Here is a 119,565-nt window from a genome sequence, read left to right as displayed (position 1 = left end):
CTTACAAGAATACTGCAAAAGATCAGAAAGCAAAGTACAATACTATAAATATAATTCTTACCTGCTAAGTTCTTTTGGTAACTTTTCATTGCTCTTAAATAAACCCCCGAATCTTTAACATGATATCAAAGCCATTTATACTCTGTCCTCTAATGACCTAAGTTCCTCTTTTAATATTTTCTACATAACCCCGCCCCCCCACACACACACAGACACACAGGATTGGGGATTCTTCTATTCCTTTGAACTAGACTTATATGAGTTGCCCCCAGACCTTTATAGTTGCAGTTGCCTCTGCCTGGAACTCTGTTCCCTCCCCCACATAATTGGCAAGCTCCCATAGAGCCTAAAGGGTTTATCTTCCTCTAAACTATGTTTTCTGACTAACTTTGACAAGAGCCCCTGCTGTGGGCTTACATTGCATCCTATGTTTCCCCTTGTAACTCCATTATTTTAAATGGGTGTTTATTTGCTCGAATCCAAACAAGTGTGGGTTTCCCAAAGGTAAGGACCAGCATGTTTACAGCTCTATCTCAAGCTCCTCTTACAATGCCTGACACTGTTTGATTACTTGTTTGGTTGAATCAGTTATACATTTTGAAGAGGCAGGACTGTTGGTTAGGGATGGAGGACCTCAGAATCTGACTCCTCTGTTATTCACCACTTAAAAGTTGTGTAATTCACATAAGATTTGAGCCTTCAGTTTCTTGACTATATAGTCAGAGAAATAACAGAACCTAAAAAGAGGTTATAAAATGAGATAACACATAAAGTACTTAGTCATAGAACTCTTCAGTATATGTCAGCTACGATTTCTTTCACTGAAGTGATGTATGGTTATTCTGTTTCATTTTATATACATTTTATGTTTACATAAATGTTTATGTTATAAGCAGCCAATTATCATCTTACATGATAGTTACATCTATGAAGTCACAGCAAACATTGAATCAGCTCTATGGAGCCATTGTTCCCAGGGCTCAATGTGAGGCTGAGTGAGGTTCCTGTGAGCCTCACCTCACATCATCATCAATAACTGATCAATATATCATCTTGTTTTATTTGTGTTTCTGTTGAAAAGCATCTTGATTATTCTACAGTATTGGGTTCATTAACAATAAACTCACCACCAACTTGTGCCTGAACAAATCTTATCTATCACTTGGGTTTTCTCTGTAAGGTACACCACAGCTTTTTTATGGTTAGGGACACTAGACAGCACTCCAGCACTATGCTTGGGTCCATTTTACCCCACAAAATCATCAAAACAAAACAAAAACAGAAAACAACCCTGAAAAGGGGGACACTGAAGAGACCACACAAAGGACACTTTTTCTCCGGTATGAGAGAGAAAAAAAAAGAGCAGCACCTCATCTGACTTCAGCCGGGAAGGTCCTACATGTTGGGCTACAAGTGTTTTTCACAGTTTGGCACATATTCACGAATAACGTGAAAGTACTGACTTGGGAATTACAAATACATCTCAGCAAATATACAGAATTGTGAATAATGAGAATAGACTGCATTTGTGTGTATTTGTATGCAGTAGATATAGCATTTCTTTTAGTGTAGAAGGGTTAAATAGAGGAGATTATAGGGGAGTCAAATAATTTTGGAAAAAATAGGAAGGGTACCAAGAATGAAGACATAATCATCACTGGCAGAGAGGTTCCAAAGTGCCCACTAGAGAACGAGGAATAAGGCAAAGCCCCAACTTTCTCCTACCTCCTATGGGAACCCTTTGGATGAATCTGTTTGTCACAATAAAATAGTCTATGGTCTCAAAGATGGTCAAGTACAGATGTCTAGAACCTATGATAGTCCGCCCCATACAATGAGAAGCATTTTGCAGATGTGATTCAGTGTAAAAACCTTGAGATGAAGATATTATCCTGGATTATCCAGGTGGGTCCAGCCTAATCACAAAATCAATTGTATTTCCACACTCTTATAGTGAACAATTCAAAAAAAAAAACAAAAAAAAAAAAAAGAAGATGATTCCATTTACTATAGCTTCAAAAAGAACAAATGTGTAGAAATCAATTTAACAAAATAACTACAAAACTTGTATTCTGAAAACAATGACATTATTCAAAAGTCTTAAAGAAGATAAAATTAATGAGAAAAAGTTACACATTCATGGATTGGAATATTTAATATTTAAAAGATGATGATATGCCTCACATTGATATATAGAATCAACAAAATGTTTATTAGAATCCCATCTAACACCTTTTTGTGGCATGTCAATACATACTTATCCTAAATTTCACATGGAATTACCTGGAACCCTGAATAGCAAAAACAATCTTGAATAGTTAAAACAAAGTAGGAAGATTCACATTACCTGATTTCAAATTTTATTACAGTAATTGTAATGCCAACACTGTGGTATTGGCTTAAGGATAGACCCACTGATCATTGAAAAACTATTAAGAGTGCAGTTTTTGTCACTATTCATTTGACACAAGTCAACTGATTTTTAACAAGAATACTAAAAAAATTAATAAAAGAGAATAGAATTTTCACCAAATGATGCTGGGAAAACTAGACAGCCACATGAAAAATTAAAAAAAAAATAGACGTTACTTTAACACCATTTACAAAAATTAGCTCAAATTGGATCAAAGACGTCAATGTAAAAGCTAAATTATAAGATTCTTAGAAGAATGGGGATACATCTTTATGACCTTACATGCAGCAATAGTTTCTTAAACATGACACCAAAAGCCCAAGCAACAAGAGAAAAAAATTATAAATTAAAATTTAAAACTTTTATGCATCTAAGGATACTATTAAGACAATGAAAAGACAACCTACAGAATGGGAGAAAATATTTACAAATCATAAGAGTCCAGTGTTCACAGTGTGTGTGTGTGTGTGTGTGTGTGTGTGTGTGTGTGTGTGTGGTATCCATATCCACACAAAAACAAAAGGTAACCCATTTTTAAAAATTAGCAGAGGGCTTAAATAGTTATTTTTTCCAAGTAAAATATAGGAATGGCAAAAAGCACATGGAAAGATGCTCTACATTATCAGTCACTGGAAAATGCAAATCAAAACTTCAATGAAAGACACCTCTGCACATCAAGTAGGATGACTATGAAAATTTAAAAATAAAAAAAAGAAACTGAGTGTTGACAAGGATGTAGGGAAATTTAAACCCCCATTTGTTGATGATTTAGAATATAAAGGGGTACAGCCACTTTTGAAAACAGTTTGATAGTTCCTCAAAAGTTAAGCATAGAATTACCAAATGATCCAGCAATTCTAATTCTACATATATATATCCAAAAGAAATAAAAACAAGTATTCAAACAAAAACCTGTAAATATACACTCATAGCAATAATATTCACAATAACCAAAAGGTTAAATAACCCAAAAGTCTAGCAACAGAAGAGTGGATAGATAAATGTGAAATATCCTAACAATGGAATACTATTCAGCCATAAAAAATGAAGTACTGATACCTGCTGCAACCTGGATAGATCATGAAAACATGCTAAGTGAGTGAAGCAGTAGCAAAAGACCACATATTATGATTCTATTTACATTAAATATTTATAGAAACATAAAACAGGTCAAGAATTGTTTAGGATTGAGGGTGGTGGTAGGTTAGGAGGGTGATAGTTTGAGGTCATGATAGTTTGAGGTCTTTGGGGTGATGAAAATATTCGAAAATTGTGCTGGTGGTTGTTTATATCTGTAAATGTACAAAAAAGACATTGAATTGTACACTTTACAAGAATGTGTACAATTGGATGAATGGATGAAATATGAATTATGATTCAGTGAAACTGCTTTAAAACAGAAAGGAATGGGGCTGGAGATGTCGCTCAAGCTGTAGCACGCTCGCCTGGCATGCATGCAGCCCGGGTTGGATCCTCAGCACCACATATAGATAAAGATGTTGTGTCCGCGGAAAACTAAAAAATAAATATTAAAAAAAAATTCTCTCTCTTTTTCTTTAAAAAAGAATATATATATATATATAATATATATATATAATATATATATAATATATATATATAATATATATATATGTAAAACAGAAAGGAACCAGGTATGAATTTTGAAATTTTCAATAAATGCAGATTGCAGAAGTTGCTAAAATTGAGAAACTGTCATTGCTCTAGAGAAAACAGAGAGGGTATACAAACTTTTGTTTATACCTCAGAAAATTCCTTTCAAGAGGCAAAGTATGTTACTCAAAGATTCTCACAGACATCAAAACAGAAGCCAAAGAAAGAGATGAAATTATTTATGAAAGAACAGCAAAGGAGCCTCTTGACTAATGGAGCAAATACCAATGTCATACACAGGAGACTCACAAGTTTTCTGTGAATTTTATATCAACAGAAACACAGCCAGCCTGATATGAAACGAAGAACGGGGAGAGAAAGAAATGAAAGGAGGATGGTCAGAATATTACTCTTATTGGCTAGAATAGTCTGATAACTCTACTCAGTTGCAAACACGGGATATAGTTCACGGGAAAAAAAATGAATCGGACAGTGGGGTCATGAGTCACAGAAAATTATTCACAGGACTTAAAACTAAATGGACACAGCAGTTGAGGAGGCTGAGATAGGAGGATGAAGGCTTCAAAGCCAGCCTCAGCAACAGCAAGGCATTAAACAACTCAGTGAGACCCTGTCTCTATAAATAATACACAAAATAGAGCTGGGGATGTGACTCAGTGGTTGAGTGTCCCTGAGTTCAATCCCCGGTACCCCTCAAAAAAATAAGTTAAATTGAGGTTGCCCAGTGTTTTGAAATTACCTGAACCAGTGACCTTTCCTCCCTGCTTCTATTTTCTCCTTTTTTGAACCAGAATATCTATCCTCGCATTGTACACCTGTCCCACTGTTGTATGTTTGGAGCAGATACCTGTTTCTCTGGCAATACAGTCCACAGATAGAGAAAAATATGTCCTCCAGGACGGTGGATCACATGCCAAGCTTCACCCATACCTAATTCATGAGATAGGAGATGTTTGCGTTAATGATATTCAGATAGGATTTTGGACTTTTAATTGATGCTTAGAGACTTCTGGGAAGTTGGAGATTTTGTGTGAGAGATTGATGTGAAACTTTGAGAGCCAGAGACAGACTGCTGGAAACAATAATGCTCCCAAAGATGTCCCAAATCTATTTCATTGAACCTCCCACAACAAAAGGCAATTTTTAGGTAATTAATTATCCAAAGCATGATAGCATGAAGCATATTTAGTGAACAAGAATGCAAGTAATTAAGGGGAGAACACGGAGTAGGTAGGGTGAAGAGCTGGATCTGGAGAACTAAGCCGTGAAGAAGGGGTGACATCTACCCAATGCATAAAGCAGATTCTCAGCTCTGTCACTGAATGGCTGCTCTACTCAGCGGCTGTAGGGTTCCCTCAAGAGGGTAGGCTGTCCTCTAGAAATACAGGGAAATTAATTCCTGCTATGTCATATTTATTACTTGCAAGTCACTGGACACCTGTGAAATACTTGAGAAAAGACCAGAGAGGTTCAGTTTGTGCTAGTCATTTAGCACCACTTGGTGGTGAAGTATTGAGCTCTAGTTTAGTAGTAAAGGTTCATATTACAAATTCAAAATTGGTATTACCTAGACGAAGGATTTTTTTTTTTTAATTTTTGGTACCAGGGATTGAACTCAGGGGCACTCAATCACTGAGCCACACACACCCCCAGCCCTATTTTGTATTTTATTTAGAGAGACGGTCTCACTGAGTTGTTTAGCTTTGCTTTTGCTGAGGCTGACTTTGAACTTGTGATCCTCCTGCCTCAGCCTCCCAAGCCGCTGGGATCACAGGCATGTGCCACCGCGTCCAGCTGGAAATTTATTTTTTGACAAACTCTTTTACCTTTTATTTCCTTAATAAAGTATACCAAAAGTCTCAAAATAATTTACTTATCTGCTAATTAGGTGATAATATCCCTAATTTTATAGATGTTTATGTCCCTGATAATTTCATCAACCTTTTTAACTGCATTATTCAAAGATGAAAAAAATGTATAAGCCATGTACCATATAAAATATCAACAATAATTTCTATTAATCTGGCAAATAGCACAATATTTCAAATTAAATACTGCTACTAATAGACATCATTTAGCACTTTTGTGAATGCTTTATAATAACTATTTAATATTCTGAATATGAGATTGTCTAAAGAGTAATCCCTAAAGATTTCAACACTCTGAGAAATGAAGTAATAGAACTTTAGTCTTAATTACTTTAAAGCAAATTAGATTTTTCAGAAAATATGGAGAAGGGTTATATAGTTCAGTGATAGAGTATTAGCCCAGTACAGGCATCTGGGCTTGATCTTGTAACACAAACACACACACACACACACACACACACACAGTAAATTACTATGTTAAGGCTACATTTAAAATCTAAACACTATTATTTTTTAAAAAAGAATATTTTCTTAGTTGTAAATGGACACAATACCTTTGTTTTGTTTACTTTTATGTGGTGTTGGAACCCAGGGACTTACACATCTAGGCAAGCGCTTTGCCACTGAGCCACAACCCCAGCACATCTAAACCCTATTTTTATTAAAATAATTTATGCACTTTTTTATTCCTCAGAAAATAGAGATGACAAGGACAGGAAGCAAGGGTGCAAAACTGAATCTAAATATGTTGCTTTCTAGAGATTCCAGAATAGCAGAAAGTGAATAAAAATATTAATTGGAAAAAATAATCACATTGCACCAATTGGTATTTGAGCATGCCAGACTATTCACTTGATGATAGAGAATCTATTTTATAAGTTATGCCTAGTAATCTAGGCAGCATCACATAGCACAAGGTGTACTGAAGCAGGGGTTAGAATATGTAAGCTTTGGTTCCAACCCTGCCAGTTAACTGCTTTGGACAGGTAATGAACTTTCTGGGCATCATTAGCATTTGGAGGGATTAAGGTAGACTCCTTCTATTCATAGTTCTAATTCACAGCAATTTGACTGTGATGTGCCTAGGGAATGTTTTTTTGTCCCATTTGGAGTTCATGGAGGTTTCAGGATTGTAGATTGTTATTCTCAAAAATCAAATTTGGAATTTGACTTCAAATAATTTGTCTATCCTATTTTCTGAGACTCCTCTTCTACCTAGCTGGATTGTCCCACAAGTCACTGAGACTATTTATTTTTTGTAATTTTTTTTTTGTGTGTGTGGGGGTGGGGTGTGGGTGTTTCAGTTGGGATACATTCATTCTATTCATCTGTAAACTCATAGGTCCTTTCTTTTATTCTATTCTCTTTAATTCCCCACCAATAGATTTCTGATTTCAAACATCACATACTTTTTTAACCCTAAAATATCTAATTGGGTCTCTTGTCAGTTTGCAAATCTCTCCTAAAATGCCCATCTCTTTACTGATGGTGATCATGTTTTCTCATAGACTCTTTAACATAGTCATCATTATTACTTAAAGTCATATCCTATCAATCATTTGTAAGTCTGTTTCTATTGGTGGGTTTTTATCAACATTGTAGGCCATACTTTCTCACATTTTTCTGTTCCTTCCCGCTTACATGCACACTCACTGGGCTGTGGATTACACATTTACGGGGCTGTGTAATTTTACGCTAAAAAGATCTCTTCACTAGCAGACAGTTCAGTTACGGGTAGTTCACCTTAAACCTAGGGAGGCTTGGCTTTGTGCCTTGTCATTTTGAGCCTAAAATTTACCTTTAAAAAAATATATGTATATATATATATATGTGTGTGTGTAGTTATCAACAGACTTTTATTTTACTGTTTATATACAGGGCTGAGAATCCAACCTCACACATGCTAGGCAAGTGTTCTACCCCTTAGCTACAACGCAAGCCCTACCTTTTGTTATAAGGTGAGTTAACTGGTCTTGGGTTGTAGAGCTTCCTCCTAAGGAATAGATTCTTTGGGGTTTCAATGGAAAGATGGGCTGTTCCAAGCCCCTGTAACTGGGTAAGATCTGAATGCCAATCTTTCTCCTCATGTACACAGTAGCTGGAGTAACTGCTCTCCTCCTTCAGCCTGCTGTCTGCTGTCTTCCTTTGGGCCCCTTGGTGCCTCCCTCACTTGAGCATGCCCAGTTAAAGGTTAGCCAAGGGTTTGTGGGGAAGTGTTCTCCCCCTCTCCCTGTAGCTCCTTTCTTTCCTGGATTTTCCTCCTCAATTTCCAGCCGCAATGGCAGTCCCAGCACTCCATGGAAGGAGAACAGCTCTCCCCTCTTCTATGAACACCACAGGGAGCAGTCTCAAGGGAAATGTGTAACTTCCTGCTTTAGGAATCAAATTCCCTCCAATTTCTGTTTGCTTCAAGGCACTTGAAGTTTTGTGTTTTGTGTTTTTTCCTATTTTGTTCAGAATTTACCATTGTCATCTGACCCAAGTCGTTCTGCCATTATTGAAACTTGAAAGCCCTTTAAATTTTAAATGTTTGTGATTTTACTCTTGAGCACTATAATTATTTACAATGTTTTTGTCCTATCAAGTCAATTAAGTATGTAGAAATATTAGAATATCTGGGATCAAGTGTCTTGATTATATCTAGCTTATGTGCAAGTTAAAAGATAGAATCAATACAGGGAGTATTTTGGATATAATCTGGCAAAAGTGTTTGGTAAGGCAACTTCATCAGGTAATTCTGAACCTTCTACGGTTTGGATACTGAATGATCCCCAAAGGCCCGTGTGTTAAAGGCTTGGTCCTCATGATGGTGTCATTGGGAGGTGGTGAAATTTTTAAGAGGTGAGCCTATTGGGTGCTCCTTAGGTCATCTGGGGTGTGCCCTTGAAGACGACGGTGCAAACCCAGCCTCCTCCTCACTCTTTTGCTTCTTGACCATGAGGTGAGAGCTTTTGCTCTACCACATCATAACAGTCATAAATGAGTTTGCTCAGGAGAAGTGTATTAAGTAAGGAGACAAAAAGAAAACAGAGCACTAATTTTGAACATTTAAAAGAGGACAGGATTGGCAAGTAGCTCCTCATGATATACTTTGCCTTGCCCCTGGGTCAAAGAAACCGGGTCAACCAATCACAGACTGAAAACTCTAAAACCATGAGCCAAAATAAACTTTTTCTCCTTTTAATTAATTATCTCAGATATTTGGTTATCATGAAGGAAAGCTGATTAACAGAGATCCAGTTATGATTCCAGTAGGATGTTCATCAGGAGTTACAACCTCAAATATCTGGAGCAGTCAAGCAAATTAGGCAAATGACTAACAAGGGACTAATCTAATGTAAGAAACAATACCTTCTGAGGTTTGTGTCAAACTAAAAGTTGCTTGGCCATCTTAGAGCAATGTTACTCAGTTCCAATGCTGTTTTGGAGAAAGAATGCAGATGGTGATCTTCCAGAATGTTGCAGTTTTTAGGAGAAGCTGGAATCTCAATCATTTGAGTAAATTTCTCTCAGACATTAATGTTGCCAACTGGTTCATTTATTTTTAAAGTACTTAGCAGGCAAAACAAAATGTATAATGCCATGGCTGGCCAACATGTGACTCTGCTCCTAACCCAAGATGCTTTTTGGGATTATTCTACTCGATTTCTTGGTGCTTAATCCTGCCACTCCTTTTTCCTCCGTATGTCCTGGATCTGCCTTCCCCAGTTTTTTCTTTACTCCTTATCTACAGTATAGCCTTAAAAAAAATTTTTTTTTCTCTCAACATATAAAACTTCTCAAGTCCTTTTCGTCTGTGAAATAAGCTTTGGTCACACCTAAGTGGAAGCTATAACCCTTTCCCTTCCATTCTAAGCCCAGCAAAGCCTAGTTTACTTGTTTAATTCCCATCCACCACTTGAACCACTGTAATATGGCTTCTGTGCTTCATCCCACAACCGAAACCATTCTTGGTAAGGTCACCAATAACCTCCTATTCTCCAAACATCTTGCTTGTCTTTTCATGGTACTTTTGTCATATTCTGCCTTGATATTCTTTGTACCTCCAGATGGCACTTACCATCCTGCCTTCTTTTCAAATGTTAAAATGCAGTGCTCCACCATCTTCTTTGTCTCCCTACTTTATACATGTTTTTTGTTTGTTTGTTTGTTTTGGGTACTGGGGATCGAACCCAGGGGCACTTAATCACTGAGCCACATCTCAGCCCTCTTTTGTATTTTATTTAGACACAGCGTCTCACTGAGTTGATTAGTGCCTTGATGTTGCTGAGGCTTGCTTTGAACTTGTGATCCTCCTGCCTCAGCCTCCTGAGCCTCTGGGATTATAAGCATGGGCCACCGCACCAGGAACATACATTATACATTTCTCCTGAACATTCCCTTTTACTATTACCTTTATTAAAATTCTGAACTTTGCTTCTCTAGATTTGATCTTTTGCCAGAGTACCAAGATTTATGTTTATAAGAACCTGCAGGAAATTTCCATCTGGATGTGCTGTAGGTATCTCAAACTTAAATGTACCTTTTCCCCTCCTGACCTTCCTGATATTCCCCCAAATCTCTGCTTCTTTACCCCATTTCATATCTCAATTCAAAGTCCAATCCATCCCCCAAACCAAAAACCTATGGATTTTAGGCAATGCATATATCCAAAATATGTTTCCTCCTTTCCATTCCCATTTTTACCCTACTGGGTTAAGTAAGCCCTTATTACCTCCAGTTTTGGAAGTAACAGGAAAATATCACCAGTCACTGTTCTAAGTCTTGTAATGTTAGTACATTAATATATGCAAGCCCTTCGTACACATTTAATGTTCCAAAGACAACACTCCATAATGAAGTTGCTATTCAGATGTCCATCCTATAGGGTACAAGAAAAAGATGTATAGAAGCATTCGGTGGCTTGTGTAAGGAAAGACAAGTTCTCAGTTAATTTAATAAAATTAATTATTTCAAAGTTACCAAGACTGACATAATTTTCTCAATTTAAGTTTTTATAGGTGTTCCACTTCAGGGACAATGGGACAAATAAGAAAACACACCCTACCTACATATCCAAGTCTACTACTTGCTCTCTGTGAGATCTTAATCTCTCTGAGTTGATTTTTCAAATAAATTGAGGAAAAATATATTATCTAAATATTAGCTGATATGTAAATTGTAATAAAGAATGTGAATAGAAATATCACCAAAGTAAAACAAACAAAACAAACCAGGTGTTTCTTACTATACTACCAGCTACTTCTTAGAAATAAGTGGTGCAGTCTCCTCTTCTAAAATGCAAGCACTTCTGTCCTTCTTACCAACGTGGCTGCAGATGACTGAATTTTGTGGTATTTCAGGCCTGCATGTAAATGAGTCTCTAATTATCAGCTTGCCTAATTAATGATGTGTCACCATTATACACCACTGTAGGGTTCAGAAATGTTTTAAAATTAACCTGGGAAAAAAAGAAGTCTGCTGCTTGAAGTTCTCTTCCTATTCCTCAACTAATAAAGGGGAGGATGATAAGACTGCTAGTTGATAAGTAAATAACATGTGTCTTTGATAACTCCCATTCTTGTATTTTCTCATAAAATCCTAACAACCTTAGACTCCGATACGTCTTGGGTATAGAGAGGTTAAGCTTATGGTAGGACAGAATTTTCAATCCAAGAGGTTGTTTCAACAATTTCATATATGTTTTAAACAATTTCATATATGTTATCTCCTTTGATCCTAAACAGCAACTACTAAGTTAGGACACAAAAGATTTGGCCCATTTTATAACTCACATTCAGAGCAAACATTTGTATTCTCACCAAGTTTAGGGGCTGTAAATTTTACATATTAATAAGAACGACGGTGGTCAGCATAGGTAAGACTTGCTGGCTTAAGAGAAATATCACATCTAATTGAATGTATAGTGTTAGAAATGAGGACAGTGGTTACTTTTGTAAATAGAAAGAGTACGTCTGGAAAGGGACAGAAGGCAGCTTCTGCAGGCCAGCAATGCTCTATTTCTGAACTCATTTTTTTTTTCAGTAGAAATTTATGGCTATGTATTATGCGACTTCAGTGTAATTTCCCAAGAATCTTAACACTTCTTTATTTTATTCTCTGTGCATTACATTACAAAAATACTTTTTATTATATGGGGAAATAATTCAGTTAGCTTCCTTGTCTAACAAACCAGAATTTTAACATTTTCATATGGCTTACCTAAATGCAGGACTGGGGAAAAAGCTCAGTGGGAGAGTACTTGCCTAGCACACACAAGGCCCTGGGTTCAATCCCCAGCACCACAAAAATAAACATAAAATAAAATGTAAAAAAAATTAATAAATACATTTAACATGTTTTTTCCAATTACCCCAGTTTTCCCCCCAAATCACATCTGTATACCCATTTAGAAACTTATAACCTAATTTGTTCTTAAAAATTTATTTTGTTTCTTAGGAACTTCTGACTTTATATGAATTCAGGTATCCAGAAAGTTTCTTATAGAATATCCTGTCTACCAAATCCTAAAAAGTTCTTATGAACTTCATTTTAGTTGAAAAATGCTTCTTTTAAAAAGTATCTCTCTCCCTAATCGCTCCTTCACCGCCCTCCGACCCCCAGCTTTGTTTTTTCTCTTCCTAGAGACTCCATGGTACTTTTGAGGAGGCCCATCCTTTTTCTAGTCAGATGGTTCCTTCTCATTCAGATGTGATTAGTCCAGGCCACACTTGTTATCCTATCAGTTTTACAGAAGCAGCCATGGCCATAATTTTCCTCACTGACAAGAAACACATCCACTCCAGTCACAGCTAACTACCCCCACCCTCTTCCTGGTTATTGGAAGAGTCTCTGCCAAAAAAACAGTCATCTCAAGGCAATCCACATTCAGCAGCATTTATTTATTAAGGAGAATGTAAAAACAGATATTTGGCATCACCAAATTCAAGGAACAAGATCAACCTGTTTACTCCTTGGCTAAGACTTGCCTTCTGACCCTTTGCATCTGATTCAGGGAAGTCTGAAAACTTTTCACTGTGATTAGCTAGGCAAGTGGCAAAATGCTAGTGATCAGTGTCGACAACTGGATGTGGTTAGAGCCAGACAACTGTTTTTCCCTTTAATCAAGTAAACTTCTTTTTGCAGGAAAGAAGACGTGTCAGGCAGTTTTCTTCATAAGAATCCTAAAAATATATAAACAACGTTCAGTATCCATGAAACCATGAAAATGGCCAATTAGATATAATAATGTATATATACTATATTTACGTATTACATAAATAGTGTATATTTTATATTTTGGATGATTAAGCCAAAAATTTGTCACTTTTTTACTTAGTCTTTTCTTACTGCTATACTAATTTTTCCATTTCTCTTTCATAGTTTTAAATGATAAAAAAAACTGATTAAAAAAAAAACAATGGCGTAACTACTGCCATATAAAGTTGCAGCTGCTGCTAAAACTAACCTACCTGCTTTGTCTCTGACAAGACCTCTCTAATGGCAGAACATACATAGTCATCAAGTGCAACCTAAAATCTATAATCTATACCTGAGTGTCGATTATACACATATGTAGTTTTTAAGCATTTTGGAGAAAACAGATACTAACAAAATGTCATGTTTATGTTGATCCATAACTTTCCATGGTAACTTTTATTGGAAATTGCTTTAACAATATAAAATTGATCACTCTCCACTTCCTCAGTGAAAAGCAAATTGCTGTATGTTGTATAAAAAGTATTTTATTTCAAAATTGAATGAATAAAAATAGGTTTTTGTAATATTTGTTCTTGTATCATAATTAATTTGTTTTTGAAACTAAAATATGAGTGCTTTTTAACAAATTATCTCAATTTTAAGAACAAAAGATTTTTTGAATAAAATAGACTTAAGAGAAAAACCATCAAATATGTTATTCAAAATGACCCAATAATTCACCAATCTATTTGTAGAAAGTTATAAAATGACAGCTTATATTTCCCTTACCTGAAATGCTTGGAACTAGAAATATTTCAGATGTGGGAATTTTTGAGATTCGTTAATATCTGCATGAAAATTATCAGTTAAGCATCCTGAGACTGAGCCTCAATATCACTGTCAGAAAGTTTCAGATTTTGGAGCATTCTGGATCTCAGATTTTGCATTAGGTATATTCAACCTCTGCTAGAATTAGAGATATATATTACAAAATTATGAAACAAAAAAGAAATATATAGTTTATTTGTTTTTTAATTTTTTAGTTTCAGATGGACACAATACCTTTATTTTATTTATTTTATTTTTAGGTGGTGCTGAGGATTGAACTCAGTGCCTGACACCTGCTAGGCAAGCACTCTACCACTGAGCTATAACCACAGCCTGGAAATGTACAGTTTTAAAGTCATCTGATAATGTAATAAAAAAGATCCGTGTAATGAAATTCAGACATAATTCAGTTTGTTTGGAAATCAAAGGATTCTTTTTTTTTTTTTCCTCTCCTTTTTTAAGTGGTATTTAGGATCAATCCCTGAACTTAGTACATGCTAGCCAGGCACTCAACCACTGAGTAAAGGATTCTTACATTTCAGGCAAATAAATATTTCCCTTTCTAAGGGTATATTTTAACATTAGGCTCCCATGTGTATGTGTGTGTGAGTGTGAGTGTGAGTGTGTGTGTGTGTGTGTGTGTGTGTGTGTGTGTTTCCTTTAACACTGCTAAGAATTTTAACTTTTAGAGAGAAGTCACCCTTTGAGGTCACCCCTTTGATGCATTAGTGCTGGCTCATGTTATTAAAAAAATAAAACATCATACAAGAAAAGGATAAAGTCCATACACAAAGGTGGCACCATATGCTCAAGTTTATTGTACAGTCACAAGTTACACATGGGAAACTAAGCAGAACACTGTATCAGCTTTCACTAACTCAAACCAAGTTAGCAAATGACAGATTTGAGGAAAAAAACTCATTTCATGTCTCACCCAATGTGGGTGATCACAAGAGAAGCTAAATAAAGATGATTGCTTTCTGTGTTACTTAGGTAGCAAATTATTTTGATATATACAGCTTCCAAGTTACCTAAAGATATTTCAAAGTGTTTCAAAGCTGGTAAGGAACAGTTCATATTCAGCCTGAAATAAACCATAGAATGGAGTGTTTAAGGGCAAATAACTTCTTTGTACATCCACAGCAGAAACATTCTTTCCCACTAACAGAAATACTACTAAATCTCTGCTCTTTACGCTTACTAAATTAATGATAAATTTGATATTAGCTAGGTTTGGTTACATTGTTATATTGCACTTGATAACAATGACAACGAAAACCACCAAAGATTCAAGACCTTTTCCAAGAAGTTCATTAGGTATCAGAAATTACAACAAAATACAAGAACATATTCCATGCTGCACATCCAAAAGTTCATTGTTCAAACTCATCATTCAACAAGTTAAAAGGAAATTTTTCCAAAGCACAGATATATTAATTAATTTCATTTACTTTTTGGATCCCATTATTAATTTATCAGATTTTTTTGTTGTTATTTATCAAATTACTACATATGCAAGTTATCCAAGAGTACAAACAAGCTGACACTGAGATAGGCAATGGCCACACCACAGGTATAACAACAACCTCTTCTTGTCCATCCGGCTCATCAACATAGTAACGTATATCAACTTCACATTCTGTTTGCTTTACAAAAACTAGCTGATTTGCTATATACTATAAATGTGCCCCATAAATCTCTTCTTAGGGTCATGATTCAATATCAAAAATCTTTCTCAGCTCTCTTAAAGAAGCCAGTAAACTCTCTTTTATCAACACTTGGATTTTCTCTTTATATAAATATAAATATGATATTCATGAGAATTAATTATGAATAAGTAATTTCATAACACAGGCATAACTTTGGCAATGACATTCTAATTTGTTTACCTTTTACAATGACAAAGAATTGATCAGAATTTATGATAATTGATCATAAAAGAAAGGAAAATGAAAAAAGTGACCCTCACACAAATTTTCTCAAAATACCAATTCCAAAATAAATACCCTAAAAAAGAAACCAATATCAGTATCAATATTTCTCAACTATGGCAAATGGTTTTAATATCTTCTAACTCATTTTTTTAAAATTCTCAGATTAATGAGAATTTTCTACTTTGAAATTAATTTTAATTTTCAATAAATCACAAATACGGTAGGTAGTATTTGAAATGTTTGACAACTAAAATAGATTCCATAGAACTATTTATTATTATTATTATTTAGTCAAATATACTCATGTGCCACTTTAGGGTAATAATCCCAACATTTTCCTCAGAATAGACTTTCAAATTATACTCCATATTTTTGTAGAGATATATGTGTTCATTTTTGAAAGAAAATCCATACTATTACCTAACACTACATTTCATAAAAGCAATTTAAAACATCTTGTTAATTTCCAACTACAGCATCTTTCAATCTCCAATAGAAATTCCTTGAGATAGAGTTCATAAAAGGAAAAGACTAAATGAAAGCAAATACTAATACCTACTGAAGAATGAATTTCTATTCAAAGTGTATTTTTATGAAGGACAGCTCTTAGATGGAAAACCAGATATGGAAAAAGTTGCTATAGACCAACTTAGTGACTGCTTGGTGGTAGGCAACACTTGGCCCTAGGATAAAAATATTTTTTTCTTAAAAGAATTTTAAATTTATTGGCAATAAAAATACTTATTGCATATGATTGAGATCTTTCAAGCTACTAATAAATTCTACATTCCAAAACCCATTAATTTTAAAACTCACTAAAGCTAAATATAAGGTTTTTTCTGTGTTCTAACTTGCATCTAAATGTGGTTCTACTTTGTGAATATATTCTCCAGTTCAGGTCATCCACTTGTGCTTATATAACACAATATGGCAAGATAAATTGCAATTATTTTTAAAATACAGAAAAAAATAGTCAATTATTTAAGGGAAACATTTATCATTGCCTAATGAGGACAGCAGTTAAAAAGCTACTAAAGTCTTAATTTCTTGAGTATAACATGATGTAATTGCACAAAATAGGGATAATTAAAAGTCATCCCTAGGCCTTGAGGAACTGTGAATAAATCATACATTCCACCAGAAGATTCACCACCCTGCAGGCATATAAAACTACAACTTGCTGCCTATGCTGCTTTTATTAAAAAAGTAATTTCTGTTAAAAAAGAAAAAACTTTAGAAAGCTTTAAAAGGTTTTCAATAAGTTGAACAGCTTATAAAAATACCTTTTTGTAGTTATTCTGATAACTGAGACTGGTTTTGCACATTACCTTGATTAAACTGAGGAACCACCCATGGGAGTAGCGTCATGCTACTGCTAGAAGTAAACCATGGAGCTACCTGAAGAGTTTTGATCTCATGCATTTCTCATGGGGTGGGAATGGGGATTCAGGTTCCTGTCTGTAATGAAAATGATCTTGACCCGTTATTGCAACAATTTTAGAAATACAAGGAAAAATACATATATAGGAGGAAAATAAATTAATAACTAAAGACTCCACTCTAATCTAAGAACATACTATTAATAAAGAAATAGTCTTTCAATTAAAATGCTTTCTTTAAGTGTATTGTAAATAGCCAGATGAAAACAATGGGATAGATGTGCTTTGGAAATGATTTCCAACTTCGTATGGCTTTAACCATCAGGATATTGAGCTGAAATTACACTATTACATACACAAAAAGGTATTTTTGAATACAGACTACATTTTTATATAGGTTGGCTTAAAGGATTTCTTGTAGGACTTAAACTATACAAATTAAAGTAATAAAACAGATTACGGATTAAATATAAATAAAAATTAATCACATGTACCCAATTTTCATATTAAAACATTGTACCGTTATTATTACAGAAAAAACTTCTCCCCAGGGCTGGGGATTGAACTCAAGGTCATACATGCTAAGCACATGCGCAACCACTGAGCTAAACCTAAACACCCAGTTTCCAGGAAATAATTCTGGTGGTATCATAAATTTTTTAAAAAGTTCTACTATGTAACAGATATTAAAATCCAAGTTCAGGTAATTACAAAGCTTTTAGTAGCTTTACAAGTCAACTGTAGTGTAATATGTATTAAGTACCTGTACAAAAAAAAAAAATGTGAATGCTAAGGTCCAAATTTAGATTGCTTTAAAACAACGACAATAAACAGCAAAACCCAAAATACTAAATCAGAAATGAAAATTGTAATAGATACTATTTTATATAAAGTAGTAAGTGAGGCACTACCTGTCTTATGTACATTGAATAAAAACCATCATGTGAAATTTTATTATTTAAATATCTAGGGCAATGTATGTGTATGAACCTGTCTGAACTTATTTATAAAGAGAAGGGCAACAAATATTGCTCTCAATTTTGTGGTTAGACGGAAGTCACTGAGTACCTTCAGCAGAAGTCTTATAATTTTATTCCTCATGAAGGAAATTGAACTCTACAATCAAGCTGGTAATTCTAGTGATCTAGGATGCAGTATTTAAAAATCACAGTTAAGTTTCTGAGTTTCCTTCACCATTTTCATGAGGTTGAAGCTGTTCCCTTTCCTGTTCTTCTTGAGGTGGCCGAACACGTTTAAAAAAGCCCATCTGTCGGTTGAAGTAGAAACATTATTTTCACCTCAATATAGAAAACTAATAATATTTTTCCATATTTTCCTTAGTGCATTATAATTATCCCAAATAGTGAGATTTACTTACATGTAGTCATAGGTGCACACAATATAACATGATAATTTGTTCAATATTATTCCCCAGTATCTCCCCTTTCCTAGCTCTCCTCCCTCTTCCTAGTTCCTTTCCTAATTCCTACTGGTCCCTCTTCAATTTTCATGAAATCCTCTCCCCCCCAAAATACTTTTTTAGTGACTATATTATAACTAAGAAAATTTACATAAAACTTTATGCAATTTCTCTTCCTTTAAATAAGTCATAGCATTATGCCATTTTCTTCCTTCCCTTGTTTCTTTTTAATCCTTCTTTCTCTCCCTCCCTCCCCATTTTCTTCTGTTTTCCTCCCTCCTTTCCTCCCTCTAAGTCCATTACGTACCCTGTACATTACGAAAACTAAGACAGCCAGCAACAGCAATCCTGCCAGAACTGCTAAAATGATCACCCACACAGGCACAGGCATGGGGGCTGGCTGGATGCCCCAGGTGACATTAGTGGTAACCTGTCAGGAAAAAAAAAAAGATCTTTAGTCTTAAAAATAATTTATAGATGACTAAGTACTTGGGTGCTGTTAAATTTTATTTTAATAGTAGTCACATTGAATGCTTTTTTGCATACATAATTTGGTGGTCACATGTTTGGTATCAAAATATAAATATACACATAAAATTCTCAACAATAGAATAATTTCCAATTGCATCTAAAATGATTTCTAAATATTCCAGTCCAGCCATTTACGTATGATGGCTGATCTCATTTTCAATCCTAAAAAATCTTCCAAATGCCTTCACTTGTTGCAGTGAATTTCACACTTTCTAATTTAATGGGAAGAAAATATCTTTAAAAATACCCCACATAATTTAGTATACACTAAAAACTCTCTTATATAAGACAAGATGTGACAGTGAAAGTCCAGTTTTGATAAATCTAGGTTGGAATAGTAGAATAATACTATTTTTAAAATGTCATAATCCTATCAAATAACTCTTCCATTACTTTAAATATCAAAATAGTTGAAGTGCCATTAAAAAATTTAAAAAAAAATGTTTTTAAACATTTAAGGCCTTTGAATGGAGTATATTTATCCTGTTTCCCTAAACCAATAACTTACTAATGTGGAGTTGAAGATATCCTCAATTGGAAGGTTTTTGTAAGGAAACTCTATGACATTAAATGAAGCAGATGACTTCAGAGAATACGAATGATTCTGGTTTTCTTTCTGCATGGAAGTAACAAAAAGATGATTTTCCAGATGTCAGACCTTTTTGATTTCTTTGGAAAAAAAGTGGATAAATCTGCTGTTACATCTGTCTACTTACATTCATAAAGGTCTCAGTCCACAGTAAAGACTTTACGTACAGGATTGCACTCTTGCCTCTGTCTAGTCGTCCAACCTGGCAGACAATCCTCAAGCACTGAGCAATTCCACAACCCTGTCAAAACAAATGATTTACTTACCCCAAAAAAGAGGCATTCCATAATCTCTGCAACATTTAAATATTATACATTGTATTTTATTATTTTATGTAAAGGCCAAAGAGAGATTATCTAGATTCGTTTGCCTTGTGGAATTAATGCTTAAAATAATTAGACTAATAGTTAAGACTGATTTTTGTAATGAAGAGGTTGGTTTTAGTGTGATTGGTTATAGAAGGATAAAACCTATAACTTAAAAGACTTGTTTTTATAGCTAAAACTCAACATTCCTAAGGTGACACAGAGCATGAAAATCAGATCACAATATCCCAGTGCAAAAGAAAAGGAAAGCGAGTGAATTTATTCTATGTCAGGCCTGTAGAAATCTAATAGCAAGCTGATGACCTCTGCCACACTTGATGTTTTTAATCAGTAACTTGAAGGCTGGTAACCAAAGAAAACAAATATATATCACCTTCTGTGTACCTGTCACAGTGCATTAAACAGATCACATGCATATACCTCATAGCAATTGCTATCTAATAAGTGGTACCATCAATGAATGGACAGGAACAGAAGTGAACTCCCTAGATCTGACAAAGGGCATCTACAAATTCCCACAGCTAACACCACTCTTAATGGTGAGACACTGGATATTTGTCTCTAAGATCACAAGCAACACAAGGATGACTTCTCACTCATGCCATTCTAGTCAACATTGTATGTAAGGTTCTAGTCAGGACAATTAGGCAATAAGAACATAATGAAAGAATGAATAAAAGCTCTCTCTTTGCAGCTGACAACATCTTATATATAGAAAACACTAAATAATACTCCCCAAAACTAATAAAAGCTAACAGGTACAGAAAAGTACAAGACACAAGATCAACATAAAAATATAAGCAATAAAAAAATCCAAAAAGAAAATTAAGAATTTTGTAAAAAAAAAAAACCAGCATCAAAAAGAACAACATACACAGGAATAACATAACTAATACCTACATGAATGCAAGAATAGTACAATGAAAACAACAAAATATTACTAAAATCAAAGAAAAACTAAATGAATAGACAGCTAGTGTTCAATGATATAAAGACATGATATTTTAAGATGGTAATATCCTTCAAGTTTCTGATCAGGCTCAACAAAACTTCTCTCAAGATTTCAATGACCTTTATTTGAAGAAATGTACAAGCTCTTCCTACAATTCATATAGAACTGCAAAAAACCCCATGGAGCCAAAACAATCTTGCAAAATAAAAAAAATATTATATGGTTCACAATTCCCAAATTCAAAACTTACTGTTGCAGAGCTATGGTAATCCAAACAGGCTTTGGCATCAAGAAAACACACATGGAACAATGGAATAGAACTGAGAAAGCAGAAGAGGGATTACTAGGGACAGGGAAAGGTGTGACATTAGGGACAGCAAAGGGAGAAGAGGGACATGATCAGTGCACAATGTGTGCATGTATGGAAATATCACAGTGAACCTCAATAGAGTTAATATGTGCTATAATAATGCAAAAAGTAAAATGGGATTGTAATAAACCCAAATATATCTATGACCACTGTCTTCAATAAGGATGCCTAAGCCATTTATCTTTTCAATAAATAATGCCAAGATAACTAAACAATCACATGCAAGGAATGAATTGGAACCCCTACCTTGTGCAACATACAGAAATTAACTCAAAACAAACAGGTGTAAATATAAGAGCTATATGAGTAAAATTTAGAAAACTAGAAAACCTAGATGTAAATTTTATAACCTTTTCCTTATTGATGGTTTTATAATTTTGGGAGGGGTGGTACCAGAAATTGAACTCAGGGACACTCAACCACTGAGCCACATCCCCAGTTCATTTTATTTAGGGACACAGTCTGTCTCACTGAGTTGCTTAGAGCCTCATTTTTGCTGAGGCTGGCTTTGAACTTGCCATCCTCCTGCCTCGGCCTCCCAAACCAGGGATTGCAGGCATGTGCCACCATGCCCAGCTATGGTTTGAAAATATAAGCAACAAAAGATGACAAAGATAAACTGAGCTTCTTATATTTAAAAACTTTTGTGCATCAAAGGATGCCATCAAGAAAGTGGAAACTCACACAAAATAAGAGGAAATATGTGTAATCATATATCTAATAGAGATGGTATCCAGAACATATAAAGAACTCTTTGAGACTCAATAATAAAAGACAGGGGTGAAAAAACAATTTAAAAGTGGACAAAGGATTTTAACAGACATTTTTCCAAAAGAGATATACAAATGAAAATTTGTATATTTTGCTCAGCAATGTTAGTCAATAGGGAATTGCAAATAAAAACCACAATGAAATAGTGCTTCACACCAAATGGGATGACTATAAAAAATTAAAAACAATCCAACAAAAACAAGACAATGACTAGTAGAGAAATTGGAAGCATCATATACTGCTTGTTGAGAATATAAATGATGCAGACATTTGTTTTGTTTTGAGACAGGTCTTGCTATGCTGCCCAGTCTGGTTTTGAACTCTTAAGCTCAAGTGATCTTCCTAACTCAGCGTCCTGAGTGCTGGGATCCACTTTGGAAAACAGTTTCTTCAAAAAGTTACACACAAAATTTCTATATACCCCAGCTGTCTCATTCCTAGGTTTATTCCCAAGGGAACTGAAACACATGTTCACATAAAAACTTTTGCATGAATATTCACAGCAGCACTATTAAAAACAGACAAAAAGTAAAAACAATCTAAATTTCCATCAAATTAGTGAATGAATAAACAAAAGGTAGTATCTACACAGTGGAACATTACGAAGTTATAAAAATGAATGCAGTACTCACACATGCTACATCAATGAATCTTAAGTGCAAGAAGCCAGACACAAGAGGACACATATTACATGTTGCCATATCTATGGAAAGTCAGGAATAGGCAAATGCAGGACTGAAATCAAATTAGAAGAAACCAGGAGCTGGTGGTAGGGGAGAATGGGAAGTAACTGCTTAATAGGTAGATCCACTTCTTTCTGGGGTGACAAACATCTTTTGGAATTACAGTGGTCATGGTTATCTAATGTTGCAAATATACTAAAAACTACTACATCATATACTTCAAAATGATTAAGGTGTGAATTCTGTGTTACTGTAAGTTTTATCTCGGTTTTTAAAATTATAGTTTTATAGTTTATAAACTACAGGATCAAAGTAAATTTATGGGGGTGGGGTGAGGTAAAGGCAGTTCTCATTTCATGTGGATTGGTCAGGGATATCCACTGTCATAATTTGACATGTTAGTATTCCAGAAAGAAATGGGTAAATGTGTCACAGGGCTATCTGGACAAAAATCGTTTTAGGAACTGCAAGAGCAGTTTTCAAAATCTGGAGGTAGAAACATGCTGTGGTGGTTCATGAAAAGCCAGGTGGACACGGAGAGAAGGTGGGCACGTAAGCACAGGGGGCCGGCAGAGAAGGAGGAGGACTGTGGTCATGATAAGCTTAAAGGCTGTGTAGGCTCTGGGGTTTTTTTGTTTGTTTTTAATTTTCTTTTTAGTTAGATGGGAAGGCACTGGAGTGACATGACCTGACTTATATTTGAAAAGATCACATGGATTCTATGTGGTGAATAAACTGTAGAGGGAAGAAGGAAAGTATTCAGAGATCAAGTGAGGGTTTAGCAATAGTCCAAACAAGAGAAGAAGGTGGCTTGGGTTAGGTTGTAAAAGTGGTGAAGCTGTTGAGAAGGAGTCAGATTCTGAGTTATCTGAAAACAGATATTGACTGAATTGGCTGAAATGTAAGATGTGCGATTTGAGAAAAAAAGAGAAGATGCAGGTTTGAACAGAGAATGGAATGGATATTTACGCAATATGGATCACTATGGAAAGAGCACAGTTCAGAAAACTCCAGGGTCTATTTTTATTTTTTTATTTTGTTACAGCATTATAATTATATATAATAACTGGGTTCATTTTGACACAGTCATACCTGCATGAAATTTGATTTAATCCATTTTAGTCCCAGGAACTCTCACTTTTCCTCCCTTACTCCTTCCTCTACTCTGTTCCTCTTCCTTTCACTCACTTATTTATTTTTGATTGGTACTTTATAGGTATACATAAAGGAGCAATTCACTGTGGTATATTAATACATGTACACAGAGTAAGTCTGTCAAATTCATTCTGCATTTCCTCCCCTTTCCCTTCCATTCTCCCTCCCTGTTGACCTCCTTCTAACCCCACTGGTCTTCCCTATATCTTTATGATATTCAACTTCCCACTTTTCTTCCCTTACTTTGTTTTAGCTTGTGCATATGAAAGAAAATGTTTGACCCCTGATTTTCTGAGTCTGGCTTATTTTACTTAGCATGATGTTCTCTAGTTCCATCCATTTACTGGTAAATGCCATCATTTCATTCTCCTTTATGGCTGAATAAAAACTCCTTTGTGTATATATAACACATTTTCTTTATCCATTCATCTATTGACAGGAATCTGAATGGTTCCATAAATACCAAGGAGTGGGATAGCTAGGTCATATAGTGGTTCTATGCTGGTCTTTTTGAGGAATCTCCATACTGCTTTCCTGAGTGGTTGTACTAATGTGCAAATTCATCAAGAAGTATGATGTTGCCCACATCTTCACCAACGTTTACTATTATTTGTATTCTTGATAATTGCCATTTTGATTGGAGTAAAAAAATATCAGTGTAGTTTTGATTTGCATTTCCCTGATTGCTAGAGATGTTCAGAATTTTTTCATGTATCTGGTGGCCATCTGTGTTTCTTCTTCTTCTCTTTTTAAAAATATCTATTTAGTTAGTTGTAGTTAGACACAATACCTTTATTTTATTTATTTTTATGTGGTGCTGAGGATCAAACCCAGGGCCTCGCACATGCTAGGCGAGCGCTCTACCACTGAGCCCCAACCCCAGGCCTGTGTTTCTTCTTTTGAGAAATGCCTGTTTAGTTCTTTTGCCCATTTCTTGATAAGATTGTTTTTTGATTATTTGGTTTTATTTTTTTTTTGGTGTTTTTTTGGTGTTGAACTTTTGGGTTCTTTACATATTCTGGATGTTAATGGACAGAGGAGTAGCTGGCAAAGATTTTTCTTTCATTTTGTAGGCTTTCTTTTCATGCTCTTAATTATTCCATTGCTGTGAAGAAGCTTTTTAATTTGAGATGACTTTCCACTATTGATTATTGGTTTTAATTCTTGACCTTTAGGTCTTCTTAAGGAAATCAGTGCCTATACCAATATGATGAAGTGTTGATCCTGTGGTTTCTTCTAACAGTTGCAAAGTTTCTAGTATAATTCAATTCTAATTCAAAGTCTCTGCTCCACTTCAATTTGACTTTTGTGCAGTGTGAAAGGAATCTAGTTTCATTTTTTCTACATACAGCTATCCAGTTTTCCCAGCACCATTTGTTAAAGTGGCTACCTTTTCTCCATCATATATTTTTTGGCACCTTTCTTATTTATCAGATGGCTGTAAGTGTGTGGTTTTGTCTTTGTCTCCTCTATTCCATTCTATTGGAATTCATATCTATTTTGATACCAATACCATGCTGGTTTTGTTACTATAGCTCTGTAGTATAATATGAGATCAGATATTGTGATGTCTCCTGCATTACTCTTCTTGCTCAGGATTGCTTTCCTTTATTTTATTTATTTATTTTTATGTGATGCTAAGGATAAAACCCAGGGCCTTGCATATGCAAGCTGTACCGCTGAGCCACAACCCCAGCCCCAAAGCTGTCATTTTGACAATATAAATTCTGCCTATCCAACAACATGGGAGGTCTTTCCATCTTTTAAGGTTTTCTTCAATTTCTTTCTTCAGTCAGTGTTCTATAATTTTCATTGTACAGATCTTTCACCTCCATGGTTAGATTAATACCCAAGTTTTTTTGTTTATTAGTTATTGTGAATGGAATAGTGTTTCTGATTTCTGTGTCAGCAGAATCATTGTTAGAGTATATGAAAGCTACTGATTTATGAGTGTAGATCTGGTATACTGCTACTTTACTGAATTCATTATCATCTCTAGGAGTTTTCTGGTGGAATTTTTTGGGTCTTCTAGATATAAGTTCATGTCATCAGCAAACACAGATAATTTGACTTTTTTTCTGTATGTATTCCTTTAATTTCCTTCTCTTGCTTGATTTCTCTGGCTAAAGTTTCAAGAACTACATTGAATAGATGTGATGATAGACATCTTCCTCTTGTTCCTGATTTTAGAGGAAAAGCTGCTTTTCTCTGTGCAATATGGCTTTGTCAAACACAGCTTTTAAAATATTGAGGTAAGTTTCTTCTATTCTTAGTTTCTCCAGCATTTGAACATAAATCGGTGCTGGATTTTATCAAAAGCCTTTTCTTCATCTATTCTGATAATCATATGGTTCTTGTTGTTAATTCTATTTTAGTAGTGAATTATATTTATTGATTTGCATATGTTGAACCAATCTTGCATCCCTGGTTGAAACCAACTTGGAACATGGTATATTATCTTCTTGATATGTATTGAATGCAGTTTGCTAAATATTTTATTAAGAATTTTTGCATCTATGTTCATTAGGGATACTGGTCTATAGTTTTCTTTCCTAGTTTTTCTAGTTTTGGTAGCAGGGTTTTACTACTTCATAGAATATATTTGGAACTATTCCTGCCCTTTCAATTTCGTAGAATGATTTGAGAAAGACTAGTGTTAGTTCTTCTTTAAAGGTCTGATAGAGCTCGGCTGACAATCCGTTTGGTCCTGGCCTTTTCTTTCTTGGAAGATTTTTTAATTGATGTTTCAATTCCATTACTTGATATCAGTCTGTTTAGGTTTTCTATATTTTCCTGGCTCAATTTGGGCAAGAAAATGTGCCTAGAAATTTGTCAGTGTACTCTGGATTTTCCAGTTTATTGGAGTGTAAGTTTTCAAAATAGTTTCTAATGATCCTTTTGACTTCAGAAGTTTCTGTAGTAATATTTCCTTTTTCATCTCTAATTTGGTCTACTTGCATTTTCTTTCTTTTGGTTAGTTTGGCTAAGGTTTTATCAAACTTATTTATTTTTTTGAAGAACCAACTCTTGGCTGTGTGCAGTGGTGCAAACCTGTAATCCCAGCAGCTCTGGAGGCTGAGACAGGAGGATAGAGTTCAAAGTCAGCCTCAGCAATGTCAAGGTGCTAGGCAACTCAGTGAGACCCTGTCTCTAAATAAATACAAAATAGGGCTGGTGACATGGCTCAAAAAAAAAAAAAAAAAAAAGAACTAACTCTGTTGTATTGATCATGTGTATTTTTTTTATTCTCAATTTCATTAATTTTGGCCCTGATATTATTTCCTGTCTTCTACTGATTTTGGAATTCGTTTGTTCCCCATTTTCTGAGATCTTGAGGTGGGACATACGCTTATTTATTTGAAATATCTCTAATTTTTTAATGTAGGCACTCAATGCTATAAATTTTCCTCTTAGAACTGCTTTCATACTGTCCTAGAGATTTTTATGTGTTTTATCTCTGTTTTCATTTGTTTATAAAAATTTATCCTCTGATCCATTCCTCATTTTTAAAAATATTATTCAGTTTCCATGTGTTTATGGGGTTCCTATTATTTTTCTTGCTGCTGATTTCTAGTTTCTTTCCATAATGATCTAATAGGATGCATAGGATTATATCAATTTTATAAATAAATTTTATTATGTCAAATTTATTTTTGTATTTGATAAGTCTTACATTATAATTTAGAACATGGGCTATTTTAGAAAAGGTCTCCAGACTGCTGAGAAGAAAGTAAATTCAGTTGTTTGGGGTGAAATTCTGTTGATGTCTAGTAAGTCTGTTTGATTTTTAGTATCATTTAGGTTGGAAATATCTTTATTGAGTTTATGTGTGGATAACCTTTCTATTGGTGATAGGCATGTTTTAAAATCCCCCAGTATGGGCTGGGGATGTGGCTCAAGCGGTAGCGCGCTCGCCTGGCATGCGTGCGGCCCGGGTTCGATCCCCAGCACCACATACCAACAAAGATGTTGTGTCCGCCGAGAACTAAAAAATAAATATTAAAAATTCTCTCTCTCTTCTCTTTCTCTCTCTCTCTCTCTCTCTCTCTCTCTCTCTCTCTCTCCTCTCTCACTCTCTTTAAAAAAAAATAAAAATAAAAAAATAAAATTCCCCAGTATTATTGTATTGTGGTCTAATTGGTATTTAATGTCAAGAAGGTATTTTTGTTGTTGTCGATGTTTAATACAATTAGGTACATTGACATCTGGAGTATATATACTACCTTTATATCTTCTTATAGGATTGTTCCCTTTACTAGGATATAATGGTTCATTTTGTCTCTTCTTATTAATTTTTGCTTGTAATCTAGAATATAAAAATAGCTACTATTGGGCTGGAGGTGTGGCAGAAGTGGTAGTGCGCTTGCCTGGCATGCGCGGGGCACTGGGTTCGATCCTCAACATCACATAAAAATAAAATAAAGATATTGTATCCACCTAAAAAACTAACAAAAATAAATAAATATTTTTAAAAAATAGCTACTATTACTTGTTTTTGGTCTGCATTTTCAGGAAATATTTTTTTTCCATCTTTTTACTTTCAGTTTATGAGCATCTTTGCCTATAAGATAAGTCTCTTGCAAACAGCATATAGTTAGATCTTGTTTTTTAATCCATTCTGTCACTCTATACTTTTAACTGGGGAGTCGCAAGCATTTACATTCAGTTGTTATGGATAAATGGTTGTTATTTCCTGCCATTTGTTGTTATTGTTATATTTAATTTGGTCTTGATTTTCATTTAGTTGGTTACTCTTCTATGTTCTTGGTCTATTTTGCAGTTTAGGGGCTAGTTTTTTGAGTTCTTCTGTACAGTATATCTTTAAGTATTTCCTATAAAGCTGGCTTAGTTGTCATGAATTCTATTAGTTTATGTCTATCATTGAAAGTTTTTATCTTTCTATCAATTCTGAAAGATATCTTTGTTCAATACAGCAGTCTTGGCTGACATCTGTTTTCTTTTAGAGTCAAGGTATAATTTTAGAATGAATTTTACTATTAGATGTTTAAGAGAAGTTCTAATTGGTAGTTGGATATTGGATTTTAGAGTTTAATACAGAGGATTAGGTCAGATATATAATTCAAATTCTTGTGCACTGGATAGTATTTACAACCATGAGACTCAATATGATCACCTAGTGTAGCACTGTCCAAAAAAACTTTCCATGATGACAGAGTCATTAATATAGAGACATGTATGCTGCTTGATAGAAGAGCTGCTAGCTTCACAGGACTGTTGAACTCTTGAAATGTGGCTGGGATCAATACTATCAGTAGTATAACCAGCACAGATCAAGTGAGTGAATGTAGGTAAAGCAGAGAAGAAGGAGCAGCTAGAAGTGGCAGATTGACAACCAGAAGAGAATAGCATCCTAGAAGTAATTAAGTGAGCCAAAAGTGAAAGAACTAGGTGGAACATGAAGAAGGAACACAGAATTGATATAAAAGTAATTAATGATTGGTACTCAACATAAACACTCCAAAGCTTCTTTAGTGGTGGTGGTTTGCAGGTCTGCTAATTTTCAAAGTTAACGATGAACTCCTTTAAAGCATAGTCATAGCATGATCTCACTCAACGAAAGTTAATCATGTTAGTTATTCTAACATATTTTCATTGAAGCCTTCTGGGTTCTTTCTACAGTATTATACTAAAACCTCAAAGATCAGGATGAGACCAAGAAAGAGGTCAGTTAAAAGAAGCAGAATCAGAAAAATAATTTGGAACATAAAATATTCTTATCAGCAATTGACAAATCACTTAAAAATTTGGCATTAATTTGACTAGGAAAAAGAAAATAGGAGGACTGAACAGTTTAAAATATATGTAGTTCTTTCAAGCACAGCTGCTGTTATTTTTGAAATGTTCTTTGGCATCAGTCCTTTAATCACATATTTTCAAATGTTTATAGTTCATGTACTTGAAATGGCACTTACCAAAGTGTGAACATCTCCTTCACTAAGGGCGAGATCTCGCTTTGTGATGAGATGGTTCCGGTCACCTTGCCCAGCAATTGTGTCATTCTTCTCAGCTGTTTGCAAAGATGAGATCTGTATTGCATAGCAAAAAGGTGATAAATAATAATGGAAAACATTTTATATCGACATTTTGACAAAAGGGTCTTATATTTTTATGCATGAAAATTTGGTGTGACAGAAAATTCACCAGTTAATATGTTGAGAAGAGTGAGGACAGAAAATATAGAGTCTTTAATGTGTATTTAAAAAATTAGCTATCCCTAGCAATTACTGTCTCTCTCATTGCAAAACTAAAAGGGAAACGGATGAAAATACATAGAAACAGCCTGGAATTCTAAAGTACATCTGTGATGAGTATTAATTTTGAGCATATTTTTTAGTTTTCTTAACTTTCCTTGAACCATGTTGGGCAATAGCTTCTTACAGAAATTTATGTTCTAGGATGATGATGACTATGTCTTAGAGCATATTTTTATATTCTATAAAATGATATTTTCATAGGTCATGTAAATTAAGAAAATCATAAGCAAAATAGTATATCTTATTCCAAAGATAAAAATTCCAAAAAAAGAACAGTCTTCAAACAATATTATACACTGGATAAACTAAGATGTGATGCATCCAAGGTCAAATCAACTCACTTAAGAATATCTTCCAAGGCTTAATAAACACTCCATAAATGTGGTTCACTAGGACTTCACAGAATTCATTATTAACCATTTTACAAATAATCTAATTCTTAGTGTATTGGTTATGAATTATAATATTTTGGCAAAGCCTATGCAATAAAATAGCTGTTCTATTCATGCATTTCACAGGTTTAATAAGAAAGCAATAAAAAGTAATCATGATGAAGAGGTGCTTAATAGCTTGGTTACCTTGATTCTCAAAGGGTTGATCTCCATATCTGAAGTACAGTTCATTGGCCCATCGATGTCATAATGAAGGATGTACAACAAAGTGTTGTTGTTATATTTATAAGGCCACTGAAGATTTAGCATGGCTTTGCTGAATGAACTGGGACCATTGTTTCTCAGCTAATGAGGAAAAGAAATGTAAATACCCTAGGCAAAAATGTATTCTATAATCCTTCCCATGTGCCAACATCAGAAATCATTTAAAAACAGGATTTGAGTAACAGCAGAGTTGCCAAAAATAGACTCTAAATTACAACATAATCTTATACAAAGAATATCAAACTCAACATTTGTCTCTAGAGTAACAGGTATCAGGATGAAAATATAAACAAAAGAGTTAAATATTAAATATTAAAGAGTTATTGATAATAAAAATTTTCAACCTATGGAAATAAAATTGTGATTATTAACTGTAGGCATTTTCAACTTTTAGTCAGAACTGCAAAATGCCCATGCGAAAATACCCAATGACCTAATTCTTTTATTCAAGTAGAATAAATTGGTTTTAAATAACGAATTATATCAATTACCTTCTTTAAACACTTAAAGCTTTTTATCTACTAAAAACAAACTTATAAATAGGGAAGAATTCAAAGAAATATAGGTACACCATAGGTACACACTAAATCTATCCAGAGTTTACATAAAAATTACATAGCATTGATTTTAAAACATAGCTTAGTTGTTCTCTTTGTTGGCTCTCTCACTAGGTTTCCCTTAAATCCAACAGCTGCAAACCTCGTAAATGTGCTGAACAACTGGCCCAACATCTTCTTCAGTCTCAGGGTTCTCCTTGTGCTCCCAATTTGGAATCGGAAGAAAGATATGATCAGGACTTGAGACTCTAAACAATGACCAAAGAAAACCTACCATGAATATCAAAATGATATGGTCAGTTCAATTTCAAAACTATGCTGTATTCAAATGAATAAAATTAGACCTAGTAACAAAGAATATTAAAAGGAAAAACTAGAGAATGCATACAGAAACCATAGCTGCTATTAGTAAATCTACACATAACAGGTAAATTGGAAAGTCAATTTGTGCAAAATCTCAATACGCTTATTTTGAGCATATTATTGTCATGTCTTGTTTCTTTTCAGAGGACTGGCAAATAAATATTTGGGGCTTTGGAACATATCCAAGATCTTTTTTAAACAGAATCTCCTGCCTTAGTAATGTACCACTAACATGGAGTATTTATGATCCAAAAGAAGGCTGAGCTTCACAGTTACATTTCAAAAGCAATCATGTCAATAGGATACTCAACTTAGTAATCATACTGACCCTCTTATCTCAACAGCAGCTATAACAGCAAGGTCAACTCTGTAAGATACAACTGGGCTTACTTTGTCAAAAAGATTAGAGCTGAAAAAGAAAAAGAACAAATTTAGAACAGAATTGGACAGAAACATCATCAAATTCCTATTGAGGCAAACCCAGCAAAACTAAAAATGAATAGATTCAAAGCAACAAAGAAATGAAAACCTTCTAAGTCAAAACAATTACTTTCGATAGCATTTAATTCCCAGAAGATGAGCAAGTTTTATTTCTTAATGTTTAATTTTGTCTTACAAACTCAAAATTGACAATATTATTCTTAAAATGTAAATATTGATTTTAAAAATCCTATAAAGTACTGAAGTTTTAACCTATACTATTCAAAAATATTTAAAATATGTTATATAATATATCTGTAACACATTTCCTCAATAGTTATTACAAGGTAACACAAGGTGCTTTCATACCTTTGGATTTGTAAATCAAATTTTACAGAAGTATCCATCTCTGATTGCTGGTGTACACTGAATCGAAGACCAGCTAAGAGCTGAAAGAGAGGAAAAGATGGTAATATTAGTCAAAGTCTAAATAAAAATGAGAAATTTCAAATCCAATGTCCAAATAAAAACCAATGTCCTAAAATACACTGTTTATAGTAAAAGTGAACACAGATAATTACATATGGTTTTCTGTTGAATCTCTTATTTAAGATAAAATCCATAATGGAATCTATTTAACAACAATTACTAATAATAATAATTGTGATATTAATTATCTTTCTAAAATGTGCAAAAGTAAATGTTTGTTGATTCAATTAATTAATTAGGCACAATGATTTGGTAATTGGAAGCTAACAACTGAACTGTGTTAATGGGGTAGGAAGAAAGAAGTGGAGGGTTTACCAGAGTAACAGGAGCTAGTTAAAAGAAGCCTAAGTCTGGCCAGAACCAGAATTGCTCCTCCTCTCACCTTTCACAAACCCCTCAGGTAACAAACATCCTAATTCCTGCCTGTCACAAACAAAGGAGTCAAGGTAAAAGAAAGAAGTCTTCTTGGAAATAATACAAATGACACACAAAAAAATGGCACCTCCTGGGAACTGCCTCCTGCTTTCCACTTTGGAAAGCCTGGAGCTGACAACTTGGAATGACCAGGAACTCTCTACACTGAATGGGCTGTGAGTGAAAGATCTAGAGGAAATACGGTTGCAAAAAAATTAAAAAGATGTTCTGTTGTTAACGACAACTTTGAGTACATACAAAGTAAAAGGACTGATCAGAGTATTTGTTCAAGCCCTCTTCCCTAGACAACATACACATAAAACAATAATTTTTAGAGAAATATACACTTCAAGAAATATGAAATGTTTAGCTCCAGAGTGACACAGATCTCAAATTGCCAATATTAATGTGTCATTAAATAAATTAATTGTATTGTAAAAGCAACACTACGTAGACTGTCATGTTTTCCTTTATACTGAAATATAAGAGGTATATTTTGTTTCCTTTTTAATAGATTTGGGAAGAGACCCATTGGGTGTTTGCTTCTTTTCAAGCTCCTATGCTCCCTGCTCCACCATCTGAAGGGGCCTGATCCAACTCAATTTCCCTTTGATCTTCTGTGTGGGACCTGTAATACATGGCTTCAAGTTAATAAGTAGATTCTATCTCACCAAAGAAGACAGTCCTGATATTTGCCAGAGTAGTTTTTGAGGATCCATTAAAGCATCACTTTAAAATACCAAAATTAAAATTTCAGTTCCTTTTTTTTGGTTTTTGTTTGGGTTTTTTTTTGTTTGTTTGTTTGTTTGTTTCTTGCTAGGGATTGAACCCAGAGCCTTCTACATGCTAGGCAAGCACTCTACCAACTAAGCTACCTCTCCAGCTATAACAGTTCTTAATCCATGTTCTCATCCATTTACTAAACTAAAGGCAGCATCAAAAGCAGATTTTTGAGTACGGTACAATAGCACAACTCATTATTTTAGTATCTTGTTCAAACTGAAAAGAACTCTGTTAATTATGATACTCAAAATCAAAAACCAAATTAAAGACACTGTTTTGAAATGTTTTTGATCTTGTTGTTTTAATGCTATGAACCAATGCAGAGAACAGCAAAGTATTCTATAATCCACTCGATTAAAATGTCTTACTTGAGTTCCAGCCTTCATTGGGTTCCCCAGGTCACATACCACTTGGCGGGTTTGGTTTTCTGTCTTAAATGCACAGGAAAGTCTTGCTAAGTCCTTTGTTAGACAAAGAAAAAGGACATGAAAAGGAAAATAAATTAATGGCTAAAAAAAAAAAGTAGAAACCACAAGATTATAAAGTTACAACTGAGTATCATGCAGTTAGATATTATTTTTTTAGTGAAAAAAAATAAATCTCAACAAACGTGGAATAAGAAATCAGAACTGTGTGTGATTGCCACATATAAATGCAAAAGTGTTTCTGAAAGATCCCTAGAGGACTTACATACATAATCATAGTTCCTCTGACAAATAAGTTGATGGACAGGCTTAGACACTTTATCTTTCTGACCTCATTTTCAGGCACTTAGCAAGCAATTTTTAAAATGTCGTATCAATGCATTATGTAAAGTATTAGGCTTAAAAGGAATTACATAGAATAGGCACTCTATTGTCTAGCAATTCAGCCTTAGGTAGAATGGCTAAGCTGTGTTTCACTAAATAGGGGAGTAGCTCATTAATGTTAATAAGACCTGTGAGTGCATTTCAATTTTTAAAGAGGTAGCTTGCTTACTTCACTATTTCGGACAACCCCAATGAAATCAGCCTGAGGTGGCATGGAAATGATGAGCTCAGCTTCATAGGCACCTTCTCCTTGATTCTGAGCCTTAACAATCAATGTGAGAGGGTTGTCGTCTCCAATGTAGATCTTCTTTTGATCACTGAAAGTTAATATGAATTTAAACAGTGAAAAAAGACTACATGGGGAGCGTATGGCTGTTCGAAGAAACAAGAGATAAATACACAGACAGCCCCAACATGTTCAACAGTGTCTCAAGATATTTTAAGACTTCTTCACAGTTCAATAGAAAACAGAAAATAGCATACTGGGAGCAAGTCCAACACTTCTCTCTGTAAAAGAAAACATTAATGCCATGATGCCACTAATAAATCACTGGCTTTCATATTTATTACTGAAGTAATTTTGTATCTCTGCATGTACTTTTGGGGTGGGGGGGGAAAGGATGGAGACTGAACCTAGGGCTTCACACATACTAGGCAAGCACTGAGTTTACATTCCCAGCTATTTTTTAAATTTTGAATCAGGGTCTCACTAAATTGCCCAGACTGGCCTCAAAACGGTGATTCTAGGGCTTTGGTCTCCTGTGTAGCTGGGATCACATGTATGTACCACCATGCCTGGCTCAGCATGTACTTTTTTTTTTTTTTTTTTTTTGTGGTGAAGGGGATTGAACCCAGGGCCTTGTGCATGCAAGGTAAACATTCTACCAACTGAGCTATATCCCAGCCCTGCATGTAAATTTTAATCCCCTAATTATTTTCTTTTTTTTTTTATTGATTGTTCAAAACATTACAGAGCTCATGATATATCATCTTTCATACATTTGACTCAATTGGGTTTTGAACTCCCTTTTTTACCCCAAATACAGATTGCAGAATCACATCTGTTACATACTCACATTTTTACATAATGGCATATTAGTGACTGTTGTATTCTGCTACCTTTCCTATCCCCTACTATCCCCACTCCCCTCCCCTCCCATCTTCCCTCTCTACCTCCTCTGCTGTTGTTCAATTCTCTCCCTTTTTTTCCCCTCCCCCTTGCCCCTCACAACCTCTTATAATTTTGTGTGTCATTGAAGGTCTCCTACCATTTCCATATGCTTTCCCTTCTCTCTCCCTTTCTCTCCCCCCATTTGTCTTTGTTTACTGTTAGTCTTTTCCTCATGCTCTTCCTTCCTGTTCTGTTCTTAGTGGCTCTCTTTATATCAAAGAGGACATTTGGCATTTGTTTTTTAGGGCTTGGCTAGCTTCACTTAGCATAATCTGCTCTAATGCCATCCATTTCCCTGCAAATTCTATGATTTTGTCATTTCTTAGTGCTGCATAATACTCCATTGTGTATAGATGCCACATTTTTTTTTTATCCATTAATCTATTGAAGGGCATCTAGGTTGGTTCCACAGTCTAGCTATTGTGAATTGTGCCGCTATAATCATTGATGTGGCCGTATCCCTATAGTGCGCTCTTTTAAGGTCTTCAGGGAATAGTCCGAGAAGGGTGATAGCTGGGTCAAATGGTGGATCCATTCCCAGCTTTCCCAGGAATCTCCATACTGCTTTCCAAATTGGCCTCACCATTTTGCAGTCCCACCAGCAGTGTACAAGTGTACCCTTTTCCCCACATCCTCGCCAACACTTATTGTTGTTTGACTTCATAATGGCTGCCAATCTTACTGGAGTGAGATGGTATCTTAGGGTGGTTTTGATTTGCATTTCTCTGATTGCTAGAGATGGTGAGCATTTTTTCATGTACTTGTTGATTGCTTGTATGTCCTCCTCTGAGAAGTGTCTGTTCAGGTCCTTGGCCCATTTGTTGATTGGGTTATTTGTTATCTTATGGTTTAATTTTTTAAGTTCTTTGTACATTCTGGATATTAGGGCTCTATCTGAGGTATGAGGAGTAAAGATTTGTTCCCAAGATGTAGGCTCTCTATTTACCTCTTTTATTGTTTCTCTTGCTGAGAAAAAACTTTTTAGTTTAAGTAAGTCCCATTTGTTTATTCTTGTTATTAACTCTTGTACTATGGGCGTCCTATTAAGGAATTTGGAGCCCGATCCCACAATATGTAGATCGTAGCCAACTTTTTCTTCTATCAGACGCAGTGTCTCTGATTTGATATCTAGCTCCTTGATCCATTTTGAGTTAACTTTTGTGGCTGGCGAGAGAAAGGGATTCAATTTCATTTTGTTGCATATGGATTTCCAATTTTCCCGGCACCATTTGTTGAAGATTCTATCCTTCCTCCCTAATTATTTTCTAAAAGCATGATTTTTACAATAATCTTTTTAATGTATATGCTATAAAACATGGTAAGGATGTGCTTAAGTCAAGAGCATTCCTACAATGAAGTATATCTTTAAGATGATATATAACTTTGTGATAGTATCCAAAGCTAAATGGTCACAAATCTGTCAAGCTAGGCAACTAGTAAAAACAAAGTAGATATTTTTTTAAGTTCAAGATTAATAGCTTTATTATTATATAAAATCATGTATTACCCCCTAATATAACTAATTCTCATTAAAATATTAGTACTTTGAATAGGAAAATGTGCTCTGTGATTTGAATTTCTTATGGTAATGTTTATTGTTTGGAACAAAACTTACCTATTTACAGAAACTTCTAGTTTTGGTTTACAGACATTGTCTTCACCACAGTCAAGTAGAATATGAGCCTAGAAAAAAAATATTTATTTATCTACATGAAAAAAAAATGCAGGTTGCATATGCAGTGTATATCAGTACATATGTGTATAGACATGTATGAACACATGTGTATTTATATACACTCATCAACTTGTTTGTATACCTGAATAAAAAAAATCATTTATTTACAAACAGGTCAGTGTAGCTTGTCAAGAATGAGAAAAAAGAATAATATTAGTAGGATACAACATAACATTTGGACTTTTTAGTTTTATCTATTTTGCTATTTTGAAATAAAATCTGGTATAGAAGTAATGATTAAAAATTGAGAGATTCATTTTTGTTTTGTTTGATTTGTCTTTTGCAATACTAGGGGTTGAACCCAGTGCTGCTCTACCACTGAGCTACATCCTTGGGTCTTTTTTATATTTTGTTTTGGGACAGGGTCTTACTATATTGCTAGCCTTGAACTTGTGATCCTCCTGCCTCAGCCTCCTAAGTAGTTGGGATTACAGGTGTGCACCACCATGCTAGGCTGAAGGTTTTGACTCTGCTTACAACTAAGTTGTGTGAACTTAAGCAATATAAACCCCTAGAATTCCTCACTAAAGAGTGTGCCCTCTGTCAATGTCTTGGAAATATGGCTACAAAAGACAAAAGAATAAAGAACGGAAAATATACTGGAGCCATACAACAGGAGGACCAAAGTGGGAAAGAACTGGTCAAAATGATGCAGCATGTCCATGGCCATTTAGAAAGAAATAAAGGAAAAGGAACCAGAAGTGTTAGAATGACCAGAATAGGTACAACAAGAAAAATCTGAACTTTTCCTTATCCAGGTCTGTCCAGGAGAATGTGCTGGATAGAATAGTATGGAAAAAACCCAAAGAGAAATAATGGAAGGTGCAGAATATGTTGGATAAGATGTGAAAACAGGAATATAAAAATTGATAAAAGAAGGAAGGAAAATTCTTGGTTTGTCTACTCTTAATATCTAAAGGGCTTCATACCCAGAAGCAGATGAAAAGAAGAGAGAAAAGGATTTAAAGGAAAAGAATAATGAAAGGAATCATTTAAAAACAGGTGATGATTGCATACTTCTAAGTCACGAGGGAAGTGCAGTTACCTGGAATAGAATTACTTGATAGGAATGCTAATTGACAATTTAATTGGGATGAAACCCCAAAATATATGGAATTAATTCAATTACTAGATGCAAGTAGTTGCCATAAGCATCAAGAAAAAAGAAAAGGTCAGGATTGTTAGGAGAATTTATGGTGATTCTGTAAGTCACACAAAGGAAATCACTGCTCAGTTCAGGAATAAAGGGTGAATTTTGTGCATAACAAACTCATGTAAGTTGTGTATCTGAAGTCTGGAATAAGAAATTTGTATAAAAATATTAATAAAACTGTGATAAATGAACACATGGCTAACTATCACTTTGCAGGGTAGGAAAAGAACTAAGCTGGCACTGGAGCTGTGGTTAAAACATTATCAACAGGAACACAGCATTCCTGAATGACTACAGAATAATTAAGTGACAATGTATAAAAGAAAAGCAACAAACAAACAAACAAACAACCATGTTACCAGAAAAGATAGTTTCAGAAGTGGAAACCCACAAAGCAATGTCTTCTATGTCCAGAGAACCAAATCCCTACAGTTATATACTTAATATCTCTCCTTTCTTTTTTTTTTTTTTTTCAACTACTGGAGATTGAACCCAGAGTTGCTCTACCACTGAACTACATCCTTAGCCCTTTTTATTTTTATTTTGAGATGGGGTCTCACTACATTGCTGAGGCTGGCCTGGAACTTATAATCTTCCTGCCTCAGCCTTTAGTTGCAGGGATTACAGGCATGTGCCACCATACCTGGAATTATACTTAATATCTTGGACTAAGCAAGAATATGATATATATTTGAATGAAAAAAAAAGGGGGGGTGATAACCATTCCTTCTGCAGAAACCACTGAATCTCCTACTGCAAAAAAGGAAGCTTTTGATCTGCACTAATATAAGTAGCCACATAGAAGCCAAATGTGGCCCTGGAGCCCTTGAAACTTGTCTTGTGTGACTGAGAAACTGATTTTACTTTAAAAAAACTGATATTGAAATCCCTTACTGAAAAACTTTTAGTATGTTTAGAATAACTTGAGTACATATATCTTTTTCAACTATAAATTATATGAATTCTAAATAAAAAATTTTTCAAAAAAATTTAGTATCTGGATTTATATATATTATAATTGTACAATATATTCTGAATTTTGAAGAAAGTAAAAAAACAGAATGTAAATAGTTTGCTGACAATTTTTAAATTGCTTACAAGTTAAAACTATAATATTTTGGATATTGTTGTGGCTGAATTATATTTGCCCCAATTGTATGTTGAAGCTCTATTCCTCAGTACCTCAGAATGTGACTGTATTTGAGATACAGTCTTTAGAAAAGTAACTAAAATGATGTCACTAGGGTAGGCCTTAATCTAATATTACTCACCTGTGCTTCTTAAATGATGAGTCTAGGACACAGACACATGAAAAGGAAACACCATGTGAGAACAGAAGAGAAGGTGAGCATCTATAAGCCAAGGAGATAGGCCTTGGAAGAAATCAACCCTTGTGACCCCTTGATCTTGGATTTCTAGCCTTCAAAATTGTGAGAAAATGAACTTATGTTATTTAAGTCCCCCACTCTATGGTACATTGTTGTGGAAGCCCTAGAAAACTAATACATACCTATTATTAAAATTAATTTCTAATAAAAATTAAGTTTGAAAGATAGCACAATACTGACGGACAGACCTTAAGAGGCATAGATTCCGCTACTAAATTGTTAATCAACATAACACTGAACACCTACCAAATTAGACAATATAAACACAGAGCTATATATAACAGGCTCTCTTGAAATAGATAGTATAAAATGACGTCTGATTATTGATATACAAAATGGATTATTAAAATATAAAAGTTACAAAAAACTAAACATTTTTTTTAAAAAATTTGCTTTATGCTGTAGTTATATAGTCCTCTCAAATTACCCCCTAAAAAAACCAAAAACCAAATGAGCAAGTCATGAGATCCTTTAAAGGAAAATAAAAAAGAAATGACGAGGGGCTGGGGTTGTAGCTCAGTGGTAGAGTGTTTGCCTAGCATGTGTGAAGCACTGGGTTCAATCTTCAGCACCACACAAAAATATATAAATAAAGGTTAAAAAAAAGAAAGAAAGAAAACAGAAAGGTCAATCTATATTTAGTTTAAAGAATTTTATGGGGAAAAAAATATCAATCCAAAAATATGAACATGTTAGAAAAGGAAGAAACAGAAAATAACAATATTTAAATACATGTTTTTCACAGGTTTTTCTAAAATTAAAATATCAATCTGAAGTCTTATGTTCTTGTACTTAGCCTATGTACAGAATGATTATATACCATATATGCATATTGGTGTAATGTGTAAATACATATATACCTATATACACTTTAAAAACAAAATGTATATTAAAGATGTGTATCAAAGGTATTTAGCAAAATACTAAAACACTACGTAAAGAATGGAGTTTTGTTGTTTTCCTTGAATTATTTTATTATTTTATGCATATGAAATGTGACCCTGGCTTTTTCTGCACACAACTAAGGTCAGAGTGGATTTAAATATCTCTGACAGGAAAGTTCACATTTCTACCCCTCTGACTTATTTAACTAAACATCTACCAACATTATAAAAGCAATCCCTTATGATATTTAAGAACACAAATTATAAGAACTTAATAAAGATCCCAGTATGTAGCAGGAGCACACTGGGAGAGACAGTACCTGTCGACTGAGGTTAGCAGGGGTGAACTGGTTCAGGATGGGTCGCAAGCCTGTGGCATCAGCGGCCGTTCTATAATCCAACCGATACTCCATAAAAATAGTAATTGGAGTAAGTTTGTCTCTAAATTCAGATTCATCCTAGAAATGGAAAATCTTCATATTAAACATGGTATCAACTTAAAGTATCTGGAAAAATCTAGAAGTGCACAACACAAAGCCAGCTAATTCTATGAAGCTAGTCTAATTAATACCTCTACTTTTCCTCATTCATTTAAATTAAATGGCATTGAAGGATATACACTTACATTCACATTTTGCTTCTGTGACATCTAGACATTGTGATATGTAGTATTTTCACAATGATTCAATTACATATTTCCAATATAATCTCTTTTTGACCCTTAAGTTATTTAAAACTACATTTCCTAGGAACTCAATTTCCTAAGTTATCTTTTTGCTATTGGTTTCTAAAAACTGTTGCTACCATTTGGATGTTAAGTGTCCATGTGATAAAAGCCTGGACACTAGGGAGGCACTACTGAAGAAGTGGGGAACCCTTTAAGAGGCCTGGCCTAGCTAGTGTCAGGTCCTCAGGTCACTGGAGATGCCCTTGAAAGGGACTGTGGGACCCCAGTCTCTTTCTCTTGCTCTTTGCTTTCTGGCTATGAGGTGGGTGGTACTGCCCTGCCTCATAACTTCTTTCAGAATTACAGCTTCACTGCAGCCCCCAAAACTTCAGGGTTGCTCAACCAATCATGGGCTAAAACCTTTCAAACCTTTTCTTCTTATACGTTGATTACCTCAGGTATTTCTTATAGTGATGGAAAGATAACACAAGCACATTGTGATCAGATACCATATTTCCTATGATATCTCTTTGAAATGTTTAGATTACCTTTATGGCCTATACATGTGTTGAGGGGCACAGACAAGTCAAGATGGCACCTGGCACTTTGCCAGGAGGAGTGGTTTGAGAACACCAGCGAGCCATTAAGATGATGGAGATTCCTTAATGACTGAATGCTGTGTCTAGATTATGTCAATTAAGTTAAGCTGTGTGTAATTATTAAGATAATGAGGATTCCTTAATGACTGATTGCTGTAACTGGATGATGCTAAATTGAGTCAAGCTGTGTATTCAGTTATGTATAAATACCTCTGCTGTCCTACAATAAGGCGGCTCCCGCTGTATCAACCTTCACAAGTTGCTTGTCACCCCCGGTTATTTTGCCCAGCCAGACTGTGGCATACATGATCAATTTTATTCCTGATCAATTTCTACATTCTCTAATTATTGAGTTTCAGTGCTGAATTCTACATGGGTCTGTGAAATAAACCTGTTAACGATTCTCAATCTTCTAAAGCTTTAGCGATATGTTTGCCTTCTTTTTAAAATTTCCATCTTTTATCTGTGGAAGCAGTTCCCCTAAAATATTCAGATGAATATGAACCACATTCTTTTGTGATATGATTAAGGGAAATCCATGAATATGAGTAATAAGAACTACCTTTGATTTTTAGATTCATGCCAGACTATGATTTTACAACATGTAAGTATCTTATTAAATACTTACAACAAGAGAAGAAAATTGATATTATTAATACTCCCTTTTTAAGGATAAAGAAATTTGGGTTTTGATAAGTAACTTGTACAAGGTCACATATTGAAAAGAAGTAGTTACAGGTCAGTCACCCTGACCTCCGTATAGTCTTTTCTTTGCATCTTCTCTTGCTGTAGTCAAGATGCACCTCCATCCTAAGGACACTTTAGCTTCATGAAAGTGTCTAGACCTAATGAAGGAGTCTCAGATTGCAGAAGGCCCTGGAGAGTCTGAATCCCTAAGCTGGTGTCTGAAATTCCTACTCACCCTTTCCCCAGTGCCCATCCTTGCCAGCAGCTTAGGCTCAAAATTTTGCTTTCAACTCACAATTCAGATTGAGCTCAGGGGTTTAGTTGATTGCTGACTTTTTGGACCCTGGAGATTTCCTTTACTGTCTTGAGTCCAGCAATATTTAATAAATATCCTTATCATAATTCATTCAGTAATATTGTTGTTGAAAGGCCATCTGCAGTCTGCCAGAAGTAAGATCCATGACTTCTACTGTCAGGTTTGATGCTTCAAAGAGCCAGATTTCCTTAAGCATATTTTTTTGTGCTCTTCACTTTGGAAGTCATTTAGATGAAAATGAAAAAGTAACAATTAAAAAGAAAAGATAACAGAACACAGATGATCTCTTACCCGCAGATATGCTATCAGCTCTTCACACTGCATCTGTCCCCCTCTAGAAATTGTCATGTTCTTGGAGTGACCCGGGGACCTGTTATGGAGAAACAGTGCTCGCCGAATTGCTCCCTTTTGCTTGAGTTTATCCAAAAGAAGCTCCACCTGGAAGTCTATATAAATCAAAGGATTTATAACCAATGTATTCTTTATGGACTTAACCACGGTCCTAGATATCTAGAATTTTCATGTCAACAGAGATATTTATTTCTGAGAAGTGATCTGCTTCAAATTCACTAAAAATATCTTTTAACGAGGGACACTACAACATATTAACACTGAATAAATTTACTATAATAATTAAATAATTAAGCCAACCATCCCCAAAGCAATATCATATGTAATTCCAAATAACAATGGCAATAAAATATAAAAGGAAAAATTCTTTTAGTTTAAGCTGTAGGAAGTCCAGAGGGTGAAATATATGTGAATTAAGACTTTCACTCTTGGAGGAGGATATAGCTCAGTGGTTGAGTAATTGCTTTAGTGTGCCTAAGGCCTGGGTTCAATCTCCAGCATGGGCAAAAAAAAAACTTCTGCCATTAATCCAAGTGACAAAACTCTGTCGATTTTGATTAAGTACTCATTAATTGGAAACCACGTCATATTAAAACTATGGTAAACAATTTGTACCAATTGAAATTCCTGCTTTGAACAAAGCTATCATATCAAATGGTCAGATAAACATGTCCCTCATGAAGTAAGTGACTGTTTGATGGGTTAAGAATCACATAAACATGACGGTGCAGAGTCAGAAGCACAGTTGTTACAATTACCACTTTCTAAAATTCAGTTCTTTAAGTAGTTTCTTAAAAGCAGATGAGAGTATGAATTTTTAACACAACAGCTCTCTTTTCAAGTTTCTTTAAATACTGATTGACTTTCATTTCAAATTTAGGTGAAAACCCAGGGTTATTGTGATTCATGTTTGGTTCTACTCAGTCACACTGCTCTCCTTGCAGTCTCTCAAACACACAGACACACTCCTTCCTTGGACTTCTTTTTTTTTAGTTATTGATAGACCTTTATTTTATTTATTTATTTTTATGTGGTGCTGAGGATCAGACCCAGTGCCTCTCTCATGTTAGGCAAGTGCTCTACCACTGAGCCACAATCCCAGCCCTTCCTTGGGCTTCTTGAAATTGCCATTTCTTCTGTGTGAACCAGTCTTCTGTTCCTGCAGGTCTCTATAGAGAAGTTACCTCCAGTGAGGTCCTGCTGGACTCACTCACATGAACACCTGCCCAACGGCTTCAGTCCTCCTCTTTGCTTTGTTACTCATTAGCACCTGTCACTATCTGATGCACTGGCAAATTCTGGCAATATTGATTAATATCCCTACTCTGCTCTCAGGATCACATCAATTGTTTTAGGAAAGGAAGTACACTCTGCTGGGTAGATTAAATTTAGTGAAGAAAACATTTTCTCCTCACTATTCCTAAATCATCTCTATTTCTAAGATTGTTCGGTATTTCCCAGAAATATAAAGCTAGATATCTCAGTCTGAGATATCTATCATCTACTCATAACAAGGATACTCACAAAAAAATAAAAAAGCATAAATATCTAAGACAAAAAAAAAACAAAAAACAAAAAAAAGGATACTCATTCCCCTCAGAGTTCATCTTACATCATTAAATGTTTACCTTTCTAAAAGCTATATTTATATATAGTGCATTATATTTGCTATTTTGTGGGCTAGTTTGCACACAATGTCCATTAATAAATATATTATTTCTCAAATGTATTTACTGGCTTAATAGTTGCCAAAGTAATTAGGTTGCCATCTTAAATGTGTTTAAGCATAAACATTCAGTTTAAAAACAATAACAATTTGAGTAACTAAGTAAACATTTTTAAGTGCTGTATATGTAAGAGTATTAAAATACTTTGATTTTTCATAGGATACTTACTAAGTTTCCTTGGAAGTGCTCCTTTGCCATCTGCCTTTAAACAGAACCTGACATTAAAACTGTAGGAAAAGAAAATATATACATGTAAATCCTATAATCCAGCTTAGATATATTTAATATCATTCAAATCTCACATTTCTTATACAGTCATCCCTTGGTATCTGTAGGAGATTGGTTCTGTGAACTACCCTTCACAGATACCAAAATCAGTGGATGCTCGTTAATAAAACAGCACAGAATTTACATATAACCTACAGATATCTTCTTTCATACTTTAAGTCATTTCTAGATTACCTTTAAGTCATATCTACTTATAATACCTAGTACAATGAAAATGCCATGTAAATAGTCATTCTACTGTATTGTCAGGGAATACACAATAATATAGGCAATAATAAGTAAAAACAAAAAGTGTGTACATGTTCAGTACAGACGATAATTTTTTTTTCTATATGCAGTTGGTTGAAACCAAGAATGCAGAAATGGCAGGTGCAGAGGGCTGATGGTGCATAGTTAAGGCCAGGAAGCCCTACATCTTTCTTCATATCTTAATATTGTTCTTAAAACATGAAACTACCCAGACTAATTTAACTCATTCTTCAGTAATTTAAACATGTTGCCTTTCAGGGTACCTCGATGAGAAAAATAATTTCCTAACCTCCATTCAAATTTACAGAACCTGTTGATAAATCTAAATAAGGGAAATGTCAGTTAGATTTAAAATAATGTCTTCTATAATTAAAAAAAAAAAAACGATCCACTGAAGCATCCTTTAATTACCAAGCTTCTCTAGAGGATGTGCTTTACAATATCTTAACAGGTCATGAAATCAGTGTAGTTGGCTGTATCCAGCATCTTAAAAAAGTGAATACAATAAAAAAAGTTGATGTAAGTAATAAGTTTATAGGATTATGGTGCAAGGTTTAGTTCTAGCTGTGTACCATGGTCAAATTTAGATGAAAGCTAGTACTTCAATTAGTGCATTTGAAGCCTTCTAATTATTAGCATAATTACAAGCATATTATTAGCATCTTCACAGAAACATAAAAAATGAGTGAAGGAAAGAAAGGCAGTAAAACTAAAAGCCAAAATCTTGAAAATAATTTGATTAACAATCAATAAAAATTAAGAGCAATTATTATAGAATGATTAATGTAATCCCATGAATAAACTAAATTTTTCAAGATTTTAATGACATAATAATTCAAAACAAAATCAGGAAAATATCTATCATTAGCTCTTTTTAAATAAAATTTTCATGGTTACCAATCATTTTCCTCTTCATCTATAATTCTTTGCAATTTTTCTGTGCAAGTAAAGAATGTGAACAGTGTTCCTCTAAGTGATGTTAAAGTACACAGGGCCAAAAACTTCCAATAGTTAGTTTTGTATTTATTTTCACATATGAGAAAGATATTGTCTTTTCCATTGTGGGCTTTTATTTTTTTTTTTACTTGTAGATGGACAAAATACCTTTATTTCTTTTTTTTTTCTTTTAATGTGGTGCTAGGATTGAACTCAGTGCTTCACGTGTATGCTAGGCAAGTGCTCTACCACTAAACCACAACCCAGCCCTCTCCATTGTATTTTTAAAATACTTTGAGATAAAATATGAGTCGGTTTAAAGGAAACTTAAGAAAATTATAATATAGGTAGAAAGAAAATATAGCAAAAATCCTGAGTATCATACACATGATAAACTTGGAAAATAATGAGGCAGAGAAGTCAGACACTATACTTATGAAAAAATATTATATTTTTCTTTGGAAACCAGAAAAGAAACAAGTAAAAGATCAAAATATAAGAGCAAAGTAATTTTACCATACAGCCATACAGATTTGAAATCTGAAAAAGAACATTATCTTTTAAAGATTTCATTTAAAGGGTTAGGTTTATGGCTCAGTGGTAGAGCCCTTGCCTAGACTATGGGAGGCACTGGGTTCGATTCTTAGCACCACATATGACTAAATAAATAAAATAAAGGTCCATCAACAACTAAAAGAAAAAAAATTTTTTTAATTAAAAAAAAGATTTCATTTAAAAGGGCCTGTTTAGAATGAAATTTTTATAAAATGAGTTCTGAGAACTTGTCAGCGTTTTCTTCTTTTTAAATATATTCATTGACCATATATAATTCTTTAAAAACTAATTTTATAGTAATTTATTGAGTATTTCTGGAGCATTCTAGAAAATTTCCTTGGAACACTATTTCTATAATCCAATCAATGGCTTAAACATGGAGTGTATCCACAGAAACTGCTTTAGTAATATTTTAGCCCTGCCATCTTAATTTTTAATTGTTCTTACAATAATCAAACCATTAATCATAATTATTATTAAACATATATCCTTACCAGGAAACTTTGAGAGCTGTCCCAGGCAATGGGCAGGTTTTATTGTCTTGATTTAAAATGCTAGGATATACTTCAAGACCAGCATTTACGGTGATAACAGGTCTGGCCCTGTTTTTAAAAAAAGGAAGAAAAAAGTTCAAACTTAGAAGCAGAAACTTGGATTGATCCCAGCATTTTAGGTTCACATTCACCATGATACAGTAGCATCTAAAGCATTCTTTCTAAGAGCAAAAAACATTGAAACAAACTTTAAGTGTAAGATGACCAACTGCCTCAGTTTGCCCCAAACTTTTCCAATTTCAGCACTGAAAGTCCTGCATCTTGGGAAATTGCTCAGTTCCAAGAAAAGCGGGACAATTGGCCAACAAATCTGAACTCAGTCCATTAAAGCAGAATGCTTAAGTAAGTTACAAGGTCCCTACTTAATGCAATGCAATATGAGTGTCATAAATCCATCTGTATCGACATAAGATAATCTCTAAGGTACATCCAAGACGTAACTGTAGTAAAAGGAAAAAAAAAAAATCCCACAATAAAGAAAGAATGCCTACAGACACACATACATGTATGCACATGATTTCTTTTAATATATGAGTATTTTTTGCAGGGCATACCTAATAAACTAGTAATTGACATGAGAAAATATATTTTTATTCTATGACCTTTTTGCATTGTTTGAATATGCACCACATGCATGTATTACTTCATTAGCAGCAATTTTAAAGCTAAAACAATAAAATAGAGGTTAAGCACTCCTAATTGAAAAAAATCCAAAATCTGAAACTTTTTGAGTACCAACATAATGCTCAAAAAGTTGTGGATTTTGAACCATTTCATATTTCTTATTATAAGGGATGTTTAACTGGTAAAGTCTATGTAACTATTTCAAAATCAGAAACATTCTAAAATCGGAAACATTTCTGATCCCAAGAATTTCAGATAAGGTATTTGCAACCTGTAAATATAGTTTTCCAAATTTCAAATATCCAAGTTTACATCTTGTACAAAAATACAGTAGACTCAAGTCAATGAGATTGCCTCAAAATGACAAATCCCTGAAATCTGTAAGTACACACATTCCCCCAAAGCTGTAATTAGGTTGAACCATCACAAACTCTACCACCGAGCATAGATGTTAGGTTTCCTACCATGCTTAATCTCCATCTGCAGAAATATTAAGCTACTTGAGATACCAGTTGATATTCTATGAGAATTGATGAAATAGAGAAAACTGGTAATATACATGAAGCTGGGAAATAGAGAAATATGAATTTTTACACATTTTTTTAACAAAAATATTCATGTGGGGATCCATTACATAATCACGATGTTCACAGAATACTGGGCCACAAACACCAGTCTGGTTTCCTACCTCTTATAGGAAAATACAGCCTATACATTTGATGTGGGGAAGGGGCTCACAATGGAACCCAGGATCTGGTACCTGCTAGGTTAAGTGCTCTACCACTAACTACATACCAGCCCCTATCCATACAATTTTTAAAGAGAAATGAAAAGCATAGGGGAATGTCTCTGAACAAAATTTAAGGACAATGAGCAAAAACTCTGAACATTTTTCTAAATAAAAAAAGTCTATACTGTTCTTTTCTTTGAGACTTCCTTGTATAAATACTCTTTACCCACAGCAAATCCTGAATAGAAAGAACAAACAAGTTTGATCCTTACTCTAAGAAAATTAAAACTGAAATTCAAACACTGGGACTTAACTAAAAGAATTTTTTAAAATTCAAAATATTCCCATAGTACAGAACATGAAACATACCTGTATAACACAGCTCGATCTACACCAAAAGCTCCTACAATTAAGTCTTAAGCAAAAGCAAAAGAATATGTTAGTAATGATAATTGTTTTTAAAGCTTATGTATCATTCTAGAAATGCTTAATGTACATAAGATTTAAACATTTTCTCAAAACTAAAAGGTTCTAAGATAAGATATATGAGGATAAAACACTGGAAAACTATAATAAGTGTTCATCATTGCAAATGCTCATCATAAACCAGACTTTCATTCAGGTAGATAAAACTTTTTGTTGGCTATTTCATAAAAAGAGCACCAAAAAGGAAGTGTATAGCCAGCAAACATATACACTCCCCAAAAGCAAAAGCTTTACAGATGCCTGTGTATTTATACTTTTATTATAAAATTTTCCTCCAGTTCTCTTGTTTTAGAAACAAAACCAAGAAAGCACATATACATATGTTGAATATGATAGCAGGCAGCATTCAAATCAGCAAGAATAAAATACATTAGTTTTTATACATAAGAGCATAACTGGTCGATGATTTAAAAAAAAAAAACTGAAACCACAGATGCATTTTACAATATATCCAAGTTCAATCTAAGGAAACCTTTTCTAAGCAGAGAAGCATACCAGAGCAAATAAAGACAGACAGATTGAATTATATGAAAATTCAAAACATCTTTATGCCAAAGACACAAACATGACAAACTGGGAAATGTATAAAAGAGCTAAGGAGTTAAAAATTGTCAATATTTAAAGCACTGCATAAGTTTAAAAATGAAGGAATGAAAGAAAGAGAAATTGCGTCTCAATAGAAAAGGAGAGAAAAAAAAACATAAAAAGGAAATTCCAAAAGTAAGTATACAAATAAACAACAATGTTTATCTTCATTAATAGTTAAAAACTGTTAATTGAAACAAAATAATATTATCTGTGGCTCAGGAGGCTGAGACAGGAGGATGATGAGTTCAAAGCCAGCCTCAGCAATGGTGAAGCATTAAGCAACCCAGTGAGACCCTAACTCTGAAAAAATACAAAATAGAGCTGGGGATGTGCTCAGTGGTCGAGTGGCCCTGAGTCCAATCCCAATCTCAAAATAATAATAATAAAAATAATAACAACAACAATATAATACATCTACTAGGTACTCCAAATTATTTTAAAAGAGGTGCAGTGTGGAAAAATGATTATTTTTTTACTGCTAATGAGTGTTTTTGAAAAAGTTGACAAAAGCCATTTTGTAGAGGAAATGGGATTATTTTTTAAGGCTGTTCATAAAGTGCACATCTTTGACATACCAATTCTAGAATTTTGTCCTAAGGAAATATTCAGTGGTATGCAACAGAATTACATGTAAAGATATAAATGCCCTCAAATAAGGTAAAGTTAGATATGATATAGCTATTTATTAGAGAGAAACATAAAATTTATGTTTTAGAAGAAAAATAGGGGAATTGTTTCTGATACTTTAAGAAAACAAAATATATAATAAACAGATTACAAAACATGATTCTGCTTTGTTAAGAAATATGTATGAATGCAAGCCAGGCGTGGTGGTGCATGCCTCTAATCCCAGCAGCATTAATCCCAGGAGGATCAAGGGGTTTAAAGCCAGCCTCAGCAAAATCAGGCCCTAAGCAGGTCAGTGAGATCCTGTCTCTAAATAAAAATGCAAAAAGGGCTGGAGATGTGGCTCAGTGATTAAGTACCACTGGGTTCAATCCCTCGTACCAAGAAAAAATAATAATATGAATGCATAGGAAAAATATGCTTTGCTGTAGTTTCTAAAAGTTCTATAATATTTTATTATGACATATAACTGGAAATAATGCCAATTTATAGATAAGAGTAAACTTTATGTTATTTCTAGAAACCTTTCAACATACTTGTATATTGAGCTTCTATTAACTATTTCAACAACAAAGGTGATCTACATTCTCTTATTTTTTTAGAATAAAAAGAAGACCTACTTTGATCCTGGATTCATTGTAATACTCCAAGTATATAAGAGCCTGAAAAAGGTTTTGCTTGTTCTAATGGACTAACCCAGTGAGCAAGTTTGGGCAAATGTCTTCCTCAATCTCTTCTCACATATAGAAAAATGGCCTCATAGTAACCTAACTTAGCTTGTGTCCCCTCTCAAGCCTTATTAAATAAATAATTTACCTTTTTAAAAAATCACATTAATTAGTCAGGTCCACGAAAATGCTACATCATTAAGCACAAAAACAATGGCTAACATTTAAAAACTTGGAGGGAGCACTTGGTTTTTGTTTATAGCTTCTACAACATTTTTCTGACATTTTATTATAGACCTCAAGACAATGGAACAGACTCAGAGTTAAGTGTTTCATATTGTACGCCACCAGGAAACAGCTGCCTTTCTTCCTGTCCCCTGTACTGAGAACAGTGTCTTCTGTACAGGGGAGGCCTGATCAATGCTTGAAATATTCAACTGAAATAATGTGTAATATAAATCAAGAGAATGGCAATGAGTACTCTTGGCTATTTGGACTGAAAAAGTGCACGAGCCACACGCATTTACAGAAAAGCACCTGGATATCCATTCTTGTCTATGTCTGTGGCTCCCTTCATGGAATAGCCAAAGCTTGGTGGCATGCTCTGTGCAGCCCACTGCCCTTCGAGGATCTGAGATGGCACTGTGTTCAAGCCCGTTGATCTTCCATTGAAAATATAAACAATTCCTTTTTTATCTTCACCCCCATAGGGAGCAGCAATTGCAATATCTGTGGGAGGAAAGGAGAGCGAGGATGAGAGAAGAAAAGAGAAGGGTAACAGTGATTCAGGAGAAAGGGGACAGGGAAGATGGGCAAGACAGAGAGAAGGAAGTCTTAGTGTTTACAATTATTTACATAGTGATCTTAATATTTATAGAAAGCTACTGGCGAATGAGACTGATCCAATTATGTTATGTGCATATACAAATGTGCCATAATGAATCCCACTATTAAGTATGATTATAATGCACAATTTAAAAAACTGAAAAAAAAATTTAGAACCTCTTGATCATATTAAATATTGATTCAAAATTCAACAGAGTACTTTCTATTCAACAGTAACGATTCTAATTCAAGGAGATTCAAGCAAAACTATGTAGAAATGACATTAATTCAGAGCCAGATATTTTGGGATCTGACCCTGGGCAAACCACTTAACCTTTCTAGACTTAAAATGCTTTATTTTTAAAATTAGGAGGTAGAGAAGGAGATGGGCATTTGTCAAAAGATTCATCTAAAGTTCATTAGTTCTCAAATTTCTAGCTTATTTAGCTATGCATAGCTTTTGTTTTTCCTAAGCAGAAGTAAATCCAGCTCAGAAATTTGAAGGTTATAACTTCATCCTGATCTTGCTCAATTTATAATGAAATGACATAAACAAATAGAATTTAAAATTCTTTAAAAAAAAAAAAACCTCCAAAATATCAAATGGTCACTATAATCTTTATAAATTCGAAGATATATTATAAACCATCTACTTCTCTGTCTCTGCTGCTACCACCTTAGAGAAGCCCTTGCCAGGCTCTGCCTGCACCCCTAGAGTAGCCACTCAGGTGGCCTCGCACTTCTAGTCTTTCCCCATGGCTCATTCTCTTCAAAGCCAGCCAGTGTTAACCTTACTGTCTCAGATCCCCCTTCTTGATAGCCTTCAATTATTTCTCAAAGCATTTAGAATAAGACCTAAGTCGTGCCTGGTATGTCTTCTGCTCACTTTGAAAATCTCCCTCTCCTACCCTCTCTACCCTCCTCCTTTTTGTCTCATCCACTCTTCCCAGCAATCTTGGCCTTTTTTCTGTTTCCTAAACACACCAAGTTAATCTCTGGGCATACCTTTGCTGTTTTCTCCACCAAACAGCTTTTGCTCGACAGCTCTTCAAGCCTTGCTGCTTCTGCTTGCCATAGATCATGGGTGAAATGCTATCCTGTCAGTGAGGCCTTTCCTAGAAACTCTAAGAGGCCGAGTACTTGTCCCTCAGGACCCCTACTGTATTGTACTATCTTGGAACTCTTGGAACTCCCTATCACAGTACTTTGTCTTAAAAAAAAACACAAACAAACAAACAAACAAACAAAAAAACAAAGCCCAGTCACACTACCTGCATTTCCTCATTTTTTGTTTACTTACTCTATGAATCTCCATAAAACAAGCTTCATGAGATCAAGGACAAATATCTGTCTTGCATCTAATGGTCCTTCTGTACCTGCCACACCAAATAGCCTCCAGTTCCTTAATGTATCCAAACTGTTTTATTCCTCCTCAATGACAACCCCTCAGTCACCAAAAATACCTTGATCTCTCACCCATTGTATAAGACCATTATGCCCACTGTGATAATCACATTCTAGTGTTTATTTTTTTCACGTATACATTGCCGCTACATAAAGACATGGATGGTTTCATGCATTTTAAAGAGGGAAAATGTATATGTGAAAAAATGGGCTCATTTTCAGCACCTACCATAACATTTGTTCTTAATGGGAACTAAGAATGTACCATTCTTTAAAATTCAGTATTTAAATTGTTTAAGAATCCCTCTGTTATTCTTTTTGAAGTTTTAAAAGGTAAATATAATTCTAAATTAATATGTGCATTAAAAAGTATTTATTAAAATATAATTTCCCAACAAAAGATGGCTCTAAAGTTAAGATATTATTATTACAAATTATCTTTAATTTTTCTAATCCCTTCAATATTTTATACATGCTTATTATCTTTTCCCTTGGCTGTCATTTTTGAAAAGCACTATGTTTTCATGCAATCAATTTTCTCCTTTGATCATTTTAGTTGCTCTCTTCTGGTTGTTTTTTTTTTTTTTTTTTCTCCCCCTGATTTTCTGAAAAGATGTTGACAAAAACTGCACAAAATTACCCTGGAGCTATGTAAAATTGTGGAATATAACTTTATTGTTTTGCCTTTCATAACCCTCTTGATAGTACCCAGTGTTTTCCTGATGGGGATAGGTAGAAAGAGTGGGATGCAGAAATACAGAAGCAATGACACTTAATGTTATCAGCCATGAACAAAAATAGATCCAGGTTATATTATAATTAATGATATATTTACACAAATCCAGCTCAGACAATTTTCCACTAAATTCCTTATCTTTCAAGAACTACTACTTGGGACAATAAGACCTAAGGTAAAACCTTGGAAGACCATCAACACCCTCTATGGTATCTCTCTCTGGAAGTAAAATCTCTTTATAAAATCTTTCTAAAACTTAAATATTTTTAGCTGTTGTTTATATTTGTTGTGTTGGCAGATCATATCCTATTATTAAAATCTAATAAGAAGGATGAGGTAATGACTGGATCACAATACCAAGGAAACATCCATAAATTGGTTAGAATACCCTTGACAGAAAACAAGTCCAGGCTTTCCCAGAAAGCTTGGGAGACAGAGGCCCAGTGATATAGCAAACAACTCATCAATTTTATGCAAAGCAGAACCTCAAATATGGGTCTATACTTTCTAGGTAGTAGTTGTTATCAGTAAGTAATGGTTTGGCGTGTTTTACTGTATTCTTTTCATGTTTTATTATGAGCCGTTTAACGCAGCTTTATTTGGTTTATGTGAAGTTATCTTGGTGTCTAAAATCTTCCAGATTATTTTAGGAAGCAAAGTGTGCCTCTGACCTATTGTTCACTAACGTTGAATATTTCTAGGGTTAATCAAGATGACACTTGAGTGGTATATAACATACAACTACCCATGAGGCAGGACTGGAGCCCAGAGTCAAACAACACTTTTTTTTCCACTGGAGAGTAAGTCATCTGTACTTCTGGAGTGTTTTTCTTAATCAATTTCCTTTACATTTTGGGGAAGCATATCCCTAAACACTGTTGGTTATACAAACACACCAACAATTCATCTCTCTATCCTGTGATCCCTAGAAAGATTTTTAATAGTATTTTTTTAATCTTGGTAACTTGTGGCATATATTTCATGTTTCTGAAAAGAGTTCTATAGTAAAAGCCAACTTAGCTTTTTAAAGATACATATAGCTATTGAAATGATACTATTATAAAAACAATGGACCTTTTACATGTCCCCATGAAGAGACAAAGAGCCTGGCTCAGAAAGTCTTAGACACAATAAAGTTATGACTTTAAAAATACTAGTGGCAACTCATACCTATGAGATTAGAATCAGCACTGCCTTGACACTGTGCTGGAAGCATTATTTTTGTTTTTCGTTTTTCACTTGTAATTAAATGGACAGTAGAGGGCACTGCCGTTTAGCAGGAGGCAGAGAGAAAAATCAGCAGCTGGCACTGGGCTCCACAGGAATAAAGCTTTCCTCCAGAAATTAACCATCTGACACTCTAACTTGAAGCTTCATGAATAATACCTCAGGAGAGCTGATTTTTTGAAAACTTCGCTCTGATCTTTAACGAAAAAAAAGACAACCTGACTTTAAATATCCTATCTTTCTAGGAAGGTTCACTCATGCAAACTTCTCCAGATGGGTTCTAGGACTTTTCCCAGATGGACACAGAGAATCAGGAACCCACAGTTGCTGGATTTCAATCTTACCATTGAAGCCGTCCTGGTCCAGATCTCCCAAAGGAGCTATGGCACTGCCAAACCGTGCAAAGACCTCAAACCCATTCAGTTTTGTAGTCTGGAATTCTCCAGAAGCTTTCTGCAGAGACACGGAGACCTGCCCCACCTCTTGGAGTTTGCCATCAGAGCCTCGATCCATGAAAAGTGGCGCTCCAATAAACACATCTGCATAACTGAAAGCACAAAATCTTCTCACCAGAGCAAGACTGGATTCCATCTCTTAGTAAGCATTTTCTTTCTCATTAAAACACTGCTTCCCTCTTTGCACCTCTCTCATGGCTGTGCTGAAGTACAAAATTATCACAGCAGTTATTTCAAAGTCAAACCTTGCTTCAGCTCTTTTAAAAATCTACAAGTAGTTCCTGAGCTTATTATTATTTTTTTTTGCATTATAAACACTATTGAAAAAAATTGTGGCCAGCATAGAGGTTGCCTAATATTCATGATTAAGGTTGCTTTGAATTAATTCCACAAATAGAAAGAAAATTAGCAGGAAGGGGATCAAGAAACAAAAGAAAAAATGTTTAGTTTTAGTAGAGCATTCATAAACACGAGAGGAAACAGTTTCTAGAAACATTTTTTTAAACTTACTCATCCCCATTAATGTCAGTGGCAGCGACAGAAAATCCGAAATATGCAGCCATCTGAAGACAAAGACAAAAATGAAATGTTTATACTTCATCTAACTGGCTTAGACAATATTTATTATTAATATTTACACATATTATGCGTCCCACATTGAAACTCTTACTCTTTTCTCTGCACTAAGGGCTTCAATCTGAGTCTCTTTTGTTTATTACACAACAAAGACAATCAGTTAATGAGTCTTGTTTATTTTGCTAGATTTATGGGAAAAACATTCCACACACATGATTCTAGTATCTTCAACATGTGCCCAAGTATAGTCAATTTTCCTTCCCAGTTCTATTATCTCACTTCCTCTACATTCCCCCAAAACACAACAGTCAGACACACTAGAAGAAAGACAGATGGTCACAGACAGACATTTAAATTAAATACACACACTCACGGATGCCTATACAGTAAGGACAATTGACAATAGCTATTAATGACAGATAATAATTGGCTTTCCAATATGAAACCACTACTATAGAAAAATTACTGTTTGGAAAATATACAAAGGAACTCATTTTTGTCTCATATTTCACTTGATTACTTGTCAGATGGTTTTGCTTTTCAAGTATACATAGTTAAATGGGTGTGGGCTTATTATGGGCTTATAGGCATAGGTAAAAGAAATGTCTTTCCCACCACAGGGGTCTCGTGCCCATCACAGTCAGAGCAGCCTGGCTAGAAATAAATGTGAAAAGGAAGTTCTAAAGACAGGCCCACATGCAAAACAAAATGAGGACAAAGGACAGGGTAAAGATGACTAAGGTGAAGAAAGAATCCACACACTGAAAAAGGAAAGTTAGCAATGCTTCAAAATTTTAATTTGGAAGTCTGGAATTCTCCTGAAGCTCTCTGAAGAGACATGGAGACCTGCCCTACCTCTTGGAGTCTGCCATCAGTGGCTTGATCAGAGCATCTTATAAGGGAAATTCTCAGTTTATCTATTTTCAGTTGATATAGGGTAATCGAGAAAAGTGAAAGGTGTATTTTGTATTTGATGACAAGATCAGAGCTTGTGTGGTTAAGTACACAGAGTTTTAGGTACCATGTTGATGTGTAACTGGAAAATAACAGAATAATAGTTGCAGGCTTTTGTGTTTGTCCTGAAAGTATAAAGGACGGCATTTACTCAGGGGAGTTTGATCCTGAGCACTGTGGTTGAAATATTTTCATTGGATTCTCACAACTATGCCACATGCCCACCTATAAATAAAAAAAAAACTAAACAGTTATGAAAGAATGTTTTGTGCAATGTAATAGCAAACAAATCATGGACAACCCAGGTCTGTACTCATCCAAAGCCCATGTTTTCTAGCCCTTCCCCACATAATGGCTAGAAGGAATGAAGGAAGCTTCATGAAGATATGTCAGCATCCAGAGACACAAGTGTACATCAGACAGGACACACTGTTTGAGCCAAAGAAGTCACAACAACAGAAGGAGACAATCACCCCTGAAATAACCCTAAACACCAATCAACTACAGGCCATTCGTGTTGCACAGCCACCTTGGTAGCCACACAGATGGAAGAGGTTTCTGGAGACTAGGGTTCTAGTTCCTCAGCCTATTAATCCTCTCCCAGCTAAGCATGTAGGCTGGAATCCCAGAGCTGCAAACCACAATGAGGTATTTTTTTTTCTCTACTTATTGTTTGTTTTTTATCATTGCCAACTTATTATTTAATTCTGAGATATACAATATTATAAAATGTCTCTACTTGTAAAGAATGCCTAGTACTTAAAAGAACTACACTTTAATTGAAGAATATTTTATTTCATGTAGTACAAACCAGGTTTGCTTATAATATCTATAATACGTAAAACTGTGCCATGCTGTTTTGCCTCTAATAAAATTAAGATATAGATCATTCCTTACAGGGAATTGAATATCATCAGCATAGAAAAGTTTTTCTGAACTTCCACAAAGGAAGTTTTTGTAGTTTTATGTGTGTGTAATTTGATTTTTTATTTCCTAAAAAAAAAAAGAAAAAAGAAAACAAACAAACAAAAAAGCCATAATAATCAATTACAAAAGTTTTGCTTAAATTACTTGGCTAAAGCAAAGGTTAAATATATAAAGCCTATCTTATATCTAAAAATTAAATATTATAGAATCATTACTCCATTTTGATATCACAAAGCAAAGTTTTAAGATATTAGAGAATGTTGAGTGAAAAAAGCAAGACATAGAAATCTAAATAAACCACTTTTTGTTTACACACACACACACACACACACACACACACACGAGAAATACACCATAATGACAGTTTGATGGATTATCTGTTTGACTGGATGATAGATATCTCTTATACTTCATCTTCCACAATTTCTCTAATAAATATGTACTTTTATAAGGATGATGTTTTTAAAAGCATACCTGCTCACCAGTAAAATTGTGCAAGGAGGACATGTTTTTCCCATCATAAATATAAACCTGTGTAGAAAAAAATATAAGCACATGAAGTATAGTAAAATAAAAGGTAACACACAGATTTTTAAAAACAATTTCCATCTCTCCTACCATGCCCAGAGTTCTTGCTGCTCTTGGAACTCCCGAAACAAAGTCTGAAAAGAACAACAAAAAATAAATAAATGAACATGTCTTCAATTTTAAGACCAACACTGGAAACTGAAGAAGCAGCTATTAGAGAGCTTAAAGTTTTGTTTTATAACTTTAGTAGAAAATGAGAGATTTTTTAAAAAATTGATATTTCAATTTTTTAATTGAAAAAAATTAAGCTCAGTGATAAAGTACTTGCTTCGTATGTGTGAGGCACTGGGTTCAATCCTCAGCACCACATAAAAATAAATAGATACTGTGTGTTCATCTACAACTAAATAAACATTTTTAAAAATTGATATTCTAGGGCTGGGGATGTGGCTCAAGCGGTAGCGCGTTCGCCTGGTATGGGTGCGGCCCTCAGCACCACATACCAACAAAGATGTTATGTCCGCCGAGAACTAAAAAATAAATATTAAAAAAAATTCTAAAAAAAAATTGATATTCTATAATAAAGAAATAGCATTTTAACTATAAAAATCGAAATCTGAAAAATGCAGAAATCATCTCAAGTCCTCAAATATATGCACAGGAACCCTCAAATCACTGTAATCTTCCTAAGCAAGAATTAAGATAATGTAACCTATGAACTAAGAAAAGTTATGCTTTAAGTAATGAAAAATAATATAAATCAAACTGAAATGGGGTAGAGGTGGCTGTGGTACAGAAGTGTGACCAAAGTTGGGCAAAGTCTATCTAAGACTGCGGCATTGGGCTTTGAAGGAACACTAGTACACAGAGGAAGGAGATAACAGCTTACAGACCTTGTCCAGAGCCTAAATAAAAAAGGAATGCTCCAAGAGGTCGAATTTGCTGAAAGCAAAGAGGAAGGAGCTGAAGAAATCACTGACTGTGGGTGGGAAAGACACCAAGGCCCACAGCAGGCCTTGAACAACCAACAGAGTGAGAGTAACAGAGACCCAGAGTGGGACTTTCCTCAGTGTACTAACTCTTACTAGTGTCTTCCATTTAAATTCCATAAAAATAGTTTCAAATTACTGAAGAATCTCAATGTCACATGTTTCAAAGGCTTGATTTAAATTCTTTAAAGGATTAAACATAGTTCACATGCTTCATACCATCTATGCCATCACCGTTGAAATCTCCGACAGCCACTGAGTAACCTAAATGGGAAGCAAAGGTGAGACACCATGAGAGCAGGAGTTAACAGCGTACTTGTTAAGTAAAATTGCCTTCAAAATATGATCAAGTAACTCCTTTAACTAGGTAGGGTTTTATCTTTTGACAAATAAATTTTAAATAATTCAGCTAGGCTCAGTGGCGCACACCTGTATTCCCAGCAGCTCAGGAGGCTGAGGCAGGGTGATGGAGAGTTCAAAGCCTGCCTCAGCAAAAGCAAGGTGCTAAGCAACTCAGTGAGACCCTGTCTTTAAATAAAATACCAAAAAGGGCTAAGGATGTGGCTCAGTGATCAAGTACCACTGAGTTCAATCCCTGGTACCCCCCGCCAAAATAAATAAATAAATAAATAAATAAATAAATAAATAAATAAATAATTCAGTTAAATACTCAAGTACACTATCTGTATTAGAAAAATAGGATTGTTTTATCCACTTTACAAGAGTCTATTAAAATCAGGGTAAATTTGCAGTTCATCAAAAAGAGGAAACAAATAACAGATTCTCTCAATCAGTAAGTACTAGTTCTGTTGAGTATGATTTATTTTCATAAATAAAAGAGAAATTTAAAGAGAGAGAACAAACGTTAATAAATCCCCAAGACCCAAACTGTAGTTTAATAGTAGCTAAAAGTGCAGTAGTCAGACCACCTGGGTCTGAATCTCAAAACAGCAAATTATGTGTGACTTGGGGCAAGTGCTTTTGCCTCTCTGCGCCTCAGTGTTCTCACCTACAAAATGAGAATGACAGTAAACTTTCATAGACTTGTGAGGACTAAATGAGCGAATACACACAAAACATTAGGAATGCCCAGACCATAGTAAGCACATCTGAAAGGTTAGCCACTGTTATCACCACATAAACAATCACACTTTCCAATGTCCATTACTGAAATGTAACACAACCTAAGTACTCAATAACAATTTGAAATTGTACATTAATTATGCTTTAAAAAATCTTAATCTATTTCACATAAAAGATTTTTATTTATTTTAATAATAGAACAAATATAGCCCTTTTACCTACCCAAATAACTGTCATCAAAAATTGCTTGTGCAGTCCGAGTGGCTAACTGATTATTATACTTGATGCTATAAACGTTGGGGTCATACTTAGATACAATTTCTGCCACTTGATCCGAGATAAGCTGACCTGACCAAAAAAAAAAAAAAAAAAGAAAAATATATATATATACGCATACATACATGCACATAAACATATATATGTATGTAATAAATGATCTTCTAATGGGAACTCTATGATATAGACAATGAATACTACATACATTAAATAAAACAGTAGTAGATATATGTACATCTAATAATTAGTCTTAATCCTCCTTTATAATGCTATATTTGAAGTCAGAGATTCTTTAACTTAAAACTTTTACTGTTCAAGCCAATACGTAAAATTATTCTCCATTCATAAAAAATTAAGAACACAGATTTGGTCTTAATTTACCAAAAATTCAAAATAATGAAATCAAGAACTATTTCCCAACCAAATCTGTAAAAACAAACAACTACTGTAATGTTTAAATACTGTTACCTTTATAATTAGAATAATCACTTTATTGACTTAACTAGTTATCTGAATGCCCTTATGAAGCAATCTGGATGGGTGAGCTCACTTTGCCTCACAACCTTAAATTATTAGATAGACATGGAATCCAGATGACTATACAAAAATCAGACAACCTCCACCCCAAGAAAGGTTGGCTGATTTATTAAATACCACCTGCCTAAAAATTTTGATTTCTGCCATTTTAGAAAGAGCTGAAGTTTTTGATGTGGATCTAATTTGTTCTGTCATATGGGGCAGTACTTTCTACGAGCTACTAGTTTATCCTCTGTACCTAAACAATATTGAAAACATAGAAAAAAATTCAATAAATGAATCAAAGAACAGAAGAAAATGATAATCTGTTTAGAATAAAACATTACCATTTTTTTATACAGAGGCAATTCCAAGATCTATTAAACAATTCATTCTAAAGTACCTATTTATCCAGGGTGAAATCTGTTGATTTTAATCTTATTAAAATAAAAGATTCTCTGCCAATTCACTCAGTTTTTAGTCCCATATTCTAGACCACTTATAATAATAAAACTCTAATAAATATAGTATCTATTTGTCCTAATATATAATTAAACAAACACAAAAATATATGATGTAGTAAAAAGAAGAAGTCATTTAAAAACATTCACAACTGTAACACCTAAAAAGAATTGCAGTCCTGAGAATCACAAAATCTAGCTTCCCTCACAGTTTTAGTTCTCAGGCATGCTTCCTTCCCCTCTACTGAATGACACACCTAGTACAGAAGAAGAGGAAATCCATGTTTGTTTGGTTGTTTTTTCTTACTGGTGGGACAAAAGGCATGGCCTCCTGCATGCTGAGCAAGTGCTCTACCCCAGAGCTACAAAACCCCAGGCCACAAGTCCATAGTTTTATAACTAACAGGGAAGTATTAACATCCTATTACTTTTTCATATGTATTTTAGAATACCAAGTTTTGTTTTTAAACAGTAAAACTCAATTATAATATTCCTATATCTCTTCCCAATAGACAGATAATTCATGGAAATTCAAATTTTGCTGTTCATCTCCTCCTTTGATTTCCCTTTCAACTTTTCATTTATTCCTATTATCATTCCTTCTTATTTCCCTTCCATCCCATTTTCCTTCAGCAAATCTCTCTTTGGCTTCTCTGTTACTTTATTTTTTTTTAATATTTATTTATTTATTAGTTATTGGCGGACACAACATCTTTTGTTTGTATGTGGTGCTGGAGGATCGAACCTGGGCCGCATGCATGCCAGGCAAGCGCGCTACCGCTTGAGCCACATCCCCAGCCCCTTCTCTGTTACTTTAATGCAAGCGAATGAGGTTCCTACAAAGAACCAAGTAAGGAAAGCATTGTGCAGAACATAAAAGTAAAATTCAGAAATTAAAAAGTACTTTCAAATCCATATATGCATAGGTTTTCCAATTCTTTCAAACACTGACAGTGTTTAAATATCAGAAGAATAATAAACAAGAGTTATGATCTTGTAAATAGCATTTGGGGCAGAAATTATCATGTCAATATATTGACTAAATAAATAATTGTGATCTCTAATGATAAATAAAACATAAACAAAGCAAATAAACAAATTCAGTTAACTATTTTCAAACTGTCAGCAGTAATGATCTGTTATTCATTTGTTCAAATGGAAATTTAATTAGGCCTCCCCAAATGATTGAAAAATATAGTTTTCTCTTTGTCAATGCCAATTTAATTATACTTTTAAAAAGATAATAATAAGATCTTCTGTTTTAAAAAGTCCCCAACACTTAAGAGATTAATCTTGATGTCAGTGATTAATGAGAAAATAAACATTTAATTATTCTAATGAGCAATTTCAAAATACAATTAAAACTCTGAGCTGTCAGAATGCCACAATTTGCCTACCCAGATTGGTCCTACTCCTACTAGTGGTTGTGTCATGGCTTCCAGAATACAGACATAAAGAAATACACACCACATAAAATCAAAATAAGTTATTTTAAATCTTATATACTTTACTTTATATTTTACTTTAAAAATATTATTTTCTACTAAGAATATATACATATTTATAATATTTCTTGCTATTTTCTTTTTTAAAAAGTTACATAACTGAATATTTATAAACATATTACATTTTACATTTCTTTTTTAAAACAGTTTGAAATTTTTCATAGTTGCATGAAAATAAACTAGGTGAATCAGAAACACACAGGCAGTATAGCATAATTTAAAACATATTAACCTACCTTGCCAATAAAAACTACCGGGACCACCAAGAAGTACTCTGTCAGCCTAGATTGAATCAAACAACAAAAGTATATATATTTAAAAACAAAGAGCATTAGAAACAGAAATCAATGTAATAAGCATAAAAAATACTTATGTGTATTTATACCTATTACATATAAAAGCCAATAATATTAAAATGTTCATATTCATCTAATTTGGTTTTAGTGATTTTTGTAACTTTTATTTAAAAAATTAAATATGAAAACATTTTTTTCTGTAGAACTCAGCTATTTTCCATGTTTTGAATACTGTACTAGCTCAAAGAATTATTGGGTTATAATAAAAAATTCACTTCTTAATACTATATATGAGATTTGTGACTTCATAAGGAAGTTTTTTTTTAATATCAATAAAGAATTTTCTGCTAAAAGAATATTATTTTTAGTGTCTCACATCAGGTGTGAAGTTAGAAGGTAAATTTCTACAAATTATACTTGACTAGCACTTCTTATATCTATAGCAAACTGTAAAGCTTTAATTGGAAGTATTCTAAATTTGAGCACAGTATTTTAGAAATTTCTTCTTGCTGGAGGCAAGAAGAATTTTTTTTTATTCACTCCAAATGCACACATATTCCTTTCAGGCTCTCAACAACTTCATGCCCCAACTATATAAAAGCGGTTCCAAATTGTTCAACTTAAAATATATGCTTTCTTCACAAATGGGTTTAAGAAAGCAAACAGTTAATTTAGCAATAACTTGTGCAGCATGAGAATACTTCTAGGGGAATAGTTGTATAGGCATAGGTATAGAAAACATGGATTTTTTAAAAAAATAACTACTGGAGAAAATATATCATGCAAGTTTAAGCCTAATGTTTATTAATATACTTTATTTCTGTTTGCCTTCCTTAAAGTTTGAATTATAACTAAAGTAGTATGAAACTAAGTGAATTCAAAAATCAAGTACATAGTAAAGAGAGTTAGCAATAATTATTAGCACCTAGTTCAGAAAAAAATTTAATGAAATAAAACAAATATAAAATATAAGAAAATGCTTTATTAGTACTCCATCATCCCACAATTTTAATTTCAGTTTGTTTCATAAATTTATGGACTTTTCTTTGTTTACATTTTCCAAGAAAGCTATAAAGTAAGCTTTCCAAGGAAGCTCTACTCTTAATTAATCGATATATTTTTACAACTCTCTAAAAGGAATTACTATTTCAATTTGATCAACAAATTGTTTACAAAACTCACAAATAAAGAATAAAAAAAAATTTATAAAGAAAAGTACTTGAGAAAAACTTTGAAAATATAAATGAAAATTTTGTTTTAGAAAAGAACATAAAAGCTAGCAACTCTGAAGGGTACATTAGAGCCTTGGATATGAGATGTGCTACAATTAAGAAATCACATCAGCTTCCCTGGGTACCTATAGGCACATAAATGACAAACATTGTGCTTCTTGGCTTTTGTATAATTGTGTAATAAAGTTTTCAATTGATAGTTTTGTGAAAAAAAATTTCAGTTGAAAACAGAAACTTTATAAGTTCATGTAAGTGGAATATTTAACATTAAGTCACAATAGTTACCTATCATTTACTGAGGAGATTCTTTACTTCCCTCCATTCTCATTGTCATGTCTATTTGATGCCTATTTCAAATAAGCAATGTTTACTAGGGAGGGAATAATATAAGGCAAGAATGTCAAAACGAATGGGTTGTTTTATTAGCTATTTCCATTAAGCAGGTAATAACTATAAAGACGCTGAAGTAATGACCAGTTTACTTTTAAGCACAGTTTATTGATAAGGTAGATCCGAATCTCATTCAGTTTTAAATAAGAACTTACTTTAGTAAAATCAATGCTGAATCCTCCTTGACAAAATCCCTGTCCATCAGCATCAATATTTTCTAAAATAAAAAGATTGGAAATATACACAAACCCAAAAACAAACAATATAAACAAAACATGAGAAAATCTGATATCACCATAACTGCAAGACAATGTGCTAGTTTCTGTGACTGGTCAATCACGCAGGCACTGAGCCATCATCCTATTCTGAAAAGGTCAGTATGCACGTTTATCAGCACCATTTCCTCAGATTTGGAAACAAAGAGACACTGAATATCTGGACCAGTTTCTGGGTAACAGAAAGATCAACTACAAGTGTGAATTTCAAATTTCTTTGTTTTAACCACAATCCACAGCAAGATTATAGTTTATATGACAACACACTATACACTGTGTATAAAATAATGTTAAATATGTAATATAAATAAAATTTCACAAAATAGGGGCTGGGATTGTGGCTCAGTGGCAGAGTGCTTGCCTCATGCATGTGAGGCACTGGGTTTGACCCTCAGCACCACGTCTACAACTAAAAAATTATTTTAAAAAATTTCACAAACTAATATTACTATTGTTACATATAATGTATTCCAATATTTTCTACTTTGTATTTTATTTTACTTTTCAAAAAATTACTAGTTATGTCCCACTATATGTAAAACACAAATGAGTTTTCACCTGCAACTTAAAACCTGCCATCTGAAAACACTCTTTGTTCCTGTCACTCTATTCTTGCTAGGTCTTTGAGAAGTTATGAATAACTTAGCAAAGGCTGGGCTCAATGGCGCATGCCTATAATCCCAGAAGCTCAGGAGGCTGAGGAAGGAGGATCCTAAGTTCAAAATCAGCCTCAGCAACTTAGCGAGGCCCTAAGCAACTTTGTGAGACTCAGTCTCTAAAACAAAATACAAAAAAGACCTGGGGATGTGGCTCAGTGGTTAAGTGCCCCTGGGCTCAATCCCCAGTACCAAAAAAAGTAAAAAATAACTCAGCAAAGAGATACATACATTCCTCGCACATACATTTCATATACATACATTTTATAACACTAAAAATAAAAGCTATATAAAGAAGATAGTTGAGAATTTCAGAAAAGGGCAAGGCCCAAACTTAAAACGTTCTATGAAGAACAAAATATGAAACTGTGCTCACAACATATTTAAAACTGGGATCTAATTAGAGTGAACATCTTTAAACATGACATCTTCAAGTATTTCCCAACCAAAGTTGTTTTGCTCTTCTGCAGTTATCTTCCCCTTTTTGTAGTTCTCAGAAAAGAAACTAACTTTGAATTATATAATTAGCCAATTAATTTAAATTAATTTTAACCACGAGTACTACTCTACCAAGAATAGAAGTCAGGATGAATCTAAAGACTTTCTCCTTGATTTATTTATTTATTTATTTTGTGGTGCTGGGGATTGAAGCCAGGGCCTTGTGCATGTGAGGCAAGTACTCTACCAACTGAGCTATATCCCAACCCTCCTTATTTTATTTTAAGGAGAGCAAGGAACAATGGAAAGCACCATCCTTCAATTATCAAAGAATTCTTGCAACCAATGTTACAAATATATAAAACTTATTACTGCATTAGCCACCCAAATATAGGAACCAAAAGTATATACATTTAGTCATAAGGACAACTCCAAAGAATTTTGTGTAAAATAATCCCATCAAAAATTTTGAATCCATTTCTAAACCTGGGAAGTGCCCCAAGATTACATACTGAATATCTAAATTTAAAATCTTTTTTTTAGAAAATAGCCACAAGAGTGTAATACTACCCTGATGTAAATTTTTCTAACCAAAAGAGAGTGGGAAAATGTGGGGCTGGGATTTCCAGTGTCTAGTGAATCATACCAAGGAATTCTGCTCTAACCTCAAGTTAGCCATTTATTTCCTTTATTCCAGCTGCATCTGGGGAACTATTTCAGGCTATTTATAAAGACATTCTTTTCTGATTATCATATGTACAACTCACTGCTTTGTTTTCCCAGAACATCCAGCTAAAACACATTACTGTTCCTTAAAATTGTCTTAACAGGTACCTATTGAATGGAGTGTTTCCAACAATCAAAAACCTTCATGTTGAACATATTTCAATGAAGGCTTTGTTTTGTTTTGTTTTACTACAGATGATTAATACTTCTCTCATTTGTTTCACCTTGCAATGATACTATAGGAATGAATATTATTGATTACAATAGTAGTATCAGCTAGTGCTTACGAAGCTCTCACTGTGAGCCAGATATGATGTTAAAGTATTTTACATAGAATTTCCTTTTAAAATGTTTACAGCAATCCTAGAAGATATTATTCACAGTTTGTACAGATCAGGAAATTAATGTTTAGGGAAATTAAGTAACTTGACATGCTGAATGGGCTAGATCAAATAAAGAGTTACAGATCTGAATCCAGGTGTGTCTACACTACTATGTTCTACTATCTCAAATCAGCAATGTACTTAATATTCTCTAAGTACTGAAAAAATGGAAGGAACTGGAAATCCAAACTGGAAAAAAATCTATGTTCAAATAATATTATTATCAAAAAGTGAGCAGAAGGAACAAAGAACTCAGCTTTTGCATGGCGTTGAAAGAGTATTTATTTACATCATGTGATTTGTGGCTCAGGCATGTCTAGAACAGATTGGACATCTGGTCTATTGAATAACGCCAAGAATGGTCATAGACACAGTTATGAAAAGCCGGAAGCAATTGTAATCAGTAACAAGGAAAATTGAGAGTAGATAGGGAAATTCCTAGTCCAGAGTGTCCACATAGGTCATGCTAAAAAAAAAATCAATCAACCAACCAAACCAAAACACAAATAGAAACCAACAAAAAACCCTATAAACTAAATACAACTAAGACAAGCAAAGTTATCAAGAAGTTGGCAATATAGCCCTACAAAACCCACATCATCATGAAAAATAGAGGATATATATATATATAAACTGTACCTCTGCCATGCTTTGTTGGAACTAGTGTTTTACCAATAAGAAAACAAGAGTCCAGATGGATTAAGTGAATAACCCATAGCTGTAGGTTAATTATTACCAGAATTTGAAATTATCACTCAGGTTTTCAAGCTTTTAACTTTTGAGATTTTTCTCTGGATAAGCTGCCCCTCTTAATTTGAGCCTAGAGGCAGCTCAGCATTACAAAGTTTGGATCAAAGAATATGTTCAACAATCAAGGGTAACTGATGCCAGGCCTGTTAGGAAAAAAAATATTCACTTTGCTGTTGTGTTTATAAGATTGTTCTCCAAGCTTTTCCTAAGATTTGAGGTTTTATTATTTAGGTAGGAGTTCAGTAAACTTTTTCTATAAAGAACCAGATAATAAATATTTTAGATTTAGGGGCCATACAGCATGGCAACTATGGAAATACTCAACTTTCCCAGATAATATGCCAACGAATGTGTGTTGCTCTATTCCAATAAAACCTTATTTACAAAAACGGCCACAAGCCATAGTTCCCCAGTCAGATTTAGATGTTAAATACCTTAAAAAACAAGGTTTTGAATTACTTTATAATTTCTATGCCTAAACCAAATAATAAAAGCATTATGTGACAGATCCACAAGGAATCATTAGGATGCACATTTTCAGGAGGTTTCTGTTTACTGTCTCATTTCGGGAATTATCCAGACCTATTCTCTTGAAAGACACAGGATGTATTCCTTGCAGAAAAGCTGTGTTTTAAACCAAAGCAACTGAAATAGAAAGCATTTTCTATTGTTAGTAATGCAGGAGAAAGGTTCCTTTGGAACAAGACAGACCTAGGAGGCTGTGGGTACAGCTCAGTGGTACAGCTTGTGAACATGAGACCCTAGGTTGAAGCCCCAGCACCAAAACGAGAGGAAAAAAAGGCAGTTCTTAATTCAAATCCTCATTTGACCACTCAGTACCCATAAGAAGTGAAAATTTTTTTTTCAAGTGTCTGAATCTGTTTCTACATTTCTCAAATGAGAATAATAAGAGTGTTTGTATGTGTATTGTATAATTGATAAATTATATTCTGGCATACAATAGTTTGCTTCTTCCTCATGGCTATAAAATTATCCTCTCAGAGTAAGAACATTTTTGCAATACAGAAATTACAAATTTATTCCTCAGATTTTCTCTACACTACCAAAAATAACAGTACCATGAACAAAAAAAAAAAAAAATACAAAAACCAACAGGACAGATGGCACAAAACTCTGAGGATGAAGCTTCTGAATCCCTCCATCCTGTATAGGGTGCTCTGGGACCTAATTTTTACTCACACATTAAATGGATGTGGGGGGGGGACATTCTTTTGATGTTTACTTTCCACTTACAATAGGTAGAATCAAGGTGGTGGGATAAGAAATAAGTGTTTAATGAAATAATTTGCAGTTTTCTGGAGATTCAACTACTTACAATTTTGGGGACCAAATACTTCCTTAGACCTGGTGCCATATGTTGCTTTACGTGGAGACAAGGAATCTAGCAGGAAAAGTCTTACAAGTTGAACTTTTGTTATGAATTCTCTCTATTCAACTATTCGGTGACCAAAGGGACATAAAAAGAAATAACTTAAGGGCTAAGGTTACACCTCAGTGGTAGAGCGTTTGCCTAGCACATGTGAGGTACTAGGTTCTATCCTCAGCAAATCAAAAAGTTACAACCAGGAGATGTGATTTAGCTGGCAAGAAAAAGAGATCTGACATACTATATTCAAACATTTATATCTCAGTACCCCACTATTGAGAAAATTGTGCTCAATGTGCCAGGAACTAAAAATAAATATAATAAATAAATGTATTATGAAAAAAAGAAAGAAAGAAAGAAAAGAGAAGAAAAAGAACTAACTTAAAAAGGGCTCCAGGTAAAAACACCATACAGCAGTCCACTTTTCTTGACATGGTTTTGCCTCCCACAGATTCAGTTACCCTAAGTCAATCACTATCTGAAAATATTAAGAGGAAAATTCCAGAAATAAATAATTTATAAATTTTAAATATCTTTTACCACAGGATATTATTATAACTATTCTATATTATTAGTAGTTATTATTGTTAATTTCTTAGTGTGCCTAATTTATAAGTTAAATTTTATCATAGGTATGTATGAAAAACATAGTAGCACAGAGGATTCGGTTCTGTTTTTGAACATTCATGGGAAATCCTGCAATGTATCTTCCACAGACTAGGCATTTTGATCTTTTATTTTTATGTTTCTTGAATAAACAAGATTTAGAATAGCAGTTAATTGAACAAAAGGCAGGGGTGTGAAAAGACTGGAATCTCTAAGGGGAAAAAGAGGTGCAGAGTTTGGAAAAGCATAATCAAATGTGTAAGAGTTTGAAATCATGGTCAGTCACAACATTAATTTCATTTAAAATTTCAATTAATATTGGTGAAAAGCATGAAACTTTTATATCACCTGTTTAGTAGCTAATTTACCTAGAAACTCCAAGTAAGGATTAAGAATTTAGACTTAAGACTCTTAAACTATATAATCTGGCTCTTTGAGACATATTTTTACCATCATTATTAATGTAAAGCAAAGGTTCTCACACTTTGGTATACGTCAAAATTACCTTGTAAAGCTTATTAAAAATGCATGTACCTTGGCCTAACCTAGACCTACTGAATCAAAATCTTTAGTTGTAGGGTCCTTCATCTCTGTTAAAGAAGCTCAACTGAGCACTTTTTGACATACCATGATTGAATTCAAGAGTTACAAAGTCAGATATTCATTACTAACAAAGGAAGGTGAAAGGAGTTCTTAGAAACAATAAGCTTATTTACTTCATATTTGCAGTTGCTCTCATTAATATGATGCTTTCATTTTCCTCTCATAACCTGCATGTTTTATCACACATACACACCCACACTCACACACGGATTTTTAACAAACTAGGCTCCCGCCCCTCTTGTTAAAGGCTGGTACAATTTCCCGTACATACTTGACCTGCATGGAGCATACTCAACAGTCTTTGTTCCATCTTGAAGAAAGCAAGTTCCAACAGGCTCTCTCTCCTGTTTCAGCTCAGTCCTCCAGTGGTATAAGGGAGCACAGGCCTGAAACGAAAGGTTCAGTTCATGATACAAAAAGTCTCCAAAAAATTATAGTATCACTTTTTAAACCTTAATAAAAATTAAGCCAGGCACAGTGGTGCATGCCTATAATCCCAGTGGCTTGGGAGGCTGAGGAAAGAGGATCACAAGATCAAGGCCAGCCTGGGTGACTTAGCAAGATTCTGATTGAGAATAAAATAAAAAGTGCTGGGGACATAGCTAAGTGGTTCAATCCCACTACTATTAAAAATTTTTTTAATTAAGATTAATCAATCTATCCCCTCATCGTAGTAGATAATAATTTTAAAAGTAATATTTTTCTCATTTACTTCTGAAGCCCATATTTGTGGTCCAAATATGTGTATTCAAAATAGCTAGAAAAGATATTATTTCATATTTCTTTTATTTATTTATTTATTTATTTGGTACTGGAGATTAAACCCAGAGGCACTTAACCACTGACCCACATTCCCAGTCTTTTTTTGAGACAGGGTGTCACTAAGTTTCATAGGGCCTCACTAAGTTACTGATGCTGGACTCAAATTTGTAATCTTCCTATCTCACCCTCCTAATCCATTGGGATTACAGGTGTGAATCACCAAGCCCTGCAGTAACATATTTCCTGATGCTATGTGCTAATAAGCTGAAGGTCACAGACCAAATCAACTTTTGAACTCAGTAACACTCAGTGTATTAAGGATACACCCCTAAATTGTACAGTAAATAGATTACTGAGTAATTAGAATTTGCAGTGCTTATTTATTTTCCAAGTAAATCATGAACTTTTTGTTTTCAGAATTCTAATTTCAATGTCATGTAGAAGCCATAAAATAATGCACATAATTTGGTGCACATAATAATGGCACCAAAATCTACGAAAAGCATTGACAATTCAATTTACTGAAGAAGTGTAATGGATTTCCATAGTACTCCTTGAAGCAAAGTGCTAACGTAAATACTTGACTTCAACACTAGGCTATTTTATATCCACTCTTATAAAACTGCAAGTACGAATTTTTACTTCTGCACATGTGACTGCTCTAGAGAAGCTGATTTGATGCTACTTCTTCTTTTTGCTTCCTTGCTCTTCTTTCTGCATAACATGCCCCCCTTCTCAAGCCCACCTTTCGTCTCAAATTGTTAAAGTCTTGATAAAAATCCTCCTCTTGAATAAATTTTTCCAAAAATTCATTATCACTTGAAAAACAAAAGACAGTAATAAATACTAAGCAGGTAATTAAAATAGGGGAGGAGTCTCCAAGGAAATGATATTAAAGCTGAAGTATGAATAATAAAGAGTTGATTTTGAAAATCAACAAGATGACTGTTATAAGCAGAGGACACACAAACACTAAGGTACAAACAGAAATGACTCTATATATGGAATAAATGGACAAAAGACCAGTGTGACTGAAGTATGAAAATGGATTGAGAAAATGCCAAAGAGAAAGGCCAAAACCCAATTTGGGGGGATGCTGATAAGTCAGGACAAGTTTCTGACATTCATTCAGAGAGTGAAAGAAAGTGCTGGACTGTTTTCACCAAAGGGAAAGACTCCGATTCCCTTCAGTCCTTCTATGTACAACAGACAGTAGTTGGAGCAAGAAGGTAATAGAGAGACGAGAAGAGCTAGTGATCTGGCCCAGGTGAGAGTGGTGACGGCTCACTACAGGGCAGCCATGATGAAGATGAAGATCTCCTGATGGGTGTGGGATACATTCTGAAGGCAGAATTGATAGGGTTCCCTGGTGGATGAGAGAGCCATGCTTCTCAATTGCTGGGAAGATAGATAAGTTTGTGTGCTGCTGTGTGCTTTTTGATGAAGGGTAACAGGAGTCCTAATTGCACCATTTTCATTTTCATTTTCAATAATCTAGTAGACATCCAAAGGGAAATGCCAAATAGATAGGAAATGTGTCTTTAAAAGTCTAGGAAGAAGCAGGGTGTGGTGGCACTCTCTCACCTGTAATCCCAGCAGCTGGGGAGGCTGAGAAAGGAGGATCTCCAGTTCAAAGCCAGCCTCAGCAACAACGAGATGCTAAGCAACTCAGTGAGACTCTGTCTCTAAATAAAATACAAAATAGGGCCGGGGATGAATGGCTCAGTGGCCAAGTGCCCCTCAGTTCAATCCTCAGGACAAAATAAATAAATAAATAAACTAGAGAAAACTAAGAGCCAGAGATACAGATTTGAAGGTTGTAACATATAGTTTGTATTTACAGACATGGTACAGGATAGGAGCCCCTAGGTAAAAGGTATGAGAAAAGAACAGGGTCCAGAATAGAGCTTAAGGACACCTCATCATTTAGGAACTGAGTAGAAGAGGAGCCATGAAAAGACAATGCAAAGGAGCAGCCAGTAAGAAGAAAAATCAGGAAAGTACGGTGTCACGGAAACCAAGGGAAGAAATGTATTTTTAAAAGGTGGGAAGTAGGGGCAGTGACTGTGTCAAATGGTGCTGAGGGGCAAGAAAGAAAGAAGTACAACTGGTGGGGGCAGGGGAATATATATATATATCATGAACACATATACAAAATGATGTACCAGTGGATTTCAGTGATCTGACAGTCAATGAATGGTGAGCTTAGCCTTGCCTACCCAACAGGAGTGGCTGGGAAGAGAACGAGAGGAGCAAAAGTGGAGACAGTTACTGGAGAAAGCACTTTCTATGAGAAGAGATGCAGAGAAATGGGGCAGAGGCAGAGAGGAGGATGGGGGAAGTAAAGGGAAAACTGTTTGCTGTATTTTTTTAAAAAGAAGGAGCACTAGAGCTCTCTTAATCACAGGTATGCTACTCCTAAACTTGAGTGGATAGAAATAAACTGATGGGAGCTATCAAGTGGGGCATGAAAAACGAACAACGCAGAAACAAGGGTAGAAAAATCAGGAGCGTGGTATCCTCAGAGGAGCAGTCTTTGATCACAGCTACCTTATTTCACTACATTCCGTGTGCTTGCCAATGCTGAATTTCACCATGAGCTTGAAACCATCACCCTTGCTATCCATCTCACCTAAAAAGAAATATAACAAAGACTTACCAAAATTTTATCCTGTTTTGACCTCACAGATGCTCCAAACCACTGGTGGGATTTAAATTCCAATGGATCATCCTTGGCATAATCTCTGTTGCCTAAAAAAACCAGAATATTGTGAGAGATGAAAAACTAAATATTTTGGTCTTAGTATAAGAAAGTTTATTTCTGTCCAGCTAGGTTAGGAATGGTGTACCTTTGTTTAGTCAAATACTATATTCAGCAACCCAGAAAAACAAGATCCAGGGTTGCTCTGAATCCCAGCAAATATCCTAATTCACATGTGAAAAGTAATTGAAAATGATATTTTCCAGTTACTAAATCATTACATAACTATACAACAAAATACTGTGATCACTTATTATACTGCCAAAAGTTCTTTCTATGGCTTAAAGATATTTATGGAAAATCAAAGCTTATGAAACTCTTTTGTATGACACAGTTTGTAAATGACAAGGCTAAGATGAACACCAACGACAGTATGAATCAAAAAGTTATAACCAGGAAATGCAATTTAACTGGCAGGAAACAGAGATCTGACATACTATATTCAAACGTTTATATTTCAGTACCTCACTATTGAGAAAGTTATGGCCAATGTGCCAGGAACTAATAGCATAAAGCACTGTGGAAGTATATAAATCCTTTCCTCAGAAAAACCCTAGATCTATTCAAGGAAAAAGTTACAAAAGTTTATGCACAAAGTATTCTGAGAAGAGACTATTTTTAAAGTCAGGTTTGTTCCTCTTAAATCTGTTGTCATAATTCTTTATTAAAATGTGTTTAAATAACTATATTGGACATTTCAGCAGACAAATATCTATTTTAAGAATGCCAGCCAACATGTAAATGTCATCAAGAGGTTTAGCGCAACCACCACCCACCCAAGATAGTGAAATTACTCACTAGTGGTTACGTTTGTAACTACTCTAACCACCATAGAACTAATAGTGGTTATGGTTATTCAATTCTATTCTGAAGACTTAAGACTAACTAAAGAGTTATAAATAATTATTGAAAATTTCAATAATACCAGGTATCCTATGTAAGGTGGAACCTGTAATGTTATTCACTGTATTATTCTTTTAGCTTTTTCCTCTTCTGAAAAAAAAAGGGTGTCAGTCTCCAAAGGCCTCAAACTGGAATCTAAACTACCAGGTTTTTTGGTCAGGGATTGCGAAAGCACCCTTTTTTAAGCAGAGAGAAGGAAGAGAAGAAATGGAAGTAGCTAATATGCACTATTGACCATGAAAACCGAGTATTCCCTTGGCTTGCCTCTGAAGCCTGCACTCACTGTGCATGAAATAACACCCAAGTAACCTATATACCACCCGAGAGTACATGTGCTCCCTTACATTTCCCATCTTCCCACAGTTTAATTCAGAACATTTAACTGTGTTGTCCCTAAGCTAGGAGAAGATAAAGCAGTTCCAGTCAGTAAAGAGTGGATGAGTCCTCTATGTTTTCTCTCCCATCCATGAGGCTCTTAGTCGAACTGCTAGATGGAAGCATCCTTGGTCCAAGTCTTTGGGTCACCCAGGACCCCTGTTAGATGGGGACATGAGCAAGAAATAATCTCCTTCCTTTCTTTCTTTTTAAGTACTGAGGGTAGAAACCAGTGTCTCAAGCATACCAAGCAAGTACTCCACCACTTAGTTATATCCCAGCCTTTTTTGTATTTTATTTTATTTTGAGGCAGGATCTTGCTAAGTTGCTGAGCTGGTCTTGAACATGTGATTCTCCTTCCTCAATCTCCCAAGTAACTAGGGTTACAGGTGTATGCCACTACATGTAGCTAAGAAATAAATGACTTATTTTTAAGTAACAGACTTGGTGCTATGTTTGTAATTGCAAAATGTTTTCACTGAAGTATAGCCTAGCACAAACTGTGTAGTGTGTACTAGACACATAATGCTATTTCCAACAGAGCCTGAATAATAACCACAAAGAAACATAGCCCTTAAAAGAACCAGATTCAATTGATAATGTTTTAAAATTTTTAATCAAATATTCACACTTATAGGGACTGGGGATTTAGCTCAGTTGGTAGAGCACTTGCCTCACATGCACAAGGCCCTAGGTTCAATCCACAGCACCACACACACACACACACACACACACACACAAAGAATTCTATTTAAAAAAAAATTATACTTACCAGTTACTTAATGGGAATTTTTTGTTTATTCCAACACAAGATAACTATGTTCTCTCACTTTGTTGTGGGCTTTCTATTCTTTTCTGTTTCTGTTTTATTCTATTCTATTCCAGAAATAAGAGTATTTCCCCTTCACATCAATGAAGCAGGAGAAACAGAGTATGACTGTGAAAAAACAGCTGACCTTAGAAAGAGTCCCCCCTCCCCACTAACTTGTATCTGAAGACAAAAAGCAACTCCATAAACTAAGAAAATCACAGCAAGTTTAAAAAGGGAACTGAGTTTCTAAGTTAGTGTACTTGAACCACAAGTAATATTCTTACAATTGCTACCTCCTGCTTTTGCTTTTATTTAAAACACAGACTTTTCAGCAATATGAAACTCCTAAGATGTCCAAGCAGAAGTAAGACTTTTTTAAGAGTAGAAGAAATCATAGGTTGAACAGAACTGTCACATCAAAGAGGTTCAAACTAAGGCTCCATATATTTTCTTACACTCTAAAATTTCCAAGGTTAAAAAGAAAATGTACAATGGGATAGACCCAATATCACTACAAGATAACTATGTGTGAGAGCACACATATATCTTTTTCCCCTTAATAATATGTCAGAAATGATAAACTGATGTCATCATTTTCACTGTGGTTTAGTAACCCGTTACACAGCCATACAATAGTTTAACCAATCCCCTGTACCTCCTTCTGTTTCAAATTTGGGAATACTTCTGTTTTGATTTAAGAGACCAATATTCTCTCAAGTCACATATACATCCTCCTCCATTTTACACAAGACCCTCAGCAAAGCATGTCATTCAGGGCAGGCAATAGATTCATTGCTAGATTAAAGTGATAAGCTCCCCAAGAATATGGCATGTCAAACAGAATAGTGGATACATTTCTGTTAAGTTTCCAAAGTATGTTTACTTTTATATGTAAGAGTTCCCTTCTTCTCAGTCTTCAGTCTGAAAGAAGTCATGCTCAGTCTTTTTTCAGAGGCCTTTTTCTCTTGCCTGGAAAACTTTATTCCTTCCATTCTAGATTCAAAGTGTACCTGGAAATTTAGCTGTGAGTGTCCACTTGTGACCTCAGTGCATGATGAAATGGGCGTCTACCTCTCAATGTGTCTATCACAAGACACAATCATGGAACCTGCAATTATAGTGGGCAAACTGTAGACTAGGGATGTGTCAGGAGTTATGGGGAAAGAGGACAGAGCATAAAGGAGAAAAATGCTTTGTAGGCCTGAAAACTTCATGCAAAGAAAGGAAGAGTGGTTAATACTGAAGTCTTATAGAGAAGTGTGCATTGTTCATTGTGATTAGAAAGAAACACCTAAAGAAGTCGTTGTCAAGGGTATCTGTGCTATGCTAAGAAGGAGCTTCATGGGATTTTTGATTTCTGTGCTATGCTAAACAATATTTCTTCAATTATTATATCACTAAAAAGTTGGGCAGAAGTTCCTGCTTTGCAAATAATTATTTAATTATTTCCCTATCACTTTGAAAAACTGTCTCCATAAATATTTTTCTGAACAAATATACTTTTCTCTAAATGTGTATGTAGGGGCATAAGATGCTGTTGTGCCTTGTCAAGTAGTTTGTGCTCATCAGAGGTACCATGCTCTATTTTCGGTTTTTTAAAAGACATGGTTAGAAAACATCCCTTGCTATAATGATTATTGGACACCTGTCTTTGAAGATATCAGGCTTAGCATAAGCTAGAAAGTGTCAATAAAAATAAGAATAAATTTTATTATTATATTTTTGTTTTTATATGCATTCACAAGTATTATGGAACAAAAAGAATCAATAGTTATTTCTACGTGTTAATTAATAAAAATGAAGACACACAGAGGTGGGAAAGCATCAGACAATGTAATTCTCTTTGATGAAAAAGTAAGTTTAGCCAGGCGTGGTAGCACACACCTATAATCCCAGTGGCTCGGGAAGCTAAGGCAAGAGGATTTTTGAGTTCAAAGCAAGACCCTGTGTCAAAATAAAATATTTTAAAAAGGAGTTGAGGATGTGGCTCAGTAGTTAAGTGTCCCTGGGTTCAATTCCTAGTACCAAAACAAAAACAACAAAAAAAAAAAAAAAAAAACTTAAAAAAAAAAAAGCATCAGGACTAGAGTTGTAGCTCCGTGGTAGAACATTTATCTAGCCCGTATGAGGCACTGGGTTCAATCCTCAGCACCACATAAAATAAATAAAGGTACTATGTCCCCCTACAACTAAAAAAAAAAAATTAAAAAAAGCAAAGCATCACACAATGTGACTCTTTTTAATAAAAATGTAAGTTTAAAAAGCTCATTCCAATAACAGTGTACCAAATCCTAAATTCCATCTGTAGCACCATGGTGGGCAGGGATGAATTTCAAAAGTAAACTTGAGGAGTTTGACTAAAACTTAAATCTGCTCAAAACCAACAGCCATATTTTAAAGCACCGTGTAATTAAATATGTTTTCAATTATATTACCAAATGAAAGAAGTCCAACATAACTGGATATAATGAATTAGCATGCATTAGCACCCAAATTTATTCAACAGTCTTCAAAAAAGAAAAAAAAATACACACACACACACACACACAATCACATACTGTTTTCAATGCCTCCAGATTCAACAGTCACAGCCTCAAATTAACATCTTTTCATGAAGTGCTCAAAAGGAAGGTTTTCTTTACTAACCAGAATTTTCTTTTCAGATATCTTCAAATATTTGATTCAACATCAGCAAAAGTTTCCCTCAAAGGACGTATGAACAGAATGGGTGGGAGAAAGAAAAGGAAAAACTCTCTTCCAAACAAACTGACAAGAAGTTCATTCATGACCTGCCTGAAAACTGGAAGCTATTCTGGGACACATGAGTGAAGTCAATATTTTGAGTCAGCCCTGAGGTCACCATTTTGGGTGATGTTGGAACTCCCCAGACTGCCTGGAGTGTGCCACCGCCCTGGAAAAGGAAAAGGGATACAGATAACTGCAGAAGTTCCAGGGCTAGGAAAAAAAAAAATGCTTTCTTCTGGCAATGATCAAGATTACAAAGATTGCTGTGCAGAATGACACACCATGTTGGAGGGCATTTCACACAATGACATAAAGGAGAAGACTCTGCCCGGTGGAATAAAAATTAACATGAGATTCTGTACTCTCACTTTCAAAAGTACAGAGGAAAATGTTGCTAGAGAAACTTGAAATTAATTAGCAAGTCAATCACTAGAGATTTGAAAATTTAATGTCTATATCTCAGCTTTTGATATTTTTGACTTCCCTTTTATCAGACTCCTATGGCTAAATGCTTGAGGACAGAAGCAAATGAGAAGAGCAGACTGTCATAACTTCCTTATTAGCAGCCAACTCTTCTGATTTCCTCAGGATTTCAAAAGCCATTGTCAAACATTCAGCATTCAACTTGCTGGAGAATTACACAAGGAGTATTTATTTAAAAAAAAAAAAACTGGACCAATGGTACAGAATAGAGGACACAGAGACCAATCCACAAAATTATAACTATCTTATATTTGACAAAGGGGCTAAAAGTATGCAATGGAGGAAGGATAGCATCTTCAACAAATGGTGCCGGGAAAACTGGAAATCCATATGCAACAAAATGAAACTGAATCCCTTTCTCTCGCCATGCACAAAAGTTTAACTCAAAATGGATCAAGGAGCTTGATATCAAATCAGAGACTCTGCATCTGATAGAAGAAAAAGTTGGCTCCGATCTACATATTGTGGGGTCGGGCTCCAAATTCCTTAATAGGACACCCATAATATAAGAGTTAAAAACAAGAATCAACAAATGGGACTTACTCAAACTAAAAAGTTTTCTTCTCAGCAAGAAAAACAATAAGAGAGGTAAATAGGGAGCCTACATCCTGGGAACAAATTTTTACTCCTCACACTTCAGATAGAGCCCTAATATCCAGAGTATACAAAGAACTCAAAAAATTAAACAATAAGAAAACAAATAACCCAATCAATAAATGGGCCAAGGACCTGAACAGGCACTTCTCAGAGGAGGACATACAATCAATCAACAAGTACATGAAAAAATGCTCACCATCTCTAGCAGTCAGAGAAATGCAAATCAAAACCACCCTAAGATACCATCTGACTCCAGTAAGATTGACAGCCATTATGAAATCAAACAATAACAAGTGCTGGCGAGGATGTAGGGAAAAGGATACACTTGAACATTGCTGGTGGAACTGCAAATTGGTGCAGCCAATTTGGAAAGCAGTATGGAGATTCCTGGGAAAGCTGGGAATGGAACAACCATTTGACCCAGCTATTCCCCTTCTCGTACTATTCCCTAAAGACCTAAAAAGAGCGTACTACTGCTACATCGATGTTCATAGCAGCACAATTCACAATAGCTAGACTGTGGAACCAACCTAGATGCCCTTCAATAGATGAATGGATTAAAAAATTGTGGCATTTATACACAATGGAGTATTACTCTGCACTAAAAAATGACAAAATCATGGAATTTGCAGGGAAATGGATGGCATTAGAGCAGATTATGCTAAGTGAAGCTAGCCAATCCCTAAAAAACAAATGCCAAATGTCTTCTTTGATATAAGGACAACTAAGAACAGAGCAGGGAGGAAGAGCATGAGAAGAGGATTAACATTAAACCGGAACGAGAGGGGGGGAGGGAAAGGGAGAGAGAAGGGAAATTGCATGGAAATGGAAGGAGACCCTCATTGTTATACAAAATTACATATAAGAGGAAGTGAGGGGAAAGGGAAAAAAAACAAGGGAGAGAAATGAATTACAGTAGTGGGGGTAGAGAGAGAAGAGGGGAGGGGAGGGGGGTAGTGGAGGAAGGAAAGGCAGCAGAATACAACAGACATTAGTATGGCATTATGTAAAAATGTGGATGTGTAACCGATGTGATTCTGCAATCTGTATACAGGGTAAAGATGGAAGTTCATAACCCACTTGAATCAAATATATGAAATATGATATGTCAAGAACTACGTACTGTTTTGAACAACTAATAATAATTTTAAAAAACTACCTTGTTACCTTAGAGCTAATTTTTTTCTTCTTTTTTAAAACTATTTTTAAATATTTTTTTAAATATTTATTTTATTTATTTGTATGTGGTGCTGAGAATCGAACCAGTGTGTCACGCATGCTAGGCAAGCGTGCTACCACTGAACCATAAGCCCAGCCCTTTTTACTTCTTTTTATGCCTAAATAACATCCATCCTTTGGAATAAGAATTTTTGAAAAGGCCAAAGTGAGGAAGAATGGCAAAGCATTAGAAAAACAAGAGAGTAAACTTTTATTTAGAGGCTAAATGCAGTTTTAGTCATTTGGTTTCCATTCATTTCTATGATTTCTATGATTAATAAAATTATTTAGGTCTCTAGAAAATTTGAGTTTTTTGCTTAAAAAAACTATAAAAGCAATGCCATCCATATCAGTCCTTTAATAAAATAGATAATTTGCAGACTTCCTCAAGCAGCTTTTTACCTTAGACATCACTTCTGCTCAGTTGTACTTCCTAAAACAAATTTGCTTCAAAGAAAAATTTCCCAATAGAGCTAATTTATTTGTGTAAAATTTGACAGGTCTGAGGAAAAAAATCTCTTTGATCATGCATTAAACAATAAGTCCTGGGTACCTCCTATGTCCAATGTTAAAAATACAGCAGTAAATAAGAGAGATTAGATCTTTGCTTTTCAATGAAAAGAAATAATAAATAATTATATAAGCAATAAGATATTTTCAGAAAGTCTCAAACACTATAAAATGTATTTGAGGGGAAATAATGACGAGGTAGTAAGATAGCTACTGATTCCATGAATTCACCTAATGGTGTAGTGAAAAAAAATGTCTTTCCTCAAATTGGAGCTGCTAATATTCAGATATTAACATCTCTGACATCTGAATGTGTATTTTAGTCAATGGGGAAATAACATTTGTAATTAGTATTACGTTTTAACACCCATGACACCCTTACATTTATAGTCAACAAAGGTGCCAAGAAACATCAATAAAAAAGAATCTTTTCAACAAATGGTGCTGGAATAATTGGATATTCCTATGCAAAATGATTCATTTGGAATCCTACTTCAGAACAATACAAAAAAAAACTAGATGAAATCTCAGACATTTTAAAATATTAGAGGTAAAACTATGAAACTCTTAGAAGAAAACAGAGGAATAAATCTTCATGACTTGGGTTAGACTGGTTTAGGAAATCAAAAGCTTACTGATAAAAGAAAGATTGGACATGTTGGACAATGTCAAAATTAAAATTCCTGTGCTTCAAAAACACTATTAAAAAACTGAAAAGGGGCTGGGGATGTGGCTCAAGCAGTAGCACGCTCGCCTGGCATGCGTGCGGCCCGGGTTTAATCCTCAGCACCACATACAAACAAAGATGTTGTGTCCGCCGAAAACTAAGAAATAAATATTACAAAATTCTCTCTCTCTCTCTCTCTCTCTCTCTCTCTCTCTCTCTCTCTCTCTCTCTTCTCTCTCTTTAAAAAAAAAACTGAAAAGATACAATTAAAAAACTGAAAAGATACTTGCTTATCACACACTGGATAAAAGACTTGTATCCAAAGTAATAAAAACAAATACAAAAAAAAAATACAGTTTTACTTAATAGAAAGCCTAATTAAAAATGGGCAAAAGACTAGAAGAACAGACATTTCTCTAACAGGAATATAATAATAAGCCTAAGAAAAGATACTCAGCTTAATTAGTCAACAGGTAAACACACACCAAAACCATAATGAAAAATGACTTCACACTCACCAGGATGACTATTATAAAAAAGAGAACAAGTGTCTCTAAGGAAGTAGAGAAAGTGGAACCCTAATATATTGCCATGGGAAGGCAAAACAGTCCAATGATGTTTGAAAACAGTTTGGCAGCTTTCCGAGAAGTTAAACGTAGATTACCGTATGACCCAGAAATGTTACTCCTAAGTACCTAAGAAATATGAAAATATACACCCACACAGACTTGTACACAAATGTTCACGGTAGCACTGTTCACAGTAGCCAAATAACCCATATCTGTGCATAATGCAAAATGAGGAATGAACAAAATACTTATCCATTAAACAAATACTACTCAGCAACAGAAAGAAGTAAAGGTTGATTGGGGATTTTATAGTTACACATATATATGAAATATAAAAAGAGGATATAAATACACACAAAAGATTAATGTTGCTTAGGGATAAAGTACAAATGGGGATAGACTGATACAAACATAACATTTCTTTTTAGGGAGATCAAAATACTCTGGAATTAGACTCTAGTAATGATATGAAAGTTTAAAAACATGATAAAATTCATTCAACTGTACATTTAACATAGGTGAATCTTATTGTAAATTTTAACTATTAATGCTGTTTTAAAAAGTGATGAATTTGGCCAGGTGTGCCTGTAATCCCAGCAGCTCAGGAGGCTGAAACAGGAGGATCATGAGTCCAAAGCCAGTCTCAGCAACAGTGAGGTACTAAGCAACTCAGTGAGACCCTGTCTCTAAATAAATACAAAAAAGAAATGGGGAAATGGCTCAGTGTTAAGTGCTTCTGAGTTCAATGCCTGATACCAAAAAAAAAAAAAAAAAAAGGAGAAGAAGAAAGTAATGAATCTGTCATATGGTGGAAAATCAGCTGCAACACCGAACAGAAATGCATGTTTATGATAAAGACCAATTTTCCAAATTAATAAAAAATAAACAGATTTGGAGCTAGAGATGTGTAGCTCAGTGCAGCGCACTTGCCTGTCATGCTCTAGGATCTGAGTTCTATCCCCAGCAGCAATAGCACAGTATCACCACCTCCACCACCACCACCACATGCATACAAACACACACACAGAGAGAAAAAAATAGAAATAAAAAAGATTATATTTGGGCTTGGCATATAGCTCTGTGGTAGAAAACTTGTGGATTATTCAAAATGCCCTGGATTCAATCCCCAGCACTGCAAATTAAGTAAATAAATAAACAGATGTGTTAATAATATAATAGATCAAGAATAAGAATAAATAATACAAAACAACAACAAAAAATAATAAGCACGTAAAAAATCAAATTCGCCAAAAGAATAGAAATATAAATTAAACAAAATAACTGTTTGACTTGTTAGATAAAAAAGACAGTATCAAATTTGGTTCAAAGATATAAGCTGTATCAATATCTTCCTATTTGATAAATATATAAGGAAGTCCTAAAAATATTTCTTTGACTTCTAAATTTTATATTTAGAAATTCATTAAAGAGTCATTTAAATATAAACTAAAACTAACCAGAATGTTCAGCATGTTCAAAGTTTTTAAAGTAGTAAGGCAGCAAAATGCCTAACATAATAGGAGACAGATTGAGTAAATTATGACTTTATGTATTTATACACACACACACACACACACACACACACGTTATGGTTCCTAATTTCCTGGGTAATAGGATTTAGATGATTTTTATTTTATTTTTGCCTCTTAGTTTTCTTTTCTTTTCTTTTTCATACTCTCATCAATAGACACACATGATTTACATAATGTTTAAAAGATTTTTTTTAACAAAGCAGTTTGGAAATAAACCATTAATCTTCACATGGAAAAGTTTAGTTAGGAGTGTTCACATTCTCTCTTAATTAATTTTATGTTTACATTTTCAACTCATACACACAAAGGAATTTTAGTTCATAAAATCCAAGAACATTTCAATTAGAAAAGCTCTTCCTTGCATTTTTAAGCATTAACTTCCTGGGAACCTGATGAAGGGATGATTTACTTTATAAACTTCTAAAATGTTTTTTAATGCTCTTAAAAGCATAACTGTATTGATTTGCTTTATAAACATCAAAAGTTCTTTGAACTACTCTACAAGAATTACTATATTGACAAAGGCAAGAAACAAAGGTCCCTAAATCCAATGTGTTTCAAATCACAAACTACTAAAAATTTAACCATATATAGATAAATAGATGTATTCTGAAATCATAATCCATAGACATGAGAAAGTATAATTAATTTACACAGAACTATACAAAAAAAAGTCTTGTACATAACATAAGATACAGATACCTTCTAGAAATGAATGAAAAGCATCAGAAAAGTATATCCAGAACAAAACAGGATAAGATTTGTTTCACTGGGATTGATATTTATTTATTTATTGAATTATCACCACCACAGAAACAGAGAATCAAAATCTCCCTTCTTCCTTGAGTAAGTCTACTGGTTCTGCTAGAATCCTGCACAAAGAATACAGGCCTTTTGAAAGCACCCACTGCTTTATCAATGCTGGTTTGTTTTCTCCTACTGATGAGAAGGAAATGGTCCTGAAAGCATCTAACATTTTAAAACAAAAACGCTTTACTGAAAATGTGAAAAAAAAAAAAGAAAGAAAAAGAAAAAAATCCAATCCAATGTTAAGTATTGAAGAATGGGTGAGTCAAATCAAAGACCAAAGTGCACAGCAAAGAAGTCATACTTTAAAGGATTGTGAGGGTTTAGTTTCAGCAAAACATTGAAAATAAAATACTAACTGCAGGAATGTTAGTTAATTAGTGATAAATAAATGGGGCTAAACCATTTCTGAGGTGCTTACCAGTTCTCTAACTACATAACTCAGGATCAGGAGATTACAGATTATATCAGGAGAAACACTTTCATATAAAAAATCCTTAGTATAAATTTATGTTCTATTAACAAGGAAGGGAGACTATTTTTGTTCTTAACTTTATAAATTTACAGGACTGTTGCAATAGTAGAAAACTGTAGACATAACTCTGGAAGACAAAATTCACCAAAAGGAGGGAGTTAAAGGAGGTTATTTTAGAGTCAATCTGAGTGTTTTAATTGCAATGAGATGCAAACTGTATGGCTCAGAGACTAGAAAGCCACTTACTTATTCTCTATTAAATACAAAGTCTTGTAATGTGCAGAAAACACTCTACAGCATCTTTCTTGACAGAGAACTAGCGCTGCCAGTCCACCCACAGCCTAAAGCTCAGCCATTCTGAAGAAGTAGCTAAGAGTGGCAGCAAGATATTTCAAAAAAGAATCTGACCTCTGACCTTCTCTAGGATGGTCCTGGTGGGCAAAAGGTGACATCCACACCATATCTGGCATATAGAAGTAGGACCTTCTCCTATTTTTAAAGGACATATTTCACAAGCATACCATTAACCTGTATTTCTAAGCAAAGAGTCTTTGGCAGGTCCAGGTAATATATATTTTCCTTTCCCAGGGAGACTGGCAGTCTATCTTTTTTGGAAAATACATATTGTGGAGAAAATTGGGTAATGATCAGTCTGTTAGTAACATCCGCTTCCTTTAGAAAAGGAAAATATGTTGCAAGGGCAGGATTTTCCCAAATGTCACAATAACAGAAGTTAAAATGTAAGCCAATATATAATCCATTTAATATCCAAACCCATAATTATCTTTATGTCTTTCCTCTTCCTTAATTATTCACCTTCCCTTAATTTAGCTATAAGCCTGATATAAACCATCCTTTCTTTACATGTATGGTGCTTCCTGTTTACAAAATACCTTCAAAGACATGATTTCCTTTGTCTATTCAACAATGTGAGAGGTAAATATTATGGTTCTTTGACAAATGGCAAAACTGAGGCTGGCAAACATAAGTAAGTCTCACCCAGTAAGTATGAAAGCCTGAATCTGAGCCAGCAGATTTTTTTTTTTTTTTTTTTTTTTTGGCCAGGAAGCAGCTTTCAGAATAAATTAATGTCAATTAACAAGATATTTAAAATGGCCTTGTGGTAGATAGAGTAATCCTCCACCTGCTGGCCAAGGTATCCAAATCCTAATTCGCAGAAACTTTCTCTTGATTAAGTGACATTAAATGGCAAAAAAAAAAAAAAAAAAAAAAAAAGACTTTGCAGGTTTATCAAATTAAGAAACTTAAAATGAAAGATTATTCTGGATTATCTGTGTGACCCCAAGAGGGAGATGGATGATTCCATGTTAGAGTGATACAATACAAGAAAGACTCTGGAGTCACTGCTGGCTTTGATGATGGGAGGAAGGGGACACCAGCTATGGGACACTGGTGGCCTCTAGGACATGGAAAAGGAAAGGAACGAAGTCTCCCGCTACAGCCTGCAGAAGATATGCAGCATTATGAACAACTGATTTTCACCCAGTGACACCCATCTTGGACCTCTGACTTCCAGAACTGAAGATAACAAATTTGTGTTATTTTTAGACATCTAGGGGATGGGGGTGTAGCTCAGTGGTAGAGCATATGCTTTCCATGTGCAAAGCCATAAATTCAATTCCCAGCACCAAAAAAGAAAAGACACTTGAGTTTGTGCTAATTTATGACAAAAGCAATAGGAAACGAAGACTAGCACATACACAAAACTGAGATTAGACTGCCCTAGTCTGCTACATGAATAGTGTCCATATTGTTTGTTTTATATAACAGCCCAATATAGTTTCAGAATACATTTACTTCCAAAAATATATAGATCATTAATTCCTAAACTAAATCATATGCTAATCTGTGGCTTCAGTTCTGTTTCCATGCTCAAATTCAGAAAAATTGTGATTTTTCTACAGATCAGTCATTTTAGCCTAAAACAACAACAAAACCATGCCCCAAAATGATCTTTTTGTTTTCACTAATTCTATAATGTCTCAAAATTCTAATTATTATGACTATTTGGGGGGAAAAATCAGTTTTCAGATATTATATAGACCTTGGTTAAGAGTCTACAAATTATGAGAATTTACTGGATAAAAGGGTTTAAATTCCAAGAAGGCAACTGCTGTGATATTTCAGTCATTGCATAAACATGTAAAATAGGAAACTGGGCCTTTTTCTTTTTCTTTTTTGCATCCCAGTTGTAGTTTTGTTTACATAATATGTCAAGAAAATCAGAGAGAAAAAGAAAAACCCAGAAGATAAGTAAGTGGTAAGTCAGAAGAGCTTAAAAGAAAACTAACAAAAATATTTCAAAGCCAAATTTCACAAATCCAAATGATAATAAATTTTACATTGAGGTTTCCATTTTTTTATGTTTGCTAAAATATAAACATTATTCAGGAAGCAAAGCTGAAAATAAGCTTGCCATCTTGGATTGAACTCCGGAGGTGGGGGCAGTGTCTAACAGTACATTTCTATTTACGAATTGTTTTTTTCTTAAGGATGCATACATGTATAAAAAATTCTAGAAGGATAAATTGCTGTGATAAGAGACATTACCTCTGGGTAAGCTAGTTTAAGAGTCCTGTTTTTCATCTTATCCCCCTTTGGACAGACTGAAATTTTTATTATCATGTACATATTTTATTTTTTCAATAAATACAATACGATCTGAAGCCAAATTTCAAAAAACAATAACAAATTTATCTTGAAATATACAAAACTCATGTTATTGAAAACAGAAATATATCAAAACATTTCATCTTATCAAAATTGAACTGCATTTCATTTTATTAATATTCATATTGTATTAGAAGATAAATCCTCTGACCCAGAATATTCTGAATAAGAGGTATTTTTCTATTTGTGTTAAAACTGTGCCTGTTTATAAAACTCTGGAGGTTTTCCAAGTTTTTGTCACATGAAAAAAAAATAGAGTTTAATGTTGATAATTTCAAATGGAAAAGAACCATCGTGACTTGGTTCCTCTTAACAGGATTAATGACTGATCGTCATTTGGCACTCATCCCTCACATGGAATGGAACAGTCTACATCATGATTCCTGTTTCACTGATATAATTCCCAGAAATAATATATTTTTGAACCAGGAGGAAACAACAATATGGAAAAAAATGGATTAATTTTATTCAGGCTTATCTTAAAGCATTCTAATCAAAGCAACAAATCAAAAATCATTAAAAAAAATTGTATAAAACCATTACACTAGGACTAGGGATAAGATTTAGTGGTAGATGGAATAGGGGCAACTATTAGACTAGAAGAAATGTCACATTATTTCTTTGAGGATTCACTAAATTCATACAAATGTAAATATGTCAGCATACACACATACATATACACACATACATGCACTTTCATACATCAATATAAATGTACAAAGAATTATGGATATTTAGTTTCAATGATATAAATTAAAACTTAAATTATGCAATTTTTCTCCTTACTATCACAATCCTGACTCTGAAATTTTTCCCTGAAGATAAAATTATCCTGTTACCAGAAAGACAACATACAATTTTCCCAGTGAATTCTGAATAAGAGGGATTTTTGTTTGTTTGTTTTGAGTCACCTAAATCTACTTGAATATAAAAGATTCCTCAGCTGGTTTCTGTAGCACAGCCCAAGGCTTGGAAGAAGTCATGATCAGGGAGCTTAATCTTCCATAATGATCAGTAAGTCATACTTCAATCTGGCCGACAGAGAAAAGACAAAAAGCTTTCTGGGCCTATGATCTCCTTTTTCTTAGAAGAAATGCAAAACCACATTAATAGATGTCCCTTATACAGGATGTAGCATCACACCATACATGCAGTCATACATGTACCTAGGGTAATGATGGACATCTCATTCTACCATCTTTCCTGCCCCCATGCACCCTCCCCTTTGCCCAATCATAGTTCCTCCATTTTTCACATGCCTCCCCTCCCCGCTTTATGGATCAGCATCCATTTATCAGAGAGAACATTCGGCCTTTGGTTTTGGGGGATTCGCTTATTCACTTAGCATGATATTCTCCAACTCCATCCATTTACCTGCAAATGCTATAATTTTATTCCCTTTTAATACTGAGTAATATTCCATTGTGTGTGTGTGTGTGTGTGTATGTGTGTATATATCACAGTTTCTTTATCCATTCATCTATTGAGAGGCATCTAGGTTGCTTACACAGTTTAGCTATTGTGAACTGAACTGCTATAAAGATTGATGTGGCTACGTTACTATAGTATGCTGATTTTAAGTTCTTTGGGTATAGACTGAGGAGTGGGATAGCTGAGTCAAATGGTGGTTCTATTCCAAGTTTTCTAAGTAATCTCCATACTGCTTTCCAGATTGATTGCACCAATTTGCAATCCCACCAGCAGTGTATGAATGTGCCTTTTCCTGTACATCCTCGTCAACACTTATTATTGACTGTATTCTTTTTATTTGTATGTGGTGCTGAGGATCGAAACCAGCGCTGCGCGCATGCCAGGCAAGCACACTACCGCTTGAGCCACATCCCCAGCCCCTATTGTCTGTATTCTTGATAACTGCCATTCTGACTAGCATGAGATGAAATCTTAGAGTAGTTTTAATTTACATTTCTCTCATTACTAGAGATGTTGAACATTTTTTCATATATTTCTTGATCAAATATATATCTTCTTCTGAGAAATGTCTGTCCTTAGCCCATTTATTAATTGGGTTGTTTGTTTTTGTTGTTGTTGTTAAATTTTTTGAGTTCTTTATACATCCTGGATATTAGTGCTCTATCTAATGTGTGTGTGGCAAAAATTTGTCCAAAAACGTAGGCTCTCTCCTCACCTCATTGTTTCTTTTGCTGAGAAGAAGCTTTTTAGTTTGAGTCCAGAAATGATGTAGTTTTAATGCTTTCTTATGCTACAAAATTATGGAGGAAATCATACACAAATTATTTGTTCTTATAAACTATCCCTGAGGGTCTGTGGTGATTATATTCATTACTTTATTAACACAACAAATATTACTTTAAAAAAACATTTTAAAAAAAACAAATAATGTAAATTAAGAGAACAGGCCACAGTATCAACATTTACCTGTTGCATCAAATTCAATTGGTTGGCACCGGCGGCTAGAAGACCAGTCACATTTGAGCACTTGCCCTCCTTCTACAATCCCAGGCTGGGTAGTGTTTGCTTTGGGAGCTCCCACCAGAAGAAACATCCTACTAAAATACAAAAGGGATGGACAATATTTTAATTGACACCAAGCATCAGCAATATCTTATAATTTATGAGGAGGAATCATTCTCTTGATATTATCCACAACTACTTTTAAAAACTACTCACAGAGGGCATAATTTTCCTTGTTCATTTGGTATTCTCTTACATATATGTACTATTTGGTCTACTTCATCTAAAAAATATCACATGATAACTTCAGGGCTACATTCATTTAAAAATGCACATTGGTCAAATTGTACACTTTAAATATGTACAAATTATTGTATGTCACATATCTCAATAAAGCTGTTTCAAAAACGTATGCTACCTAAAGTCAAGGAAGTTTTATGTCAATTTATGTGATCTGATATTCATTTTTTGAATTTAAATGTAATTTTAATGGTATATAAAAAATGTGTATATTTATGAGGCACGGTAATACATTTTGACACAAGTATACTTTATGTAATATTTAAATCAGAGTGAACATATTTATCTCCACAAGCATTTTATCATTTCTGTTAGGTGAAAACATGCACATTTCTTTCTTCTAGCTTTTTGAAGTATAGAGTACACTGTTATCTATAGTCAACCTACAGTGCAACAGAACACCAGAACTTCCGACACCTAATTGTAATTTAGTGCCCTGTTATGTACTTTCTATATTTTGCAGAGCAAAATAAATAAGTCTACATAGATTATTACAAAGTATGATAATTATAAATATCACCATTTTTCCATTTAAAAAAAAATTATCTTTGTTTAGAACTATTGTATCTCGATCCTTTCATTTAATGGTGACTGAAAAATTTCTCTTCACAAGAGTAATCTAGTGGCTTTCTGGTCAAAGATTATGTATGACTACTATTTCATTTTTTATTAGCATAAAATAAATTGAAGACAAAATAATTAGTAGCCAAAAAACTTAAGTATAAGAAAATGCTGTCTTTTGTTGTGTTTTATTCATTCAAAAAAGGTGTGAATTGAGCATCTCCTCTACATAAAGGCAGTGCAGAACTAGGGACACCTGCTTTCAGTGGGGTGCATATTCCCCTGGAGGCAAGAAACTAGCCAACAAAGAAACAAATTACTCATATTATAATGAAGAGAACCAACAATTGGCCAAGAAAGATTATTTGGGAATAGGGAGAGGAGATCTTCTTCGGATACAGTTCTCTCTAAGGGATGAAGGAGAGCAGAGTTCCTTAAGATAACAGGAATTTTCTCTAGGGAAGCTGTCTTTAAAGAATGGGGAAGAGAAGCCTCCTTAAGAAAAAGCAGTCAGGGAAATGATCTTCCAGAAACTCACAATAAATTGAGGTAAACAACCGGCTGGGGTTGTGACTCAGTGGCAGAGCGCTCGCCTAGCACATGCCAGGTCCTGGATTCCATCCTCAGCACCACATAAAAATAAATAAAGGTATTGTGTCCAACTACAACTAAAAAGTAAAAATTTTTTTTTTTTAAATGGGTAAACAAGATTCTAAAGTGGGCCTTCAGGAGCATCAGGGTGAGGGAAGAGCAGAGAAGAAATGTGGGATGAGGGAGTGGGAGGAAGTGGTTGACGGGGAACCCCAAGCAAGACAGAAAGATCCCAGGCAGGAAAGAATTTAGTCTGCAGGAGTTACAGGAGAAAAGGTGTGGCTGGAGTGAGAGCAAGCTGGGAGTGGCACAGAAAAACAGTTTGGGAGTCTGGCACAAGTCATTTGCAACCTTAAGAAAACTAAGTTTCATGCTCTTTGGGGAAAGCATTAGGAAGGGAATACAGCGAGGTATGGTGGTACACTCTGGTAATCCCAGCTACTCTGCAGGCTGAGGCAAGAGATCACAACTTTGAGGTCCAACCTGTGGCTATGTAGGGAGACCCTGTCTCCAAAAAAAAAAGAAAAGAAAAGAAAAAGAGAAAGAAAGAGAAGAATAATCTGGGCACAGTGGCACACGCCTATAATCCCAGAGGCTCAGGAGGATCTCAAGTTCAAAGCCAGCCTCAGCAAAAGCAAGGGCCTAAGCAACTCTGTGAGACCCTGTCTCTAAATAAAATACAAAATAGGGCTGGGGATGTGGCTCAGTGGTCCAATGCTTCCCAAGCTCAATCCCCAGTACCAAAAATAAAGAGAAAATAGAACAAGGAAAGCAAGAGATCTGCAACGGAGCCGGGAGGTGACAGTGACCTGCAGTAGGAAGGTGGGTGGAGAGAGGAAGGTGGGCAGATTGAAGAAATCTGCAGTAGAATAAACAGGGAGAGTTGGTGGCTCTGAAGATGGGAGAAAGGGATATTTCTTGCATGCATGGATTCGAGGGAAGCTTATAGAGTCTAGAAGTGGAAGGCAGATTAAGTATTTACAGGAAATCATGAATTTAGCTCAGTATGTCAACTTGAGATGTCTGAGACACCTAATTGGTAGCCTGGAGCTCTGAGGAGAGCTCTGCCTGAGAAATAGTGTGCTGAGAGTATCAGATCATAAAGCAAATGAGTTCACCCCCCCGGAGGAGCTTTAGAGAGAAGTCATCCTAGGAGAACACTCCAAAGAGGAACTACTCTCAGGAATTCAGAGGAGAAAGAGGATACAGTGGAGACTCTCAGTCTTCTAAAGAAACTGATTGAGATGCAGAGGAAGACAAAACAGGATATGGGTAGACACAGCACTAAGTAAATGCTATGTCATTATCATTCATTTCCTTAAATGCTGAGTATATTTACAACTGTTTTCCCCTTTTGTGAAATTATGAGCAAACCTATATTTTAAATGTGAAATGCACTAATTTTAATTTTCTTAAGTTCAATTTCAATTTCATTTATTCTGGGCAGGAGCCACCGAATTTCATCTAGACTAGACAAATAACTGGCTGTGTGAATTACTAGTTATAAGCATCTTCCTGTCTGACACTTATCTTGAAACCTGCAAATTGAAAATAAAAATGAAACTCACAAGCAAACCACGCCCTGTTTAATAAAGCTTTATGCAGTCATATTTGGCATCAATAATACACCAATGCTGGGTCTCTTCCATTATAACAAAATAATTCTGGTTAGGAAATCAACTTAGTTTTCATTCAGTAAGAATCTTTCATAAGTAAAAAAAAATTAGGATTGAGTAAATGAACTGCCACCTACTCCTACTCCTGACCCTTACCCCCCACACGCATACCACAACCCCCTTATTCTTTTCCTAGAGCAGAGCTGATTTACATAGCCAAATTACATAGGTATGTGAATTTACATTTATGTAAATATATAAATTACATGTATAATGTTCTTTTCTTTCAGTAGGTTAAAACTTTGACCACAGGGCTGGTGATGTAGCTCAGTAAGAGAGTACTTGCCTAGCATGAAAATCTAGTGCTAGTTATAGCTCCACCACCATTAAAGAAAAAATGATCACAAAAATCACAAAACTGTCCATCATTTGAATTAAATATTTTTTTTTCCTGTATATCTTGAGGAAAAATAACATTTCACACAAGTGTGCATTTCAAGGGCTATACCTTGAAAAGGGATTGGGTCATTTATGCAGTAGTCTAAGAAGGGTAATACACAGGTATGGACATGTTTTGAGTGTTGTGGACCATACCAGGCTCCAGGAAGTTAGGACTAGTTTACAGAATCTGCCTTGACACCTACATTCAAATTCATTTCTAGATTGGTATCAATTATCACTTTATAGAACCATTTATAATGTTTTGTCAAAACTATTGTTCCCACCTTATGATAAATTGCTTCTTCGAATATAGGGGGCTCTAATTCACCCTTATGCCTGCCACATATATAAGTTCATAATGGAGTAACAAGCAAATTTAATAATTATAGTTCTCAAACTAATCACATATTTTTAAAAAGTAATTTTCCAGTATGCTCTAATATCCCTAGGATGTAGAAACCATCCTCTACTAAATGTCCAACCATTTAATTATCCTTAAAACAATTTCCCTATTCAAAAATTTTATTCAAAGACAGATACAGTGGTGGGAGCAGTGACACATGTCTGTAATCCCAGCAGCTCGGGAGGCTGAGGCAGGAGGATCAAGAGTTCAAAGCCAGCTTCAGCAAAAGCAAGGTGCTAAGCAACTCAATGATACCCTAAATAAAATATAAAATAGGGCTGGAGATTTGGCTCAGTGGTGAAGTGCCCCTGAGTTCAATCCCTGGTACACCGCCCCCGCCCCCCCAAAAAAAGACAGGTATGGTGATGCACCCCCATAATCCCAGCAACTCAGAGGGCTCAGCCAGGAGGATGAAAGTTGGAGGCCAGTCTCGGCAACTTAGCAAGGTCCTAAGCAATTTAAGAGACCTTATCTCAAAGTAAAAAATATAAAAATCACTGGGGGATGTAGCACAGTGGTAAAGCACCCCAGGTTCAATTCCCAGTACCCAAAACCAAAAAAAAAAAACTAAACTCTATTCAATTTTGGACTCTAGATATCTTCTTTACTTGGCACCATGAGACAGAAAGAGCTGGGAAGATTTTAAGCCTTCAGCAAAGATGGAAGAAAGGACGCAGTAGGAGAGTCCTCGGAATGAAAACAGCACTGTGTTGGCAGCACATAGCTTGAGTTCCTTGAATAAGACCACAAACAAGGCTGCCGCTTTTCATCAGACCATTTGCACATTATAAGCATGAAATGACAGTAATTAGATGTACTAATATGGATGCTCACCCAGCTTTCCTAAACATATCTTCATGTGTAGTCTTGTATACTGGTGAAATACACAAAAAATAGTAGAATAATATAAAAGGAATACCTAAATGCTAGCCTACTAGAAGAAAAAAGCTAAAGATACTTTAATTACTTTTAAGATATTTAAGCATTTTTTAAAAGAGAGAAACAGAGAGATGGAGAAAGTAAGACTACCTTAGACATATGTTAAAGTCTTAAGAGATAGCTTTGTAGTGAAAAAAATAAATATTTGCATAGAATAAAACATATAGAATGGTAAAAGATGTTATCTGAGAAAATTAAGGAATAGAAAAAGCAATACATGTTGCAAAAATTAAAAGCCTGTTTATGAAATGCTTTATTTTAAAAAAAAATCAAGTAAGTTTAAAGTTGAGAGAGGTAACAAACCAGAAAAAAATGTTCATACTATAAGCATCACAGTCTGATGGAACGTTTGGCATTAAAAGCTATAAATACTGCAAATCAATTGAAGAAGTCACTTTAAATCTCTGAGTCCCTGGTTCCCTGTTCCAGTGAATGCAAATAACAATGTCCACTACAATTATTTACAAGAAAAATTTTCTAAAGGTGAATAGCAGACAAATGCAAACTTAGACAATCCAAAAACATCCTAAAAATACAAGATGTTGGCATCAGAACTATCAATGACAATTAATACAATTAATAAACTATTCCCTAACAAAGTAGAAAATATAAAACTAAAAATATGTTTCGAAAAGCCAGTTTTCTCAAAGGGCTATTGAGTCCAGTAACTCAAATGAAGGAAAAACTGATAAAGGATAGAAAATTTAGCCTACAACATTTTTCTGACAAAGCGGACAGGTTGAGTGTATGCACAGAGTTCCAGAAAGCTGACAAGAGATTTCACTGATGAACAATGAAATCATCATTCTATGGCTATATACAGTTATTCATCTATGGCTGAATAACAACTTCAATTCATGTCTTCAACTTTTTCCTGACAGACTCCATCTCTCTCCAAAAAATTTGCCCAAGAATATTATCAGGATCCCCGTCCGCACCATTCTTTTGCCATGACTGGATTCCTAAGCTTTAAGTGACTCCTTAGGACTCCAAAATTAAAGTTTATATCCCCAGGGTATGTTATTAATAACATGCCAAGAACTGCTCAAAGATAAGGGGGGAAAGTACAGCAAGGGAGAGAGTGCGGGGAAGAATGAGCAGGAGGAGGGAGACAGGAGGAAAGGAACAAAAGAGGACAAGAGAAGAGAAGGGAAAAAGGGGAGGGAAGAGGTGTAAGAAGTAGAAAAAGAAGTGAGAGACAGACAGCAGGATCCGAAAACCAACCAGGAAGATGGCCTTTGGATGCACTTCCCATCCAAGGAGCACTTGAAGGGCAGTTGCTTCAGGGAATGTGACCCTGGCTACCAAGGGAGGGCAACCTGCCAAACCAGGACAAGGACATTTTTCAAGCCCTCCAAATGAACTGAGTTATTTGGCTGCTTTCAGCACTGACCTTTTCAAGATAAAACATGTTTTAATATATTTAGCTCCATTCTGAGGTGACCCATGAGACTTCACCAAAAGGAATTTTGGGAAAAATATACCATACATGCATGTACAAAGCCATGTAGATAAAGTAGTGCTGAATGTCATCTCACAGCTCTATAATTCCAGTTTCAGATTTACCTTCATTTAAAAAATATACTAGGATCAGCAATTGTATGATGTAAAACAGAAACAGTAACTGAAAACCCCATCGATTTTTTCCTTTCTCTAATGTCCTATGAACCTGTGGCCTTAATCAGGAGTAATCTACCTAGGATTTGCTTTCTAAGTAATAAAGACTGTAGCCCCCACATAGGTGCTATTTATGATGAAAAAAAAAATCAGCCAGCAAAGCCAAAGCCACACTGAAGTTTATGAACTGAAGTCATTTTTTAAAGTGTCGTGACAATGTTCACAATGGTAAAGGGAGAAATGAAATGAGAAGTTTTAAGAAGTGCACACAGATTGAGGCAGACCACAATGGCCTTATCTGGGTTGACAAGTCTGGACTCCCCTGGCAATGCAAGCACTTTTGAAGGAACCCGAGTGGCAGAAGAACTTTAGGATCCAAATGGATGTTTCTGAAATATAAAACTAAAAGAAACACATACAATGTCTGATACATCCCCAAGAGCCACATGACGGTCAGAGAAGGGACAACCTGAGCACCAGAGGCCACACCTGTGATGACTAGGGCCGAGACAAAAAAGGCAGTAACAGAAGTGGAAAGCGGAGAGGGACACCAGGAAACCTTAACAGAGGAGGGACCTCTGAGACCTTCTGCTGGTGACTAAGCACTGACTAACGCTGGAGGAGTGCAGTAGGAGAGAAAAAGAAAAATAGAAAATGAGAGGGAGGAATATGAAATTATTTCCAGGGCAACAGTGAAAATGCTGACACCACTAATAGAAGCAGAGGTACCACGGAGATCTCTTGGTAAAAAGGAATGAATTAAGATGGGCTCATCAAGGAGAAATGAGCCACAATCCACTGGAATATCACGACTGAGCTCTGCTTTTAGATCTGAGATGCAACCAGGGCAGCAGTTTTGTTTTAAAACTTTCCAGGTATTGCCATGTCAGGACTTCCAGAGGTTTAAAAGTAAATTCTCCTTCCATAAAATACTCATCCATCCCTTGTCCTGCAATACACAGTAACAATAAAAAAGAGCCATTTGTTTCTTTTAAAAAAAAAAAAATTTTTTTTTTGTTGTAGATGGACACAATACCTTTATTTTGTTTTATTTATTTTTATGTGGTGCTGAGGATCAAACATTCAAGGCAAGCGCTCCACCACTGAGCCACAACCCCAGCCCAAATCCATTTGTTTCTAATGAGGAAAAAACCAAAAATTTGAATTTAGTGCTATATAGCACTATTTGTGTGTGTGTGTGTGTGTGTATAATGCACAACACCATTTATACATGTATGTATACATATATATATGTATACATACACACATATATTTAAAATGAGAACTTTATATACTACTTGGAGAATGAATATGTGTACATATGTAGATATGTATGTAAAATGAGACCCTTATGACATACTACTTTGAGAATACATAAGGAAATTGCTTTCTTTAGAACTTCATCATGTGGGGCTGGGCTTGTAGCTCAGTAGTGGAGTACTTGACTACCATGTGTGAGGCGCTGGGTTCTATCCTCAGCACCACATAAACAATGTCTACCTAACACTACAAAAAATAAATATTAAAAAAAAAATCATTATGTGGAGCCAGGCACAGTGGCACAAACCTGTAATCCCAACAACCTGGGAGCCTGAGGCAGGAGGATCAAAAGTTTGAGGCCAGTCTCGGCAACTTAGCACAGCCCTAAGCAACCTGAGGAAACCCTGTCTCAAAATAAAAAATTAAAAGGGTTGGAGAAAGAGCTCAGTGGCAAACCCTTCCTGGGCTCAATTGTCATTAAGGGGGGGAAAAAATCATTATTTGTGGAAAAAGTTGGGTGGTGGAGAGCAGTAAGCTGGAGATGTAGTGCAGTAGTAGAGATCTTGCCTAGCATTCATAGAACCCTGGGTTTGATCCCCAGCAGGCAGGGATTGGAGAGAGGTAGGAGGGTGTACATGACAGGATGCAGTATTTGAAGACATAAAGCAAGTGGGATTTGAATTACACAGGCTAACTTTTGCTCCTTCCTTATCCCTACCCCACACCAAGCTGCTCAAATAACTTAAGACTAAACTCTTGGCTGCTATTTCCCTGTCTATATGTACTAGTTCATGGCCTTTCCCCTACTTCCCCTGGTGGTTTGTACTGAAATAAGATATAAGTAAAAGTGCTTTGCAAATTGTAAAATAGATTTACCAATGTAAAATATCATTATAGTACTTTAAACCTAGTATTCAGCTTTTAATTTCTCCAATTATTCTGCACACACACACACAAAAAAAAAAAAAAAACAGGATTGGACTGGGGTTGTGTACCTCAGTGGTAAAGTGCTCGCCTTGCACATGAGAGGCACTGGGTTCAATCCCCAGCACCACATAAAAATAAAATAAAGGTATCGTGTCCATCTACAACTAAAAAAATATTTAAAAAAAAAGAAAAACAGGATTACAGTTCTTGGCCTTAATCTGATCTTTCAATTTTATGTAAATATAACAACATTGTATCCATAAGTCAATTCGAACAAAAAGAAAACTATGCAATGCTAATATTTTATTGACCATGATTTTTAAAAACTATTTTTAGAAATTCCAACTTCAAACCTAATACTCATCTATGGAGCAATATTTTGAGTGGCAACCTTAACATTTCTGCTTAGTACTTCATTTTCCCTTCTCTTTAATAAACATCGGCCCACAACAACAATAATATGGAGATAATTCAATAATAATTTTTCTACTACTGTGTACCTTAGTTCATCTTTATCTTAGTTTAAAAAATAAGAAGAAATAAAAATAAGGTATAAAACAGTTCTATAGCTTGCATAAGATATTTGGACACTTTAAACGATAAGGGGCAGCAGTAAACTTCATAACTGTTGCTTGCTCACTAATTCTTCTTCCTGTGCAGGAAAGAAATTCCTTAAGTAGAAAACACCTTTTATTATGTGTTTTTCCCTCTTATTAGTTTATGATAACACCAAATAACAATAATAAATCCAACTAGCAATATAGTAAATGACATCCCATGTACCTTGGATTCAATGCTTATTAAATTTAAAAGTGTGTTTCTACAAAATTAAGCATAATTTTAAAATTAATCTGTGTTTAATCTGAAAAGATGAGTAGAAACCTTTGTTTATATATTTTATTTTTTAAAAAACTTCAAAGGGTTTCCATTTGCTTCATTTTTTAATTTAATTTTAATACTAGGGTTTCCTACTCTACTAGTAACAAAGTTGCTGATGAATACTTTAAAATATTACATGAACTTAAACCCTATTTCAATTTTAGGTTACCATTAAAGGCCAACAGGTGAGATTATATAAACATATGAGGTCATATAGATGTATGAAGTCCTAGTATATTCAATGATCATAATGACTGGCCAAAGATTAGCCACGTGCCTTGCAACAGCAAATATCATCAATAGTAAATATTACTGTGTTTTCCATAATAATACTTAAAAGTGTGTCATCTTGTCAAGTATCCCTACACTGAACTCAAGGAAATTGTTGCAGAATATCTGCAAAACACTCCATCAGTTTTGAAGTATTTAAATGCTTGCTTTTCACAAAAGACACATTATACATTTAATTATCAGAAATTCTAAACAAATTAAATCTAAAGGTGCATCCTTAGAAGCAACTGAAATGTATTATACTGTCAAAGGATATGTACTTTAAAATATCTGTGAACAAAAATTTTTAAATGGTAAAACTAGCTAAAATGATGAAATCAAGAAGTAGCACACTGGTAGAGTGTATTCTTAGCATATATGAGGCCCTTTCATCTAATCTCTGGTATTCCCTCCTCCCCTAAAAAACATTACATAGAATGTGAAGTTGTAAATGCTATCTGAAGTTATTATCATTTTTACCACTTTGGAAAAATCTGTGCTCAGGTCATACAAGAACCACTGTGACTGGAAATGACAAACAAATCTAAGTCTGCTACATGAAACAATGCCTAGTTTCCACTAACTGCATCCAATCTAAGTATTGTTGCAAAAGTTGTTATCAAAATGAATGATACTCAGTAACATTCAGAAAAAAAAATGACAAGAACAAATCCTAAAGAATATCCTAACAGTCATAGAAAAATATGTAGACCACCCTCAAATTAGGCATGAATGTATTGGGAAAATGGTCTTAAGTACTGACCATCCAAATTATCCTGTACCTTCCTCCTAACCTCCCAAAAAAGGATACCTAACAGAGAAAACATAGAAACAAAAATATGTTAAAACTTCTAAAAACTTAGATCCAAATGTACAGTATCCCTCTTGAAAAGATTTAAACACCATAACTTATGCAGTGAACACTCTTAAGTTAAATCAGTATTTCTAAGGCTAAAATGGGAGTGGAGTGGGGGTGGGGTGGGGGTGAGAATGATGTCAGTGTTCAGTAGAGTCAGAGACAATCTGCAATCCAATAATGAACATATAACTGTTTCAAATCCTGAGGGTCTTTGCAAAGCGGAACGCTGCCAATTTGAAAACATAACTGAATTACAAAAATAATGCAGCATTCAAGTGACCTGCAGCAAGTGAAAACTCAGCAAACACTCTTGTTCTTTCTGAACAATGACCTAAATAGTGAATCACTATAAAAAGCGCAGATGACACATTCAATTCATCTGTTCAACTCAAATGCTCAAATGTCTGACAGTCCCAAAGATAAGACACAATGAATTTAATACAACAATATGGTCACTTTAGTCATCAGAATGTCTGGAAAAGGAGTGAGAAGAAACAGAATCAGACTAAGAGGCGGAAAGAGTGGGGGAGGGAGAAAAGAATGGGTGTTAAATCTGTGAAGCAGAAAAGGGCCAACTGGTACAGGAGAAAACGAAGTTGGGAGATGAAATTAACCAAAACAGAAGCTGGGCGAAGTCCGGCAGGACCAGTCTTTGTTGATTTCCCACTTTTCCTAAATTTTAAGAACAGATCTGCTTCAAAGCTCTCTCTCCTTCTGCCCCCAACCAATTTTAAGAGATGGAACTGGGTGTCGATCGTTCTCCCACTCCGGATATAAGCCACCCCGGAGTTGGTGTGGTTGGAACACACAGACGCCAGGGTCCTCGGGGGAGATCAGCCCGGGGGTGGGGAAACGCAGGGTGGGTGCGCGGTGGGGGAGGGGGTGGGCTCGCGTTCCAAGTGCCGCCACTTACGAAGACGCGCTGGGCACGAAGAAATCTACCGCGAAGCCGAAGTAACTTCCCTCCGGGCCAGAGTACTCGGCGGGACTGTCCACATCTAGGTTGAAGGCGCCGCAGAGAGGCAGAAGGAGTCCGGAGACGAGAAGCAGGAGGCGGCCGGAGCGAAGGTGCAGCCGCCTTCGCACGGGAGAATCCATAGCCAAAGTGCACCCGGGACGCCGAGCCCGGAGCGGCGGCCGCCCCTCCCGGGGCGCACGGTGCCAGCGGCCGGCCGCCTGCGCGCTCCCAAACTTGTCGGCCGCTCTCTTCCCAGCTAGCCTGGGACAGCTCTGGGAGAGGCGGGGGGGCTGTTTCCAAGTGGCTGCCCTGGAAGTGGGGCGCAGGGTGCGCGAGGCGGGGGCGGCAGTGCGAGTGCCCCTCGCCTCCTGTGAGCTTGGCTCAACGCAGCGTCACCGGCTGGGGACTGCCAGGGTGAGCGCCGCACCTCGGGCCTGAGAGCTGCGGCGGGCAGTGGGAGGAGGCAGGGCAGGAGGAGGAGCCGGCTGGGGAGGCCGAGCAGCCCAGCCCCGGGAGGAAGTTGGAGGGGAAGAGTCGTTCTCCGACTGGAGAGAGCCAAAAGCACTTCCGTGCGCGCTGTCGCAGCCTGTCCCAAGAGCGGGGCTCCCGTGCCGTCTTAATCCCTTGGAGCCCGGGTTAGCGGCAGTACTCCTTGACGATGGCCTCAAACCGAGAACGCAGAGTTGAGGTCAAGTGATGGTCAAGTGTCCTCCCGCTTTCACAGGAGTGGCAAGGCACCCCACGTCCCCCGGTCGTGCCAGGAACTTTTAAGAATGCTGAAAGCTTTATCCGCTTCTCGTATTTCTACTACTTAGCCTGGCAGACTCTCACCAGCGAAACTATAATTATTTGTCTTTTTCCTCCCCATTCCATCCCACACACAAACACTGAACATAATTATAAAGTTCCAGAGTGCTAGCACAGCCTCTCACAAGCGAGGTGTGTTAAAACGGAATTGCAGTGGCTGACAAAAAGATTGGTGAGGCAGAGAATCGGTAGTAATCGTTTTAAAGCAAATCAAAATAGTCGAATTCCCGGTTTGTTAGTTGAAATTGTATAATTTCAGAAAACTGATTCAATGACTTTGGATAGACATACTTTGAGAGCTGGAGGAAGGAATATGCACCACAGAAACAAAGGCCCCTGGTAGTTCCCTTGCTGTTGGCAACACTGGACTGAGAGATTTCTGCAGGACAAAAACCCTGACATTTTTCTTTATACTCCCAGTTGCTACCACCTTGCCAAGCAAATAATAAACAATAAAATGGCGCATCAGTGAATGAATGGCAGATAAAATGATGAGTAAATTTTGCTCAGAGAAGTGACTTTCCCATGTTGTGCATCACTTGTTAAAGAATTTGATGAAAAGGATAAAATATAAATAGGTTATGTGGACCTGATTTTACAAGTACTGGAACAGTAATTTCAAAGTTTTCCCTAGTGACTATTAAAACTCAATCATGGATCAGGTGCAGGGGCATGCTGCGTCCCTGCAATCTCAGCACTTGGGAGGCTGAGATTGGAAGATCCCTTAAACTCAGGAGTTCAAAATCAGGCTGAACAGCACAAGGAGACCCTATGTCCGAAACAAATAAACAAAAATCCTCAATCTCAATCACAATATGCATTAAGCTAATAACCAGTACATAATATATATGTATCTCCCAATTTGAAGTTTAAACATTACATTAAGTATCTTCATTTTTAAATTTTACGAAAAGATATGCAGCATAGTATTTGGTATCTTATACATCTTTCTCTTCAGTGTTTCCTAATACATCCAAGAGTCCATGAATATGTACACCTAAACTCTGGGATCTTTTATACCTTAAAAATCTGAGAGGCTATCCACATGGAAGTCCATCCAGCTAGGGAAGGCAGAAGAGTTTAAAGTGAAGCTAGCTGGGACCCATGTGGCAGTGTGCCTGTAATCCCAGTAACTCAGGAGGCTGAAGAGGGAGGATTATAAATTCAAGGCAGGAGATTACAAATTCTCAGCAATTTAGCAAGATCCTATTTCAAAATAAAATATAAAAAGGGTTGGAAACTGGGTGTGATGGTGCATGCCTGTAATTCCAGCAGTTTGGAAGGCTGAGGCAGAAAGATTAGGGGTTCAAAGCCCAACCACAGCAATTTAGTGAGGTCCTAAGCAACTCAGCAAGACCCTGTCTCTAAATAAAATATAAAAAGGGCTGAGGATGTGGATGTTAAGCACCCCAGGGTTCAATTCCTGGTATCAAAAGAGAAAGGGTTGGGAATGTAACTCAGTGGAAAAGTCCCCAGTAACACACATAAACACACACCTGGCAAATTAGAATGTGGGTAGACCCAGTAAGCTTCCTTTTCCTCAATCTTTTTTTTTTTTTTTTTTGTACCAGGGCCTGAACTCTGGAGCACGTTACCACTGAGCTGCATCCCCATCCCTTTTAACTTTTTATTTTGAGACAGGGTCTCACAAAAGTTGCTGAGGCTAACCTCAAACTTGTGATCCTCCTGCCTCGGCCTCCCAGTCACTGGGAGTACAGGGCACCACTGTGCCCAGCTCTCCTCTTCAACTCTTGATTCTAGGGTAGAAGTCCAACAAACTAGGAAAACATGAGGACCAGGGAAAGGGAGGAACAAGGGAATGGTGATACAATGTGCCCACCAAAACTTAAGGGAATAACACATCCTCAACTAGGCCTGCAAAATGCTACCAAAAGCAATTATTCTTTATGACTTTATTTCAAATTAAAGGCCTTGCAAGTCAAGCATTTTGTATTAGAAGAAGAAGAAGAGGAGGAGAAGGAGGAGGAGGAGGAGGAAACAACATGCATTTATATTAGGAGACAATGAAATAGACTAACCCTCATCAACGAACCTGGGGTTATAAAGGCAGGCATCTTTGTGTGACCATGCTTGAGCAGTCATCCACACAAGTGCCTTGCAAAATGTATTATAGAGCATATCAATTCAGCCAGCACTTATTCAAAGTCCACATTGTGCTGGGTACTTTGTGCATGAACAAGGAAAAAATATGTTTTGTTCTAAGGGGGGAAAAAGCAGTGCCCCACCTCCACCCATACAGCTCTACTCTAAAATACATACACTGCAACAAGTTTCCATCTTAAAAGGAGAAGTGCCTAGGATAGCTACATTAATACTGACTGCTCTTTTTACAGAGGAAATAAATATTTAGGTAATAAAAAAAATTTGGTTTTGAATGTTACCCTCTGCCTGTCTGTCCTTTAAAATTTTTGGTTTTGAATGTTACCCTCTACCTGTCCTTTAAAATCTGTTGTCCTTTAAAATCTTGTGTAAATTCAAGTGTCTAGGTTCAATGTTTGGCTTCACCAAGTTCTAGCTGTGTGACCCTAGGAAAATCAATCCAACCATTCCGTCCCTCAATTTTCTTATCTAAAATGGAAATAATAATTGTACCTATCTATTAGAATTGAGCAGTATTCATTGCCACTAATACTCAGTGCAGTAATAATAGTTAATCTGGATGATTGTTATTACACTGTATTAGTACTCCTACTATTTAGCCAATGCTTCCTTTAATGACCATAATCAAACTGAGGCTGCATTTGGCTTTCCTTTGTATACAAAGGAGCTCAGTTCAGTTATACCAAGATAATCTTAGAGAAATTTTAAACTTTTATTTCCTAAATAATAGCAAGGGAAATTGAGCTATAACGCACAGAAACATTTCTGAAATGCCTATCTACCACCCTGCATTTCAGCAGAACCTTTAATTCATGAACCCAGTCCTAGAGTTTGTATTGCTTTCTTTGTTGAACTCTCTCCTGCCTCTCCACTCCCAAATAGTTATTAGGAAATTGGAATGGCCTCTCTCTCTGCACCTCTAGCACCAGTGCTGCCTTTTCCTTACCTGGTATGTATCAGAAAACATCCCAACTAGTATCATGATCCTTAGATGAGTGGTAAACAAGAAAAGGCAAGCAGGAAACTTGTCTCCTTTCTGGACCTTTTTCCTAAACTACCCATCTGAGTACCTGTCCTTGATTCACTGCAATTCTCATGCCCTGGGTGAGCTTATTTATTACTGAGCTCTCAACTATCACTTCTTAACACTCTAGCTCACAAAAGAGCTTTAGCTGTATTAAAATACCTACCGTTTTTCCAGAGCACCATCTTTGTTCACAGAGCTCCATCTTCCTGGAAAACATTAGCCTCCCTCTTTAACCACTTCCTTCAGCCCCATCCTCCTGTCACATACAAACCTACACACTCTCCTCCACCTGGCTAGTTCCTGCTCTTCTTTCTAGACTCACATCAGACATCCTCATGTCCTCCAGAAAGGTTTCTCTGTGTTATCTTTCTATCCTTTGAGCTCCACCTGGGGCCTTAGGAATTACTTCCATTGTCCAGAGACTTAATAACTAACATTTCCATTTAACTGTTCACTTTATGTTGGGCATTGTGCTAAGCAATCTTTGTATATATTAAGGTACTTTTAGTCACAAGCCTTATCAGGTAAGTTCTATTAGTATTCTCAATTTAAAGATGAAAAAATTGATTACTTAAAAGATGAAATAATTTTCCAAAATCACAAAGCTAATGTGGCATAAATCTTCATAATATCAAAATATATAATGTAACAGTACGAGAATGAACAAAGAAAAAGAAGGACAATATATTTAAAGTAATCTGAGAATTTACTTAACAAAGTCTCCTTTCCCTAAATCTAACTGATTCCCCCCCCCCACCAACAACAACAACTGAGGGTTAAACCCAGGGGTGCTTTGCCACTGTGCTATATTCCCTGCCCTTTTTATTTATTTTATTTTGAGATAGAGTCTTGTTAAGTTGCCCAGGCTGGCCTTTAACTTGCCTCAGGCTCCTGGGTCACTGGAACTACAGGAGTTTACCACCTCACCCAACTTTATTTGAAATTTTTAATTTTTTTTTTTTTTTTTTTTTTGTCTATAAGAGGTCTTAATGAACTGGGCACAGTGGCACATGCCTATAATCTCAACAGCTCAGAAGGCTGAGGAAGGAGGATTGTGAATTCAAAGCCTATCTCAAGAATTTATCAAGGTCTAAGCAACTTAGTGAGACCCTATCTTTAAATAAAATATAATGAAGGTCTTCAGGATATGGCTCATTGGTTGAGTGCTTCTGGGTTCAATCCCCAGTACAGGGGGAAAAAAGTCTTAATCAAATTTTGTCGTTGGTTGCATTCATCAAAATAAGTTCTAAGTGCCATGTTTGTCCAAGAAGTTATGAAAGTAGACCTGGATCAATGTTTTTATTTAAGACTAAAAATGATAGGTTTTTTGTTGTTGTTGTTTTGTTTTGGTTTGGTTTTGGTTTTTTGGTACTGGGGATTGAGCCCAGCGATGATTTAATCACTGATCCACATCCCCAGTCCTTTTTATCTTTTATTTTGAGATAGAGTCTTACTAAGTTACTTAGGGCTTCACTAAGTTGCTGAGTCTGGCTTTGAATTTTGATCCTCCTACCTCAGCCTCCTGAGCTGCTGGGATTACAGGCATGCATTTCTGCACCCAATTAAAAATGGTTTTAATTTATCAAAGTACTGCTATCAAGAAAGAAGATATGAGTTCAAGGCCCTGTGTTCAATCCACAGTGACACAAGAAAAAGAAGAAAATACACATTAAAACTTATTGTTTCTATTAGAATCAAACTTCTGTTCTAAATAGACAGCCATATTTCTTCCTATATAGGCACATTTATGAAGTGTTTTCCTTGGAGTTCTATTGCCCTAAGAGTTCTTTTTCAAACAATCTCTCAGGGTTTGGTTAAGTTATTGTTCCTGGAGGTTTAAAGTGGAGTATTGAAATTCTTCCTTAGGGAGCTGTGGCTGTGGCTCAGCAGTAGCATATTTGACTGGCATGTGTGAGGCACTGGGTTTGATTCTCAGCACCACATATAAATAAATAAATAAATAAATAAATAAATAAATAAATAAATAAATGTCTATCAACAACTAAAAAATACTTAAAAATTTTTTTAAAAAAGAAACTATTTTTCAGTCCTACAGTAGTACTATGTCTAATGTTAGGACAATTTTACCCCAGCATGGAAGCAGAAGTACAGCAAGTCAAAGACAGTATTTAGATGACATTTATTGTAAGCAAGGGTGTGGGGGGCCACCTCTGAGCTATTTGCATAGCCTCTACTTGGCCTTGAAGCCAAGGAGATTTCTGTCTGGTATTGCAAGTCATTTTGTGGCTTATTATGCAAAGTACATGACCTCAGTCTTTGCTGGGCTATAGAGGATGCTTTGTAGTAGCTGTGGAGTTTGGTGTTACCCATTGGGCTTGGGCAGCCCACCCCTTGCCTTATTTGGTAAAGAATATTCTATAGAAAAGACTTTTGTGTATCCCCCATATAAATATAAAAAACACGGGCTCACTCTCTCCTTCCAGTGTAGAAGCAAGACTCTTAAGGTCACAGACCCATCGTGCCCTCGCATTTCAAAATTATTTCTGTGTTGTGTGATTTTTTCGCCAGCTCATTACTCACAGGGGAACGCGATATATCTTGCCTGAGTGGGCCACAGGTGAGACAAGGGAAAAGAAAAAGAAAGTGAGATACACCCTGGAGACTGGGGTGGGCAGATTGACAAGGGATGGAAATGCACTGACAGAATTTTGCTTTGGATTTTTGTTAGGGTAGAGGTTACTAACTTGCAGTGGCATGAAACCTTGGAGTAGCAGGTAACTATGCCTCTTAGGGTTCAGTGCTCATGCGGCTGCTACTGCCCATTTGGGGGAAGTCATAAGCTTGTGCTGTGTAAAAAACTGACAGCATGTTCCTACAAAAGGGCCATTTTGCCCTTTCTAATCTAGTGCCATCCAACAGAAGGTCATGTTATGGTCAAATGACCCTTGTGGTAATTTGTGGGCATGTGTGTGACCTTGGGGACATAATATGTGCACATAAATGTGGGTGAGGAGATTGGTGGTACCATTTGGTGGCTCTGAGTAGTCTGCCCATCTTCCTATGATGAATTCCTTCCATCACCCCACTCACACAAGGGGAGCAGGAACTTATTATGTCCATATAGTATCATATGATGATGATTGAGTACTTTGGGTCAATTGCCCATCAGAGGCCCTTTTAAATCAGTCTCTCTCTCTCTCTCTCTCTTGTTTTACCATTCCTGATCATCTCTAACTTCCTCCCTATCTACGATAACACTAGAATGAAAGATATGCAGGGAAGTGAGATTCAAAGAACCAGAATAGAAATCACAAATAGGTAACTTTCTGGGGGCCTGGGGATATAGTTGTGGGAGAATTCTTGCCCAGTATTCAAGTGCCTGGGTTCAATCCTCAGTACCACACTCACACCCAAAAGATAACTCTCATACTCTCCAGGCCCTTGAAAATCTGTACCTGAAACTGAGCAGCACATCTCGGGGGCTGGAAGCTTCTGGAGGCTATGCACCTACGCAGATCTCCTTTATTACAAGTATTCCATGCTCATTGCTTCCTCAGTGCTCCTGTCCCCAAGATTCTTTCCTCCTCCCCTTGGAATGCCATTCTTGTAGCTGCTGTCCTATTCCAACTGCTCCCAAACATCAGCAGTCAGCTTAAGATTTAAAGCTCTTCAGGGAGCTTTAAATGGCTTTTCTCCTTTCTTTTAAAAATGGTTTATATTTCCAAGTCTAATCCACTCACAGTCTAGAATCCAATTAATTTCTTGTATGTACTTCCTGGTGGTTTTGACAGCATTTGAACACATTCTATTTAACAGTAATTCTTGACATCTACAGGTATATTGCCTGATAAAATTAACACTTCCTTAAATATAGGGGTAATTTTAAAAAATTTTTATATACTTCCATAATATTGAACACAATGCTGAACCGATATATTAAAAAATCAGTAAGAAATCAATGAATTGCTACAAACTCCATCAGGAAAACAAACATGTTGATGGTATCCATCATTTAATATACAGTGTCCAGCACAATTATTACCAAATAGCAAGAGACAATTATATATTTATTGAAGGGTAAATGAAGGGAAGTATGAATTAAAAATAATTGGTTGGGGGGCTGGGTTTGTGGCTCAGTGGTAGAGTGCTGGCCTAGCATGTGTGAGGCACTGCGTTCGATTCTCAGCACCACGTATAAATAAATAAAACAAAGGTCCATTAACAACTAAAAAAATATTTTTAAAAAAAAGCAATTGGTTAGATGGTTGTGTAGCTCTGTGGTGGGGTTCTTGCTTAACGAATGCTTGAGGCCCTGGATTTGATCCCCAGCACCTCAAAATCAATCAGCAATTGGCATCTTTATAAATTGAATGCATAAAGTGAAGGTAATAATAAGTTTTCTTCCATAAATGAGTACATTGTTTTGAAGAAGTAGAAAAGTTCAAGAATATCTAGTAAATTCATTTTACAATAAGCAGCTATTCACATCCTGAAAGTGTTTCTTAGTTTCTGTAGTGTTTTTTCATTCCTTGTTGCAATTAGGATTCGGGTTTGGGATTTATGAAGGAAACAAAATTAATCACATATAGCAACAAATGTCTTGTGTACTTCTCTAGTGTTTCTGTGCCTCACTGCAAGAATCTCTGTTCTCCAGACAGACTTTCTGAACGTTAAGGTCATGATTTGTGACTTTTGCAATTTCTTTTTAAATGATCAATTTGGAAGAAAGATCATGTATCTTAATGCATCAAAACAAAAACAAACAAACAAAAAAACACAGCCTCTTCTTACATCGTAACAACTGAAGGAGACTTAATTTGCTTTGAAAACTGGAATGAAGTGTTGAAACCTCTTATGGGTGCTAATAATTTCTCATTTCTCATTATATCACTTTTATATCACAGGAAAGAATCAGGTTTGGATGAGGATAAAGCTAAGTTATCATTCTATCATTCAAAAGCTAAACTAGAAAAGCAAAGCATTAATGGTATGTTTAGAATCAGATAATAGAATTTTAAAAAAATAATGTATCAAAAAAACCATAATTTTTAAAATCACTCTTTTACACATGTCATGACTCATAAAAGAAATCATGTGGGATAATCTAAAATGTTTCTGGCACTTGATAAATGATTGCTAATACTTTCCTCCAACTAATCATTTTGTACAAATATAGTCTTGCTGTTACTGGATCTTATAGATCCAAACTTCTAGCAATTATTTCCTTCAGTCTTATGATAAATGTAAATACTCATAATCAAAAGACCTTTTTTAAAACTACAATCTAGGAAGTTACACATATGTTTATTTTTTCTTTGGAAAAAAATGACAAGAATATGAGTCATTAATGGCAAATGCACATTTTATATAATAATGTATATTTCCTGAAATTATTTTTGCTACATACTTTAAGCCTACTATTATTAGTAACATGTCATCTAAATAATTATTGCAATACTTTACTAGTAAGTAAAAATAATCTTCACATTTCAAAAAGTCTAGCTAGACATGTCTACATAAATGCATTTTTTTTTCAGGAGAATATTTAAATACCAAGAGGTTCTGGGAATATAGCTCACTCAGTAGTCAATGCTTAGCATGCACAAGGCCCTGGTTCAATCCCCAGCACCAATAAAATGAATTTGTTTACATGACTCTTGCACTACTTTTTTTCCTATATAGAGAAACATTCCAGTTAACTGGTCATATTATAGGATATGTTAATCATTCATTTAATCAAATATTTATTAAGCACACACCCCCAATTATGTGCCCAAGATTTCAATTGGAGCTTGATCTGCCAAAATAAATCACATACAATCCCTCTCATGAACCTAGAGTTTGCTGGAGGTAGTAGTATATGCCTACCGTCTAAGCTGCTTGTGGGGCACAAGAAGATCACTAGTGCCCAAAAATTTGAGACCAGTCAACACATTGGGATTTTCCCATCTCAAAAAAATAAATAAATAAAAACATAAAAAAAACCTAAAGTTTGATTAGAAGAACACTTAGATAAATATTATTAGTTAACATTAGAATGCTATGTCCCAAGTTACTCTATTAAAATGCTTTATATGGGATTGAGGTTATAGCTCAGTTGTAGAGCACTTGCCTAGCACACTTGGGGCACTGGGTTTGATCCTCAGCACCACACAAATAAATAAATAAATTAGTTAAATTAAGGCATTGTGTCTATTTACAACTAAAAATATTTTTTAAATGCTTTATAGGGGTGCTGGGGTTATGGCTCAGTGGTAGAGCATTTGCCTGGCATGAGTGAGGCCCTGGGTTTAATCCTCAACACCTCACTAAAATAAATAAAATAAAGATATTGTGTCCATCTACAAAAAAATGTTCTTTATAGGAAAAAATTTAAAATGTTTTATATGAATTATGCCTTATAATAACAATATAGTTGCTGAATGAGGGTAATTTTCTATCATTATACAGATGAGAAAAATAAGGGTACTGATTTTAAAATGCCCTCTTCAAGAGGAACCTATTTTTCGACCCCTGACCCCTGGAGTGTGAGCAGGACTGACTGAATTACTTTTAATGATTAGATAAAGATAGAGTGTTGGGGAGATCTTGTTGAGTAGATTATACAAAGTACCCAGGTTGGGGTTGAAGTGGTGGCTCAGTGGTAGAGCGCTTGCCTAGCATGTGTGAGGTATTGGGTTTGATTCTCAGCACTGCATATCAATAAATTTTTTAAAGATCCATAATATATACATACATATATGTGTATGTATGTATATATGTGTGTGAATATATATATATATATATATTTATTTATTTATATATGTATGAAATTAAGTGTGTATGTATGTGTGTAATATGTATATAACTTTTTAAAAGGTACCCAGGGTTCCTTCACTTGTCTAGGTTCGGAAACCAGCCACCATGTTGTGAAAATGCACAAGCTGTCTTATGGAGAGGTCCACGTGTGAAGGTGAAGTCTCCTCTCAATTGCCAGGTAAGTAAAGCATCTTCATAGTAGATTCTCCTTCCCAAGCAGCCTCTCAGCTGACTGCAGCTCCTGCCAACATCCAACCCTTGGATACTGACCCAGAACTATGCATCTAAGCAGCTCTTTAATTTATAACCCATGGATATTGTAAGATAACATTTGTTGTTAGAATCAAAATATTTTGTGAATAATTTGTTATTAAGTAGCAGAGAGTTAATACAAAGAGTATAAAGAAGTTAGTAATTTGCTAAGATAGCAGAGTTGGTATGTATAAGTGGTATCATCCAGTTTATTATGGCTAAGGTGACCACACAACTCATAGTCCAACTGGGACACTTAAGACAGTAATAGATGGACTAGTAATAATTATTAGTTAGCAGCAATATTGTTATTAGCATATAACATTTATATTCTGGATCTCTCTAAAACAAACTGCAACATAGGATCACTAACTCTACTCTGCTCTTTACTGCTACAACAACTGTGTTTCCAATGTAAATATGTATATAAAATGTAACCAGTTCAACAATGGAAAGGATAGTACACCTGTTCTGATAAAGAGTGCTAGCTACCTATTCAATATTCATTGACCTTGTCTTGTTTTGTAATAAAATCCCTATGTCTTGTGGTATTAATAATGTGTCCAGATAATTCTGTACCTTTTAAATTATTCACTTGAGGAGTTTTCTAAAATCTCCCAGTCTTGCTTCCTCTAAAACATCAAGCCTAATTAAGGATCTTCACCTCAAACAAGATGAAAATATGGTTTTTCATTTTCATAAAATGTTAAATACTTGGATTTAACAGGAAATGATTATGTTCCTTAAGGAGTTAGGCACAGAGCTCTTATTACATAATTTGGTTTAGGTTTAGCTCATAGAAACAAAGAAGAATTAAATGTTTGTTACATGTTAAACATTTTTGTGAAGCAACATGGTATTTCTACAACTATTTTTTTTATTTTTAAAAAGTGATAGCAACTAAGGAGATGGCTATATGAATTAATTGCACTATTAGACATAATAAAAATACCTTAAGAAGTTAACTTTTAGCCATGTATAGACATGGTACATGTCTATAATCCCAGTGACTGGGGAGACCAAGGCAGGAGGATTGCAACTTAGTAAGACCCTGTCTCAAAATAAAAATAAAAAGGACTGAGGGTATACTCAATTATAAAGCACCCTTTGTTCAATTCCCAGTATCAAAAAGAAAAAAATCTAAGATAAATATATAAAATGAAAACTTCAAGGACTGCCTAACAATTATGGTGGGACCAAAATTCGATAGTGAGTGATGCTTACTAGGAAGAACATAAGTTGGCAGGGTGTGTTGGTACATGCCTGGAATCCAGTGATTTCAAAATCTGAGGCAGGAGCATCACAAGTTCCAGGTCAGCCTCAGTAATTTAATGAGAACTGATCTTAAAATAAAATTTAATAAAGACTGGAAATGTAGCTCCATGCTAAAGCACTTGTCTAGGCATGTTCAAGGCACTAGGTTCAATCCCCAGTACCACCAAAATAAATAAATAAATAAAAGATGAACATAAAGTAAGGCTCTATGGCCATTTGATAGGGATGTAATATATCAGTGCCATCCAATAGAACTTCATGCAATAATGGAAATATTCTGTATTTATACTGTCCAAATGTTTGTATTATCCACCTGTAGCTTTTGAGTTCTTGAAATATTACTAGAATGACTGAGAAATTGAAATGCAGTTCTTAAAAACTGGCACTGTCACATGTGGCTAATGTTTCCCAAATTGGACAGATGGTTACAAATGGCATTCATAGAAACGTGAAAGAATCAGATTCAATGCCAGAGCTACAAAATTTGGTGGTTAAACTTTTTTTTTTCCATTTCTGCTTCATTTTTCATCAAATTTTTCCATTTCTAATATTTGGAATTTTTCATTCACTAATTTAAGCATCACAAAATAATAGCATTTCATGTGCAGCAGAAAAAAACAGAAGCTGTTTTGGCATCCACATTTCTGACCTTCTCTCATTTCCTTTTTACTGACTTCAATAGCTCTTCCCTTCTGGGACATCTCCCATTTCAAATTTGATGACAAGGTACCAGGCTGCAGACCAAGCCCTAAATGCAGGGAATTCAGGTTTACCAGCTATTCCTGTGCTCAAAGAGCAGAGCCACAGAAACTGATGTGGTCACACAGGCACAATGATGGTTTAAGTGAGATTAAGTTGATTTTAAAGTGATATCAGTGGCACATCTAGGATTGCAAAACACAAGTAATTCCTACTATTACAAGTGTTCTTCTCATTGTTTTCAAAGATTCTCAAAAGGACTTAAGCCAAGGCTGAGTTCTCAGTCTCAGGAGCACATTACCTTCTGCATCTGATCTGTTCATTCAACCTTGCACACCCACTGTTCTCACCCAGTGATGTAGCATGGCCTCTTCTAAATTATTCCACAAAAAAAAACCCAAATACAGGACAGTTACATGTGGCAGAATTTATTAGAAAGTTTGAGCACAAAGTCAGAGACTAATGTTTGAGGCTAATGCAGTGGAGGACAGTCAACCACTTGCAGCTGAATATTAGATATCCCTGTTCCATAAAGTCCTCAGCCATTTCTACCATGGGAACTTCTCACCCAGCCTTGTGACCTCATTCTGCTGCTTGCACCCAGCTCTTCCATGCGTCTCCTCAGCCTTTGTGACCATATCCTGCTGTCTGCACCCACCTCTACCAGATCTCGTTCTCCTCTCATCCCCAGGTCCCCGTTTCTTGTCTCGGGCCAAAGCTATGTCTAAATTTCTCTCACATTTCATGCTGAGCAATTCAGACATCTGTCTGTTTTGTCCTATTTTATACAAATTATATTTAGGTTTTATATTGCCAGACACAAAATTTCAAGTAAATAATTAAATTAAAAATGTTCTTACCCTAACTTCATAGGATTCTTGTTCCATATTATTTAGGAGCGACTTAGGAGGCTGAGGCAGGAAGACTGCTTGTGCTCAAGAGTTCAAGGCCATTCTGGGCAACACAGGGAGACCCCACCTATATAAGAAAAAAGTCATGTAACTGTACAGATAAAAAAGTCATTGAAAAAAATTTGATGAGCATATCTGTATGTGTGTGTGTATGTGTGTGTGTGTGTGTGTTTGTATATATATATAAGAATTTAGCCAATACAGTGAGAATCGAATACATATAGGAAGTAGAATTTAAAAGAAAAAATATGTCTAATTCCCAAAGAATTTTTCACATAAAACTCTTGGTACTTATGTAGGGGGAAAGGAATCCCTAAATGTGCCCCAAATTTTTAAGTTCAATATAAATCAGTTATCTTGATTAGATAACTTTAAAACAATCTCCCTAGTCCTTCTTCTATTGCTTAAATCTGTTTTTAAACCAACTGCGAAAATTATATAATTATATATAAATATATATGATTAAATTAAAAATGTTCTTACCCTAACTTAACAGCATTCTTTTTCCAGATTTTCAGATAAAATTTTCTCTTTTTCATATAATTATATGTTATATAATTATGTATTGCATAAGCTACATGCAATACATATATAATAATATATATTAACATATATATTATATTATGTTACTTAAATCTGTTTTTAAACTAACTGAAAATTATCACTGGCATAATATTCTTTTAATCGTTCTAATTAGTTATACATAATAGTAGAATGTATTTTGACATATCACACATAAATGGACTACAGCTTCTCATTCTTCAGGTTGTACATGATGTAGAGTTACACCTATCATGTAATATAGGGTAATAATGTCCAATTCATTCCACCCCCATACTCCCTCTTCTCTTCACTACCCCCTGTCTGTCTAATCCAAAGTACCTCTATTTTTCCCTAGACCGCCTCCACAACACACTGTGAATTAGAATCACATTTCAGAGAAAACATTAGGCCTTTGTTTCTTTGGGATTGGCTTATTTCACCCAGCATATTTTCTAGCTCCATTCATTTTCCAGAAAATGTAATAATTTCATTATTTTTTAAGATTAATATCCCATTGTGTATATATACCACATTTTCTTTATCCATTCATCTGTTGAAGGGCACCTAGGTTGGTTCCATAGTTTAGCTACTATGAATTCAGCTGCTATGGACATTAATGTGTCTGCTTCACTGTAGTATGCTGTTTAAAGTCTTTTCGGTATAAACTGAAGAGTAGCATAACTGGGTCAAATGGTGGTTCTATTCCAAGTTTTCTGAGGAATCTCTATACTTCTTTCCAGAGTAGTTGCACCAATTTGAAGCCTTACCAGCAATGTATAAGTGTAACTTTTCCCCCACATCCTCATCAACATTTATTGTTGCTTGTATTCTTGATAATTGCCATTCTGACTAGAGTGAGGTGAAATCTCAGTGTAGTTATTTATTTATTTATTTTGTTGCTATATTTTTTATACCTTTATTTTATTTATTTATATATGGTGCTGAGGATCGAACCCAGTGCCTCACATTTGCTAGGCAAGCGCTCTACCACTGAGCTACAGCCCCCCTCAGTGTAGTTTTGATTTGCATTTCTCTAATTGGTAGAGATGTTGAACATTTTTTTTTCATATATCTGTTAACTGATCGTATTTCTTCTTCTGTGAAGTGTCTGTTCAGTTCCGTAGCCCATTTACTGATCAAGTTATTTGGATTTTTTGGTGTTAAGTTTTTTGAGTTCTTTGTATATCCTGGAGATTAATGTTCTATTTGAGGTGCAGTTGGCAAAGAT

General features: G+C 35.2%; 1 protein-coding gene across 1 annotated transcript; it reads right to left on the bottom strand.

Moving 5' to 3' along the window:
• Positions 1-14,723: 14,723 nt before the first annotated feature.
• On the bottom strand, positions 14,724-104,333 carry Itgav (integrin subunit alpha V). Its single transcript, XM_026400731.2, has 30 exons — positions 103,899-104,333; positions 92,287-92,417; positions 75,405-75,496; positions 72,255-72,369; positions 66,315-66,376; positions 64,478-64,523; positions 61,706-61,831; positions 60,620-60,664; positions 59,502-59,545; positions 59,358-59,414; positions 56,937-56,989; positions 56,316-56,518; positions 52,317-52,508; positions 49,780-49,825; positions 47,997-48,104; positions 45,643-45,701; positions 43,688-43,842; positions 41,448-41,585; positions 37,583-37,650; positions 34,966-35,113; positions 34,356-34,448; positions 32,671-32,750; positions 32,210-32,290; positions 31,661-31,766; positions 30,884-31,042; positions 29,964-30,077; positions 19,901-20,014; positions 19,693-19,800; positions 18,961-19,083; positions 14,724-18,500 (listed from the first exon to the last, which is right to left on the bottom strand). The coding sequence occupies exons 1-30, from the start codon at positions 104,081-104,083 to the stop codon at positions 18,405-18,407; spliced, it is 3,147 nt and encodes a 1,048-aa protein (XP_026256516.2). The 5' UTR covers positions 104,084-104,333; the 3' UTR covers positions 14,724-18,404.
• Between the last annotated feature and the right edge of the window lie 15,232 nt (positions 104,334-119,565).

Source organism: Urocitellus parryii, chromosome 1 (genome assembly GCF_045843805.1).
Source record: "Urocitellus parryii isolate mUroPar1 chromosome 1, mUroPar1.hap1, whole genome shotgun sequence".
Taxonomy (NCBI): domain Eukaryota; kingdom Metazoa; phylum Chordata; class Mammalia; order Rodentia; family Sciuridae; genus Urocitellus; species Urocitellus parryii.
This window is presented reverse-complemented; position numbering and strand designations above follow the sequence as displayed.

What these genes read in the sequence shown, in the direction of transcription:
- Itgav (XM_026400731.2), bottom strand. Translation starts at nt 104,083, where the DNA reads ATGGATTCTCCCGTGCGAAGGCGGCTGCACCTTCGCTCCGGCCGCCTC. An exon ending in AATTGAATTTGATGCAACAG is followed by an intron (nt 75,497 to 92,286) that starts GTAAATGTTGAT and finishes TGGTTTTTTTAG; the next exon opens with GCAACAGAGATTATGCCAAG. An exon ending in AGACAAGAATGGATATCCAG is followed by an intron (nt 49,826 to 52,316) that starts GTGCTTTTCTGT and finishes CTTTTGCTTAAG; the next exon opens with ACTTAATTGTAGGAGCTTTT.